A 124,157-nucleotide genomic window follows, 5' to 3' on the forward strand; every position below is an offset into this window, starting at 1 on the left:
CATAAGATCACCCGAGAAATCATCGAGGCCTTCGAAATTCATCGGCAGAGTGACAAGTGCATCAGCATGCCTTCTGTAGCCCTATCAGAAAAAGAACTAAAATTTCTAGCCAACCGTCAATGAGATGAGAGTGCATACTTTGTTCACACGTGATATTGGTTTTGTGTTTGTTTGCATTGTATATACGTTCACTTTTCCAATAAACCCTTCAGTTGTTAGTCAGCGCTGTGTCTGCGTCCTTCCCTGTGTCCTGTTTGCAGTGCGCTGTAATACAAGAATGTCGAAATACCAACTCGCCCGTCAGTCCACACTCGTTAATTAAAAAAGTTATCGCGTAGTGCGAAAAGGAGCCGACACCAACCGCGTGAATCTAACCACATCGATTCGATACCCCTAGCTTCGCCTTCCCTCGAAAATCCTTTAGGGCCCGTCGACGTAAATAGAGCCACCGACTAGTGGACAGAGCTGCATCTCAGCAGAGTCCCCCAAAGCCCGTGCCTTTCGCTATTTGCGTGGGTCGTGCGTCCGCCAGCCTCTTTTATTTGACTGTCTAGACAAGTTTCGAGCAGTTCTCGTGCAGTAGAAATCCACTCCAGCCATCGACATTCTGCGGGCAAATTAAACACGGAGCTGATTTTGAGCAGTTCTCAGAAGCCCAAAATAATAATCAAGAGGCCTCGAGCTCGAAGTCATCTTGTCGAGACGCCTATGTTGCCAGCACAGGAAGCCCGCCATTCTTGTCCGCAGTATGAGGGTACTGCCGCTCCACCGACTGAAAAAGCAAGAATTCCTTCGAATTCTAAAGACTCATCCTAATATATACTGCACGGAGTACTGCCCTCAAGCGCAGGGCCTCTATACGTTCCAGTTATACTGGCTTGGCTTGCTTCATGGTTTTTCTTCCCTAGTGATACCAAAATCAACAAAGGAAGTGTTTCTTTTTGTTCTGCTTGCACGAGGTTTCCGAAATTCCTCACAAATATATAGTTCAAAAGCTGTGCCGTTTTATCGGCAAAAACATTTTAAAAAGCCTTTTGACGGCTTCGGAGCTTGTTTATGAGCAATGCCCAGTAAAAATGGAACGACATACGAACTATGGCAAGCGAAATGGGTGTGGTGTGTCTTGTGGGCCTTACTGTAGAATTCCGAATATATTCAATACGTGTACTTTCTCACTTCATCTCTATTTTTATATCACTACGTAAGTATAACACCTCAGACTAGTCAGTGAAATGTTCATAAAACAACATTTAAAACAGCTCAACATAAGGGCGAGCTTACTGAAGACAACAGAAATGCCGTCCGTATTTATCTAGGCCTTTATCATTTCTTCTGCTGTGAAATCATTTGAATTCTATGTAGAGCAAGCTGTTTCCGCACGCACAGTGTAACGTGTAACTTATTTACACTCCATATCACAAGCACAAAATCACTTTGGCGCGTGGAACTTGAGGAGGGCATAATACGGTGGTTTGAAAAGGAGTTTCTCCATCTGTCACAGGCACAACTGGCGGTTAACAAATGGCAAGGTCCTCCGACAGAGATGGAAGATACGATAGATTTTTTTTAAACAACAACAACAACAAAAAAATCTTCTTGCGTGATCGAAGTTGCGCAGCGGGTTGGGCGTTTGTCACGTCCCAACAGCGTTGAATAAAACAAGCAATGTAAGGCGTCCGTTTTTTTGTTATAATTTCTTGACAAATTACTTCTTCAGTATGTTCAACGCTTGTTGAAGAACGATGCGTCGTGCATGGGGAGAGAATTGCTTATTGCGCAAAAGAAAACATTTTTGCGAACAAAGCAGCTTCACGTTTTGGGAAACATAAAATTGCTTACTCGTCACTGTGGAGGTGTTGTATCCCGCTGTAAGAAATTGAAGTGGCAGCGTTCTGTCGAAATGGATAGTGCGCCTCAAGAAAGGTGATTGAAAATTAGCAATGTTTTGAATTCTTTTGAAATGTTTTCAATTATCATAGATAAGTGTTCCCAATTTCTGGAAGTACTCTTCGAATAATCGAGGTCGGCGATGCACGCATCACGCTGTTGATTCAATGCATTTTGGTGCGAAAAATACTTCACAAAGGTCCTTACGAAATCGCTAGCAACAGGCGAGAACAGTTTTTAAGCATTCCGTTTTGGCTAATGATATAGTTTCTGGGTTTGTTGGTTATTCTTTAATTATCGATGCTGTATTTAAATTGGGAAAAAATATTTTTCTGTTAGCTTTAACGTTTTATTCGGTCATATATGGGCTCGTGACATGGTGTGAATGTGTACATTTGTGGTACCAAGTTTGACTGTCACCAACGTAAAAAGGGTGAATAAAATTTGACAACGTATCTGCTTCCTTCGTTGCAAACGTCATAAAAAGAACATAGACATTTGCCCTCCGGCCAATAAACCCCTTCTTGCATCCTTCTCCTACCCTTCACGCTGTTTTGCTTCCAACTCCTTAGGTTAACAATGAAGGAAATAAACGTATGTTGAGTTCAAGTCTCCTGCGTTTGCACATCTCCCGCGCTACTGGATGGAACAGCACGCAGATTTCTGATTACGTTTATTTTCGTATGCTTCAAACAGCTAAAGGCAACTGGATTTTCCTCTTTTGTTTGATGTTACCTTTGTTCTCTTCGACAGCTTTTTGGAAATACTTTTTCGTTTATTATGATGAAAAGCAATACTACGAGTTTTTTTTTTTAATTAACTCTGGCACTCTCCGTTGTGTACTCATTTCCTGCCTTAAATATCCCTGATATTTTGTTGCGCAAAATAATGTGGACATTAATGAGCCATGAGACAGACAGACAGACAGACAGACAGATGGACGTACGGACGGACGGACGGACGGACGGACGGACGGACGAACTGACGGAGCGACGGACGGAAAGACGTACGGGCGGGCGGACGGACAAATTTTCGCTTTTAAGCAGCTTATAAAAGGCCATCATCTTTAAAATACTTCCCGCTAACGACAGGAGGTTGGCCTACTTAGCACAACTGAGAAAGACGTCTGTGCGTGTTTTCGCTTGTGTCTCTTACAGCGATTACAATCTCCGAATGCCTTGGCCTTGTAACTGCGATTGCGTGCACATTTACAAAGGCAGGAAGAGCCAAGTTGCATTCAATAAGGCAGAACTTCACCACAGAATAAGCAAGAAAAAATGCAATCGACAGCCAAAATGCGAAAACGCAGTTCTCCTTACTAAGCGCTCGAAGAAGTGTAACAGGGGTGGTTCTAAAGGCAAATAAATCGCAACTACAGTAATTGAAAGGCAAAATCCGGGTTTAATTAGCGAAACAAGACAAGGCGAGCATCAAATGCCTTATTCCATGGGAGAGAGGGATAGAGAGAGAGAAGGTTCTTTAATGTGAACTGGTGAGGTCAGCCCTCCTAGGGACAAGGCTTGCTACACCAGATGGGGGTGACTACGTTGATGAGTGGTGAATATCAGACATTAGGGTTACAGCAGGAAGAAGAAAAACATAAAATTTAAAAAGAAGATACAGAAAAGGACAAGAAAAACAAGAGAATGCTGCCAACTGAGTCCGGACATAAAAATACAATCGAAAAGAAAATCATTAATGGAAACGCTGAAACAAAATGAAAAGTAAACGACGGGAAAAACGTATTAACACCAACTTAAGTACAATAAATACATGAACGCCACAGTGCGAAAGAGTAGATATCGTGACACACTTGCTCTGTCTGTCATCTAGAGAGATTTGTTCAGTTCAGTATCTCGTAGGAACTGGAGCAGAACTTTTGTACCTAAGGTACTGTCTGCTCTATTTGCCCAGGGCCCCAAAAAATGAAAAAGTTCGAGACTGCCTCCATGACGTGCACGAAAGAGGGAGCTCAGGCCGCCTTTCTGAAGCTGGCCTAACATCACGCTCTATACACCCACACAGACTTTGATTCCCGCGACCATTTCCTATCTACTGTCGTTGAAGAATAAGCACTGCTCTTTTACTATCTGGTATCTGCTGCAACTGACAGCTTTTGGTTTCACCAGTCCCAGGCTTAGGAAATGTGTACGAGGCTGTTTGTACGCGGACTGGTTCCTCTCAATAAGAAGGATTTTTCGGTGTGCCTAGGCTCTTTGAGTGCCATAATCTTTCTTTTTTTTTCTTTTTGCAGCCTCTGTGAAAGAACCTAACATTGGTGTAACGGCTCTGAGCGGAGAAATGACATAGCTACGGGCTTTCAGTATTTTTTTATTTATTTATTTATTTATTTATTTATTTATTTAGTTATTTATTTATTTATTTATTTATTTATTTATTTATTTATTTATTTATTTATTTATTTATTTATTTATTTATTTATTATACTCAAAGGCCCCTTTTTACAGGGGTTTTACATGAGGGATGGGCATACACCAATAATACAGTGGTTGAAAGTCAGTACAGAGTTTATTCGACGGCTTCGCGAAAAACGATGGGACTGGAGTGGACCACGGCATCGGCGTGAAGATCATTCCAGTCTTTCGCTGTTTTGATCAAAAAAGAATTATGATGGGCAAAGGTGAGAGTCGAGAGTCTTTCCTGGGTATACAGCCAATGTGTGGTGGACGAGGTCAGAGTGACGATGTACTTCTTTAATGACATTGGGGGCTGTTCGAGAATGATAGAACTTGTAAAACAAGCAGAGCCGCCTAACTTTTCGCCTTGTTTCTAGTTGAGGAAGATTAGCTTGGCTTTTTAGATTAGTAACGCTCATGTGATAGGAATAGTCCAAAAAAATAAACCTTGCCGCGCGGTTTTGTACAGATTAAAGTGTATTAGATAAGTTAGAAAGGTGGGGATCCAGCGTTCAAACATTCGCTCTTAACTTCACTAGCACTGCTATTTGTGTGTGAAAAAGAAATAAAACACTTGTGATATTGTTTTTCAGGTACCTACTGCACACAGTTCAAATACGTGCTTCGCAAACGTATAACGGTTTTAAGTATTTGTTCTTGTGTATTTTAATTTCACTCATTACTCTAGCCTAACAGACTTTTAAATGAAATATTTTGTGCACATTTTTGAGCAGGAGGTCCTTCTGTCGGATCTCCAATGGGACTTCCTTTGGTAATAGTCTGTTTGTGAAAGGCATGCATCAACCAACAAGAAATGAACAATGTCAATGCCGAAAATACAAGGTCTAAGAGGACTTAGACACGTGTATTTTACAGAATACAGCAGATTGGCCAGAAAGAAGAGAAGTCAGCGACGAAAGCCCGGTGAAAAAATAAACACATGGGAATTGCGAAATCAGTTCACCGAAAGTTTCGTTTAAGCCACAGAGGAACAAACTCTGCCCGGAACGGTCACGCAGCTGACGTGGAATCAGTAGCTCAAATTTGAAAAAAAGAAACATCTTTCCAGGTTCGTTCGTTTCGGAAGAAAAGCGCTGCTGTCTTTCAAGCGAGGTACTTGGATTGATAAAAATGAAATTCAACAACGTTGAGCTAAAACGGCAGATGAAACCTGAAACTGTGCTGGCAGAATTGCGAGCTCTGTGAAAGGTTTCGGCGGAGATATTTCTTGTTTTCGTTCCAGAACTTTATCGTCTCTGAGCGAACAGATGACCACTCAAGTTGCGTAGTATCAAGAGGTATAAAATTGTTCTTTTTTCATCGATATTACTTTGTCTACTGAGAGCCGCGTGTAGAAATAGAGCTGGAGTGCTGCAACGGTTTCTTTTAGTTCGCGGCTTTGAAAATCCGGGGGAGGAAGTTGCTGACCAATAGCTGCAACCGTTGAAACTGAAAGGAGTCATAAGAAAAGCCACAACGTGCTCCAAACTTTTTTTTTTTGATGACGGAATGCGTGAACATCACCTTTGGCTGAGTTATGCTGCCGAGCTTTGTCACTGAGTTTAGTGTAGCTGAGTCTTTGTGCTGCTAAGTTTAGTATTGCTGAGCGTATGATGTCGCGAAACACGACAAAAACCCTAAACTTGTGTTAGTCAGTATATTGCGACAAAGTAAATCTCTGCAAAAATTGTGTATGAAAGCAGCTGAGTACACACACATGCCATGTGGGTCTGCTTGTCTTTTTTTTGTACTCGTTTTTCGCGCAGTTTTTCGTTGTCATTGCGGAATAGTTTTTTCTGGGCGAACTTCACGGCATCAGCGACGTGAGAAAGTCAGTTTTACAGAAATTATTTTTTGCATCCAACCTGGTTGACATAGGCTTCGCTACTTGTCACAACTGACTCTCTGGGAGAGAGTTTTTCAGCGACAAATAAGCAGGAATATTTCAATACCGAAGGGCATTTAACCGATCTTCATTTTTAAGCGAGGGATATCTGCGTTACCGAAAGCTTCAGAGTTACGCTCATCGGAGGACGGCGCATTGTCCGCCAATTTAAGGCAAGTAAATTTTGAGTTATGCTGATGCTTTAAATTTCAAGAGTACCGCGTTTGAGCACCCGCAAGCTCCCGAGAAGGCTGCACGCCGCCACTACTCAAGACCTCTTGCATCTCTTCTTGTGTTCCACTTGGTAGAGTGCTGTGTCGTTGGAAGACATGCTTAATGTGGACCCAACTATCTAGTAACATTGCTTCGCATCCTTGAGAGGTGCCCGGCTTCACAGCGCAGCAAACGGTTAAAACCATATCTGCTGACCTGCTCTTCTTCTGATTCGGCTTTTTGCATTTTTATGTTTGTTACTTAAAAGCAATGGGCCGCTTAAAGGCCCTGAATGCCCCTCAGGGTCAATAATTGATAAGCTAAGGTTCCTAAGAACTTCCACATTTGGTGATCAATTTATCTTTCGAGTAACTATTCATTTGTTCTGAGAGAGAGAGAAATAAACGTTTAATAAAAACGAGCAAATTTGGTGTTCTGAAACAAATGATAAAACTCGGCGTGCTCAAGTCTACATTCTGCCATTCACGAATGAACAATTCTTCGTTAGGGGAAGCATCTGCCAAGAAAACTTCGTGCATTAAAATTGCAGCTTGTTCCAAGGTTAAGGGCTGGAAGGTGCTCAAGTAGCAACAGTGGTTGGGGACTGTGAGCCGCCATCACGCACTCTACTTTTAACTGAGCCCGCTGGCATCCTTCAGGACTCATCACTTGCTTACTTCTGGGTGGCACAAGTACTCAGTTGTTTGAAGTTCCCGCTCATCCGTACCAGATTCCAGATGGACAGGAAAACATGCCTCCTGCATGCAGCGCGCATGTTTATTTGAGAGGGTGGAGCTATTCAAAACCTCTCTGTCGCTCATAGCAGCAGAAGCAGCTAGAAGTTTTTGATGGTAGAAAGCAGAAGTTTTGAAAGCAGAAGTTTTTGATGGTAGCATCACTTGTTGTGCATAATACTGGGCAATGCTGGGAAGTTTTTAAGAGCGTAGTATTTCTCGCGCGACCTGAACGCGGATATTTGGGGTTGTCTGTTTGTGTCTCACTGTATGTCTGCCTGCCTGCCTTTCTGTCCGCCTGTTTGTTCATCCGTCCGTCCGCCCATCTGTCTGTCTGTCTGTCTGTTCTACGGTCCGACAGCTCGAACCCAACATTAATGAACTGTCTCAACGGATGGAGCGGGAGGAGTGCAACTGCGGGAAGATTGCACTGAATTGAGAAAACTTTCATTGCTCTTATCACGGGGAAATGTGACATGAAGAGAGAGAGAGAGAGAGAGAGAGAGAGAGAGAGAGAGAGAGAGAGAGAGAGAGAGAGAGAGAGAGAGAGAGAGAGAGAGAGAGAGAGAACTTTTATTACCGCAAGGGCTTATTCGGGGTAGGGGTGGTGACCGAGGGAGGAAGGTCCCCAGTGACTTTGGCTTTTTGCACTGCCGAATCCGAGCTATAATGTGGGGCGGGAGAAAGGCGAGGCAGTTACGTTGCAGGGACGGCAGGAAACAACCGTATTTCGACGAAACTTACTGCGAATCGAGAAAAACCATGGTCATTTGTTTTTACCACTAAGGGTACCGCACTCGTCGACTACAAAACTAAATATATTGATGTGGGAATAGACAAAGCTGTCTCCAGGTAGCTGTTAATTCTCCTTTTATGCCCTGAAGAACAAGATCATGGTTCGACAATTCGATTTTAAAGAAAGCCGCATTGTTAGACACGACTTCAATGAAAGTATACTTTACTCCTTGAAATTCAGGGTTGCATTTCCCCCCGAAAATGGCGGACCAAATTGCAATGCAGTACAAAAAAAAACAGCCAAATTAGAGTGAGGGAAGACCACTTTTTAATGCGAATATTATACACTGCTCGTGTCTTCCAATGCCAAACCGATGGCGTCGATTTTTAAGAAAAATGTAGAGATTGCTCAAACCGGCGAAAAATAGGAAAACTCGCAGTAAAAATTATTGCTTGTCATATGCAGCATATAAGGTTTACATTTTAACTGCTCGCCATTAATTGTCATCGTTGTTAAGATCTAACATGAGGAAGCGAATTAACACGTCGGGAGTGAACTAAGCACGAAGCCAACGAAAACAGAACCACGTGGAAAAGAAGATCGAAGATGGAAAGGAAGACAGTTTCAGGACAGTTTGTCCATTTTCTCATGTGCCCGCGGAGCTGTAGTGAGTAATGCTTGTCGTATTACCGGCTAATCGGGACATAATTGGTTTTCGCATAGTTGCGGTGAACAACAGTTGCAGCCGTTTTCTGTAACCCTAACGCGTGGGTAGATTGCGGTGAATTGGCAGTCGAGACTAATTCTGTAGCGTTTACAACTTCACTGTCAACTAATTACCGTAACTAAATAAAAGTCGTCGTACTTGTAGAGTCTGTCATATTATGGCTAATTGTCATAAAGTTTATATCGGAATACGTTTGATAACAGCCGACTTAGAGTAGTTTTCTGTAAGTATAATCTGTCCGTAATTGACCGCGCTTCACTGCGCAACGGAAAATGCGAAAAATGCAGCTTACAAAAACCAGCTAAAGGTGTGATGCCGAGTCAAAATCTAACATTGTTTTATTATGTCGATGGTCATCCCTGCTAAGACCTCAGAAAACTCAGCCAGCAGGTGCAAGTACAAGAGATAACGGGAAAGACGGAGATCGTGCTGTACAGAGAGTGACGCCTTTACGGCCTCTTTCATCTTTGCATTCGTTTTGGCCTAGCATATCTCAGCTGAATCTGCACCAGCCAAGCTGTCAAGGTACACTGACTTTCCGGATAATTATGAACCTACCTAGCCTTGCGTTGGCCACCTCACCAGGCTTCCCTATATACAACAGACGCATGGAGCAAGAAAGCCTTGAGGGATACCACAATGCGACGGAAATGGGAATCGGCCGAAAAGCTGAAAAACAGGCTGCGATTAGGAGTATAAACCAGTCACGAAAGAAGGACAGATTACTGCCAAAGAAAACACTATACCGGCTGCCAGTTCGGAGTCCAACCTGACAATATATCGCGTCAGCTCAGCCGTTTCTCCAGCTCTGACCGATTACTTAGACTCCACCACCTTATTTTCTTTTGTGTCCTGCTCAGCTTTGACTAAACGTGTCTTCGGCATCTGGCTATCGTTGCTTGTGTATGTTTTCCTCAACTGTGCCATTTCTACTTAGTTGTCCTATTTTTTCCCGAGAGTTCATTGCAGTCTTATTACTTAGGTGCATTTTAGTGTGGTGGAGTACTTACGGGCATTTTTTTGTTTCGCCGCCATTACAAAAAACAGCCTCCGCGCAACCTTAGCCCACGTCCACACACTCAGAATCCCAACGCGCTTTACCCACAGAGACACCGCGATAGGTATATTGCTAGAAGTAGTAGTAGTCCCAGTAGTAATAGGAGTAGCGGTAGTAGTGAGTGTAGCAGCAGAAGTTAGACTATGAGTGTCATTAGTGTTATTACTCAAGTCGAGATTCAGCGTTCTCTATTTTGGGCTGTTCCCTTGTTTTGTCTCCCTTTTCCCCCAGAGATTGGTTTTTCGTGAGAATAGCGGTACAAGGCGATCGGGAGATTTTTTTCCTCGGTTTCGACCTGACTATTACAATTCTAAGTGGCACGCGGCAGGCCTTTCTAAAGTTCGAATTACCGAAAATTGCATGTAGCAACCTGATCTCCAGTTGTTTGGATTTCAGCTTCTCAGAATTCCTTTCCATGCGTTGTCTAAGCTCTGTAATCCTACGACAGTGTTCGTAAAAAGGTGAGACCAGGGCCTCCGAAGGGCAGACGATCCTTGAAAAGCATCTCGTAATAAAATCAAGCTGCGCAAACACGCTGGCGCTGAATCGACATGGCGGTGCTTTGTGAGCACACAACGTGCAACTAAAACATGCGGGGTTTAATATTTCACTTCCACAGTTCCCCCTCACCCTATTTTTATTTGGAAGCAGAGCAAGACAAAATCTATGTTTTTTTGGGGGGCATTTGTTCTTTAAGCTTATTTTTTTTTTGGGGGGGGGGGGGGGTAAGAAGGGAAACTTTTTTGTACCTCTTGAACACGCCATCTACGCCGTCCGACTGCTGCTGCTTCCAGAATAAGATGTTGGCTCAGGCATCTACAGCACGTCAAGAACACTCGACAAACGGGAAACCCTCTTTTGCTACCCTTGGAACCACTGCTGCCAAAACTTGACAGGCATATTTGTACACACCTCCCACGTCTATTAAACATTTGATATGGTAAGTACAAAAAAATTTGGAAAACCTTGCAGTAAGTCGCGCAGGGCTTGAACCATAGCGAAGCTGGAGGATTTATTTTTATGTAAGCACTGAGGGCCACACCACCACGCTTTGCATTAGGTTTGAAATTGTTTATTTAGATGACTTAGCTTCTCTTTTCACTGTGGTGGTAGTAGTCATCGTCATATACATATATATTGTCGTTTTCATGGATGACTGGTGGGCCCGGATCATTTTGTTCGCAGGCTTTCGTGTTTCTCCCGAAGTGGGACGCATCAGCACTCGCTAGAGACGGCGGCAACCAGCTTCGTGAACTGGGCGTCTGTAGGGCGAGCTCGCTTGTGCCGCGATCGCCCCCTGAGTGGCGGACGCACGCGAACTTTTTATTTGGATATTTTTGTGAGCGCCACGCACACAAAAGCGCGTGCTCACGTAAAACGCGTGCAATGAGCCCGGTAAACGGGGGAAGTAACTATGACACGGTGTTTGCGATGACGCCGCACACATTACGGGCAGCAACAACAGCTCCACTGTTAGAATGACGGCGGGACAAGAAAGCACGTACGCTCGTCAGTAGCAGCAAAGCGAAAGAAAAACTGCGTTTATTTTCTTTCTTCTTATTATCGTCTGGTTACTTTCGTCAAAACCAATCCCCATTCCCTTCCCTTTGAATGAAAATACGTCAGGAGCAAAATGATTGATGTGTTGCTGACATTGCTGTAGTTTGCATCTCTTTGAAGAATGCTAAGTTCTATAAAAACCTCTGCCAAAGAAGCATTGTTTCTCGTTAATATTTCGCAATTTTTGCCCGCGTTGATTAGCTTTCGTGATTCTTTTGCGCGTCGCGTGCGTGCGTGCGTGCGAGCGTGTGCGTGCGTGCGTGTGCGTGTGTGCGTGCACGTGTGCGTGTGCGTGTGTACGTGCATGCGTGTGTGTGTGTGCGTGCGTGCGTGCGTGTGTGTGTGCGTGTGTGTGTGCGTGTGTGCGTGTGTGTGTGTGCGTGCGTGTGTGCGTGTGTGTGTGTGTGTGTGTGTGTGTGTGTGTGTGTGTGTGTGTGTGTGTGTGTGTGTGTGTGTGTGTGTGTGTGTGTGTGTGTGTGTGTGTGTGTGTGTGTGTGTACGATGCCCTAAATAACCAGAATGGTCGTGTCATGGAGGGCATTATGGCAACGAAGGCGACGACGAGCTGGCGAGCGAGCATCATCGTACCGCCATCAGCCTCGAGAAAACACTGCCAGAGGAGCCCACTAAGACCCCGGCGAAGAGCACCGGTGTCGCAGTCATTACAGTGAGTTTATCTTCACTCATCAGTGTCCCAGAGCCTGGATCCTCTAGTTCTGTCTTGTACCGCGTAGCACTGGTGTTCCTGAACTGGGCACGCTCCAGCATTGCCGTAACCGCCAATGTCGGGGAGAGGTGGCAAGGACACCGCCCTACGGCTTTCAGCAAGGAAACGACCTACCGCTTGCGGGTTCTCCAAAGACCTACCTTGCGGGAAACTCACCATCCATACACCCGCAGGAATTAAGCACTTTGGAAGCTCTTCACAGCGTTCCTGGGCTTCAATATTGCACCCGCTTGTGTTGTGCTACGCATTTCATGCAACCAGACATCCCGCACATCGTCTGATCCCGCCGGGGCTTTGCCGCACCTCGCGCGTAACACTCCCCGGCGCGGGTTCACTCTTATGAGGAGTGGGAATTCACCCCACTTTTGGCGCAAGCAAGAGTTCCTGTATATCACGTAGCGCAAGAGTTGCGCGTCTGATTGCCACATGCCGCGGGTTCCAGTTCGACAGAAAGCCCGCTTTCAGTGCTGCGCGTCGGGCATCGGCGTTTGTGGAAGCGGCGGAAGCAGCGGCCGCTCATCTGATAAGCGGTCCAATATCGTGCGCCAGTTTTTGCCCGGCCGCTCCTCGCCACTCCTCCTCGCCGGTGCCGCTGGCCATCGCGGCGGTTCGGCGGCAGCTTTTTCACGCGAGAAGGGTGGCTTTCCCGCACGACCTGGAACTCAAGATGGCGGATGGACGCGATCTCTGCTACCCTTGGGGAGCTATATACAGGAACTCTAGCGCAAACGACACTTGAGTGCACTCTGGTGTTTTGACTGCGCAGTTTCCATGGAGGTGCATCATCAGCATCCTCCCTCTCCTTCCACATTGCGCTTGCGGGCTATCCTTTTCTGATATTGTTTCTTTTAAATGCAGAGCATTTCTTTAACTCACGATGTCACCCGGCGTTGTCGGCGTGCCTCGGCGTCCGCAACAGCCGTTCCAGGTGCGCCCTCTCCCCCACTCCTCCTCTCCCGCATCACGCTACCCTCCTCGCTCTCAACAACAGGTCCGCACCCCTCCCCCTACACTATATAAAAAAATAATACTTACCGGCGCCTGGTTTCGATCCCACGACCCTGCGGGCGGAACGCAAGGTACGTGGTGCTCTACCCACTGCGCCACAAAGCCGACACAGAATGGGAGGCTACGAACGCGCCTTATATATCCTTGACTCATTCAAACTACGTCAAGAAGCTGCTGATACAACGCATTCACTACCCGTGGGCGGAACGCGAGGTACATGGAGCTCTTCCCACTGCGCCACAAAACCGACACAGAATGGGAGGCTACGAACGCGCCTTATATCCTTGACTCATTCAAACTACGTCAAGAAGCTGCTGATACAACGCATTCACTACCACCAACTCCCCAAACACTAAACGTTAACGCAATACACCCACCCCCTATGCGACGCATTTACTCGAGTCCCCCTCGCGGGGAGATGGGCCCTTTTCTTTTCTTCCTTCACCGAAACAAAAACGAATACATGTGAACTGCTGAACAAGCCTTAAAAACGGTATCCTGTTCTTGGCTCCACGTTTTAGACAAACGGTATTATTTGGTTGCAGATTATTCTCGAACTTCCTTACATACTTCCGGATCAAGTTTGAAGCGCGAAGGAGTGACGAGAACTACCAGACATCATGCACAGTATTGTACTGGAGTGCTTTAGAAGCCCGTCCATTCGGGAGTTCCGGAAATTCTTTGATGAACGTGAGGTATGACGGTAAGAAATGTGACGGAGCAAAAAGGCAGCATCGCTGTGTTTGCCGGCATTCCAGAGCCCTTTCCAACTACAGCTTCTCGTCTCAGTCGGAACACGACCAGCTGAAAGGCGGCCATTTGGGAGCCTTGCACCGTGAAAGTGAGGCCGCATACAAATTGACTGCGCGGGCTGGACTAGATGAACCAGCTCTCGCCGACGAGTTTGTTGTTGCGGTTCTTCCCCTCTTTTTATACGTCCACTATATTCGCTTTGGTGTTCTCTTTTCGCTATTTTATTCAGGCTTAGTGTACGCAATGCGTATACCCTAGACGATCCTTCGCAGGAAGCCCTTATTTTCGGAAGGCTTCCCACAACGGACCCATTTTTTACACTAGCATATGTTGCCTCTTGTTCAGTTTAAAAGAAATAAATGGGCCTACCTGCCTCTTAAACTATTTTTTCCGCGGTGAGGTTTCTTTTGCATTTATTAGGCGAAAAAATTGGAATTGTCACTGGTGAGCGTAGAATGTGTTGCGAGAGCTCGTCAAAACAGATTCACTGACAGGGAGATACGTAGGTGAAGACTTGGTTGGACAGAATGGGATGAAAGATTTCTCCGTAATCCCACCGAATAAGCATACCCCTAGACTTCGTCGTTGCCGCCGTATTCGTCTTAGTAAAAACTCCACAACATCACCAACCTCGCCTAGGCGTCACCAAAGCTCCCCTCTTCCATATCTATTGGGCCGTAATGTCGTCCGCTATGCCAACCATCAGGCCTAGAAACTTCGGCTACTCTTTTTTATTGCCTTCTTGAACATGCATAGATGTCCCAGACCGAACTACGGAGAAGGGCGTGTGTAGAAGACAAGCCGCTGTCATCTGCATACCAAGGAAAAGGCTGGGCATGCGCACGTCCCCCTTTATCCCCCAGCATTTGGTCTTGTCACGTTCCAGAATTGGTTTCCATCTTCCTGAGTGGCTTCCGTCTTCCTGATAGCCTCCCTGGCACGTCGTTCCAATCTGAGCGCGTCATTTCCGTCATCACCAATCCACTCAACAGCCCCAAGCCATCAGTGTCGGCAAAATAGAGAGATAAATGGAAAACATGTCTTGACGTACTGTCGACCTGACACGTTCCCAACAAATATATATTGTTTTTGCATAACACCGAAGCTTCAACATTGATTTACTTTCTTCTTTTCTTTTCTTTTTTTTAGGCGGAGATGGGAGGTCTTCAGATGTGCGCGTGATATGATTGCTGGCTATCCCATTTTTTCACAAGCATTACCCGCTTCTATCTTGCGTTCGTGTTCAAAAAGAGATAAGAATTTTATTTTCGCGAGCTGTCGCAGAACAAGTGGTGGCTGTGGCTGGAGAAGTGCATTGATTGCGGATGAATGGCAGAAAAAAAAATATACAAAATGGAAATATAAGTGCATTTTCCTGGCTTGCGTTGATGTTTTAGAGCCAGTTGCATTTTCGCTTCCTACAATGTAATCCAATCAGAACAGTGCACTGCCTACGGTGGCGACTTTCACTTTCCAAAATCTTAATCTGAATTTTTACGCAAGCACACCAGCGAAACAGCGAAAAGTGCCGGAAACCTTTTTTTAAGGGTGGGTGGAGGGGGGAGTAGGGGGTAAGTGGGGGGAAGCGGCACACAACAGTAATTTGTAATATTTTTGTTGCGTAAAAGAAAGAGACCCAAGGTAATGCCGATGGGATTGCTGCTCGTATTCCGCTTCACGGAAGGCAGGGGTTCAGGGGGAATCAAAGAAAGATAATTTACGTGGATCCAATCCGAGTATCGCATTGCAACCCGTGGTTATTATCACGTGTATTGGCGATGAAGGTACCGGAAAGGTTAATTAGGGCGAAGTTTATTACCCTGCCATCCCCAAGAAAGAATTAGGACTGCCTGTTCTTTTATATCGTTGAATTCGTGCAAGCTTCACGTTTGTATGACGCAGAAAATATTCAGCGCATCAATGCTACTTTCTTGTGCACAAAAAGACACCATGTATCATAGCAGCATTAGCCCCCAATTTGGCCATCCAATCACCATTAAGGGTTTATTTTCTCAAATCCAGAAGAGTTTTACACGAAAACTTGCGTTTGATTCTGTTTGGCAAAATATTTGCGAGTGCTATAAAAAAGCCCGTTCAGTCCTTTAACTCCTTCATTTTGACGTGTATCCCCTTCAGACTAATAAAATTTCCGCGCGCAACAAATTCTCCACGTCGTTGGAACAGAGCGAATGCATCCTGATTCGATGCGATTTCGCTTCCTAGGTACTGCGGTAGTCGAATGTATAGCCAAGCTGTTCTGCTATCTCAGCCGCTTTGTCTGGCTGGGTTTCCAACCACGGACTTAGAAAGATATAAAGTGGAAGATATCAAAGCCGCTTTATTAAGCGATAGATGGTTAAAAGGCGACGCGTTCTCCCACGCAAGCTGAATGAAAGCCAAAATCCAAAATTCGCACTGCTTCGACCGCTTTGGAGCGGCGTAATGGGATAGACGTCGGCCTCATAACACGAGGGGCACAGGTTTGATTTTGATCACGCAATCGCTTTTTTTTTCTTTTGAGGTGCTTGACATACCTTTTTGGAAACCCGTTATTATTATGTGCCCTCCCATTGTGTAAAGTTGGCTTTTCTGCAGTGAGTTTTTTAGTACGGTTGCCATCATTAAGGCAAAAAAAGCTTCGCTTTGAGCAATATCCATGCACCCGCCATTTTAACACTTCAACAGGTTACCGGTGACCTAAATATTGGAGTGTTCATAAGAGTCGTCAGTCTCATAACCCCGGTAAGCACTACAAATCCTAGTATGTATCGTAACCCCGCTCAGTAACCAGACGAAACAGAAACAAATTGTACGCACCGATCGCGTCCGCACTAGGCCTGATGGCCGTAGCGTACCTTAAAAAAATGTACGGTTTAATAAGGACGAGCAGCCCGCCTTAGTCGCTCTGCATAGCTAAGGCGTTGGCTGCTGAACACGAGAACCCGGGTTACATCGAGGCCGCTGAGGCTGTTTTTCTTTAGAAGAAGAAACTACTGCACACGTGCATCGACACTTTGGCTCACGTTAAAGTGACCAAGTATACTCAATTATTAAAATTACTAACTAACTCTTCTCTAAAGGCCACCACAATGTCGGGGCGTATCTTCCACACGTAAAACCCGAATACAAATTGAAATCAACATAGGTTTTCGTACTTGCACCTAGCACCCTCTCCAAGGTCACTCAGGTCTTGTATTTTGTTTTTCTTCGACAGAAAATCCTCTTAAGCCACTGAATTACTCAACAAAACAACTTCACAGACAGCACAACAACATAGCCAATGCGCCACCAAGGACAGCTAGTAAGAAAATCTGCATGTCCTTCCTCGAAACCCGAAAAGAAACTGCGTCAGCTGTGGTACGCACTTGATATTAGGTTTGCAACGTCCAGTATATCATTCAAAAATGCGGACAAACACTTTTGGTTTTGGCATGGTTTGACGACAGTGGTGTTTATTCGCAATGGGGAGACGATTTAACACTCTGCAAGAATCCTGACGATGTTGAATATGTTTTCGATAATTGCTGGCATGGGTTGTTCTATCCTTTACGTTCTTCAGCGAACCCTTAGAAAGGATATCCCCTTGACACAAAACGTCACGCCTTTCTTTTAAGCTGATCATAAGGTCTCTTATGACGTTATTTTCCTCCTTTATTTCCACACCATATAGAAAAGCAGAATGGCTGATAAAAATAATGGCTTGGTATGCAAGGCCCGTAGTTTATTATTTCGCTAAAAATATTTGTTAGCTGAGAAAAGTGTACCTCTCCTGAGACTCTAAAAAAGATGTGTTGCAAGAAACCAGTGATTAAGCTATAATGATAGTCCACAAATGTTTAGCTGCATGCTCAAAGCAGGACAGCGGTGTTTAATGACATCAACTACAAGGCCGAGTGGGTGATTTCTATACGGTGTTGTTTAGACAAGCAATAAAAACACTCTGAGAGAATAAGGAGACAGGGTTTAATGAGGTCTACTAAGGCAATTGTAATACGCTAACGACCTAGCAAACTTCAAAGCACTTAATGCGAAGTCAACTGAAGACAAGGGAAGCCTGTCCCAAGCACACACCCCTGCTCCCGTTTGAGGAAACTAAAGTTTCACAATGAATCGTCAACGTCCGGTGCTTATTTAGTTTCACAATAAGGCGTCAACGTCCGGTGCTTATTTAATAGAGGAATCTTGGATTTCGCCCTTGATTTCCACTAATGTTTTCCCTATAAGTTTTAGAGTGTCGTGCTCAAAAACTTAACGCCTGCACGGTTTCGAATTTTAGTGCGCAAGCACTTTGGCGTTTGCGCACTACAACTTTTCCTCATACAAGTTTGTCTTATTAAAAAATGCCTGAATTTTCTCAATCTCGACGATGCAAATTTTATTCAGAATTTCAAAACAATGATAGAGATGTTAAGAAAAACACTCGAAGCAATGGTGATGCCCCACCCCAATTTCCGCTGACGTCTCTATGACGTCACAGAATCTTGTTTGTGCGATTGGCGGCCGTCGGCTAAGCTACGGCCAAGATATTTAACCGAGGGACGTTAGTGGGGCCTCGAGTTTTGTTTTATCGCATCACTTGAATGCTTACGTGTTGTTAATACACTGATAACCAAATTTTTAGTGCTGGCTTCTACTATCTCACTCCTGCCAATATTGCGTCACTGTAGCACCGTATTGAAGGGTTTCTGTAGTTCTTGCGTTTTTGTTTATTAAAATCTTCGTATCTGGCTGTCTTCGTGGCCCCGTTGAGGGTGTCGGGGCTTCTGAATTTGCCCTATCCTTTCCGGGAGGAAACACCGAGGCGAAGCATTCAGATCGCCCATCGTTGCACTCATCTGACTTCACCCTGGTGACGTCACTACTAATTTCGCTTGTATAGAGGGAAGCGGGATTGGTGTCGTGCAGTTGGTGGCTATGCCCAACAGTTACATTGCCCTCGAAGTGCAGCCAAATTGGTTACTGAAGGAAAAGAAATGAGCTTATAATCATGCGACTGCATAATTATAAGCTCATTTCTGCACGGGCGGGTTGAAGCTTTCACGAAGAAATACGCGTTCATCTCAGAGCTGTAAATAACAGCGAATACAAAAATAACAGATTAAACAAAAGGGGATCCTGGAAAGGCAGAAATATAGGTGGTACTTCCGAACATAAAAGAACACAAAAACAAGATCAGAACATTCGGCCTTCTTATGAGTTCCCAATATAGACGACCCTATGCAGGCTTCTGCTGCTTGCAGGGAGAATAACATCATAGCCTTGGTTCTTTTGTGAACTTTTGACTCTAACGTCCAATCACGATACTTGCTGTGCAGATCAATACCTACCTTGTAGGCACATCTAGCCAGATTAGACTCATTTCGAATCGTCGGGAAGGGCGGGTCTTCGCGGAAACAGGCGAGCAGTTTTTGCTTTTCATTTATTTGATTTTTTTTTCTTTTCCTTTCTGATATCGGCCCTTTGAGTGGAAAAGAACGTTCTCAAAATGGTTGGACATCGTACATTTATCTTGTGCTGCAGTCACGACGCACCGAATCAAGAAATTCATTGCTTTATTCTAACCAACCTCTATCATACCAGCTCGCGATCTAACGAATCTAACGAATATAAAGAATCTAACGATCTAACGAATCTAACGAACCAGCTCGCGATCTAACACCAAGTTGCCAATCCTGATGGCTTCGCAGGCGCCGTTAAAGTACTACACAGTCACCTTCTTGAAAAAAATACCACAAACGAATTGTTAGGACTACGTTTTCGGCCTCTCAATGATGTCGTCTGTAGTCCACAGAAAACGCACAGCAGGAAAGCCAACTCTCTCGGAAGATGATGACGATCCAGAAGTGAAGAGGAAAAAAAAGTTTGCGGGGTCAGAATGGAAGCTGGCTTCCTCGCGTTATGAAGCCGACATGCATCCGATTCGCCGTTATGACATGGCCTAAGCAGTTTGGACTTGAAGAGAGGGAAAGGATGGACAAAATTTGATAAATGCACCCCTCCGTCTAACGACGACCGTGAATGAAAGCAAGGAAAATTCATGAAATGCCCGTATCTGTAACGCACTAGAGACCACAGTGCAGTAAGCCGGCCCGATAAGAAACATTGATTGATTGTAGGGTTTAACGCGCCGACGCAACGCAGGCGATGAGGCGCGCCGTAGTGGAGGGCTCCGGATTACTTTTGGCCACCTGGGGATCTTTAACGTGCGCCGAAATCTCGTACACACGGGCGTTTTTGCTTTTCGCCTCCATCAGAAAAGCGGCCGCCGCGGCCGGGAATCGAACCCGCGACCTCGTGCTCAGCAGCGCAACGCCTTAGCCACTGAGCCACCGCGGCGGGTCCGATAAGAAACAGGTGTTCGCGTAAATAATGCCCAGTCTTACGTCATACTCTCGAACAATGGCTTATTTTCGGTCAACTTGGTATTGGGGCCCTATTATCGACTGCACAAATTCACAGTGAATTCGCCATGTTTTTTTGCGTAAACACAACGTAAGCATTTGGTGACGTCTTGCACGTACAGCTATGACGACATGCAGTGTAATTTGAAGAATCACTCATTAAGACCACTACAAGGTATCGCATATTGCGCATAAAAGATATAGAAACTTTTGGCATGTATTATAAAAATTAGGACGGCAGCTGAGGCCGGAGAGGGAAGCACATTTCTGCAGGTCAATATAAGTGCCATATGCCCAAGGCGATCGAGTAACGTTGATCCAAAAGCGGGCGAAAGGGGGGGTTTTGAGCTAAAGAGGGTCACATGATCTTTTTTACCGTATATATTTATTTTTTTCAGTCGCTTTTAGTGACATGGTTTAGCTCTATGCTTTAATGCAAGCTTTGTTACGTTATCACCTTCCCGGCCGCCGCCACCGCAACGCTATCGTGTGCTGCCATGTTACGAGTAAATGGCGTGATCACAGAAGAAAACGGCCGCGACCAACGCTTGTATGACGCTTTGAGGGCAGCGAAGTGCTGTGACTGATAACCGCGGAGCGCACCGATGTTGCCGATTCACTCATTCGTCAAGCTCGACTCCAATCAGCTCAGTAATGCACAAAACAGACACTTTCCTTTGTTATTTTTCTTTTGAGTTCTATCATGTGACCCAGCACCTTACTAGGAGGTGCGAGGACATACGCCATGCATTGGGTTTTCTTTGTCATGGACAGGCTAGTACGGCCCTCGTATGTTGCTGTTACGCCAAACAAGAATTTTTTTTTATTTTATTGCCAAACATAAAAGCAAACTACGGCACGTTATTTGTATGCTCCGTGATCGCTGACTTAGAAACAGTAAAAAAATATAATTTCTTTCCGCAGAATACATGCTCTAAACAGCGCGTCATGCGAATGTGCGCCTGCTGCAAATTCACGGGATTTTCACGGTGCCGAAGGCCGGTGAAATTTTTTGCCCTATTTCACGGCGACAACAGCTGCAATTTTCAAGCTGTTACGTAACATTACGTCACATTTACTCAGGCTGAAGTAGTGAATGTGTGACGTGATCGTTCCCGCCAGCTGTTTATATTACGTCACGCCTTCTCAGCGAATCACAGAGCGTGCGTGGCATACAAGTGTTGTTGAATAGCAAAGACAGACGTTCGTTGTCATGTCCACTGCATTTCGTCTAGTTCTTCATTGCCGGCTAAGAATTATGCGCTTTCAGTAAAGGGAATTAAGGCAAACTTTATAACTGGTGCCAGTAAAAGTCATGTATCGTCAAAATGACGAAAGCACACGCAACCACTTTGTCAACCGGAAGCACGTGACCAAAATTGAAAGCTAATCAGAAAAGACATTCGGCCAGTGTTCACTGTGAATTTCTCCAGTCGAGAACAGGGCCCTTGGACTTGATTTTGGAAATCGTGGCATTCCCCCATCATTCGACAGAGGGGTAGTCGATCTTTTTAGCAAGGTGATAAGCATAGTGCAATAATTGTTGACTGAGATACATTCTGACCCCTCATTTTAAGTACTAGATGCGCTGTTTCAGTCCGTTCTAAAAGGAATTTTGGATTTAAAACGAAAAATAAGTAGTGCTGCAGGGTCCCTTTAAATGCTTCAGTTTCCATAATTGTGCTTTCCTGAAAATCCGGTCGCTTGCGACTAACTTTTTGTGGGCCTAGACGGATATTGGTCTGTAGTCTAGGAAACTGATGGTAACAAGAGCATACTTCCAAGTCCCGTCAAAGGATATTGGTACTAATGCCTTTTTGATCTCCTTCTTTTGAGCTTGTTCTGAACCATAAAGGGGGGTATCGATTAAACATCGAATAAACCACGCTCCATCACTTGCGTTCGAGAAACGACAGAGTGCTTGCGAGAATCGGCCCAGTGTCGCAACCCACGGATGTGGATATTTGACGCTTCATAACTCAGAAAGAAACATTCTAGCACAAAAAATTTGGCCAGAGCCGTCTGTTTAGACCAAAAAGCGGTTCTGTGAGCAAAGCACGACTGCTATTGAACGGTGCCTCGCAGTTCGTGAGATCTGCGGCTAAGTCAGGTCTGTTATATAAATGCGGCAGAAACGTATTCGAACATCGCGCCCTGCAACCCGCTGGAGAGGTAGGAGATCTAATGTCCGAAATTACTGCCCGTGGCCGGAGTAGTATGGACGGGCACGGAGGAAGTTAATTTTTCTGATACCTGAAATACCTCGTCGGAGCTGCGTGTAGCCCGAACAGTAATACACATTTTGGACAGCTCCCACAAATATTTCGTCGGTCATCGTTTCAGATCCGAAATGTCTATATCGTGTAAAACGTTTTAGGTGTGTGGTTTCTTCACTAACTAACCACTGAAAACCATTCGTATACCTGCCTTCGTACGACCTGGTTTCTTGGCAGCACATTAAAATCTTGGCATCCTCAGTCACACCCGAACGACAAGTGCAAGACATGCCGCAGGGAGACGGCCACCTTTGCACACATGTTGTGGGATTGTATCAAGAATCCAGACGAGGCTAAATCAGGACGCATACCGCCGCGACTAGAGGCCGCGACGATGAGCAACAACCAAGAAGAACAACTATGGGCCGTCCAGCAGGCCCTCGAGGCGCTGGCGAGGCAGGAACCCGGGGAGCCGGCAACGGCCAGCGGGGATCCGTGCCGCACGCCCGCCACGAGGACGACGTAGGCCCAGTCTACGCGCGAAAGCGCGCACTGCAGGCATCAATAAAGTTTTTCCAATCCAATCCAATTGGCATTCGGCGGCCTTAGCTGTAAAATATAAAACGTAAGCCCCAATCAGAGCTCAAAGATGTCAATCTTGGCTAAATGAATTAATAATTTGGTGCTAAGAAATGAAAGAACAGAAATCTGGATAACGAAGCTTGCAGCCTTTTATTAGTTATGTCTTATAGGAAGCAGAACACCAAGACACCTCGCACAGCCTGCCAAAAGTTCGCTTCGTCTCAGGATGGGGCGCATAAAAGGTGCTGTACGATATTCAATTAAGGGAAAGGGCATGGGCCGGCGCGGACTTCAAACGAGCGGTCAATCGAAGCATGGGATTTCTCATTACACGTCGGAGAAGATCGTGCGGCTAATTAATTCCTCGAAACAGGCCGGCAGCCAACGGCGCGCCCTCAAATCCACTCTTCCGTAGAGCTGCGCCCTCGTATATTTATGGCTAGAATGGGAATACGGGAACTTATCGGGCGTTTTCACATTATGCAAGCACAGAGAAGAGATACGACTAAAGCGGAGGTAGGACATTAACTTTCATACAGGCTGGTTCTGGACTCACTATTTTGGGAACATGAACCACATACCCTTTCTCATTTTCCCCTTCATTTGTAGGGTACACGTTTGTTTCGGAGGTTATTGGTGCACTGTTCGTTCAGCGTGATTGGAAAAGAAGGAGCAGATTTCTGCTACACATTTCAAGATTGGGGGATAACTGCACGCATTATGTTATTGCCACTGACAGTTAGATTATGACGGATATATCTCTTGATAGTTTATTTCAACAGTACACACATCAGCGCTGTATTGCATACGGAGAAGTACGCGTGCTTACGGATCCGTCTCACAATGTTCGTTCAACATGGTTTTGAAGAGACGTGCATCCTGTTGTCGCCTGACTGCCCGGAGTCAAGTAATATTGTGACAATTTGTTGCTGCAACTGTCATCGCAAACTCGGTAGAAAACTGCAATATTATTTGGTGGCGACCCTTTCGTTTCAATACAAGCTACTTCAAACTTGAAACTTTCAGACTTCAAGCATGCACCCATCTATTGTAAACAAAAATAGGGCTAAAACAGATCGATCTTTGGACATTCGTTCAGCAGATGACATTGAGTGCGGAGTAATACGTCCCAAATTCAATCCCTGTGGGGTTGGAAAGCCTGCATTGAGCCCACCGAGATAATAAAAGTAACGTACGTCAAAGATACCTATGCGCATCGTGTGTGCAGTTCATCTTGCCTCCAGTTCTGCTACTTTCGGTCGACAATACAATAACCACATAATCTGTGGAATGGGATCACAACACTTTTGGGGAGGGTGAGCAGAATATTTTGTTGCAGACCAAGTCCACTCGAGGCTTGACTGCACGAAGTTACTTTGATTTGAAGGGTTGGCGTTGAGGATGCTTTGGTGTTTGACGCTCATAGAGGAGTCGCCTCGCCTGCTTAGTGGCTAAGGAGATACGATACTGAAGGCGGCGTTGCAGTTGAAATCCAACAGAAGCACCCCGGTCTCAACATTTTGGCGCAGGCTGAAGATCCTTCACTGGTTCAAAATATTCTCTAGTTATCTGCAGAGCGCTTCAAAGTTGTGACGTGGCTACGTGGTGTAAAACATTGTTTATAAACGCTTGTAGAGTGCGAAAAAAATAGAAAGAGGTACAAATACGCAGAAAACAAATGCTCACAGAAAATATAGTTTTTGCCATATGTTTCGATAACCCCAGTAAAGGAGGCCTCTTTTATTTCTCGGGCGGCAATCATGGTACCGAGAGGTTGATAGAAGTTCTTATGTTCGCAGTTTGTCTGGTTATTGTTCTTTGGGGAAAACATTAAACTCTACTTCGACCTGATTGCTGTCTTCCCACTTATTGCGGCATATCATCTGCAGTGCCCCGAATGACGAGTTCGTTTAAGATATGGAGATTACTGTTCCCGTGTTACTCGTTCCGTGTCACTGTCTTTTCTTGTGTCCCCGTCTAGTGCGCTTTTTACCATGTCGAAGTCGTATCACCAACTAGCCCGAATTTCTGCGTTGAATACTGTTCTAAATTCCGAGCTTAGTTTGCGCGCCTCAAGACTTCAAAGCTTGAACGAGTACAGATGGCCGGCCAGACCATCGTTGAAATAATAACGAGCCGACGCTTTGGGCAGGCACTGCTCTCTGAGATCCGAATTTGGGAACTTATACACGATCATAACCCGGAGCGGGTATGCAGATTTAAATGACTATCCAGTATCGATTGCAGCCGTGGCAACTGAAATGCAGCTTGGCGTGAACGGCGTGTTTGCTACGTAGCATGCATAGAAAGCGCGAAGCGTAAACATTGTCTTTTGTTTGCTACCCGCACAAGTGAAAAAATAGAGCGAATGCTCCAGGAAAGAACTTCGACAGACGCATTCACAAATGTTACTTTCTTTGCATTCCTCTGCTGTACAGTCTGCGTAGTTCTGTCTTGGCCATACTGACGTTCTCGAGTTATTTCCTGCGATGACGCGTCAATTTCCTCTGACATCTTTTTTCTCGATCGCATATATATGGTTCTGCATATCGCACATTTATTCACACTTTGTGTTTGACTGTTTCGGGGTCAGAGAAAATATAATGGTTTCTATAAGCTGGCGCTATCGCAGGCCAATTCTTGCAGTCTAAGGTCCCGTCCGACGACGTGCTTTTTTTTTATCACCGTGTAACATTTAATCCAGGACGGTATACAACAGGCACGTCAGGTAGCTGCCGAATACCCGGCTTCTGAATAACGAGGTAATATTTTTAGCGGTTAGGTTTTAAGGCGCGACACATGGTTACAAGTTGTGACACTGAGCCGACTAAGAAAGAAGGTTGGACGCGTGTTCGATTCCCGGCCGCGGCTGTCGCTTTTCGGATGGAGGTGAAAAGCAAAAACGCCCGTGTGTACGAGATTTCGGCGCACGTTAAAGATTCCCAGGTGGTCAAAATTATTCCTGAGCCCTCCCCTACGGCGCGTCTCATCGCCTGCGTTCGCGTTGGCGCGTTAAACACTGCAATCAATCAATCAAATCAAGATGAGGAAGAAGGTTTGGTCGCGACTGTTGTCTGTCAAATCCAAACCGCGTCATCCCGTATTGCCCACAATGCAGAAATGAAAGCCTGCAGCTTTCCGGTTAGCTTTCAATCCTAGCGAGATTCGCTTAACCAACTGCTAAAGAGGACTGCCATTCGAACTTTGTAGCTTTGATGTAGGGGTTGGTGCCTATCGTAACGACCTCTTTTCAATAACAGTGGTTTGTTATTGTATACATTGCTTTACGCACGATGTGTAGCCTATTACGGTATTATTGATGGTTTGCACCGTGCAAAAAGGGCTGTTTCTGTACTGTTGAGCAAATCGAAAGTCGTGCTCCGGACAGCACTCAGCGTCCTCTGTTTCCACAACGCCAACCCCCCATCACTTACAGCTCGTGTCCAGTGCATTGGGATGATGGTGGGGGTGACAATGATGCCGCTGTTTGATAATACTGAGGACGCCGACGACGACGGCGACCGCGATGAGTATGATAATGATGCCGATGAGGCTGATGGCGATGACAATGCTGCTTTGGGAGTGCAATCGTATTCACTTTCTTCTCTTTGTCTCATGCGTGGGTACAAAATGTACACACTTGCGGGCGTCGTTCGTGTGTAGGTCCTCCACGTTCTGAAGGTTGCTACACAGTACAATGCATCACTTTCTTCTCTTTGTCTCATGCGTGGGTACAAAATGTACACACTTGCGGGCGTCGTTCGTGTGTAGGTCCTCCACGTTCTGAAGGTTGCTACACAGTACAATGCATTAGGTTCATAACCCATACCCACTGCAGCTGCAAAGTAACATTGTAATACATTTTGACTTCTAGTTTAAAAGCAAATGCTGATTTCCCACCGTTTCTTGTGCCTTAACTACGCAGAGCTCACATCCCTACAACTAAAAGCCTAGCGCTGGTGCAGATGCGTCGGCAATATCCTCTTGATTTGAGGTCGACGAACGTTAGCTCCATTTTATTGTGTCAGCGCTAGTTAAAAACGCACATAAAAGCAGAATACAAGAGATGTCGACCAAATCTCTAAAGGGGTCTCCAGGCCCAACACCCAATTCCTTGACTTGAAGGGGCAGACGCCATTTCCTTGGCCTTCACAACTTCTGTATATTTTACGCTTGCGTGGCGAAAACTGAATATTGAAGGTTGGTCTTGTGCCTTCAGCCGATTAGCAGCAGAACCTTAAGTCGCTACAGCTATGGCCCTGCACATGCGGTTTTTCAAATCGGCCCGCGGCCTAACAGACATGAGGGAGGAAAGCCAGTTTGCATTAATTTGAGCTTTAGGTTGTGCCATCACGCAGGCAATGTAGCCGCTCCATTTACTCCCAAAAAACAAATGTACCATTCCATTTACACTTGCAGTTCAGACCTCGCGAAAGCGAATAAATGCTATCAACTTTACAAACACCCCTAGAGCAAAATACAATGAGTCATTCCACTCTGGGAATGTGCATAAAAGAAGAAGCTTTGTAGTAAATGACTAGCGGGGACACGAAATTTAGGTGAAGGATAGCCGCAAATTTGAGTTCTCTTGAGGGTTGCAAGCAATCATACATACCGGCACGCGCGCACACACTTTCATTTTGACTCTACTAATCTTGAACAAGCACCTACTAATAACTTTACTTATGATGCATATCCAAGGAAAGATATTTAAAACAAAGGTCAAAATAAATGTTTTCCATAGTGTGATACTTTGGTAGGGACTAATGACCCAGGGATAGCGCACTCACACACACACCTTGACGTTCATTTTTCAATTCCTGGAACTGTACAACCCCTGGCGCTATAAAGACGCGTGAATCATCAGAAGTTTATGTCCTTGGACATAGAAGTTACGTGGATCTATAGCCATATAAGTTTTTCCTGCAACTATGCGGCCAATCTAATGGCAATTGTCTTGCGCAAGCACCAAAAATGGTATTAACTTTGTGCCACGGCACTAAACAAGATGTCCAGTTTACTATACCAGGTGATGGACGGAGTGGCCACCACTTTTGAGGGATTCCTCCCATTACCCTTTGTTAATAAACACTGCGTTGCGTATTCCAGGTCATTGCCACAGTATGTGATCTAACGAGCAATACGTATCTTCGCACTCCAGATAGTGCGGGTCAATGTTGGGCGCAAAGTCACTAAACCTGCCCCGAGAAGGCAAGGACCCCGTCTGGAGCATTATGAAGGCCGACGAGTCAGATCGATTAAAGGGGTGGGTGGACCCTCCACGAGAGAAGATAGTGAGTGAAGACCTCATGAAATGTTAGAAGAGGATCCCTGAACCTCTCGGCTTCCCCGCCCACGAAGTCGCCGGGACGGCCTCGGCCAGATATTCCTCGCGCACGGTCACGGGCCAACTGTTGACGTTAAAAACGTCGGGATGGACGTTGGCCCCCATATGGGCCGGCAACCATTTGATGGTGTGACGTCAAGCGGACCCCTCGCGACTGACGACGGCCGCCGCCTCCCGCGAGATCGATTCCTAGGCAAATGTTCGAACCATGCACAGCTCACTAGTCCACCAGGTGAAAGGAGGAATAAATGTTTATTAGAGCAATGAAAGTCATTTGGTTTACCGCCCGGTGTGGGCCACGTAGTGAAGAAATTAGCTTGTATTGTTGAAATAACGTCCTGCGAATTTTCGCCTTCAGGTACAGATGCGTGGAGGAGTGTAATTTCATTCGTATTTCAGTCCTGTTATTTCACGCATTTATAAAGAGGAAACATTAGTGTCAAAACACCTCGGTCCTTAGCAATGTTCCTAGTAGTTGGCCCACGTAATGCGGAATTGCACAAATACCGACTCAGGTTATATGACATAGATATAAACTAAAGGGTTCACCCTCGAGACGAAAGGGCGTTAAAGCTATGATTCCATCTAAGCATGCGCAAATATACCCTGCGCGACGCATACACAAGCTGCACAGCTAAGTGTCGCGGAATGCGTAGGAGAGTGGTATGTATGCCTGGCAGAGATTCACCGGCGCCAAACAGGGCTTGGTCTGAATTCGAGCGTATAAAGGTAAGATAAACGCGTGCTCCGTTTCTTCAGGCGCTCTCTCACTTACGAAAGGAATGGTGAACATTCTTGCCACCATAATCCATGCATACCAGGAGCAGCTACCGCGCGAAACACCTTCTAGGTTATATGCCTCTGACACTTCTTTTTTTTTTATGGGTAGTACGCATTCGACTACTCTCCGACGCATACTATTTAACATACAGTCTGCGTAAATAATAGATAATACCCTTAGTGGTCTCTTAGCAATGCGAACGACCACATTTCATGCATTCTCTTCCAAAGGGTGTTTAGAAAAGCGCGCGCGGCACCGGAAGAAGGTCATATCCATAACTAAGCCGTGATGCTCCGCTCGGGGTCAGACAAGAGACGGAGCGCAGAGAGAACTCCTTTTCTTCGTCTGTGTCTTCTTGCTTATTTATTTACATTCAGCGAATCATTTTCATAGGACGTTACCGGCGCTACTGCATACGGCGCGTCTCTGGAAGCTGTTAGAAAATGTATTCAGGTTCGGACCAGTGTGTAACACGTCATTCAGTGACAGTTTTCCAGGTGAACTAGATGACGCGTCAAAGACAATTCGAGTCTTGGTTGTTTCCCTGTCGTTGCGGATGACTGCTCGGTGCGGCAGGTAGTAGACTGGACCGGCTGCTTCTTGTGTCATTGCGGGTTCGGCGAAGTTGTTCTCAACATATTCGCGTCTCGTCGCATCGTACCGAATGAGAAGCTCTGCGTTTTTCTGAACATGTCGCGTGAGCTTGGCAAGCCGATCTTTCGCTTCCTTTAGATTGCAATCAAGCTCCGGAGCGTTATCCTTCCAGGGAACAGAAACTTCGAACTGTTCATCCTTTCTCCTTATTTTTCTTCTGAATTCAGTGAGAACTGGATCCTCGACAGATTCTTCAGCCTTGTGGTTAAGGATACCTATGTGCTCAACCTCCCAAAAGGCTTGCAGCTGTTGAGACAGTTTTTCGTTGTCATCATTGAAATTCTGGGTCAATATCTTCATGACGCTAGTGGAAAACGTGCCTCGGATATTCTCTGTGTTTTTACCGGGCTTTGTAGCGTTCACCCAAAAGACGTCTCAACGGACGTTAAGCCATTTGTAAGCCGCCGAATTTTTCCAGTTGTGACTTTCCAGTAATAGTCGGATCCTATAAGTACCTGAATAGTGTCATCTGTTGGAGCATCAGCATCATCGGCGAGGCGAAGATCCCGAACGTCCTCTCTCATGCAAGAAGTAGGAACTGAGAACGGAGTTCCACTGCATATTGTTCGTACCTCGAGGGCTTCGATCAGAATGGCCTCGGTGTCGTGACGGCTTGTAATCCACAGTTCTACGCGTCGTAGAGTCTGCTTAGATGGGCCCATTGCTCCGAACGTTTGCACATTCAGAGTCTCCTTTCCGACTTCCTTGCAGCTAAGGTTCTTGGCTGTGTCTTCCGTGACGAACGTTCGTTGACTAGCACCGTCCAGATGGCAGCGGACAAGTCGCGGCTGAGTGGAGCCATGTGCCCAAACTTTAGCTGTTTGTAGAAGAATAGTATCTTGGGCCTGAGTCACAGCACTGGTCCATTGAATTCCTTTCGTGACGAACTGCCTCTGAGTGTCAATTGCCGAAGCAGCAGCTTATTTGGAGTCGCAGAGGAACATGAAGTGTCGGCCTTGGCAGTTGTGACAACGCAGAAATCTCGAGTTCCGACAGTCGTTGGGTCGGTGGAATTTTTTGCAACACTTAAAGCATCGGCCGCTTCGCTTGAGTATGTTCTTCTTTTCCTGAAGGGTTAACGTTTTATCACACGCAGTAAATGAGTGTTCTTCAGAACTGCAGAAATAACACGGTTCTTTGTCCGATCCGGAAGTGGTGGTAAAGGTGGTAGTCATCCGCAACGGCAGGGAAACAACCAAGACTCGAATTGTCTTTGACGCGTCATCTAGTTCACCTGGAAAACTGTCACTGAATGACGTGTTACACTCTGGTCCGAACCTGAATTCATCGGTACTTCCCTGCTTCTGAAGTTCAGAATGTACAGAGTCGCCGTAACAGCCGACATAGAAAAAGCATTCTTGCAAATTTTGTTGTCGGAGAACGACCGTGATGCACTTCGGTACTTTTGGTATGAACACCCGCCGACTCCTGGACAGACCTTGTCGAACAACTTGTCTGGAGAATGAACCGTGTTCCCTTTGGTGCTACCTCAAGTCCCTTTCTACTGAGCGCCACGCTGCACTACCATTTTGAAACTTCGACAGGTCTGCATGATGAACTTACAAAGGCCATGAAAAATCAATTTTACGTTGACGATTTTGTGACAGGCGCCGACTCTACCGAGAATGCCTTGTTGTTATGTGACAATGCAGCCAAAGTCATTAGCAAAGCAGGCATGCACCTCAGAAAATGGACCACTAATGAACCGCCACTGAAGACCGCTACTGAAGGGGACAACACCGTTAACTCTGATGTTGAGTTCACGATCCCTCAAAAGAACAAAGTTCTAGGCGTGTTATGGCACCCGGATGAGGATACCTACGGGTTCGACACGTCTGAAATTATGCAACTGGTAGCCTCAATTGCAAGCACGAAGAGGAATACGCTGAAAATCACAGCCAAAATATACTATCCATACGGCCTTATTACTACGTACACAGTGAAGGCCAAGGTACTCTTTCAGAGGGCTTGGAAGAGGAAGGTGAACTGGGAAGGAAATTCGCCGGCTGACGTAAAAACTGAATGGGACAAGTGGTGCGAAGGCCTTCGTCATCTTAACGTGATACAGGTACCACGCTTTGTGCTGTCAAATGAACCAAGCAAAACAACCTTCGACGTGTTCTCTGATGCAAGCACCTCAGCTTATGGATCTGCAGTCTACGGGCGAGTCTAAACTACCAGTGGCTTAATGACTAGACTGCTCATCGCCAAGACAACAGTCGCCCCCGTGAAAACGCAGACCCTACCAAGGCTGGAACTTCTTGGGGCTCTAACAGCAGTTCGGCTGGTGTCAACCGTATAGAAGGAGTATGGTACCCGAGGCCAAGTTTCGTTTTGGACAGACTCGTCTGCGGTTCTAGGATGGTTGAACTCGAGCCCAGGAAAGTGGAATACGTTCGTGGCAAGCAGAGTGAATGAGATTCATTCCCTAACCGATATTGAACAGTGGCGTTACTGCCCGACAGATCAGAACCCTGCAGATTTATTAACGCGGGGAATATCGGCTAAGAAATTGCAAGAAAGCAAACTTTGGTGGGAAGGCCCTGACTAGCTGCTCACAGGAACCGTCAAATGACGAAATAGAACATTTCGCGGCGAACCGTATGCGGAAACCAGAGAAGAACGGACAAAAGTTTTAAGTGCGAATGCACTTCTTAAGCGACCCTGAACCTGCGTCCACCGGCGATGTCCGCGCACGTGGAGATGGACGCGCGCAGCCTGGCCGCTGACATGGCACATACCCACGTGGGGGATTGGCCAGGAATCTCCTCGTCTTCCTTAGCAACGGGGGAAGATGGGCGCGCGCTGCCTGGCCGCTGACATGGCACATACCCACGTGGGGGATTGGCCAAGAATCGGGCGTGAGAAGGGCTAATGCACCTGCTTAAAGGAGTACGGACACGAAATTTCAAAGCTGAGATCCGCTCTAGCAATCAAGTGCAACGACAACACAAATAGGTGTCTGTGAATAAATGCATCTTTCTTTCTTTGTAGTTGTGTGTGTGTGTGTGATCTCTCTTTCGCGAACATTACCGAACCGCGCAAACTCAACTCGTGCATTCGCACTTTCACATTCTTCCCCTCGGGGAAATGCGGGGAATTTTTTACCCGTAACTGAAAGGAATAGTTCTGAGCTTTTTGACCTCGCAAGGATCAACAACATGACAAAGGTCTTGAACATCACGGCTTGGATAATGCGGTTTGTCCACAATTCTCGTAACCCTCGCGGAAAAATAACTGGAACCCTAATCACTTGCGAAACTGAAAACGCCAAGAAATTTTGGATTTACAAGGCTCAAGAACGGGCGTTTTATCCTCAATATTTGACTCGTCCAGTGATCAGCAAATTTTTGCCCTATCGTGATGAGGATCGTTTGATTAGAGTGGGAGGACGGCTACAGAATTCCGACTTCACGACCAGCGAGCAACACCCAATCGTACTTCCTCCAGACGACGAATTTACAAGATTAATAATTGAAAACGAGCACAGATGGCTTTTTTACGCCGGCGTTCGAGATACGTTGGTACAGTTACGTGAGCGATATTGGATCATCAGAGGTCGTCAAATGGTTAAAAAAGTGATCAGTCAGTGCAGTACATGCAAGAGACATTCAGCGAAGGCAATGAGCGAGCCATTCGCCCCTCTCCCAAGGGATAGAGTCACCAAATGCGAACCGTTCAGTATCATTGGAGTTGACTTTACTGGACCATTGTACCATCGAGAAGGAGACGGAGCCAAGAAATGTTACATTGTCATCTTCACTTGTGCCGTCGTGCGAGCAGTACACCTCGAGCTTGTGCGATGTCTCAGCACGCAAGACTTTTTCGATGCATTCCGTCGTTTTACAGCCAGGAGAGGAATATGCAAGACAGTGTATTCAGACAACAGCCTCACTTTCAGAAAAGCGTCGAAAGATTTGAAAACTATTTGGAGGACGATACGAGATGAGGGAACATTGAAGTACTTAGGGAAAACCAAATCCACTGGAAATTCATAGCCGAACGAGCCGCCTGGTGGGGCGGATTTTGGGAAAGATTTATAAGAACGATCAAGGAATCACTGAGAAAAGTTTTAAAAGCTAATTGTTTTGGCTACGATGAACTGTACATTTTACTTATAGAAGTTGAAGCCATTGTAAACTCGCGGCCACTGACTACCCTTTCAGCGTCCCTAGAGGAGGAACCGTTAACTCCCGCACACATTTTGATCGGCAGAAGACTGCTGTCGGTACCGGAAGGTGGAATCTTAGAGATCCAGAAGAAGTCATCAGAAGAAGAATTTCGGGGGCGCTGGCGACGACGGAAAGAGTTACTAGACGCCTTTTGGAATAGGTGGCGTAGAGAATACACACTGCAGCTGCCATCCGCCCACACTGTACATAATGCATCTTCAAACGACGCAAAAGTTGGCGATGTCGTTCTCATTGTGAACGAGAAAACACCAAGGTCGCTTTGGGATCTGGCGGTGATCTGAAAAACGTTTCCGGTATCTGAAAACAGAGTTCGTCTTTGTCTTCTCAAGAAGTCGGACGGATCTCGTATTCGACGTGCAGTGCAACATCTGTATCGCCTGGAAGCTTTGAGTTAATGCTCCTTTTTTCGCCGGCGAGAGGGTGTTAGAAAATGTATTCTGGTTCGTAGCTTCAAATCAGGCACATACCTACGCAGAGATTGGACAGCAGGTTTCCTACAAAATTAGTCTGAACGCACGCACAAACTTCTTTTTTTTGGGGATGTGTCAATAAACACCTCATGTTCGATGGGACTGTTTGACGGGTTCTGGACTCTGGTCTTTTCGCAAAAGAAGCTTTTTTATGGTATGTAAGTCATGGATATGCGATAAAATTTTCATACAAGCTATAACGTAGGCATTGTTTTTATATGCGAAGCATTTAAATATGATTGGAACGTCAGGCTGGCAGATCATTCCCTACGCCCCCAATGTGCAACGTTGAAGAGATTTCTGTCTGCATGCTTCGAATGTGAATTTTGGTGACAGGTTCTCGCCACGGGGATCTGGAGGCGCCGCTTTTATCGGAAAATGAGCCAAATAATGGTTGGTTCGTGGCAACGTGTAAATTGCTCAATTAAGCGACTTCTCTCGTGTTCTTTTCTTCACAGGCAGCAAATCTGTGAACGCTTGCGCAAAATAAGGATTAGCTTATTGGGTATGTTGGGTGAGCTGCAATAACTGAGGATTTTTTACTGTTACCTATGCTAGTGTAATGCTTGGTCGCCCCTGCCCTAGCATCTGTATAAAAAATGAAAACCTCACCTACAGAGAAAAGGGGTGCACACGAATCCTCTCTACCCCTGTAAAACCGTAAACCAATACCTTGTGAAATCCCTGTCAAACCAAACGCCCAATCCCTGCTTCGAAATCCCTTCAGCTGCCTGCCATTTTCGTTTCGCTTGGCTTTCTTTCTAATTGCCAAACCGCAGGATTACCTCGCCCAGCCCGCGCGCATTCACGGGCCGGCTGTCGTTGTCGTTCGTTCAGAACTGCCAGCTCTTCGACTAGCGAACCACGCGTGGCCTACCCATGCGACAGCTGGCATTTAACTGTCGAGAAACGGCGCGCGAAGAGCAAGCGAGCCACCGTCTTCCTTCTCCGGAGGGAGGGAGCACTTGTGATTGCCTAGAAGAATGGCGTGATCCCGCGCACCACTTGTGGAAGCGGGGGGTCTCCAGCCGCCAGATACGGGTGACGTGTGAAGGGAGGGGTAGTCAGGATCGAGTTTCGGCAGACGACGCCAGCAGCAACACCGATGGTGGCACGAGTAAGCCAATACAAGCTGCGCTCGAAAATGGAAACCCCTTATGATTGCGTTCGGGCTTTAAAATTGCAAACTTGCACTTTCAAAGGATAGAAAAAGGCCATCTAGGTTTGCAAAAAATAACCTCAGTGCGCGCTATTCTTTGTCCAAGGCCATGACAAAACCAATCAGAAAAAATTTTTACCATCTTCCCGTAGGAGAACCCTTAGTAGTATGTGAAGCAGCCATGGGGTCGACTGAAGTTCCCATTAGTTTTCAGGTCGATCGCGGCGTTGCGGGAGGAGAATGAGGTTGAGCGGAGCGCGCGCGCGTCATTTATACCGCGGAGCTACAGTGGCGTCCCAGCGGAGTATTCAGCGGCTACCGTCGCGTCTCTAACCCTAAGGTGCCTCGCATTATCGCGCGCGGAGCAGCAGGTGTTGCCATTCGTTGCGGAATCCCGGAGAGGAGAGGAGCTTTGGAGAGGAAAGGAGGAATGCCGGAGAGGAGAGGAGGAATGCCTCGCATACTACTGAGGGTTTCCCTACGGGAAGATGACGACGGTGGTTGAACGTGAAGCTATCCCGCGATGGATTCTTTGGTTGGCCAATCCCTACGGGCATTCTGCCACAACCATCATCAGCGCTGCCTGGCCAGGCATGCGCAGTGGGTGTGCGGACGGCGGACAACGATGACAAGAGAGGGAGGGACACAGCCCCGAGCATGAGATGATTCGCATCTAAAAAAACTTCCATACGAGAACCAACCTTTCCCCGACAGTAATCTGGAAAAAGCAACCATCTAAAGTCACGCTTGCGCAATAGCGGCTCATAGATTTCCTCATCTATGTGTTTTTATATTGCACTTTTGTATCTTCCTTCCTTTAGCTTCTTGCGGTAGCACGCGAACACTCGAGAGAAAAATAGTCTTTGGTAGACCATACATCATTCAACCACTCGTTGTGATGTCAAAACAGAAGAACCAAATTCAGGGAAGCTTGCACACACACGCAAGACTTGAATGGCGAAGCTGTTGTAGGTGAGCGCCGCCGGACACATAGTTAAGTTTCAGTATCACTGCAATTTTTATTTGCATAGCTGCAGTGCTATTAATCGTCGTCCCATGCATCGAAGAGGTTGTCTTCTTCTTCGCGGCGAGCGGTGGATGCAAGCTCATCCTCAGCACTGTAGACTTCCACCAGCTCTCTGTCGTCGACTCGAGGCAGCGGTGGCGTGGTCTGCAACTCGTCTCGGGGAGGATTGGCACACTCGTAGCCCTGTCTCCAATGATCCAGAATGGCTTCTAGAGAATGCTGCAGCCGCGGTTACCTCTCCCAAACAGGGGAGAGGTAGCAATAGCGCTGGAGTGTTATCTCACATGCGCGGTTGCCCTTGACGACAGCACTGGAGGTGTTCCTTTTATTCGTTTTTTGCTAGAGTCACTGCGCGAGCTTGGACTCGGCGGTCACTGTGAGAGAGAGAGACAACTTTAATAATACTCAAGGATCAGGCGAGGGGGTTGGGGGTGGTCCAGAGGGCAGCCACGACCGCCAGAGCCCGGGTGGTCACCAAGTCATGACTCGATGCCTCCGGGTGGCGCAGCGCCTGCTCCCAGAGGGAGGGGGAAGGAAGGGAGGGAAAGGGGTCTGCTGGCCACTCGCACAAAGAATGATAGTGCGTGTCGAGGGCCCCGCAGGCAAGGCATGTTGGGAAGTCAAAAAGGTGTGGGTGGGTGGGAATGCGCTGAGTGCGGTGGGGGAAGCTGTGGGTCTGGAGGATGCGCAGGCAATGATCTGCGTCTAGGGTGAGTTGGGGATGTGGTGGAGGGTAATGGCGGCGGACGAGGCGGTAGTGAAGGGTGGTGTCCCTGTAATGCAGGAGCCCGGCGGGGCTACCGGAAGGGGCACCGCATGTAGGCGTAGATGAAGCGGTGGTCCGGTCTACTAGTTCGCGAGCACGTAAGTTCGCCACCTCATTAGCGCCTACGCCTGTGTGGGCTGGAGTCCACAACAGGCAGACGGTGTCGGTTGGGGGATGGGTGGTCATTTCAGGGCCTGAGGGGAGATGTTGCCCCGGAGAAAATGGCGGATGGCTGTCTATAAGTCAGAGAGGACATAGAGGGGGAGGTGGGATGCTGGGAAAGCGCGAGGGCAATAGCCGCCTACTCTGCCGTCGTGGTGTTAGAGGTTGGAATGGTGGCAGTGGCTGTGCTGTGAGGGCAGTGATGCCCGATGTCTGCAACGGAGTGCGCGGGGCGATTGGGGCACGGAGCGGCGTCGATGTAGAGGGTGTGTGACCCTGAGGGGTATTTGTGGGAGTGGACGACTGCTTGGTCATGTCGGCGAGCTGCATGGTATGTGGGATGCATGTGTCTAGGGAGAGGGCGGACTTTAATGTGTGCGCGGATATGAGCTGGTGTGGGAGTGGGAGGGGTAAGGAGTGTAGGGGCGTGGTGTTAATAGATTGTAGGATGTAGTGCCCTGTGGGAGACGAGGCTAGCCGCGTGAGTTGGGACGTGTGGTGAGCGTCTAGGTATTGTGGACTCCTCTGATGGTATTGTGGACTCCTAGGGCTACGATTCTGTCATTGGTGTGTTGGGAGGAAGGAGTAGTGCATGTAGATAGATTTTCCGCAAAAGGGGATCAAGTGTGTTAAGTTGGGTGGGTGTGAGACGAAGGTACGGGAGGTGATACATAAGTCGGTTAATGATAAAGCTGTGCACCAGCCGTAGACGATCCTGTTCATCGAGGCCGTGCTGTTGCTGTTTGTTGGCGATACGCCGGATGAGTTGTGTAGTCTGCGTTGTGTATCGTTTAATGTATTGTAAGGTGGTGCTGGGAAGTGGTTGTGGGTAAGGGCAAGCCCGAGGAAGCGGAGTTGCCAGACTTGGGGGACTGGGGTAGAGAGGATGTAAAGCTGTATAGGAGGGCTGGGTGGTGGTTTCAAGTGTGGCGGGGTGAATATGAGAAGGGCGGACTTGTGGGGAGAGCAGCTAAGAGCGATGTGCTCGATGTGGCCGAGAACTTTGTTGAGGCCAAGTTGTAGAGTTGTCTCAATATAGTAGTCGGGGCCGGAGTGCCCCCCGAAGTTAATGTCGTCTGCATACAGCGTGCTGCGGAGAGTGGGAACGGTGAGGAGTGTACGGGCGAGGGGTATGAGTGTTAGATTAAAAAGCATGGGGGATATAGCAGCACCTTGCGGGGTGCCTCTGTTTGCCATTGTGAAAGGAGCTGATTGTGTGTGTCCGAGGCGTATGGTGCCGGTGCGGGAAGAGAGAAAGTTGTATACGTAGTTGTAGAAATGGGTGCTTAAGTTGTGGCGTGAGATGGCCTCTAAGATGTTGTAGTGTGAGATAAAAGGGTCGAAAGTTGGGCAAGTTGGTATTGACGCATCTTAAAAATCCAACTGCGCGCAAATTAACGAGGACGTGAACACACTGAAGACACCACAAGCGCAGACTCACAACTGGTTTATTGTTACAAAAATCAGAACATTAAATACCCAGGCGCCCAACATACGTCACATCCTCAGCGCTATCGGCTGCACACACAAAAAAATAAAAATAAAAATAAATAAAAACTCAGAAGCACACGAATGACAGATAATTCCGCGACGATAACACCATCACACATGAAATATCCTCCCCCTCTTCACCACGCATGCCCTGAAGAGGCTTCAAATTCATGTTTAGTGCCCATCTATGTAGGCGACTTCGCGACTAAGCAAGGCAATAGATGGGTGACTAATACAGTCCGAACCAGCTTTTAAAATGTGTCTGGCTTCGACAATTTCTCTTGTCTGCTGATTTTTTATAGAACGTTATAGTGTGAGATGTTGTCGGAGGCCTTTTGGAGATCAAGGGAGAGGAGGGACGTGTGATCGCGTTGGGGTGGGTGAAGATGGAAGTCGTGGTGGAGTTGACGTAGAGCGTCTTGGGTGGAGAGGTTCGCGCGAAAGCCAAGCGTGTTAGTTGGATAGGCCTGCGTACTCTCTGGGTAAAAGCTCATTCTGGTTTGGAGAACGTGTTCGAAGAGCTTGCCCAAGGAGGATGAAAGGGAAATGGGGCGGAGGTTGTGGATGGAAGGGGGTTTGCCAGGCTTAGGCAAAAGTGTGATGTTGGAATGTTTCAGGCTGATGGAAGGGTGTGGTGTTCCCAATTGTGGTTGAATAGTTGTACGAGACGAGCGATGGAGTGTTCGGTAAGGTGGCGGAGAAGAGTGTTAGGGATTTGATCAGGGCCCGGCGCCGTTTTGAGTTGAAGTGCTTGGACTGCGGTATGGAGTTCGGAATATGCGATAGGAGTGTCGAGCTGTGATTTGGGGGTGCCAGTGTGGTTGGAGGACTCGGTGGAAGGAGGGGAGGGGGGTGGCATGTATAGATCCTTTAGAGAGGTACAGAGGGCGTCGGGGGTAATTTGGATTCATGGATGATTTGAGTGGTGCGGTGGCGGGATTGGGTTTTGCTGGTAGTGGGGTCTAGTAGAGAGCGGACGAGCTTGCGTTCGCGCTAATTAGTATTCTATAACGTTCATCTTAAGCGCAGAAAAATACACGGACACAGAAGACAAGGGACAAGCGCTTGTCTGTGTCTTCTGTGTCCGTGTATTTTTCTGCGCTTACGATGAACGTTATAGAGAGCGGAGTATACACCAAGTCTTCTTGGTAGAGAGTTAGCCACGCATGTCATCACAGGTGTTACTCCAGTGATTTCTAGAGAGTGTGGCCGCGTGCGCTTCGATTTTGGTGCGAAGGATGGTGAGCTTTAGTTTGAGGTTTAGGTGGTGTTTGTGTTTCCGCCAAAGGCGTTAAAGTCTAGTGTAGGCTTCCCAGAGATTCCGGAGGTGGATGTCGACGTATTCAGAGGGGGGTGTAGGGTCGAGAGTTTTCGTTGCCATTTCTTTGGCTGTGAGAATTTGGGTTGTCCAGTCGATGAGTTCCTCGTCGGAGGCGTTGGTGGGAGGAAGGGGCATGCGTGCGGACGAGATACCAATCAGTGTGTGTAAGGGGAGGGTGGTGGTAGGTTTGTGGGGTGCCTTTGACAGGGAGTTGAGTTTCGATGAGGTAGTGATCGCTACTTTATGTGTGGGGGTGGGGGCAGGGATGAGTTGGCACTGAAGGTCTGGTAAGGGGTGGTGTCGCGCTGGACTTTATTTCCTATGCGAGTAGGGAGGGAGGGGTCGGTGCGGAGGGTAAGATGAAGGGTGTGGGCCAAGTCCGACCGAAGGCGACCTTTGCGGGTGGAGAGGGGATAGCCCCATTCAGTGTGTGGGGCATTGAAATCCTCCACGATGATTAGGGGGTTCCATTTGGCTGCAAGGATAGCATGGCGGAAGAGGTATTTAAAGGATATGTGTTTGGTTTTTTGGTGGGGGGCTGTATATGTTGAGGACATAAATATTACTGGAAGCAGTCTTGGGGAGAAGGAAGGTGGTGAGGAGGTGAGGGATGGGGGGATGTAAAAGTGGTGTGCTGAGCAGCGAGATTGCGTTGCACAAGTGTGGCGATTTGGGGTTGGAGGAATTTAGTGGGGGAGTAGGTGGCTTAGTCGTTGAGTTTGCCAGGATGATAGGTTTTCTGGAGGGCACTTACGGCAGGTGGCCTGTAGGTGTGCGCGCTTGGTGCGGAAGCCTCGGAAATTTCATTTCCAGATGTGAAAGGGGTTAGAGGTCTGGGTCATGTTCGGAAGAAGAGGATGGAGTGGGTGGGAGTGGGACCTTGTGTGGTGCGGTCATTTGCATCCATTGGAGAACTTCTTGGTGAAGGTCATGTACGGTGGTCTGCAGAGTTTGGATTTTGGCTTCGGTGTACAGGCGGTGAGAGTTGAAGGCCGATTCTATTTCCGAGCGAAGGGAGGTGATGGCAGAGAAAGTGGGTGAGGGTGAGGGTGAGTGCCAGTCGGGATGCGGGGGGAGTGCTCGTCTCTTTGCAGGGGACGAAATGGGGGTCTGGGTGTCTGAAGAAAGCGGCGCGGGCGAGGGCGTGGGATGATGAAGTTGTTCTTTGAGCAGTCGATTTTCAAAAGCAATACGCTCGTTCTCATCGCGTAGGAGAGTGGCGGTGAGACAGGCGCTCACGAGCACTCGCCAATTTCTCGCTGCTTGGTGTGTTTGCCATTTTTTTCCAGCTCCACGGCACGTTCTGAGGACCCTCAGCGGTGGCCGCGAGGCACTCGCTCACGAGCTCTCGGCATTTTCTTTGCATTTTTTATGCAGCGGCAAACTTACGGCTTGTAAAACAGCTCCGCTGATAAAATCCTTTTTCGCGTCGAGCCTGTAGCTAAGCAAGTAACCACATCGTGCAGCTATAGCGTTTCCGTGATGAAAGTAGCAGCAGCGCGCCCACACCCGGTCCCTCAGTGCGTTTCTGAAACGGGGATCGTTGCACGGCAATGGATCGTGCGGGCATCACAAAATGTGGTCATGGTTCACAACGATTGCAAAAGCCGATTTCTTGAAACCTCTTCGACAACTACAATGTTCCTGTTTTGCACGTCTCCCGTCTAAAGGTAAGAACTGCACCTTCATCCTACCACATCATAACGCCCATGGCATTAATAGCTTGAACACAAAACAGCATATGTTGCTTTAGTAGCGCTAAGGTGCACGTGGGCTATTGGTTATGGGGAAGATAATCTTCTCTTCGGGATTGTATTTCGATCGGTCTGACTGCGAGGCAGATTTTAGACTCCAGTGGCAGTTCGCGGAGCCGCTGGTTGACGTTTGATTTCAGCCACAGGTTTCTAATGCTAGTGCCCACCCGGTGTCCTCGGAGTTAGTGCCCTAGTTTCTGTCTCTGCTTAAAACTTTCTCATACTGCTTTTGGAAACCGCTGCATGTAAATAGAAGTCGCAGGCATGAAGGTAAGTAACTAAATTCTCCATGATCCAAAGGTCATACACACATACATTTATAAATGGTGTAGCTCTAACACGGAGAGAGGGGTTGACAAATGCCGACAAAATAAATGTTACTAATAAAGTAGTTGAGATCCCTCGACAGTTTCAGTTATTCAGTCAATCACAAATAATTTCAATCAGTACATTTCCCTTTACGTGAAAATTCTGAACATTCTAGTGTATGCAAAACATACCGCCGAAGTGAATTTGCCAGCACTCAATAAACCAATCATACGAATCAAAATTTCAGTAAGTACCAGGAATGGATCACTGAATAAACTTACGAATTTGGCAATTTAAATCCACCAAGAATATTTTATTCTTACAAACTTGCGCTTTGAGAAAATTCACTGCTTTAATGCTATCATTCTTTTCCTCAAAAAATGTAATGCCAACTTCAGGTAAATCTGTAATTGAATGTTTTCGAGCACTCGAGCGCAGTCGGAAGCAGTGCTTGGCAAGGACTGATTTCCCACAAGACGTTGTAATTTCCACCTTGACTATTTTTGGATAGCTAGGCCACTTGGCTGAGCCGTGGCCTTGACGTCTAGAAATGAGCTCCTGAAAGGCTTCTTGAAATGCATGTGTAGATCAAAGTGCTGTAGTGTACTTTGTCTTCCTCGGAAAGTTGACATTTAACCCACGCGCACCCCAGCAAACCACGTTACGTCGTGCAGATATCCCGGAGACGTCAGCAATAGACATTGCAGATGTCCAGGAGACGTACTGTTGGGGTCATAGTTACATATAATCAACGTCCCCACAACTGCAAAAAACCCATCCAAATAACACGAAGGATCACGTACTGTAGACGTCTCATGGTACTTTTATACGCTGTTTGTGGGACGTTACCTTAGTGGTACGTCGTATGGATATTGTAGCGGTACGCATGCAAGACGTTTATAGACGTCTGTTCTACATTCTTTTTCTGTCTTCGGCACAAGCATTAGTTTGTTATATTCATGACTAGTGTACGTTAGTATGATATTGTAGAGATGAACCTGTATAATGGAAATTTACATTCTTTATACAATATCTGGATGTTTTGCCAGCCCCCCTTTTCAAGGCTGCCTACGTGTTGTAGGCAATAATATTTCAAATACATGTCTTACTAGCTATTCAGCACTGTTTGCTGTTACTTGTCACCTGGTTTCTAGAATAATGTTTCCACTTTTGAAGTGCTGCATACTGCATGAAGTCTTATATGTGAAGTAACAAGCTGACCACACACTCTTGCCGAAGCACACGAAGCACTGCTCTAAACAAGAAATGTCGCATCGAAAACAAGTGGCAGTAAGTAACAGCAAACCAGTCCTGATCAGCACAAGTGACGTTGACACTAAGGCAACAACAGTAGCGTCATCGAATTGTACCACCAGCATGGCTGTACAGGCCTTCTGCAAATAAACTATCAGGGAAACAATTCAAAAATTAAACTATAAAATGACAGTCTTGCCAACCTAGATGTAAGTAAGTGCAGCTGGGTAGTAAGAAAGCTTTCAATGCACACATAAAACACAAGAGTTCAGTAACACAGTTTATGTTGACTTCACAAAATTATGTAATATGCTTTCGCAACACAACCACTTTATTTTGATTCCTATTTGCCTTGGCCCACAGGGTACACATTGTATATTTGCAAGAATAGTAAAAATATTCATGACAAATTAAATAAGTCAAACACAGCAAAAAGATTGACAAAAATAAAAAAAAACATGTAAACCCAGCGTACAGGCACAAGATAGTTATGCAACTTGAAGTATCTCACATTAAGTGAAATGGGTGAAAAACAGCAGTGTGGAAAAAAACAGTGTGGAAACAAAAAAAAAATGATTGAATGGTGGTTACAAAAACAAAGCAAATTTACGGAACTAAATAGTTCAAATCTAGTGAACAATTTGTGGAACAATACACCAAAAGCACCTTGGAAACACAAACGTGGTGTTGAGTGGTGGGTGTGAGTGCCATACAAAGTTGAGATACTTTAAACAAACCAACAACTAGGGAAATGGTTATAGACACTAGAAAAGGTGAGTATACAGAAATGAGTGTACGGCGGTTACAAGAGCAGTAGTAATTTACGTGATGAAATAATTCACACTTAGCGAAATGGCAGGACAACAGTAAAACAACAAAAAACTTTAGCAACAACTTATTCAAGTCTGGATAGGAAAACAATACAATGTTACACTATTTCAATATTTCACACAAAGTGATATGATTTGGCAACAAACGAAAAAACGGGGAACACGGAAATGATTGAATAATATTTACAAGACAGATATACACAACTACATGATTCACACCACGTGATACGCTCAAGGAACAATAACACAAAATAAAAATGCATCGAAGCAAGGAAATAATTCAATGGTGGTTCCATGGTGCATGCCTCCATCATCAGTTATGGTAGGGATTCTTGAACAGTTTTCATTCTTCGTTGTGGTGCCAGAAATTGTCAAAATAGTTGCGGACCGGATTGGTTGGAAAGTGAGTAGAAATTTCATGATCCAAAGGCTGAAGAAAATAAATGCCTCTTCTAGCAATAAAAACTAAGAAGCCGCAGGTTGTCGACAATGTTGATATTTGCGCAGGATGTGACTGACAATAAAAATCTGGGCCCTATACATTCATTGTCTAATGAAAGAATTTGATGTCTGTAACAACACGAAGATATCTAGTTACACACAATTCAGGATGTCGTTCGCAGGTGGAAAAAAGGGTGCTTCTCTTTTTCCCAAACCAGGGGAACTCCTGCGCCAAGTTGACCGTCAAAAGTAGCTCGAGCAGGCGCCTTGTGCACTGTTGCAGTAGCACCTCCCTTGCAATCCAGTTCTTCAATCTAGGCATGGGTACAGGAAAATCAATGTTGTTAATACAGCTTTTTAGGCTGGTATAATACAGAGTAGCCGCCTACCATTGTCCTTGAAAACTACAGTGTATGACAGCTGCAGCTTACCGGTACTCACCTACGGGGCAGATACTTCCAGGGTCAATAAAACGGTCTAACTGAAATTAGGGACTACTTAGCAGGCCGTAGAACGTTAGATGATGGGTGTAACATTAAGGGAAAGGAAGAGAGCGGAGTCGATGTAATTTAATGCCAGCATTGGCACTACTAAGGCAACCTTAAAATTATGACTGCTAATGTGAGGTACCACTATTTATACGCACTATATTTCGTGAATCGGGACTCTGAGGACATTTTAGCCCAGCTACGGGTCCGACCTGAACTTGCAAAATATTTTTCTGTGTCTACGTTAACCACTTTTTTGAGTGAAGTGACAATATATACACCGATGAAGCCATGTCCACAAAATGTGGCAAAAGGAAACATGCACAAACCCGGCCAGCGTCTCTGCCATGGACGTACATCCTGCAGCACAATGGCGAGGTGGGCTAGTTGGTATATATGCATAACTAAACCTTCAAAAACCACATCACTGAAAAACTCGTCCTGTTGTCCTGTTCGCTTGTCTTCTTAGGCCTACATTTTTATTTGACATATACGTTGTACAGCAGGAAACATCAAGGTAGTGCAAGCAATATTTACTGCACACTCAAATTTAAACATAGACTTCCCTTAATTTAAACTCTATGGAAAATTTCCAGTGGCCACTGTATTCGAATTTCTGAGGTTAGAATTCTATTGTAGTGAGTTGTTTTGGCAGGCTTTCATTAAATGAAGTGCATTTTGCTTATGTTCTTTCAGTGGCGCTAGCGTTTAAACCACAGGCACGTGACAGTGGTGGCTGCGGCATTGCTTAAAAACAGGTAGGAATGAAACCAAAATAATAAATTCCCCCACTCACTTTGGTTATTACTGCACCTACTATGCCCTGTACACAAGCCAGCCGAATATTTTTACAATTCAACTTTGCATCAATATATAGTTAATGAGGCCACACCGCACGATCCTACAATGCAGTGAAGGGTGGGGCATGGATGGCATTGGCTTGCACCAGGAGATAAACAAGTTTAAAAATATTTGTCTCAGCAATGAAGCACATGCAAAATATAAAGACTTAGGTGGCATTTAGGCGACCAACAAACATGACTGGTAGACGGGATAATCAGGACGCAAACAAGACGCACGTGAAGTAAAACATGATACACGCCATCTGCAATTGATACTGGCTCAATTTTACGGCATACAGCAGGCTTTGTTCGTTGCATAGGTGGGATGAATTGACTGTATAGCAATGCTATTGGGGTAGGCCTTCCCCAAGTGAAAGTTGGCAGTCAGTCTTGTTACGAGTTTGGTGTTGCATTTGCAGTTCAGCGCTAGACATAAAAGAGACCTCAACTTGCACGAAAACAAGGTTGCTATATTCAGCAGAACGGCGTGTTAAAAATACAAAAGTTACAATTGCATTCTTTGAGGCTGAGCTGAATTTTTTTGCGTTCTTTTAGGAATGAGTCATCATCTTCACCCACCAATCTACGCTCACTGCAGGGCAAAGGTCTTTCACATAGATCGTCAATTATCCCGGTCATCCGCTAACTGCGATCAATTTACCCCCGCAAGCTTCACCTCATCTGCCCATCTACCTTAATTTCTGCCGCCGCCTGCCACACTTGCCTTCTCTAGGGATCCACTCTGTTACGCTTAATGACCAACGGTTATCTTTCTTTCGCATTACATGCCTTGCCCACCTACATTTCTTAATTTCTACTAATATGTCATTAACACGCGTTCGTTCCCTGATCCACTCCGTTCTCTTCTTGTCGCTTAATGTTATACCTATCATCTTCCGTTCAATTGCGCACTTAGTGGTTGGGCGCTTCCGTTCCATGGCGTGCCGAGTATCATCGCACAAATTTTGTCATTCTACAGTTTCTCTGCCCAAATCGCAGAAATATATACGCACAGGATATAACAATGAAAATTCCTGCCACTCGTGTTCATTACATCACTGCTGCACATCAGAGTTTTCCCGTTAAGGTGCACAATCTCTCGTTCTGTTTTTTTACTGACTGTACAAAAGGCGCCTTCTACGCTGCGAACGCAAAGAAATCCCGATGACACTTCTGAGGCGTTGTGCCTTCACGCACGAGTGGGAAACGAGGCTGTGCTAAAGAGTATGGACCAAACCTCCACACAGCTAGTCCACTTTGGCAAATCAGCATTGCGGAGCCAGTAGGAGCAAGGGGTGTAGCTGGCAGGGCGCAAGATGACGTTTACGTCAGGTGGTGTTGCCATTCCTATCGGATGTGTCCCGGTTTATGTCTTTCGTGTCTCAATAAAACTCAGAGTTCACCGCTTTTTCCTATTTTCTCTTGTGTTCTCGTCTACGTGCGCTGTAAATCCATTGAAGATCGCGTCGCCAACAACTGCTTTTGTTGAGGCACGCTTGAGGAGTTTGAACTTCGACTGGTAGGTTCGAGGAAAGGCGTAGGCCAACGGAGCGGACGGGGCGGAAACTAGAGAGTTTAAGAATAACGTACGCAACCGTATGCAAAAAGTTAGCGAACGCTATTTCTTTGCGTCGTTCTCACTGCGCATGCGCCGTACGTTAAGCCGCTTCTGCATTTGGCGAACGGAAGCGAAATAGCGTGCCTACGTAAGGCCGCTAGCGTTTCCAACAGGCGGCAAGTAGCGCGACAAGCATCCACAGTTCCGCCTTTCTGTCGACAGTAATTTGCCTCCGATGGAGAAAGTTCCTTGCTTTACGAGTGCTTAGCACATCTCCCTCGCACAGCTCTGTATCGTCGTGACATCGCTGACTCTCCAAACAAAGCTTTGTAGCCAGGCCAGCGAACGAAGTGGGGTGGGTGTGTGTGTGTTGTGGCCGCGTTCGCGATGACAGGCGACGTTGTGCTTCTGCGGTGAACAAAGCGCAAGTGTTTATCTGCTTATCGCTCCGCCCCGTCTGTAACGCCACCGCTTTATTTCGAAGGCACGTTTCCCACAACGCAGCAACAACGTACGACCCATATGCCTTTTCAGAGATATGCTGGCAAAACTAATAAACCGTGATATTTTATTAGTAATGACGTTGAAATGCACAATACTCACGATGGGAAGGCGATGAACAAGGTCGCAACTGCAACGGTCTAAATAGCGTTGCATCGGTGACAACTGTCGTCGCGCTTTCGGCTCGCTGAGCTCTTCCAGACGAATTGAGTTCACAACACAATTCACACGGCTGCACACAGTCTTCTTTCATTCACAGTAGTAACAGTAGACATTTGAGTAACATTCAAGGCTCTCATCCTGTAACACGTTTAAACTGAACGGCGCAGCACGCGTCTGGCCGTTGCATTCGTTGAACGCCGAAGGTCATGACTAGTGGATTGGATTGGCTCATATGATCTGGCTTTATAGCACCGTCGTTATTTTGCGGTCTCAAAACAGCATATACAACAATAAACTTTTCAATAGTCCAAACTGTAGCGTTAGTACACCTTTAGTGTATTTTATGTAGTTTTTATCTTAGCGGGAGGAATTTATACTCAACTTTGGGCACTGCGGGAAATGACGGTGAGATATTTGAGTGGCGCCCCCTGGATGTGACGTCTGAGGGACCCGCTCCTCTGTCGTCTGCTACATTCGCGCCGCGATCGTCCGGTTGTGACTGGCAGCAGTGCCTTTGCTAGAAATCGCCCGCTTTGATGCTCTGGGGCCTTAAAAAGCGTGTTTTTATTCAGATTCGAACAGCTCTGAATAATTTCAAGCTTTATCCCGCACAAGTTTACAACACACGAGGAGAGCGATAACGTCTTTCAGAGAGCACCGCTCAGACGATCGTGCGTAACGCGTCCTACCTAGCGTATCTGCGAGTTTCAGTGCTCAGAGCTCCTTGGTAAGTATTGAAAATGCGTAAGCTTCCCCGAAATATTTCTGAGATGCTCTTATGAAGACTCAACAGTGCAATGCTACATATGAAGCAGCGGGGCGCACGGCAGGAAATAAAACGGGTGTTTTCCATTTCTTTCGTTTTTGTTGACTTGTGTTAGATGAAAGTTTTTTTTTTTCTGTGCCCAACGCATTCATTTTTCTGCACCGTCCCAAACGTCCCAGGAGGTTTGGAGATGTTTTCAAGGCTCACAAAGTTCGTGTGGATATGCAATGCAATGAGATTTGTGCTACGCCGCAGATAATTGTCCACAGTACTCGAAGAAAGCTTTTGCGAACCTAATTTCTATCGAACCATCGTTATCGTAACGAACTCAATCTCAACCCGAACAGTTATGCCATGATTACGGTGTTGAAAACTTGATATACTCGCTAACGAACGCAATAAATAGTGTACATGCCAATTTTCAGTATAACACAATTCGAAACCAATGAATATGTCCAGGCAGCTTTTTATTGTTTTCCAACCACTTCAGGCGCAAAGAACAAATCCTGGGCAACTCGGGGTGACGTTCGGTGAATTGAAGAATGAATCTTTCTCTCTCGTCTGGGACTGAGGAGCCTGCCCACTAACCAGCTCGATTTTACTGTTAAAGTTTTCTCCTCCGCCTGGTCCTCCTCCTCTTGAGTGCAGTTCTACTATAACGCCTATCTGAATATTGGGATAATATGGCTGTGGCATGTGTACCAAATTATCCCTCCAAATTTGAAAAAAAATGCCTTACTGTATGTTTGCAATACCGGTTACTCGTCTTGCTCAATAAGCCTGCATAGTGCATACTCAATAAGCCTGCATACTCCCTGGTATAAAACCAGCACGCGCCTAGACACACAGAAGGTTGTTTGGAAACCAACCTACATTATCAATGTGCCCCATAGTGCATGTCGGCACACTCTCATGCCGTGACAACGTAAAGTGACTTTATACAATAGTTTCGAGCGTTAGGCAAGGTTGCCAAATCTGTTTTACCTTACATATACGATTAGCTGGAATCGTAATGCCTTCTGCCAATGCCGACAGCCCTGAAGGATTGGAATTTGTTTTGGTCCTCCATTTTCGCTGTTGTCGGTTGTCAGCCTCCGGCTTTTACGTTTGTTCGAAAGACTGCTGCATACAGAGGCTGACGCCTAGCTCAGACTCTTCGCGCTCCTCACGGGGCCAGCTTCACAGCAATGCATGGGCGACGCCGGCAATGTTTTTTTCCGGAGCTGTATCACAAACTATACTTAAAATCACGCCTTGAGCTAGTTTACGCTATTTTAAGTCTTTTGTTACGAAAAAAGTTGCGCATACGCGAGATCTGCTGCTGACAAGCACAAAATCTCAACCGCGCGCAAAGAAACATCGGAGAGAGCGAGCACAAGGACCAAGTAAAATGGTGGTTTCAGTGAATGAAAACTCCTTCAGGCATCAAATTTTGTTCAGGCTTATGTTGATGATAATTTATTTATTATGTCCTCCGCATTTATATTTCTGTAAAATCAATATTGGTGGATAACAAAACTTGCACAAAACCCCTCGGTACAAAACCCATACAAAACACATACAAAACCCTCGGTAACATGAAGGTTACGGCTGCGGAGAGTTTGAAAATAAGGTATAGCAGATATAGCTAAAAATATGTAACTGTGATAGACATGTACGAAGTAACAAGCAGACATACCAGCAACATCTGAACAACGTCAGAAAAATATGTCTAAATACCGTCCACAAATGAAGCAGCAGCAACATCTAGAGTACGTCTTCAGCATAGTTGAAATAACGTCCCACATTAAGGTACCAGCAACGTTATCTCAACATCCCAAAATTTTCAGAAAAATATCGCACGTTGTACGGATGTCTAATAGAGATACTGCTGGGACATAGACGTTCGGATCTTTTTGGGACGTCGCAGAGATGTTAGTGGTTTGCTGGGACAGTCTTGTAACTTCAATAAAATCATGCAACCATATTCATCCTTCTAAACAACCCCATCTAACGACTACGACGGTTGAACCCGAGAATTTCTCGTGATGGATTCCTTGCTTGTCGTCTGAGTGTGGCTCGCACGACGTTTGGGCTTTTCATCGCGCTGGCTTTTATTTTGGATCTTCGCCATTTCATTTCGCACGAAGAAAGCTTCACTTTCAAACTTCGTCGTCATCGTTAGATGGAGGGGGCAATATTTTTGTCTAATTCAGCACGTTCATGCACCCCTATCAGAATCTAAACTGCTTCGGCCATGTCAGAATGGCGGAATTCCAAAACGTCACTTCATAACGCGAGGGACTCAGGTTCGATTCCGAGTACGGGAACCATCTCTTTTCTCGTGGCGCTTTCCTGATCATCATCATCGCAGAAAAAGTTGGCGTTCCTGCAGTTCGTTTTTTTTTTGTGCATACGGACACCATCAGCGAGACATAGAAAGCTTCGCTTTAAAAAAATTGACCTAGATTCTATCAAGGTCAGCTACTTCTCAGCCGTTGTAAGGGAGCCATGGAGGGAAAAAAAAGGTTAGGAGAGGCCCCGACGTCACGTTTGTGAAGCCACTGCCACCATGACATGAGCCCATTGAGCCCCGCACTTGTTCCAACTATCCGCTGCTGTTTCCGGTTTGATTTGACTAGCATGACGTCGCTCTGCCTTCCCGCTTCTCAGCGAAAACAGCTTCGTCGCTAATTCCTCGGTGCGATGTCATGTTCTAAGCTCTTGATTTCGCCTTCAATTTGCCCATTCTAACCCTCACCCAAAGTTTCAATCGAAAAACGGCCTTCGTTTTTGAGATAGAAGGACGATTTTTCAGCTCTTAAAGGAGCCATGAAGAGAAAACACAAGTTTGGTTCATTCAAAAGATTGTCTCGTTAGAATCATACTGACACCACTTTTAACGTAAACTTCGCTCAAATAAGCTACATAATTAGGAAAAACGGGAATGGTCATGCGACCCACCAGCTCATTTCCCGCAACAGAACCTATGATGTTACATGAGCTAAGCTCTGCGATTGGCGGAGGCTGGCAGAAGCAGACGCAAATTAGGTAGAGCTTACAAACTAGACGAACGAGCGATTTGCGCTTAAATTTAGGGCACATTCTTTACAAAGCAATAAGAATGATGGGACAAACAGTGGAAGTTACGAAAGCACATGTAAACATAGAAGTACTGATGCGTTCTGCCGTTCGTACTGCCCACAGCATGCTTGGTTTAGCTGCACAGCACTACGGGGCTTGGGGTTGTCTCAGACGACACTGGCCGATTGACGCAAGCAACGGTGTCTTACGTGACCCCATTTGTCGAGCGAGCACTGTTTCAGGGAACGAATATTTTCTCCCAGAACAAAAACAAGCCAGGTTTAAATGCGGGCAAAAACAAACCAAACGCTTGCCACGGTATGGTGGCGCCATCTAGGTTACGGAACGTAAAGAAACGCGGGAACAAACCAACACCGCTGTACAGGGTGGAGACAACCTTTGAACGGTCCCGTGCCGCCGCAATTGGGCCAACGGGCTCAACGCGTTATTCTTTCCGTTTCCCACGAGACCTAGCAACGCGAAACAGACAATATGATTCAAACTTCTTCAGTAAACCGCGTAGCGGCGATAATTTTAGCGCTGTTTTGACACAATGACTTGCTTCGGCGGCGAGCGAGCAACCGAAAATGGCGGCGCCAGCGTATACGTGTCTCTACCCTGTACGGCGGATGCGTGAATGAAGATACTCTAGGCTGCAGAGCGGTCGGTTCCTGTGATGTCATTTGGGACCACGAAAACGCACGATTGAGCGGGAAAATCAAAATTTTAATCTAAATTGTTTAATTTCTCAGTGAATAAAGCACCGTTTGTATCCGGACAAGCGCTGGGGGCACTATAAAACACGAAATCTTTCGAATAAAACCAACTTGCATTTTCTCTTCATGGCTCCTTAAGCCTCGCAAAGTAGTGTTTGTCGTCGCCATAGCAACAGGCTCGCGGGATCACCAGTGTCTGTTCGTAGATGGCGCTAGGAATCCAGGCACCCTACGCGCGGCGAGCGTCACGAACGAGTTGCAAACTACATGCGCGTGGACTACGTAGGCTTTTCACGTTTGCGTACATGAACTCTGTACACTCGTGAAACTAAAACTGTCTAACCTCACTTCACGTGAATAAGTGGCTGCAGTTGTTTGCAAGATGCCTCACAGTTGCGTGCCGGGTTGCCGGTCGCACTCGCGGTTCACAGGTAAGTATATTCGCCCATGCGCTATTTGTCGACCAAAAATGAAGCACGACGTGTCTGCTTTACTTTGTTTTGTGTTCGTTGAGAATAGATTCCCAACTGAACCAAGTCGCCGCAGAAAGTGGGTCGATGCTGCCGAAGCTGCCAACGCGCACCTTTTCACCGGCAGACCGATAAGTATGGAAAACCACTGCGCGACGAGATATCGCCACAAGATAACGGCAACTATGCTCACCGACCACGCCAATTATTAACCATCGGGTGTTGTTTTCGAAGGAACATTATAGCACAAAGGAAATGGCAGTACAAGAAACGCTGCGAAATCAGCTGTAGTGCACAGATTGCAGACGACGACGACCCCCATCAACACAGCGGCTGCCACGCTGTGTTGCCAACGAGGCGAGGAAGCCACAGTCAAAGCGCCGTAAAAAAATGTCCGTGGCATTTTGCCAGGTATAGCCACCGCAGCCGTAAGAAACTAGGCAACACTGTCTGTGGGCTCAAGAAAAATGGCGCCAATTCCTCCACACCTTTTGCAATGCATTGGGATGCTATGGGCCTCTTGTGAGTATCCTTTCCTCCATGGGGAGAGCTGAAAACTAATACGCACGCGCGGACACACGTTTTTCATTATCCCGCCCATTTGCTCGCTTACGCAAAGCTCTCCACAAAATGTAACCGTATTTTGATTATATATATATATATATATATATATATATATATATATATATATATATATATATATATATATATATATATATATATATATATATATATATATATATATATATATATATATATATAGATATAGTGCGTTGCGTATTTTACGCTAGCCGAGTACCAATGTGCTCCCATTCGCAAGGGCGACCTATACTGCAGCAATACATTTCTTCTTGGAGGGTCCCGCATTTGCGCAGTAATCAAATAGTAGTCAAACCAGATGTTTTCACGCAAGCAAACATTCGTTCCCCAACTTTGGCAGCATGGGAAGGGGAAAACACTTAGCCGCCGTCGTTTTATTTCTAACAAACCTTTATTTGTAACAAGCAATCACTATATGTGGTAGCCGTATAACTGAACAGAAGCACGGCACTCCATGCTTTCTGACGCAACGGGAAATTCATTTGCGTGTATCAATCAGGCTTAGACGCGTAGAAGAGACCGTTTCCACCAGGCACTGATCTACAAGCTTGACTTTGTAGAATTCCCGTCGCGTTCTTTCCAGTGAAGGATCATTATGCTGGTTTCATTCAGGTACATGGATATACCGGTGATTATTACCTGCAAGAAGACGAAGAAAGAAAGAAGGAAGGAGACATGTTGAGAAAGAAAAAGCAGGAGAGGAAAAGAAAAAGGAATAAGGAATAAATAAAGAAGAAAGTAAGTGAACAAAGAAAGGAAAAGCAAAGTGAGAAAGAAGGAATGGACGAAACAAAGAAACAAAGAAATAAAGCAGGAAAAGAGGAAAATTCCATTGAATTCTTTTGTTTTTATTTTCTGCGGGCCGTTGTCTTCGGATTTCAACATCAGCAAAAGTATTTTAAGCCCTATTTCGATTAATTCATTACAGTGTGTGTGCGCGCGTGCATGTGTGCGCACACACACAGTAATGAATTAATCGATATAGGGCTTAAAAGCTTTTACTGATGTTGAAATCAGAAGAAAACAGCCCACAGAAAATAGACCCAAAATAATGCAATGTAATTTTCCTCTTTTCCTGTTTTGTTTCTTCGTTTCTTTGTTTCGCCCATTCCTTCTTTCTCACTTCGCTTTTCCTTTCTTCGTTCATTTACTTTCTTCTTTATTCATTACGCACACAATGATGTCTACGGAGTGCGCGCATGTGTGTGTGTGTGTGTGTGTGTGTGTGTGTGCGCGTGTCTGCGTGCGTGCGTGCGCATGAGCATGCGCGTGTGCGTGTGCGTGTGCGTGCGTGTGCGTGTGTGCGTGTGCGTGTGTGCGTGTGTGCGCGTGCGTGCGTGCGAGTGTGTGTGTGCGTGTACGCGTGTACGTGTGTGTGCGTGTGTGCGTGTGTGTGAGCAGGCATAATATTGTTGATGTGATAACCACTTTTAGGAAAAACCATTGCAGCAAGCACGGGCTTCCCTCAGCGGCCGTAGACGGCCGCAGCGTCTGACTCGCCGGCTCTGCGACCCTGCGAGAGGGATTTTGCATGCGTGTGGTCTCTGCCTCGAACTTGTCAGGGCTGGTTTTGACGATTACGTTGGAGACTCTAAATAGGCCATATTTCTCAACGAGAAAGCAGTGCGTCCTGGGCCATCGCGGAATACGTTTCCCTGCCCATTCGACTGATCATGTTGTAAGCGTGCCAGTGTGCTGCTTCCTGTGTCTTCACTGTTCTCTACTCGATATTCCTTTAACAAATTAAGTTTTTCTTCAGCTCTTCATCGTCGGAACGGAGGCTACTCTTCTGCAAGCCGCTCGCTCAGCACGCTACCTTAACATGGACGAGGTCCGTTTCGTTCGCCTTCGCCCATATAAAGGCTGCTACGCAGAAGCCGACTCAAAGCCTTTTTTTTCTTGCGTCCCATGTGTCGTCTGCCCTCAGTCAATCTGGCCTAAGTCGAAATGAACACTTTGAACATGACTTCAAGTGGCCAAAACTCAAAAAAGACTCCCCCTGGCTTTGCCCTTTTTCGAATTCACTCAATTGTTGGCATCTGATTGGTCATTTATTGTGGCGATTTCGACCTACAGGAACGTCTTAGATTATAACACGTGCAGGCGTTTGTTTCGTGCCTAATATCCAAATCCGCTTGAGGCATCGAACATATGTGTTTCGGGGCCCCTGTACGTGATTTTGGCAAAGGCTGCCCGAAATCGGCGGCTTCTGAGCGGTATTTTCAAACGGCTGGCACGCGTTTGTAAACATGGCGCTTTATCCGTTCTTCAGCGGAAAAATTATGTGCTGGAGTTATGTGTTGAAGCATTTAAAGGGACCCTGCAACACTTTTTCTACTTCTTTTGAAATGTTAAAAGCTTGCAGAACGTAGTCAACCAACGCCTCCAGTATTTAGACTAGGGGTTCGCGAAGTACCTCAATTACTGCTCTATGCCTATCAGATAACTTTAAAACTTGCTTAATTTTTAAGAGATTTTTCCGTCTTTCCCGATTCCTGGCGCTCCTCAACCGCTGGAATAGCGCCATTACTCAGGTGAAACAGCTATTCGTCGGGTTTTCTTCAGTTTAATAAATGCATTCGATAGCCACTTTAAATAAAAAGAAAGCCACAAAGGCAAAACAGGAACGGAAGGCGTATCTGCTGCGACGAGAAAATCACGCGGTTCCGCTTCATGGTGGCTATACCCACAACATTCGCAGTGCCTCTAGAAGCGAAGAACAGAGTGAGTGATTATCGGGAGTGTTGCAGAGTCCCTTCAACATAAATTAGTGCACTTCGAAATGGCTTTAGATATTACGTAGATATGAGCGTACTTGGTTATTTTGCGTGCTGAGGGTGACGGGGAGGTCGCTCAAGGACGCACGCAAAAGTGGCTCCGGGCTAAGGCCCATGAACCGCACCTCCCGCACCACGCCACACGCGAAGCCCGCGTGGCGAGGGCTCACCAACATTGTGTCCTGCACGAGTGAAAAAAAGCCTCTTGTATCCAGATTTCTGCAGACGTGTTTTACCGCCCCTTGGAATGCGCACATGCTAATGACAGGTCAGTCACAAGCGTCTTACCGACATCGAAGTATTTTTCCACGCTGGATGGCAGTTAAACACATTCTATCCAGACCACAGGCGGTGAATATATTAAATGAACGCAGGATATTAATGCTGATGAATGAATGACTCGCAGCTGCTGGTGTTTATGCATGGGATCATTATGGCTGTTACTAAACGTCACATTGTTAGGTATTGAAGGAGCGTGTTACAGGAGCCAAAAATAGGTAGGCAAAAAAGCGTTTTAGGCTTCCAATATCGCAAATACAGGCCCAAATGCAAATTATTTCATTGTACATTATTGCAAATAATTTCAGACGAAGACGTAGGTGACCTTTGTCTACGACAGGAATGCTAAAAATTTTATTCTTCATGAGGACACAAAAGGGCCACCAGTAAAATATAGCCGTTTAAATGTCCCTTATTACTGCTGGACTAATGCCGATTTATTTGCTGAATTCTACATGCGCACTTCTCACATTATGTTATTGACCACTGTCGCTTGCTCGAGAGTCGACTATAGTGAAACAGGCATGAAAAAGAATGCTTAAGAGCTGGGAATAGGGATTAAAAAAACGCTACTTTGTGCTGCCCGACGAAATTTAATTACGACACAACACAAGCAGACACAAATAAACTCATGACAAGCGACTGTTTGTCAAGAAATTAACATGCTCTTCCATGACGACTGTTAGGTACAACTCTGGCAATTTTCTCATATACAATGATATGATCCCCACTTTTTGGCAACACGTCCTAACACTGCCAAATACACTACCACGCATTTGATTTAAGACCGTTTTGTCGGCAAGTGTTTTTAGCAGCTGATTGCATTTTTGATTGAAATCGTGTTTTAGAGACAGTCGGCATGCAGTGTTAATATTAATGCGGAAGAAGATGCAGCTGCCCAGTCATGTTTTGCCGCTGGCTCTTCAATATGATTGATTGATTGATTGATTGATTGATTGATTGATTGATTGATTGATTGATTGATTGATTGATTGATTGATTGATTGATCGATCGATTGATTGATTGATTGTAGGATTTAATGCGCCGACACAACGCAGGTGATGAGGCGCGTCGTAGTAGAGAGCTCCGGATTAATTTCGACCACCTGGGGATCTTTACCTTGCGCCAAAATCTCGTACATACTGGCGTTTTCGCTTCTCGCCGCCATCCGAAAAGCGGCCGCCGTGGCCGAAAATCGAACCCGCGTCCTCGTGCTCAGCAGCATAGCGCCTTAGCCACTGAGCTACCACGGCGGGTGTGTTCAATGTGGTGGTGATCTGCTAACAACGGCGTGTTCGATGCTCAACCATTGCGTGAAAAATAGTTGTATTTGAGTATTCTTCTGAATGTGAGGACGCTATTGCTGATGTTTGAAGTAATCTGTTTGGAGAGCACGCGGAACATAGTCTAAGAATCGCTGTGAAAAAAATTGGCTCCAATCCACGCTGTGAAGGTGGTTGAAAAGCAAAGCTGTAAACGACACCCACAACAATTGCCCATGCAACGTCACTTGAATTAACCCACATGGCTCTACGAAGAGTGAAACCAGCGATTCTGCCAGCCGTTACCCAGAATTCGCACGGGCGGCGTCCCGAACGCAGCAGCATCGGCCACGGCTGGGCTAGAGTGGCGGATGCCGCCGCTGTAGCCCGGCCGTGTGTCGGCCGCAAGAAAACGGAGAGGAGCGTCTTTCGAAGGGTGAGACAGCGGGGCCCAGCCATCCTGCTGTGCTAGCTCGAGGCTACACCATCGCGCGACACAAGCGCAAACACCGAAACAATTCTGCATGCGAGCTTCGTATTCCCATTTACACCTATTTAAACTAGTTAGTTTAGTAAGTTTGACAATTGCGTGAAAGCTGAGGGAGCTATTATAATCGCTATTTATCAAAACCAGTTGATCCTTTCGCCTTTTGTAATACCTCTTAAAAACGACCGAATCAGTATTCACCAATTTAGAAAACTGAGTAGAATTCGCGGCAAGCAGTGCACAAAAGGTAGTATTTGTTTAGCAGCCAGATGTCTGTATGGGGTGTCAATATTTTGTTTTCGGGCCCTGCAAATCAATATTTAACGCATTATTTGCCGTACGACCACTTAATTCCGTCGTGTCCGGGGTACGCAGCAGGTGCTATCGAACAATTTAATCAAGCCGTGCGAAGGGACCGCGCAATGAACGCGAACCTGCGCCTAAACAGGCCCAAAACAACCGTCTCTAAAGCAGACGACAAAACCGCGTCGCGCGGATGCGCCCGCCGGCGTGAGCGCGCGGGGAGCGCTGCGTAAATTCGCCGCGTCATCTACACTGTGCTCCATACGTGAAAACCTCCATTCCCTCCAGAGCCGCGTTGGGAGTTTGTGGTCCCGCACGCCACGAAATAACCGCTGGCTGGTAAAAGTACAAAGCTTTGCGATAATTGTGGAAACAATAACAAACTACAGCCATCTCTACACTATATTTAAACTGCCGTATTGTGGCATGTAATGCGAAGGCAAGATAACCATTGGTCTTAAGGGTAACAGAGTGGATTTCTAGAGAAGGCAAGCGTGGCAGGGGGCGGCAGAAAGTTAGATTGGCAGATGAGAGTAGGAAGTTTGCGGTGATAAATTGGTCGCAGTTAGCATAGGAGCGGGATAATTGGAGAATAATGGGAGTGGCCTTTGCCCTGCAGTGGGCTTAGATAGGGTTTTGATGATGATGATGACATTAGGCAAAGTGTCACGTAAACTGGCGCCCACCTGCCGCCGCTTTTAACGGAGAGGGCATTCCTGGTCTGGCAACCATGGTAGCCCCGCAAAAAACTTGCGGGGAAATTTGCGGGTACTCCAGCCGAAATGCTATCGATGCGCCCGCTGGCGTGAGTGCATGGGGAGCGCTGCGTAAATTCGCTGCGCTATCTACACTACGCTCCCTAAGTGAAAGCCTCTCTTCCCTTCGCAGCCGCGTTCGGAGTTTGTTTTCCCGCAAGCCACGAAATAGCTGTTAGCTGGTAAATGTAGAAAGCTTTGCTTTAATTGTGGAAACAATAACAAACTACAGCCATCTTCAGACTTTATTTAAGCTGCCCTATTGTCACTGAGAATGAGCGTCCCTTTCACTGCTTCTAGAGGTTGGTTTCCGGTAGTTAAACTTACAGGAGCCATGAAGAGAAAATACAACTTCGTTTAATTTGAAAGAACTAGGATTCAGTATCTCACTCAGCTCCATTACAGCCACAAAAGCCGTTTTTTAACGAAAAAAAAGCAAGAAGTATTTAAAAACTTTCAAATTTTGCACCACAGTGACGTGTTATGAGCAAGAATGACGTCATACGGGCCAACAATAAAACATAATTTTTAGTGCGTTAACTGCACGTTAGCATTCGAGTGATGCGGTCAAATGGAACTAGGGGCCCCATTACAGACGTCCAGTCATCTTTCGTCGCGACAGGTCAGTTAGGCGGCCGCCAATCGCACAAACAAGGTTCCGTGACGTCATAGAAAAGTTGCGGGAAACTGGCTAGGGGGTCGCGACTGCTTCACACGTTTTCTTCAATATCTCCGTTATTTGTTCGAAGATTGCGGTGATATTGGTATCATTGTCATCTGAACTAAGCAGTCTTTCTGATAAACCCAACTTGTATTTTGTCTTCATGGCTCCTTTAAGAACTACAGGCCCCATATAGTTGTGAATGGTCAATGCTGCCCGGTAGCGTGAAGGGCGATCTCAAACTGCCTTTTAAAGCAAAACTTGAGGATAGATAAAGTTCACACAGGCACCCATTTCGAAAATAGACATTTATAGAAATGTCTTGGCATTTTGGTACAAACGCCAAAACAGGCGTTTATTGGCACTACGCTAACACAATATAAAGGCTTCCTATAGCCTCCATTTCATGCTCGTATAGCAGAGTAGGGCGATGTAGGGGCGAAAGTAAGAAAAAAGGGCATTTGCCTAAAATCCGGCTTCTAGTCATTACAATATATTTTGTTACTGCAACTAACATGAATTACCGCTGCCCGTCCTTACTGGGTCGATAGAAGTTCTTGCTGCGGCCATATTAAAAGCTGTTGAGCAAATCGTTAGTGTATGGTGTCCGCTGTTGTTGTCCTGTCGCAACATTGTATTGTATTGTATTGTATTGTATCTGTTTGTTTTATGGCGCAAGGGCAACGATGGCCAAAGAGCGCCAACGGAATGGTTGATCATTTTGAATGATGTTTTAGTAAAATGGTGCTGTAAATGTGACGATATTAAAAGAGGTTAGTGTGGGGGTGTATGCAGCCCCTCATTTAAAACAACAATAAAATTGGGGAAATGAGAATGGCAGGGTAAGAATGTAAAAAATAAATAGACACTCATAGCTTCCTCCCACTCTGAGGGGCCCCGAGGTTACACGTGGTATGATATGCGGTTTAAAAAGTCAATGTCTCCCAGGTAAGCAAAAAGGCGTTTACTTGGAATTAAGGGTTGATCAGCTAAAAACATCGAGGGATGAAGAGGAATCATGTGAGTGTAGAGTTCCCGAAAGTGCTTTTTCCTTGCCTTGTGGAAGTACCGACACTAAACTAAGACATGGCTGATGGATAAGCGATGTCCGCACCTGTCGCATTGTGGCGGTGGTTTGCCCTGGAGAAGGTGCGAGTGAGTAGCGTATGTGTGGCCTATTCGTAATCTGCACATGTATACTTCCGTTGTTCTGTTGTGTTTTTCTGTGTACTAGCTGCCTAACTGGGGTTTCATAGTGTGGAGTTTGTTATCTGTCTGAGTGTCCCAGTGTTGCTGCCAGCGTTGTCTGATTGCCTTTCGAATGAATGGTTTCCAGTCAAGATAGGGAAGCTGCTGAACGCCGACGCTACAGCGAACTTCTGCCACAGCGGCGCTCTGGTCTGCGAGTTCATTACCAGAAATTCCACTGTGTCCAGGCATCCAACACACGAATATGACCTGTTTTAAAGCGTAGGCTGCCATTATCTCTTTAACTAAACTGTTCAGCACAGTGTTCCTACTTGGTTTTCCATAATGCAGTGTTGTCACAACACTCAATGGGTCTGTGTATATAATGGATTGTTGTGTCTTTGTTTGTATTATGTGTTCTAGCGGAATTAATATATCATGTGCCTCAGCCGTAAATATACTTGTGTTTCTGTTTAGTGCCCTTGTGCTGGCAAAGTTGGGACCGTGTGCAGCACATGCCACAGCAGTGGCAGTTTTGGAGGCATCTATGTAAAAAGCACTGTATGGGAATTTGTTTTGCAAGTGCAGGAAGTGTTGTCGGATGAGTTCTGTGGGTGAATGTTTTTTGTAAATTTCTTTGAACGACATGTCACAGGTGACAGGGCGCAGTTTCCAAGGCGGCATGAACTCAACGAAGTCAGTTTTGTAAGATTCAGATAAAATAACCCCAAGTTCCTCTGCCTCCACCTTCACTCGGATAGAGAAGGGCAGAGGAAGCGACGCACGGCTCAAAAACATCCTTTCGGACGCTTTGTTTTCAAGAATAGCATTTAGCCGATGACTATTTAAGGATGTCGCCCTTACGCATTAGAAAAGGGCCATATATGTACGCTGGTGCTCTAAGCACCACTGATCCGTTTCTGCATAGAGGCTTTCAATAGGACTCGTCCAGAAAGCCCGGACGCCAGGCGGAACCCCAACTGCAGCACTGCGTCGAGCATTTTTAGAGCTGTTTTTGAGGCAGACCCATACACTACACTTCCGTAGTCCATACGGGACCTGACAAGGCTGTTAAAAACACGTAAAAGGCATGTTGTATCTGCACCGTATGACGGGCGGGAAAGGACTTTTAAGATGTTCATAGTCTTCACGCATTTTATTTTAAGTTGTTTAATATGTGGGATGAATGTAAGCTTATCATCTAAAACTACTCCAAGAAACTTGTGTTCTCTTTTTACGGGTATGTCAACTCCCTTAAGTTGTATGGTTGGTTGCAGATGAATCCCACGCTTCCTGGAAAAGAGAACACAAGTGCTTTCTGCGGATTTAGGATAAAACCACTTTTGTCTGCCCACTTGGCTAGTCTGTTCACAGCAACTTAGATCTGCCGTTCACAGATAGAGGAGTTGCATGACCTGAAGCTAATATGAACGTCGTCTACATAGATTGAATAAAAAATAGTCGGTGGCAGTGCCGTCCTTAACGTATTCATTTTTACAATGAAAAGTGTGCAGCTAAGCACTCTACCCTGGGGAATGCCATTTTCTTGTGTATACGTCCTGGATAACGCTGCACCAACTGGTACCCGTAATGTTCTATCTGATAAGTAGCTTTCCAGTGTGCTTACATGTTCCCACAAATGCCGAAATATTTAAGGTCATGCAGGATGCCATACCGCCAAGTGGTGTCATAGGCCTTTTTGATGTAAAAAAATACAGATATACAGTGTTGTTTATGAGCAAAAGCTTCTTTAACATAAGTTTCAACAGCTATAAGATTGTCAGTTGTTGACCTGCCCAAGCGAAAGCCTGCCTGGCAGCTATCAAGGACATCCATGATATTCCAAGAAATAGATAAGCCGTCTATTGATCATCTTTTCAAAGAGCTTGCTCAAGCAGCCTGTCAAAGAAATAGGGCGATAGCTTGTCACAGAAGAGGCATCTTTCCCCTCTTTCAATATAGCCAACACAATTGCCTCTTTCCAAGCATGAGGAAGGTACCCAGCACACCATATCTTGTTGTACAAGAAGAGAAGAGTATTGCGGGTATCTATGTGCCGGTGCTGAATCATTGTGTATGTTATTTTAGCAGCTCCTGGCGCCGAAGAACGGCATGTGTTGAGGGCTACCATAAGTTCCGGCAGCGAAAATGGAGAGTTATACCCATCATTAGATTTCTTGTTGTCACGAATAGGATTCCTTTCAACAGATTCTTTGTGTCGCAGGAATATCTCAGTGTGGTGGGAGGAGCTAGAAATATGTTCAAAGTTAATCCCAGGGTGCTTGCTTGGGCTTCAAGTGTACCGCCAGTGGTGCAGACAAGAGGTGTGACATATGTTTTCTGCCACTGCAGTTTCAGTATCCTGTTCCAAACTTTGCGCGCATCTGTATAGGAACTTATTTATGATAGAAAAGACCTCCAACTATCTGTTTTTGCCAGACGTCGGATTCGCCGTCCCATGGCTTTTGCGCGCTTGAAGGAAATTAGGTTTTCTCTAGTAGGATACCTGCGGAGGAACCCCCAGGCCTTATTCTGAGCATTTCTGGCCTTCTTGAAATCGTCATTCCACCAGGGCCTCTGAAGATTACGTGTGGTACCGGAGGTCTGGGGAATAGAAACGCTAGCAGCATCAAGTATATGTGCTGTGATGAAGAAGCACGCTTCATCAATACCTAAGTGTTTTATTGATGTGTAAGTATGTTTCGACATCTCTTTAAACGTTGCCCAGTCGGCACCAGCTTCTTTAAACTTTTCATGTGAAGTGTAACTGTAGAGCCATTTTTCTAAATATCTGAGGGTGACTGGGAAGTGGTCCCTCCCGTAGGGATTCGTATCCACTTCCCATTCGATGGACGGAAAAAGAACGGGGGAGCTTGTAGCAAGATCAATGTGTGAATATGTATGGTGTGCTATATTGTAGTATGTCGGCTGCTTTTTGTTAAAGAGACAAGCTCCGGATGACAAGAGAAAGTTTTCTATCAACCGGCCCCGGGAATCTGTGCGTTCCGATCCCCATAGTGGGATGTGCGCATTAAGGTCACCAACTAGTAAAAACGGTTCTGGCAGTTGATCTATAAGGGACTCAAATTCGTAACTGGACAGACGATATTCAGGGGTAATGTACAGTGAGCAAATTGTTGTTAACTTAATGAAGATAATTACCCGAACAGCAACCGCTTCTAGGCCGGTGCACAAATGAATAGATTGACAAGGGACAGCTTTTACGTAACTATTGCCACGCCACCAGAGCAGTGCGAGCAGCTGTCTCTGTCTCTTCTGAATACTGAGTATTGGTTTAGGAAGTTGGTATGTTAAGAGTTCAAGTGAGTCTCTTGTAAACAAAGGACAGTTGTTTGAGTTTTGTGTATGATTTTATATATATCATCTAGGTTTTAAATGCGAATGCATTTCTTAGTCGGGGGTTGTCGTGCGTTGGCCGGCGTGCGCCTAGCAACAGCTGTGGCGCGCCTAGCAACCGGAGCACGTCGTAGCTCGGGCGGGAGTAGCGGAGGGCAAGGGGAGAGGAGGAGCGCGCTCGGCGTGTGAGGGCGCTCGCATCGCGGAGCTCGGCGGAGAGAGCTCGCGCGCGGGGCGGGCGTGTTGCGCGGGTCTCTCTCTCCTCTCCGCGTGCCCTCTCTCCGCTCGCTGCGCTCGGAAAAATATATATAAATGCAGTGGAGCGCGCGCCTCTCTCCGTGACTGCTTGCCGCAGCGCACTCATCGGTGCACCCAATGCATTCGCATTTCCGCACGATACCCTTAGGGGAGGTGGGGGGAGTTTTTTAATTAATCTTCTACAGTTCCACTGCGTAACTATGTGTGCTACCATAAATGTTTAAAGAAGATTTTGGCTGGTGAAGACTAGGTATGGATGTATCACCTACCACACTCAGGTATGATTTGGGCCAGTGACACGGGGGGCTGCTGGCTTTCTTCCCCGCCCCGCCATGGAGCGCTGTTCTTTCACCGCCTTTGGCGCTGGCCGAGACGGTGTCATGTCTATGTCCGCGTCTGAGTGCTGGGACAGCGACGAGATGGAGTCCTTGCGGCCTCCGACACGGAATATGTTCGAAGTGGAGGAAGGAATCCCTCCCACCACCGTTTGTTGGGTGTTGGACGCAGAGGCGGTCGAAGGACCCGCCACATCTACATCCATGGCCACCTGAGGTCTGGTAGCCGGAAGAAGGGGACCAACGACATAGCCGTCACTCCTGGCGTTCGTGGCCGACGCAACTTGCGGGTGCCACAGGTGTTGTGTCAGCTGGTTGGGCTGCCTTAGGCAGCACATTGGGGTGCTGGGGCGGCACCAAGTCTGCTTCGCAGTACTGGGTGGCCGCAGTAACAAGACGGCGCTCCGCCCCCCGGCGAGCTGCGTCGGTATACTTCGCAGACGCAAAGGCGCTGAGCCTTTTACGCGCTTTTAAAAAGGTAAGAGATGTTCTCGCTGAGTCTAAGATTAAGTATTTTCTTCCAAGTTTGAATGTTTCACACGTCCTTGAGTACGCTGTGTGCGGGGCACTGCAGTTCGGACACTTAATCAAAGTGCTGTTGCAATTCTCTTTGGGGTGGTCGTGCTCTGAGCACTTTGCACACGTTAAACGCCCACGGGAGTTGTTAGTACTGTGCCCATAACGTTGGCACTTAAAGCACCGACGCGGGTTGGGGATATATGGTCGGACGGTACATCGAAGAAAGCCTGCATTCACAAATTCAGGTAAGGTACTGCGGTCAAAGGTGATGACAACATGTTTGGTTTTGATTTACTGATTTTCTCGACGCATAGTGATCCTCCTTACTGCAATGACGCCCTGGTCACGCACGCCCTCGAGGATGTCAGAGTCAGTTTCATTGCAGAGATCAGATTCGGATATCACACCTTGGGATGTGTTTAGCGTTCGGGGGGGAGTGATTTTCATTTTCATGTCGCCAATGAGGGTTGTTCAAGAAGCTTTTTTTATTGTGCGGGGTTGTTTACTTCTACAAGGATCTCTCCAGAGGTCAGTTTCTTGGCTTTGTAGTGTTTTCCTACAACACGTTCAATGCACTTAGCTATTAAAAAAACGGATATAGATGTCACTGGCTTTTTATTGTGCTCGGATGCAATGATCAAGAACCAAGGAAAGTTGTCAGGTATTTGGAACGATAGGGCAGGCAATGGGGGAAAGTTCGCTTCGGTGCGGCCCCTTTTGGGGGGCCGATCAGTGGGTTTAGAAAATTTTGAAAGAACCATGCAGCATGAAAAAAAGTTGGAAACGGGGGCACTTCCTTCACTCGGTTTACCCTGATGCCGAGAAAGGTCCCGGAGCTCCCTGCCTGGTAAGCAGACAGGGAGCCCATCCGCCAGAGCTTGAGCACGGCTCCGACAGCCACCATTTGTGGTTTCTACCCTTCACCTTAAAACTCCTAGCCACGGTAGGATACAGCGTGAGTATGGGGGCTCGGGGTCCGCAGTATCGCCAGTACCGTCACCAAGATTGCTCAAGGTTCCCCGTGCGGGGACCTGCCGCAACATAACAATATCTCCAGAGCGTCAGCAACATCGAGCATCCCTTGGAATTCCCGCACTGATACTTCGGAACAAGGTCGCTCGACTTAGTCTTTTGCGTTCGCTTTTCTTTAACTTCGCTGACCTCCACACCCCATTCCTGATTCCCCCTACCCATTCGTCACGGTGTGTAACTTCCGTAGCCTTCAGCCCTTACATGGCGCCGGTAACTCATTTATGAATCGTTCTTGCCAGCCGCTATTGGAGATTCGAATGCCTTACCCGAAGCTATTGTAAATGAGCGCGATTCGGAAAATGAGCGACCGCAGTTAACTGTTTTTTGTATACATCGTTAGCTCTTTTCTATTTCTTTGATTATTTAGAACCATCATTATGTGCCTTTTTTCTGCAGTGCTCATTGTGAAACCCTCTTTGTTCACCAAATCAACGGTGTTGACTAAATACGGCTTAAATAAGGAAATGTGTCTTTTCTGTTCCCATTTGTCTGTTATGTGTGTTTTATAACCATGTTTTATGAGCGTCCTTTCTGATCTTGCCCCCGCAACATATATATAAACTACGTTGATAAAGTACGTTGATAAAGTACGGCTTGTCGTATCATCCGCGTGCTGCGCAATCGGAAATTTATCTGCAATGTTTACTGGGGCAGATAGGGGCAGATAACACCGCTACTTCTTTGGAATACCCAGCCTGGCTGTTGGCCACGTCCGCCATGAGGCGGTCCGTTTTTCTCAGTTTTCCGTTTTTCCGCTGAAAAACGTTTGCTACATCGCTTGAGGTTATACCCAGTGCAGCTCTGCGGAAGCGCAGACCAAGTACGCGAACCAAACGCGCCCTGCCCCCGACCCCGTCTTGGGCGCTCCTAACGGGTCCGGACCAAAGTCAACCCCATTTCGGACCAAACACCCCCCGGCTGTGACGCCATTGGCTCACGGTGGCCAGTGGGGGCTTCATTTTTGTTAGGTGCTAATTTCTTGTCGCTGCTAGCGGGCATCAAATGATTGGCCATCGACAAAGTCGATGCCATGGGTGGGTACGGCTTCTGTTGCTACGCCACACCCACGAATACGCTGGGCGTGGTTAATTAACATTAGAACTCGGAAAAAACTCGGGAATTGTTCTGGACGACCGAGTTGAAATCGTGATGCTCGTGGCGGCCGCTGCTTCGGCGTGCTTTATTGTTGATGGTCGATGTAGCCGGCATGTTTCTGCCCCGACAGATGCTATAAGCGGAGGAAGAATTTGAGTTTGTTTTTATCTCTACAAAGGTACTGTACATTGGTTGTGCAGTCGTCTGGCGATCGACCTCCGTTTGCGACGACTTTGAGGCAGCTTTCACTCGATGACCGTCGAAGAAAAAATGTGTGCGTTGCGGTTTTACGCGTCGGGCAGTTTCCACGGTAGTGTTGGTCAAAGTTGCACAAAGTTCAAAGGTCAAAGTTGCACAATAGCGCGTGCCGCTTGGCCCAGAACGTGATGGAGCTGGAGTAGAACAGGTGTACATCAGTCTCGCAGTGACCCCGATTGTAGAAAGGCTGTGGTGTGTGCCAGTCTGCTTGCTGACGCAGTTCATTTAGATATGAAAGAGAAGAAAGTGACGCATACACGGTAGAACAGAAAAGAAGCCAGTCGAAGTAATTCGTGCCAAAAGACAAAGAAATGAAAGCGAAGAAAAAGATGCCAGTACAGTGTATCAGCAAAGCATTTGTTAACGAGTGTCGCCAAGTTTTCACCTTCAAAGCAAGTAAGCATAATTAAATGACCCAAGAAAAAATTTGTATCGAAACGCAGACGAAGGGTTTTGATAACGTAACACCGTGCAGCAACTATTTTGAATGTGGCGCGTTTCCTTCACCCACTTTCTTTTTTTGCCAGTCGACCTTAGTCACGTGATTGCATTGTCTGCCACCGACGGCAGAAATGGGCAGAAACTGCTCTTTCAGGGCGAAAATATCAAACAAAAAGCTCATATGAACGCCTTAAATAAATGATCTTTGTAGTGAAATACAAATTAATCAAATATTCTCCAATTTATTCTCCACTCGTAACACATCAGCCGCATTTATCAGCCTAACTGTTGACTTTATTCTTGTACAGGACGTCAATTAACCCACCCGTGGAAACAATATCTTAGATTTAATACTGACCTCAGCCCCTGATACTGTCGTGGAAGTCCTTTACCGAGAAGGACTTAGCGAACACAGACTTCTTGAAGTAACCCTTGATCTTCCTGTAACGTTTTCCGGCAAAACTACGGAAGAAACTCGTCACTATAATAAAACCAACTATGCCGAAATCAGCGATGAACTTGAAATCTTCTTTAGTCCGGTATTTTTACCCTCTTGTAGTAATCGTTCGGTCCACGACAACTGGGTACTTTTCCGGGAAAAAATGAACGTCTTGATTATTAAATACATTCCCTTGATTTCGATATCCAATGACAAATCCAATGCCTGGTTCGCTAAGTCACCCAGCCAGTTAAGAAACAAAAAGAAACGTCTGTAGTGAAAGCCTCAACGCCTCTGCACAGCAGTGCGTGGGAGATGTATAAATAGTGTTTAAACGTTTACTGCGCAGGTATACATTCTGCTAAACTTAAATATTTTTCAACAGACCTGGCTTCCCTTTAAAAACTAACCCAAAAAATTCTGGCGTGAAATATGTCACAATCGTGATGCTAACGGCATTACTTTACATGATGAAAATCACGAACCTCTTTCTAACAGCCAGTGTTGTTTTACTTTTAATTTTTAATGTGGTTTTTGCCTGAATGTTTACTCGGGAACGCCAATCCACATTACCTAACGTGCCGGAATATGATTACCAGCTCTTGAAAACTATTGAAATTACGGCCGAAGGTATACAATGCGTGATAACCAAGCTGAAGGGTTCCAACTCCGCTGGAGCTGACAACATTAACTCAAAAGTACTAAAAAACAGCACCTGCAGAACGAGTAAAATTATTTGCTGTATTTTTCAATAATCTTTAGAGACTGGGAGGATACCTAACGACTGCAATATTGTCAAAGTTACCCCATTGTTTTAAATCAGGAGGCAAATGTCTACTCCAAAATTATCGTCAAATCTTTCTTACATTCAGTTGCTGCAAACTATTAGAAAATATTATCGCTTCCCACATTTATAACCATCTTGAGTCTAACCAGTTCTTTTTCCGCAACCAACACGGGTTTAGAAAAGGTTGGTCACGCGAGACACAACTGCTAGAATTCACGACTGACCTCCACTCTAGCATGTATAACTTCCAAACAGACTGCATTTTTCTCAACTTTTCGAAAGAATTTGACCGTGTGCCCCGCTGCCGCCTAATCTCCAAACTACCTGCTCTTCAATTACACTGACGAACCTTATCCTGGCTTCGAAATTTTCTTTCTCTTCGGCAACAGTTCACTGTCATCGATAATGATTCGTCGTCAAAGTGTGACGTAACTTCGGGAGTGCCACAAGGCAGCGTGCCCGCCCCCCTGGTATTCCTTATTTTTATTAACGACTTCACTCATGTGAAGTGGTTAATGAGCCTTGCACCCATGTGAACGTGGTTAATTCATCCTCAACCTTATGGTATCTTTACCCCCCGTATTCATCTTAATCCGTTTTATACCACATTATTTTCTGCATTATTTCAGCTGCATTACTGCATGGCACGTTAATACATCTTAAACTACTTGACCCCTTAATTTAACTTAACCTACCCTAATCCCATCTTAGTAATCATTACCCCAATTACAAACTAATCATTAGTTCATCATGATTCATTTCAATCCTGTTTTGTGGATCCTAATGTATTTCATTAACCTCCATCCATCTTCATCCACCGTTATCTCACCTTACAAATCATTATTATAAATGACTACTGAATCATTAATCTGTTCTGCGCATCATTGTAATCTCTTAAAAGCGGCGTACATACTTCCGTTCGCTTCTGGTCGTCCTTGGTTCATTCGAGTTTTCGCATGATAGGTGTCTACCCCAAGTCATTGGATTCAATTTTCTATTAAGACTCATAAGGATTTCACTTTAACGAACAGCCTGTCGCTGTCGTCGAATTATGGGCACTGCAATCGTACCTGTAAGGATGTTTTCTATTTGGCGAGAACACCTGCTTTCACCCCCTCCTTACAATGTGCTCGACAAAATATTTACATAATGTTTGCATAATAAAAAAAACTTGAATCAGATGAGAAGTTCCTGACCTTCACGAAGGTTATGTCGGCCAACCCATAAGCGCCGCTCTCGTAGGTACCTGCACACAGCGAGAGCAACAGAAGAGAAAAAGAAACTGAAAGGAGGAATATTTGTGTGCGTGTCACACAAAAACAAATCTAGAGTAGAGCGTTTCGGCCGGGTTGGATTGAGGACGAAAAGAACCCGCCGTGCTATTAATTGATCCGCGTTGTCAATGCAATGTTGCTAAAGCTGAAAAACACGTCTTTGTTGTAGAGTGGCTGGGAGTCCTTTATACTGTCTACGCGGTCAACTATGCCATGAGTAAGGCCCTCGCTATGTATTTGGCTGAGCCTAACTTAGAAGTACTGTTTTTTTAGGCAATTAACGAAAATAAAAAAAACGAATAATAGATAACAGCAGGGGCTGCATAATAAAAGTGGTTTGTCTTTTTTATCCTTTAGAAAAAAATACTCGGGTTGGACACGGTGGGAAAGTGAAGTCCGCTAAGCATGAACGGTGCGTGCAACCCCAGTTAGTACTTTGCCCTTTTCCAAGTGATTGTACTAGACCCGATTTTGATCAGTCATGGTCAATTCTACTAACTTTTTCCATTGCCATGGATGAGTGGAATGGAGCGGGGACGTCAATTTGCCTGGATTCTGCTTTGTTGACGAGGTACCGCTGAGAAAATTTTTAACCACTGGCACGTGTTCAGCTTTTGTAATGTTCTGCAAGATGGGAGTTTTGTTTAACTCCTAACAGAGGGTGGATTGCACTTTCGAATACCAAGTGTTGTCATATTAGCATCGCTCTATTTCATCGCCTATGATTCTGGCCAATCACACTGTAGCACCAAGGATTGCTCACCCAGAGATACGCCGTCGTCGCAGAAGATGCTGCCCCGGGCTTGAGACTGTTCATCCAGCATCACAAGGAGAGTGTAGTTCAACATTTCGCCATCCCTGCAACGCCGGAAGAGCGAAAGTGTCACCCCGCACTGCTTTGCATGAAAAAAAAACATAACGCCACATTGCTGTAGCCTTACAGGGAACTTCAAACATTTTGTTAGCAACCCAGCTGTTAAGCACTTAGTCCCGTCGTATAGCATTACCAGAAAAAAAATACCAAGGGAAAAGACCAAATGAACGTAAGCGTGCGGCTCATGAGGAGTACCCAGCCATCGGCCAGGCTTGTGCCACGTGAGGAGCATGCAAAAAATACAAAAAATTACACTATCTCCCCGAAGGAAACTATGTGGTGATGCAAAGCATGGGGGTTCGGTGTAGGTTCCGCACCGGAGCAGAACCGGCACAGGCGGTGCCTCGGAGCAGACTGAATGCCGCGCAGCGCGCGCACCTGCTTTTATACAGCTGGAGGAGAGGAGAATGAAGGAGAGACGCGCATGCGCAGTGGGGGTGTGGACAGCGCAACAACAAGAGAGGGACATAGCCCTGACCATGAGATGGGTCCTGGAGCGACAGTGTTGCCGGTGTCTTCCTGAGCCGGCACGAGACGAGCCGAGCGGCGAGGAGGAGAGCGGCATTATCACAGCTGGTTAGGGCTCCTGGAGCGATAGTGTTGCCGGTGTCTTCCTGAGCCGGCACGAGATGAGCCGAGAGGCGAGGATTAGAGGCGAAGAGGAAAGCGGCGTCATCACAGCTGGTTAGGGCTCCGGGAGCGACAGTGTTGCCGATGTCTTCCTGAGCCGGCACGAGACGAGCCGAGCGGCGAGGAAGAGAGCGGCGTTATCACAGCTGGCGTGGAGAGGGGGACCAGGAGGAGAGGTGCGGACGCCGAGGGACGACGGAGGGTCGACCAAGAGATGCTTTGCATCTAAAATACCGAGCGCACGTGAGCGTGCGCCTCGTAAGTAGCGCCCGGAGTCGGCTAGCTGGACCTTCGTGAATACTCTGTCCATTGTTCGCGGCGTGATCTCTCGCGTGGTCTTCTTCTCGCCAGATCACGTGCGTTGGCACACGAAGTGGAGAGCAGTGACGTTGAGTTCGCGGCCATGTGAAGTGCTTTATGAGCTTCCTTCGTTCTTGAGGGAGTTGCTGTTATTGGCCGGTGACATTGAAGTTAATCCTGGTCCTGGCCTTGCAAAAATAGCAAAGCAACTGAATGAAATTGCCGCTGACATTAAAGAAATCAAGGGAAAACGACTGGGTGATATTGACAAGAAATTAGAGGCTCTGACTAGACTAGAAAATAGCGTTGCTAGCTGCCAGAATCAAGTAGGGATGTTGAATTCTGTAATCAAAACGCTCGAAAGGCGAATTGATGACCTGAAGAACCACAGCAGGCGATCCAACCTGATAGTTTACGGATTACCAGAAGAAAAGGACGAAAATAGCGAAAGCCTTGAAAAAGCCGTTAATAGCAAAGTCATTGCAGATATCCTCGAGCTTGATCCAGTAGCAATCGAACGTATTCATCGCTTGGGTAAACCGGCACCAAATAAGATTAGGCCTATCCTTTTTAAGCTTCTTGACTTCAGGAACAAAGCACAGATACTGAAAAGGGGAGCTAAACTTAAGGACACAGGAATTTCTATTGGCGAAGACTTCTCACGGAGAATAAGGGATGTCAGAAAGAAGCTCTGGGACAGTGCAAAACAGAACCGATTGAATAAGAAAAAAGTGTCGTTGGCTTTTGATAAACTCTAAATTAATAAGCAATGTTCTAAGTTGGATGATGTCAAGAATGAAGAATGAAAGAGTACTGATAAAAAAAACGACCTAGACCTAAGCCGCCCCATGATGACGAGGCAGCGCGCCCAGTCACTGTCAACGCCAGACTCTTGAACGATGCCCCTTTTCATGCACCTAACGAGTATGATGAAAGGAACGATCAACCCCTATTCAGCAACAGAAATAAAAACCTACGCCTTGTTAATGTAAACGCGCGAAGCATTGTAAATAAAACTGACCTCCTTGAAATCACTTTACTCCAACATGATCCGCACGTCACAGTAATTACTGAAACATGGCTACGCAACAAAATTAGTGATGATACAATATTCCCACCGAACTACAAAGTCTTTCGCAAAGACCGTGCCTCTAGGGGTGGCGGTGTGGCGGTTCTAATCAAAGAACAGATTGAAGCCATACTGTTGGACGATATTGCTGACTTGGAGTGCTTGTGCATTAAGTTATCTTGTTGGGGTCAGCATTTTATTTTATACGCGCTCTACCGCTCTCCAGACACGCCCCCCTGAATGATTAAGCAAACTTGAGCTACACATGTCTCAATATCACAAACATAAAATTATTCTTGTAGGTGACTTCAATCTACCAACTATTAACTGGGAATTAATGCACGCTGGTCACCAGAATGTTGAGCATGCTAACATTATGTTCAGTATTATGTTCACTCATGATTTGGCCCAGCTGGTTCGCGACCCAACGCGTGTCCAAAGTTCTTGCAGGTCTGTTTTAGATCTGATATTTTTCAATCATGCGTTCAGCGAATATACCGTGTCTGTCCAAGCCGGATTATCTGATCACTATCTTGTGGGCCTTTCCGTTCCACTGTTGAAACGTGGTGATAACAAAAGCTGTCAAGTGCGGTCTTTCAAAGACTACTCCCGTGCAGACGACGCGTCCATAATTGGTTATCTGGAGACCGGTCTTCTTGATTTTGACAATGATGATGTATGCGCTCTCTGGGCACAGTTTAAAAAAATGTGTGAATACTGTTTAGCTAAATTTGTCCCAAGCTGAAAAAAGAAAACTCACAAACAGACCCCCTGGATAACGCGTAGTATTATTCACCTGAAACGTAAAATTAAATGTCTAAAAAAGAAGCGTGCGGATTCTACTAAAATCGGACAATTGCAGGCTAGCCTCGCACAAGCTGTGCGTTTTTCTAAGGATTATTATTTCCAAACAACTCTCCCAAATTTCATAAAAAATGACCCAGATAAATTTTGGTACCACTTGACGGATAAAAAAAAAGCCTGTATCCGAAATGTTAGTAAATGACTCTATTGTTACGGACAAGGAGATTATAGCTGAGCATTTCAATATATACTTCCATAGCGTGTTTTCTAGCCCAAGTGCATATCCATCTGATGTTCCATCGTTTCACACGACAGAGGCCAACTTTGTTTCGTACCCGGGTGTATTTTCCATGCTCTTGAAACTGAAAACTAAGAAATCAAGCGGTCCTGATAATATTCCAAATACCTTTCTTTGCCGATATGCTGAATTGATCGCGAAATATCTTGTGATTATATTCCGTGTATCTTTGATGTCTTCAAAGCTCCCTAGTGACTGGAAGGCTGCCCGAGTTGCGCCGGTATTTAAAAAAGGTAACCGCTTGCTCTTTGAAAATTATCGTCCAATATCCTTAACATCATCATGCTGTAAATTAATTGAGCATATAATCGCAAATCTTATCACCGAATATCTTGAAAATAATGCTGTCTTAAGTGATACTCAACATGGTTTCAGAAAGGGGTTTTCTACTGTGACTCAACTGCTCACTATAACTCATTCCTTTGCATCTACTCTAGATAAAAACGGTCAGATTGATGTGGTATTCTTGGATTTTAGCAAAGCGTTTGACAGGGTTCCTCATGACAGACTAATACTAAAATTAAACAATATTGGTCTTCCTCGCATCTTGGTTTTGTGGGTTATTGATTATTTAAAAAAACCGAATTCAGTACGTTGAAATCGGGGATCAAAGATCGGGCTGTCTTCCTGTCGCCTCTGGAGTACCGCAAGGGAGTGTCTTGGGACCCCTGCTGTTCCTGCTGTATATAAATGACATTGTAAGTGTAGTATGCTCATCTGTGCAAATTCGTCTGTTTGCAGACGATTGTGTTTTGTATAATGTAATCACTTGCCCTGAAAATCAACATGACCTTAATGACAGTTTGTTTAATGTTTTCCAATAATGCAATCGCTGGGGAATGGCTTTGAACTTAGATAAAACTGTATGTATGCGTATAACCCGGAAGAAAAATCCATTGCAGTATACTTATACACTAAATGAGTCACCTGTCCAGCAAGTTTCTGAATTCAAATATTTAGGAGTAACACTCACAAGTAATTTATCTTGGAATCAACATATTGACAATATTTCCGCTTCCGCCTTCTGTAAACTGTCTTTCTTACGACACAAACTAAAAAACGCTCCTTCACATGTCAAACTCCTGGCCTACCAATCAACAATCCGACCAAAGTTAGAATATGCATGCGTAGTATGGGACCCGTTCACACAGAAAAACGTCAATAAACTAGAAAGAATCCAAAGAAAAGCTGTAAGGTACTGTAAGATACTCTAAGTTTCGTCACACTGATTCACCTTCTGATTTAATTAGAGCTAATGACATTGAACTCCTTGAGTCACGACGGAAGACATTTAGGCTTGATTTTCTTTCCCAACTTCTTCAGAGACAAACAGCACTAGACCCCACACAGTACCTGACACCCATATCGACAAGACACACGAGACACCATCACCCAGGAACCCTAACACCTTATTTTGCACGGAAAGATACATTTAAATTTTCTTTTTTTCCACGAACAGTGGAAGAATGGAACTTACTAAAAGACTCTGTTTAAATATTCACTTTGGTTATTTTGCTAACTGTGTATTGTTGGGTCTGTAAACCTGTACTTGTATGCTGAATTCTTTCCTTTTTCCTTTTACATTTCTACCTGACTTGAGTGCCTGATATGTACTTGCTACTTGTACCGTGCCCACCTGCTTGGACCTGCGAAGGTCTGCAGTATGCAATAAATGAAATGAATGAAACCGGTTGCCGCGGGTTCTGGGGTGTGCTAACGTGGTCAACTTTGTGAAAGATGTGAAGGGCTGCGGACAAAGGGATCAGCGCCTGCCAGTCATAAAGAACTTTAAGCGGCAAGGTAGGAAACCCTTGTGAGGTGCAACAGCCGGGTCTCCGACGAAGGGAGAGAGGCCGCCACCTCTGCTATTTCTACAGGCTTGCGCCACTAGTGCAAGCAGCCCCATTTTTTAACATTTGTGTTTCTAACTCCGATTTAAAAAAAATGTTCAGAAATGAGTTGCGGGGTCCCGTTAAAATTGCCCTTCCGGGCTGCCTTCACTTCTGTCACGCTCGCCAGACAGAGTATGATCACACAACCAAGGAAATCCTACATCAGGCGGGCCTGTTAAGTTCGTCTAGGAGCAACAAACACTGAGTTATACTTGCGCACTCACCGCAGTCTCCTGGGAGACGTTGCCGACACGGGCACGATGTTCCCTCCTCTGAGCAGAAGCAGAACGCGGTGCCGCCCGCGACGTAACTCCCGGAACCCGCCGGACATCTTCGAAGGTCCGCGGGGCAGCCGGGAGGAATCGATGGCCGCGCAGGTCTCGAAGTCGTACCAGACACCCTCCGGAACGTATGCGAGCCATTGGGTCACATTCTGTGCGACGTGTATATGGGCCAGAGACACTTGTAAGCACACGCTATGCCGCAAGCGAGAACTGAAAAGCCTAAGTGAGCAGTTCTTGGCTGTCCAGATAAAGGTATTTGCGACACAACGTGCTAATTGACCTGCTTTGGCAACGCACAATAAAATCCCAGCATAAGGTACAACAGGTAAGTGGAAGATGGCTATGGCAAGCATGCACCGTGTTTTAAAAAATGTCTGTGAAAATATGCAGCAGCTGTAGACCGGACTGCAGTGACTGAATGATGTGCCCGGACAGACAGCCTTAGCTCTTATTCTTTATACTCTCTTAATATCTCTCTCTTTCTCTCTCTACTTTACCTTTTACCTCCCCCTCTACTTCCCTTTCCCTTCACTGGGTTGTATGCAGATGAGCTTCCGGACGAGCACAAAACTATCCACAGTGAACTTTCTTGCCTTTTCCTTTCCCCCAAACTACAATCAACCAACCCGGCAAATGTCGCCGAAAGATGTCCTCTTCCGCCACTGCAACGTAAGTAAGTGCCTCTCTTTTCTCCCCAGCCCACCTGTCACGCTTTCCGTCGTCTCGCTCCTCCAATAATAAACACGGTGAAGACTTGCTCAAGTCAATTCAATTTTAGCGCGTTCCCCTTCTCCCGCGCCATATTCTTGAAAAATTCGTCACGGTGGGACTCCTTGGAATTCCGCCACGAGGCAGCATCCACGGGCTTCGGCCCTTTTTGTATTGTTACATGGGGGCAGGACACAAGAAATGAACCATGGATGTTGCGAGCGACGTATTTGCACTTTGTACGTGATGTCGGCCGTGCGAGAGCCCGCACAGGTGGTTTTTCTTCTCCGCAGGCAGGGCCCATAGCTTCCATGTTATTTCTTTCGTGGTAGTAGTTTTAACACAAAAGCGCTTCATGCCGGGACACACCAAGGTTTCACTGACGTCATATCCGACACAAAATGACGCCGGGACAACGAACACAGGCGAAATTCCAGAAAAAGTTTTGTTGACGCAGATGGTGCTGCCGTCTAGGAGAGGTGAAGCGAAGTAATGCGTCATGACCCTAACGAGCGCCGACAGTTGGCGGAAGCTGCGTCGCAGGGACGCCGACGGGTGAATGGCGCGAACGTGACTGATTTGATGCGAAGAGAAACGCCAGGGCGACGTGGAACGCGTTTGCGCGTTCACGGTTCAAGCTACGAACTCTACCTCTCGCGTTACACAAGCTGAGCTCGTCGCAACGCAACCGTCTGCCGTACACGCCACGGAGCAGGACCAATGTGATCGCACCTTTGCTGAAACGACCTGCTAGCAGGACGTCGTTTGCAAAATACTCTCACAAGACACCTGTCGACCCGCAAATCATCCTCCTTTCGCTGCAGATTTTGCTGCCTATTTCACTATTGTGTTTTGCCTATTCCTATGACTGAGGAATCAACCGCAGTTTTTTATTCGTCAAAACGTACTAGTGAGCACTCCTTTCTTGACCGTGATTTTGGGTCAAAACATAGTAGTAAAGGCTGTTTTTTTTTTCAACGTGTATTTTTTTGTTAATTTCCTATCAGGAAACTCAAGCACCCATGAAGGAACCCTGCAAGTGTAACGGATGCTGTAACTACCACGTATGTATGGATGCTTTGCATCCAATATGCCTAATGTTTTCTGTTTTCTCAACAATCTTCACAAGAAAAAACATTGCCACCAGACGTACCAGTTCAGAAAAGTTTTGCCTCTTGAAATATCTCGTTTAAGTAATGTTTTACCTTTTAGCCGAAACGCTGAATCTAAGGAAAGACAGGCAAACGAATTTTTTCTGCTTAGGTAGCCCAAGAAAGACTGTCGCCTCCAAAAGCGCGCTGAGCCTGAGCCAGGTAGATGAGCTTCAAGAAGTTCTTGCGGCGAATACGTCTTCTCACGTTGTTTGAAGGCGAAAACCCAACGATTATCAAAGAGTTCTCCGCTTCTTAATTGTGTTTGCGTTTCTTTCTTCGCTGTCGCTTATTCGTCTTACGAAGCGATTTAAACCGACAGGTTTAATTGAATGAACTCGCCAACCACGCGGCAGCATCCCCCCAGTCAGCGCTCTCCTCTGCGTGCACCTGTTTTACAAACGTACCGCCACGTTCACCTGTCATGGCGCGCGCATGATGCTTGTTCCATTCTGCCATAGTGCCAGGTTAGCGCTGTGGTTAAAGCCTTTAGCTGCTACTCTGGCGACACGAGCTCGAATTGCACAGTAGCCCAATTTGTTTTCCCTTTACAGCGGCCTCCATTTTCGTACCATTCGTGTTGGCAATGAGGATAACGAATACTAGTAAACCATATTCGAACTGTACAAATACCTCTTAATCCGGAACTACAAATGCGAAAAAACAAGAGGTTTAAATTCGCTTTCCCGTATAGAACGCCTACAATTGTAGGAGAACCCATATCCAAAGCGCCATAAACCCAATTGGGTATTACCTACGTTCCGTACAAACTATGCTCATCAACTCCTATCATATCAACTACCCACCAACATTAAACAAGCTCACTCATGAGGGTATCGATATTGATACTTTTTGATTGTCATTTTTACGCAGTTATCTCGCCGATAATTCACGTTCTACATAAGAATATGCGGTTTATTTTTAATATTGAGGTGAGTGCTATATAACTTCGATTGAATGTTTGACAAGGAAAGCTTGATTTGTTTTATGAATTGTTAATGAGTAGTCTTGGATTGTTCGTGCGCATGTATTTTTGTTTGCTTGATCACTGATTTTTTCTGTTTTTTCTTCCACTACGCAGGATGTAGTACAATGTCATTGTTTTTATGGCGCAGAGCGTAGTAGAATATCAGTTCTTGCCTTTATTATTTATTTTTCTTTTTCCACTACGAAGAGCGTAGTAGAATTTCATGTTTTTCTTTTCTCTTTTTTCTTTTTTTTTCTCACTACGCAGACCGTAGTACAATGTTAAACTCTGCCGTCTATTGCGGTTTGCTGTCGCTGTCAGCTGTAAGGGTGGTGGAAGCTCAGTCAAGAGATTTTAGCTTTTACTCCCACCTCCTCCATCACTTGTATTGAAGCAAATAAATACTATTATTAATATTATTATTATTATTATTATTATTATTATTATTATTATTGAAGCATCTTGCGGCAAGATGGCGCCCAGCAAGGATTGCTGTATTCTATGCTCTTGTGTTTTTTATGGTAAACAAAAGTTTTTCCGCTGGCTTTCCCGTAAAAAACGCGCGCACGCGAAGTGTGTTGTGTGGCCGGACGCTGAGCTTCAACTCCCGAGTTCTGGTGCTCGGCCGTTCAAGTGCAACATCTGTGAAACGGCTGAGGCGGCGGCTAGGCCTAGCGGAGCCGGCGACGACTTCGGCACGTCCGCTAGCGGGGCTCCTTCCCCCTGCTCCCTTCGACGAGACTCGCCGCCCGTCGTCGAGAAGGCCCCGGCCCCGCCGTCCCAGCCGGTTGACCTTGACGCCGAAGCTGCCGGTCTTCGCGCACTCCTCATCGACGCGCTGGAAGGAATTTCTTTCCTCACCGACCAAGTGGCCCGGCTGCGGGAGGACAACGACCTCATGCGCCGGGAAAACGCGCACTCTTTCGACAGTCTCCGTCAAGAAAGCGAGGGAGACCGCGCCCATTATGCGAGGGTGGTTAGTTCCCTGCGTGCGGAGGTGTGCTCCTTGCGTGCCGAATTGCTTCGTCGCCCCCCTGCCTTGCAGGATGAAGTACGTTGCAGCTCGGAAAAGCTTTCTTTCACGGAAGTTGTCTACAAAGAAGTGTCGCCGGCGGCTACGTCGGCTCCGCTGCAGTCGGTGTCTTCGGCTTTTCCGACACTGCCTCCCACTCCGTCCCCACTTTCCCCGGTGCAATCTGTGTCTGTGCTTGACCGTAACCTTCCTACTATTGAGAAGATGCGCCGAAGCCGGGCATGTGTAGGTGCATCGGACACATGTGGACTCGTCGTCGTTCCGCAGCCGAAGCGCCCCAAAGCTATGTTCGTCTCAAAGCTTTCCCCATCCACCACCTCTGCTAGCCTTAATGCCCATCTGTCAACCTTAGGTGTCTCGTCCTTGAGCTGCCGACGACTGAAGACTAAGTTTGACACGTACGAATCCTTTTATATATACGTCAGTGAAGAGTTTTTCGAGCGCTTGAATGACCCCGCTGTTTGGCCGAAAGACTGCCTCTTTAAGGAGTTTCGAGGCATGTTTCGCGAAGGTATGCTTCACAGCTCTGAGCGCATCACATAAGAAAAGCAATGATGACTAGTACTTTGGATGTGTTTTATCAGAATGTGCGCGGTCTTCGTACTTAGTAAGAAGGCAACTGACTTCTTTGGTAATGTTCTGGCTTCTTGTTTTCCGTTAATAGCTATCTCTGAAACTTGGTTGTGCCCTGATATCCTGTCTAGTGATTATTTCCCTCAAAATTACCATGTATATCGTAGTGATCGTGCCTTGACGGGAAGCAAACAAAAAGGGGGTGGGGTCCTTCTTGCCATCGACAAATCTCTCCCGAGTGTGCTTTGTAGTGATATTCAGAATGCAGATGAGTCTGTATGGGTTGAAATTCTTATCTCTAAAACTGAAAAACTTCTTGTTGAGGTTTTTTACATTCCCCCTGATGTAGCTCCTGACACATTCAATCAGTTAGTCTCCTCCATTAAACAGGAGCTTATTACTCATTGCAACCGCAAGATCCTCCTTCTTGGAGACTTTAACGCTCCTGGCGTTCAGTGGAGCCATCTATCCTGTTCCCACCATAACCACCACATTGAACAGAAGGGTAATAGATTACCAGATTTTTCGTCTTTCACTTCTATGGCACAGCATAATTACATAGAACACTGCAGTGGAAACATTTTCGACCTGTGTTTTTCGAATTTTGATGATGTTAGTGTGTCACACTCTGCTTGTCCTTTAGTTAGACCTGACAGATTTTGTCCTCTTCTTTCTATTTCCTGTTCCCTTCCCACAATGCTCCACCATTCCGTAAGTTCCTGCAACACGCAACCTCGCTACGCTTTCGCCCGGGGAGATTACGTTGGGCTGTATGATTACTTTTCTGCTGCCCCTTGGTTGACAGTCATTGACGAAACTGATGTCAATGAACAAGTTGACCGTTTTACTGAGACTGTACTTTTGGGTATGAAGAAATACATCCCGCAATATTTACCAAAGAAGTTCAAATTCCCACACTGGTTTTCTTCTGAATTGCGGGATGCCCTTAAACTGAAAGAACGTGCGCACAGAAAGATGAAGGCTCTGGTGCGAACCAGTTCGCTCAGGAGTTTCGGTGCCTACGTGCCTTATGCAAAATATTGCACAAGCGTGATCATGCTTCGTACCTGGCGTCAGTAGAAGCTAAAGCAACCCATCAACCGGGAGCCTTCTGGAAGTACATTCATTCAAGATCTAGTAAAACTAAAGAATCTATTTGTTTACTAGACTCCAACGGCAATGAGGTTGCGGAGGTGGCCGACTGCTTTGCTCGTCAGTTTTCTTCTTTTTTTGGAATTAGCGGTGGCAGTGATAACAGTAGCGCCCCTTGTCACCAGGGCGGTAACTCTGGTTGTTTCCAACTGGATGAGAACATCGTGCGGGCCAGTATCAAGCGGCTAAAGCCCTCGCTTTCTTGTGGACCAGATGGTATTCCTGCCGCCATTCTAAAAACGTATGCAAACATATTCATTGCTGTGTTCACTTCAATGTTTAATAACTGTCTCCGGTCTGGCACGTTCCCTCGCTCATGGAAAATCTCTCGCGTATTCCCTGTATTCAAGTCAGGCCCAAAAACTGACGCCATAAAGTATAGGCCAGTCTCGCTTCTTTGTTCTGCCTCTAAAATATTCGAGTTATCTCTTCATATGGTCTTGTCTTTCTCACTTAAACACGTCCTCATTCCTAATCAACATGGCTTTATGCGTGGCCGTTCAACTACCACAAACCTCGCGTGCTTCATGGATCAGGCCGTCCCAGCAATCATTGGTAGAAGCCAGCTTGATGTGGTCTACTGTGACATGAGCAAGGCCTTTGATGTAGTCAACCACTCGTTATTCCTTGCCGAGCTCATTCTGTTAGATGTCCACGCTTCTTTGGTGGGTCTTATACGTTGCTATCTCCAGCAGCGATATTGCTATGTAAGTGTTAACGGTCAAACTTCATTTAGGTACAAAGCAACCAGTGGTGTACCCCAGGGCTCTGTTGTGGGTCCCCTTCTTTTCTCCATTTTCATTAACGACGTTGCTTCTGTAATTCAAAATTCTTCTTTTTTGTTGTATGCTGATGATATGAAAATCTTTAGAGAAGTGCGTAATATTCATGACTGTAATTATCTTCAGGCTGATATTGCGTCATTCCATCGTTGGTGCACCAAAAACGACCTAATTTTGAACCCCTCAAAAACGAAAGTTATCTCCTATAGTAGAAAAACTCAACAGCTGCAATACTCTTATAAAATTGCAAGCACTGCATTGCCGAGGGTGACTGAAATTCGAGACTTGGGAGTACTATTTGATTCTTCTCTGACTTTCTCTTCCCACGTTACACAAATTACCCGTCGCTCTCTTCGATGTCTGGGTGCTGTTTGCAGATATTCTAGAGAGTTTAAAGGTCATTTTCCTTTCTTCAAGTTGTATTCGGCTCTCTGCTTACCTCTTCTTGAATACGGCTCTGTTGTATGGAATGGAACTTGCAAGTCCAATAGTGACCGTATCGAAAGAGTTCAAAATAAGTTCCTCTTTATCTTTAAGCACCGCTTCCGTCATGTGCAAGTAGACGCTAACGGCAGTGTGCCTTTTCTGAAAAGTCTTCCTTCCCTTCGGTGTCGACGAATGCGAGCTGATATTATCTTTCTTTATAAACTTCTTCATGGGGATATTTTGTGTGACGACTTGGTTACACTTATCAATGTCAACTTGCTGAACAAATTTTTCCGAACATTTCGAACTTTTAGAACAGATGCTTTAAGTAGAAGACCCTCGTCCATCTGCAGAATACAATGTGCATATAATGAATATTCTGATCCTTTTGATATATTCCAGAGCTCTTTTTCTTTGCTCTTAAACGACTTGAAAACTGTTGTGGCTTAAGTGCCTTTATGTCAATGCAAAGTTATGTGCCGTATTTATTTTAGGCAAATCATGTTCTTGTTTGTTTGTTTTTCACATTTCCTGGTTTTGCGTTGCTTGAATTTCTGTAGGTTTGAGTGCCAGTGCTTGTAATGCTGAGCTTCTTTCAAAGTTGAAACTTCCGAACATTTTGTTATAAAACCTTCGTTTTATGCGTATAACGTATCTCTGTCGTGTTCAGTGAGTATTTCCTGTTTTTCACGTGCCTTCAACATTTCGCTGTCCGAGTGTCATGGCTTGCAACGCTAGGTCTCCTGTTTCTTTTATTTTCTTTTTTTTTGCTGTTTTGCTTTCTGAGATTACTGTAACTATCTTTAGTTTATTGTTTCTTTCATGCATACGGTTTTGTGTGTTGTGTTGTCTTGATTTTAGTTTGTTTTTATGTATGTTTTGTATATGCTGTACCAGTACCAAGACCCTAGGGTTGTTCCTGGGCACCGAAAATAAAGGTTTATTGATTGATTTATTGATTGATTGATTGATTGATTGATTGATTATTATTATTACGGTCCCTTGTCACGTTTGAAGACACTTCCAAGGCTTTAGCCTTAAAAAAATTTTCTGTGCGGAAGGTTTATCGTTGACGAAAGCTTTGTTAACCAGCCCCTCAACAGTCGCAAGGAAAGCAACATGGAATCACGACATGTACACGGTGGCGCGGTTCTCAATACTCACGGGTTTCAGAATGGGAACTATCATCAGTGCCGAGCCCCACAGGAACTGGTTGTCTATGCGCGCGGCCTCGCCGTCATTCGGGAATCTGGAATAAAAAAAACGGCTCAGGTTTAACGCTGTTAGACATAGTTGTCACGAGCGAAAGCAACGGCTATGCAGTGCTCGAGATTTGGCAGCCGGCAGTCTGCTACATCTACTGAATGATATCATTCAACCTGTTGCTTGCGTTGAAGGGCACGCGCTGATAGCTCCGCCAGAGAACCCAGGGATGGCGAGGCTGAGGGACCAGGCGCCGGCAAAGCAGTGGTTACACGCTCACTTAGTCAAGTGGTATCGCACCACTTATACTGCTGGTGAAAAGGAAGAAAGGCTCGGCTTGCGCGGCTGCGGCTTAAGGTCACTTGCAAGGCGATGTATGACCTATAAACATGTCAGGAAGTATTGTTTTCGCTATATAAGTAAGAGAATCGTGTGGTGGGCTGGGTTGGGGCACTCTAAAGCTAATTTAAGGGCCGCCGAAAGATAATGGGCTAAGGTTCGCGAGTAACACTTGCTACTTTACCGGAAAAAAAGGGGAGCGGCACCCGACGGCGGTGGCTTAGTGGCTAAGGTTGTGTATTGCTGAGCCAAAGGATGCGGATTCGATTCCCGGCCACGGCGGCCGCTTTTCTGATGAAGCCGAAAAGCGAAAGCGCCAGTGTGTTCGAGATTTGGGCGCACGTTAAAGATCCCCAGGTGGTCAGATTAATCCAGAGCCGTCCACTACGGCGCGCCTCATCGCCTGTGTAGCGTCGGCGTGTTAAACCTCATAATCAATCAATAAACAAATTTTTTCATCAAAACGTTTATAAAGATATATTCGAGATCAGCATAATTGGGACTATGTACCGTTTGTTTCTTTGGGAAGCCTTATAGGATGCGTATGTTTGCGTATATACGGAGTAAAAACGTATTGTTCATGGCAAAGCGGTGATTTTTACGGCTTTATAAGGAAAGTGACCTGAATTTCAGCTTGAAAGGAATTAATAGTAATGTAGAGCGGGATGAGAAGTGACGGAGCAGATGACTCCACGGTGACGAATGCATTACACGTGACAACATTGAAACCTCTTGAGTAAAGGTATTGCGATACAACTCCTCACTCTGCTCTTCACCTTCAAGAGGCACAAATTATGATCATAATTACGGCACGTATGGTAATAATGTCGGTGGTACTGATCATAATAAATATTATATTAATGATGGTGACTACGACGGTGGCGATGATTCAATTCATTTTTTTTTATTTTGCTATGAAATTGCGAGGAAGTAACGACCTGGATCATGACGAACGCCTAGACATTTTTTTTAGTGGAACAGTGCAAACATTATGTTTGCACTGCAAACATTATGGAAACATAAGTGCAAACATTATGAAACAGTGCAAACATTATGCAAACATTATAAAAGTAATGCGAAGTTTGGTTTACCGCCTAATGATGATATGTTCCCGAGTTCTTCTGGTAATGACCTGTTGTTCATAGCAATGTTCGCAAGTTGTTCGCACTAGGAAAAAACTCATCCCTAAGGTTAATATTCCTCCTCAAGAATTGAACTTCGGGGAGGCCAAATGAATACTCCATACGTGCGTTGGGAAGGAGGCGAAGGGGAAGAAGAAGAACGGCGCCCCCTTGCTTGTGTTTATGATGAACCCTTTACTAGTCACAAGGCTGTGTTCTTACTACTTCCTCCGAAAGGGCCATTAACATCGCTTGTTCATTCATTCAAACGTTCGTTGGTTTGCTTGTTTGTTTGTGCGTTTGTTATCTTGCTGGCTTGCATGATTGCATATTTGTGTTTGTTTCCTCATTTGTTTGTTTGTTTGTTTGCTTGCCTGTCTGTCTGTCTGTCTGTCTGTCTGTCTGTCTGTCTGTCTGTCTGTCTGTCTGTCTGTCTGTCTGTCTGTCTGTCTGTCTGTCTGTCTGTCTGTCTGTCTGCCTGTCTGTCTGTCTGTCTGTCTGTCTGTCTGTCTGCTTGCATGCTTGCAAGCTTGTTCGCTTGCATGTTTGTTTCAATTTCTCCGTTATCCTTTCTGGAGCCTATCACTAGAAATGACGTCATTCTTTCCTCATTCTCAAATTCACTAATAAGAAGGTTTTACTACGTAAGAGACCAAAATTCAGGGCCAAGCAGGCGGTCTTTTGTTTTAAGACTGCAGACACAATTGAATGACATTGGAGCGTTACGAATCGCAGCAAACATTTCTGCGATGGTGGCGCACTCACTCGACGAACAGAGGCCGCGCGACGGTTTCCCCAGCCACATGGCTTCGGTGGAAGAGGTAATAGAGGTAAGGGCGCAGCGCTAGCCGAATCTTCACCATGTCGATCATCTCGCTGTGAAAGGCGCTCGAGAAGGAAGACGAAGCAGATTGCTGAAACAGGAAAGACCTTACGATAGAGTGGCGATCAATTTTAAGGTGATCGCTCGAGCGGCGACCTAATTAAACGGCAGTATCACGTTACGTCATCACCTTTCGTGGAGAGGGAAACATCTCATTAGCTTCTCTCTCTGATCCTGTTCGTTGAGCAGTTGTGACTCCCTCCTAAAGAGTCGGAGCTTTTTGCTTTTATTACGCGTCGACAAGGAGATAGCGGGGACACTGAGCAAGTCGCATTCTTCTGTTTTTGTAGGAGTGGGCGGAATCAACTGCAAAATTAAGGGGCGAGTGATAGCCCATGCATGCAACGACGTACACTCATGATTACCGCAAAAGTGAAACGAACGCAGAAAAATGATGGCAAGTTAGTCATCGTGGTGACGGTTGCAGCCCGGAACAACCGACGGAAAGAAGAAAGGAGCGCAACCTTTATGTTTACAGACTCGTAATCGGTCACTGTGCCGCTTGAGATGACCACCGGAGCATGCTCCCTCGATTACCTTGAAATTGAACACGACCGTACATCATCATCATGACAATCTTCGCCGTTGTCACCTACCGCTCGACGCCCAGTGTCCGCCGAATTCCATCCCTGCTTCCAAGGACTTTTAAATGCAGAGCATTTCTTAGCCTCGCCTCTTCCTGCGTCGGACGGCGTCAACAGCTCCGCGTCCGCAGCAGGTGCGCCTCTCCTCCTTCCCTCATCTCTCTCAACAGCAGCTGGCGCGCGCATGCATCGTAGTCGGCCCGTTCGCTCCGTCGCGGTCTCGGCCACGGAGCAAGATATGTCTCGGCGTAACAGGTGCGTGAGAGCAGCGCGGTGGGGCGTGGAAGGGCGCGCGCCTGCTTGCGTATGCGCGCTCTCCTCCCCGTACTGCTCTCCCTCTACTGCGCGCGCTGCAAATATAAAGCGGCTAGCGGTCGCTCGTGCTTAAGTCACTGCGTTGCTCCTTCCTTCCTTGGTTGATGCTCGCTCCCACGTTTACTCGTGTCTGCTACTCCAGCATCCCGGAAGAAGCGATGGAAGCAACACTGCCTTCAACCAGTACTGAGGCCCCAATGCTCTGCATTTACTCGTGTTCCCCTCGCGGGAAGGCGCGGGAATTTTTTTTTACCACCAATATTTTTTTACCAATACCAATACTTTTTTACCACCGCATGCAACTGTCCTGAACCTTCGGTGAACACACCATTACCCTTGTCTTACGCTTATTATTCCGCTCCCTTTTTAACAGCGGAGCTGTTTAAGCTCGAGATTGGTCCGGTGGCCTGAGCAAAAAAATAACATTGTTCATTTCATATTTTTTTTCTCATATTTATTAGATAATTTTGCGCATTACAAATGTGCAACAAGATGTTGGGCCAATAGCCGAAGCTAGTTGAGGCCCAGATAAAGATAGACAGCAGGGAAAAGAAACTTAATTAACAATTAAGCGAAACAAGTGCAATACTTAGTGTACGCAGAGTGTATAAATACAGGACGCAAAGGCACTCATAAGCCGCGAGAGAAGAAAATAAACACCAATATCAATCAATACAGTGAAAACAAAATACACACTTTTACACATTTGAATCTTACACTCGAGTTGCCTGTGAATGGTTGCCTTGTTGCCTGTGAATGGTGCACCACCGCAGATAGGGCATTATAACAGTGAACCCAGCTTTCGGGCCTACTTGAGGGCGAGCGCAAGGGGCATATGTCTACGCGCACCCTATCCCTATACAATTATAAGGATGATAGTCTTCCTTGGGACACTATAACTGATAAAATGGCGCAGCTCACACAAATGGTGCGCGGCCGGAAAAAACAGCGGAGCTTGCGGTCGAACCAGCTTCTTCCTGCCTAGGATCCGCTGTCACCTCCGTGGGACCAACCGGAATGGACTTCTGAAATCCGGCTAAACTTTACGTCACCGCTCAACACTTATCCTAGCCTAATAGGAGCATCGTAAAACCTAACAAAACTTAGCAAACAATTGCAAAACCTAGCAAAACTTAGCAAAACCGAAAAAAAGCTAGGTTGACTCCCAGCTCCGCCGTTTCTCCAGCCATGCACCACAAGGGAAAGCTACGCCATTTTTTTTTCTTTTGGGCTGGATCATCACTAAACTCAGCACGGAAATAGAACTCATTATCGAGAGAAATTCTAACATGTAAGTTTACACCAGCGCACGCAAACTATAGGATTGTGATGCATGAACGTGAAGTATCAGCGTCCTTTGGGTCGGAAAGTACTGTAAGTATACACGTCCTAACTGTAAATAAACCAGACAAGAACTTGCATTTATTCAAACTCAATTGAACTTTGACTTAACGAAGTCACCGGTACCCGCGATCATTTTGTTAAATCGATAATTCTGTAATACCGAGAACGGATTAGCCTCATGAGAGACTACACAAGGAATCTGTATTTTTTGGTCAAATAGCACAATTTGTATCACTGTGTTTCCCGCAATTGAGTTTTAATTGATTGCAAATCGGGGCAGCTATGTGCTCTATTTCACTCCTTATTTGTGTTCGCCTTCTATTTGTTCGTGACTCTACTCATAATCTTACAGTTACAAACAGGCACGTAAATACACTTAGCCCGAATGCACTAATTTTGTCCCCACACAGTACACTGCTCAGTGCAAATTTTTCCAACACTGAGGTACCCTAGAATATGCAATCCTGGAATGCGTGAACGGCCCAGCCCTACCACCCCTCTCCACCCGTTCCTTTGCTGAGCTGTGGGAGGCATCGTTAATGAGCTGTCGACTGGAGAGCCAGACACTGGCAAAGGCCAAGACGGCTAGGGCAGCGCATGGATTTCCGGCATAGAGTTTCACTCTCACGCCTGAGCGAAATAAAACGACTTTTTCCTTCTCTCTCCTTTGTATGGATACGATTTATTTGGATTGATAAAATGTTGTTGAATGTATGAACACAAAAAATGAACCGCTTCCCCCCGGAAACAGGCTTGCACGCGAAGCTTGGCCTCAGTGAAAGCGAAAACGACCAAAGTCGAAACGCAATGACCATAAAACTAAAAAAAAACAAAAAACACTTAAGCCAAAAGCAAAACGCAGAAGCACCAATAAGGCAATAACTTGCATTTTGCTGAGTTTTACCTGAACGCAGCTTTTTTTTACATTATTGTAGATCATTCTTCGGCGATTATCGGGAATGTTTGCGTTCTTCAATGGGTGACCGCTATTTCGCGCAGCGAACCATCTGCGGCCTACCCATGCCGCGCTATAAGGGAAGTTCCCAACGAGAGCGAGCAGCCGCACCTGCGATGTGGCGTGATGCGACCGACGGCGCTGACCGGCTCCCGTTGTGGCGTGATATAGCGCGGCACTAGGACGCGCGCGCCAGCGCCAGCTGCAAACGGCGAGCGACCGCCGCGACAGAGAAGTGGGAGTCCTCGGGAAGGCTTCAGGATTACGCCACTTTACGGCGCAAGTCAGTTAATATAAGCTTCGCTAGAAAAGGCCACAGGCACAAGCTTGCCTGTTGCGCACTCGTCGCAGTTATGCCCTTAAGGGCGCTGCCATACTCACATAGATTTCCGGTTTGTTTGTCTTGACCAAAGGGTAGAACATGGCCAGGGAGAACCACGTGGCGCATAACTCCTCGTCAATGGGCAAAGACCGGTCGAAGCCTTCTCCGCAGATCTCGGCGCCGCTCAACGGCATACCCAGCAGGCTTGCCGTCAGCAGCACTGCAAAGTCGGTTATCAAAAGAGCTGCAGACAGCCGTTGTCACACAGGACAAGTCGAGTGCAAAAGCATTTCATTGTTTGCGCTGGGGATGTGTAATGGGTGATGTCACCCCCAAGTAAGAGCAGCGGAAGAGTGAACTTGCCAGCTCTGACCAGAATAGGCTGGCTGACCGAAAGAGTGAAGATGCCTGGTATAACCAACGGATTCCTGGTTTAAGGACCCCGCCCGCGTACCAGCTCTTCAGTCGAATAAAATTGTTGCCTTCTTCACCTTCCCCTACTGGACCACGAGTAGTATCCACCATTTTATCCACTCCGGTCGAGTGAAGGGTGCGCGACCGCATTAGTCACATAGTGGCATTCTATGTACGGTGGCCTTACGGAGAGCGTTCTGGTCAGTGTGGTGATTTGTGCGATTGTGGTAGCGTAAGAGATTTGTGTTGATATAACCCCACTTCGCCTGCACCCTCTCCTTTTCACTTCCCGTCCCGCCCACCTGTCCAGGTACTCCGAAATGGCGATCCCTGCAATGCAGTACCCGTGAAGCAGAGCCGTTTTTCATTGTTGACGCTTCAGTAATTTCACCGCGACTCAGCATTTAACGGTAGGAAGAAATGTTAGCTTAGTAAAGGAATAGCTATACCTCGGACAAAGTCAAATAAAGCATAAACAAGAACGGACGCGCTTTCACTGACCCGATAAATGGGAGTCAACAACGATTAAATTGAGGCGTTAACGTATGGCTTAGCGCCTTCATCCTTACACAAACCAGAGTCAGATGAGGTCGGGCGTGGTGCTTGGAATGCTTTTGTGCCTGGCTTCCGCTTTTTTTCTTGTCTCCCGCAATTACGCTTGCGCGCGAAAAATGAAAGGGTGTCAAGGTTTCGCCGACATTGAGTTGTTTGTTTTTGTTTTTTGTTGTTTGTCTGTCACATCAAAGCTGGGCACAACGCGTTGTCGTATGTGAAGTTCAAATATCCACAGACGCGGCATGATAATATTTTCACCCTGGCCCTGGAATTATTCGAACAGGGATGAACGACGGGCGCCTGCCAACTTTACTCTGTAATCTCTGACAGCTTGTCACGCGTATAGTCGTGCACATCAACTGGAGTGTTTACTCACAGAAGTTGAAAGCGCTCGTCGGGCAGCCTTGCATCTTTATTTATCTTATGCTGCTCTCAATGCTCACCGCTCAGTCTTCGTTTCTTTTTGTTTTCTTTTGTGGAAAAACGTATAGGCACGCAACAGCATAAACAAGGATGGTGGCGTCTGTTGGCCACGCTAAGTGTACAGGTACTCAACCAAACGAGAGAACAGAAATTTTTTATGCTAGTTCTTGTTCTTTGTAGTTCGGGACTCCCAGATAAAAGTTTACATTTATAATATTGGGGATGCCGAAGGTTTGGAGCTGATGGTGAGAATAATAATAGGGCGGCTGGCATATGAATTCTACCAGAAATTTTTATTTGTGAAGTCCTACAGCTTTCTAAAATATGCTGAATGTCGCAGTCTCTGCAATGATTCTATGGAGTTTGAAACTTAAAACCGCGAACCACTGACCTTTCTTCGTTTCCTTCAAGTTTGAACTCAGCTCATCCCGTAAGCGCTATAATTACTATATTTTATCACAATTCCACAGTTCCTGCTGCGCGAACAGAGTCGGAAATACAGGAAGCTTGCGTGGAGCCCATGTTACGTTAATATTGTGTGAACAATCGATGGGGCATGTCGGCAACATTTCTGACTCCCTACGTCAACAGAAACGGGTCGGCGTGTCGCCAGAGCGCGAGACAGAAGGGAAGAGCCCGAAAAGACGTGGGCACAGTTCGTGGACAGGGCTGTGCCTTCGAAAGTGCCGAGGACGACGTTGTCAAAGAGAAGTTAAAAAAGGTTTGTCTCCCGTTGCTCTTTCCTGCCTGTGTCAGTCTTCCCGCTCGTTCCTTGCTGGGCCTGTTACCGCCGGTACTCTTCGCGCCGCAGATAAGCGCCGAACTGAGCACCCTTACTGTTGCTCTTTGTCACCGTTTATGCATTCCGTGAAACGGGGTGTAAGGCTACTGCAGGGCCGAATAGACGACAAAATAATCCGAGTATGCTCGACGGCGACGGTATGCCGAAGGTGTGAAGGCTTGGGCGAGTTGGTGCATGATTACAAATAGGGGAACAGCGCAAAACAGACCAAACACAAGAAGAAGAAATTGACAACCACGAGAGCTGCCCGTACAAGGCCGCACATGCGGTATCGTGCGAAATCGAGGAGCTGGCCGAGGAGCGACAAAGCCGGTGCTGTGAAAGAAGTTCCCCGATTTCCGCGCATGGGGACATTGTCACCATCATTTTGCAAATAACAATAATGGTTCCCTCTGCACCTGCCGGCCCTTTGTCGTCTGGTTTTCAGGAAAAGCCGGCGCTTACTTGGCACGCTGAGCAGCAGGTCTTGCCAGGTGGGCTGGAGGCCATGGATCACGTGACCGGCATATTTACCGATCCCTGAATAGCTGGAACGGCTCACGATGAGGGGCCGCTTTCTGAACAGCTTCCCCATCACGCTGCGGGGGAACAGAATAGGGCCATATTTACGATCACACCTGAATCAGAGCTTTTATTTTGGTCATACTGGTGAGGGCGTTGGGGTAATAGTAGAAACAGAGTGCGACACGCCAACAAGAAGAATAAGGAGGAAGAGCAGGAAAAGAAATATGGTTAATTCCCCCTGGCAAAATATTGCGAACAGCATCGGATATGACGACGAGTATGCTAATACCCATGCAAGCAAACAACTTTTTTCTTCTGTGTCGCCAATTTTCCTCATCGCGCCACCATGATATGCCTTTTTAAATTCTTTCAATACAACGAATTAAAAAAGAAGTTCGTGAAAATTTTACCCGCGCTGGTAAAAGAATTACCGACGTTGTTTTTCTTCGCTTGTACCTTTCACCCAGAGCAGCGGCAAATGAAGGAGAAAAAAAAACAGTGTTTGATTTTTCTGTCATAGGCATTCGTAAAACACGAAAGTGAAATACGCGGCGAAATCTGCAGCGAAATGAGCACGATTTGGGGGTCAGCGGCTGTCATGTGGGTGTTCTTGGCGAGCGACGTCCTGCTGGCGGTCGCTTCGGGGAAGGTGGGCTGGCGTCATTTTCGTGATGGATATGACGTCAGTGAAATCTTGCTGTATCCAAGCAGAAAACACTTTTGTGTTAAAATAGAAAACCCGAAAACGAGCAACCCTATGTATAACGTACTGATGATGATGATGATTTCATGTTTGTGTTGGTTTCCCCATTGTAGCGGGGTGATGACATGTTATTTTACCAAAAAGCACTAATATACCTATGTTTTATACTCTTGGTTTAATACTAGCGCTGCTTAGGGCAAGCACAAAAAGCTTTTTAGGCAAGTAGCATCGCTCTTTAGTTATAAAGGTTGCTTCTCCGCATAAAGATCTGTGTGCAGGGGTGCACCCTTCACACGCCACTTGCTTCGTTGTACTGGCGTCAATTCCGTGACGGATATGACGTCAGTGACATCTTGGTGTATCCAGGCATAAAACTTGTGTTAAAATGGCAGCATATCTAGTCGCTTTGCCGCACAAGTTTCCAAAGCATGACAGTGTTTTGCCCCAGAACGCACCTATTATCGCCTCTTCCCCGACCACTCTTCTCTCTGCCTCCCCTCCTCCCCTGATTTATGCGATGGAGTTATGCACAGCAATAGACAAACGATATGCGAACAGGAAAATATAAACCAGAACACACAAGTATCGCAATTACTTTCCATGCCAGTGAAATTGTCGCAGCGAGCCATGCCAAAGTTTGGAACACTAAGTTTCTAAATATTACACAACCATGTTATTATGTGGTCTCCACATACGACAATCTAATTTTGCGTGTTCTAATTCATTATTTTATGTTCGCTTTTCATTTGTCAGTGACGGTGCACTTGCCTGCAAAATTCACGCGTTCTCAGTGCTGGCGCCGCATCTGTTCAGACAGCGCGCATCGTTTTTATCAGTCCCACTTGAAGAAACTCGAGTCCAAGTGTTTTGCTCTATACTTTGCTTTTCAACACGCAAGTATTTTATTCCGGACTACAACAAGATTTCACTGACGTCATATTCGTCACGGAAAGGACGCAAGTGCAACAAAGCAAGCGGCCTGTAAAGGGTGCACCCCTGCACACAGGGTCTTCTTGCGGGGAAGCCACCTTTAGTACTAAAAGTACGTTACACTTGGGGTTGTTCATTTTCAGGTTTTATATTTAAACCGAAGGTGTTTTATTCCGGTACACACGAAGATTTCCCTGCCGTCATATCCGTCACGGAAATAATGCCAGTACACCTTTGCCGAAGCGACCCGCCAGCAGGACGTCGCTCGCAAAGCACACCCACAAGACAGCCGCCGACTCAAAAACCTCAGAAGTAGATATGGCTGCACATTTCACTTTCATGTTTTACAGTTTCCTATGACAGAGGAATCAACCCCAGTTTTTTATCTTGCCTTTTAACCCCTTTTTAATGCGTTCTTTTGTTTTTTTCGTTTGCTGCCCGAAAACGTATCCAACGTGAGCCCTTACTTAAAAAAAAGGAACAATGGCATACCCTTATTATGTATATATATTGTCTTAGATACGTTGTAGCATTCCTCTGCACTGAATAACGTAGAAATATATGAGCAAGGGCAGTAGTTTTCGTGGGTTAGGACCGTCTCGCGCATTTATGCGTGCTGTTCAAGCATTCTCTCGCGTTTTCTCTGTAGGCCGTGAAGTATTTGAACAGACAGACAGACAGACAGACAGACAGACAGACAGACAGACAAAATAAAATATCTGCCTTTCTGGTAGCCAAGAAAGGCAATCGCATTTAATAAAAGCAGAGTGCCTCAACGCTTTTGAGATCTGAAGACTACGGTGTCCAACACACGGCCATTTCGAGTACGCTGAAGCCGAGTACGCTAACCCGAGTACGCTGAAGTCCGCCGCGAGCAGCTCTCCCCGCTGACAAGACGTCCCGCCACGTCACTCCAAGAAGTTTTTTATGTATTGTTGTTTCGATGTTTGATATTTTGTTTGCCATAATGTGCGGCTACATTTTGTGCTGTTTATTTGCGTGTGTTGTATGTGCTGTACCGCCTCTCCTGCTTGGGCCCAAACTGGGCCTGCAGTATGTACGAATAAATAAATAAATAAATAAATAAATAAATAAATAAATAAATAAATAAATAAATAAATAAATAAATAAATAAATAAATAAATAAATAAATAAAATTAAATAAATAAATAAATAAATAAATAAACCCACCTAAAGAGGGTGCGATGACTGGGATTACTGCAGGAGACTCAATAAAGTTGTTCTCTCTCTCTCTCTCTCTCTCTCTCTCTCTCTCTCTCTGGTCAGGAAACTGCGCCGCAAAGTCATGGAAGGAGTTTGTTATGTCGTCAAAGCCGTCGCGGAACACGCTGGGAGCACGAAGGGTGAGAAGAGACCTGCGCGCTGCTTTGACGAAGCTACGCTCCAACAGAATCAGACGGCGTCTTCCAGCTGTTTTCACAGTGTCAAATATTTAGTCGATGTGACGTTTTTTGTCATATTGATGAGACTGCTTTTGGCCTTCCGCTTCGATAGCATGCAGCCAGAGTCCTTCAATGCTTTTAAAAACATTGAAGGACACTGAAGGACTCTGATATTGGGATTAATTGGGAAGTGGTTTTGGGGTCCTGGGGTTAACTCTTTTTATTCTACAGACGACGACATTTGGTTACAATTCAAGACATCGCAATTAACGAATGTACACAATTGACATGAAAACACTGAAATACCCAAATGCACTTAGCTTACCCTGTTTGGGGTTGCCACTTTTCCCCGAAAAAAAAAACAAAACAACCGGCCTTTCGGGAAGGGGGGAGGGCGTGGTATTTAGAAGGTTGAATGTCTGTTGAAAACAAAAAAGCACGTTCTTTTTTTTCACACGCATTGTCATTTATTGTAGCGTTTTCCTAGAGGAAGAGCCACACAACGTTTGTACTGAAAGTGAGAGATTTTTCTTATTGCTTTGAATGAGCTGCACTAAAAAGTGTAGAAGCGCCTACTTCATCCATTAAAGCTCTTTGCATCTCGCCTGAGCTCTACTTGTTTTGTTAGCTCACGTGTCTTTGCATGGAGTGCGTTCATAAAATTACCATCGTAGTTGGAGAAGTGACGCTTATAAAACGCCAAAAAAAGAATCTCGGCATGATGGCCAAAAAAGCGGTCAATGAGAGCGGGTTTTACGTACAAACCGGCAACCAGTCCTCTGTCTACAAGACCGGTCAGGCCGGTGAAAAACAGGACAGGTGGGAACCCTAGGATATTTAGTCGTGAGGGCCTTCAGTTATTTGCCGTTGTTTCCTCTCGTTTGGTCGACTGACCCTTGTCTCTAGCCTTTTTAGATCCACCCCGAAGCACCAAACACTTCAGTTTTATTACATTAGAACTACGCCTTCAAGGACGTGTCCCAAAAGAGCATGAGGAGAAACTACTAACACTCTGGACCACTGACGGGTCATGACGAGGAAAGTTTCATCGACAAACAATCACTTGATCCACACTCTTACTCTCACTCAAAGTCCAAGGTATTCATCAAGGCACAACCACATCAGTAATAAAAACTTTCTGACGGATTATCAACTCTGAGCGTTGACCATCGACAATCGGGCGGCCTTTTTAAAGTATTGGTCCTACGACGCGCGCCAAAATTATGCTCAGATGCCGACAAAATACCTGCCTTTGTCAACACGGCGTGCGCATTACGAAAGGAGCTGTCAGTCCCCCGTCACATATATCCACCGTCGTGGAGACACTGTAGACCCGCAACGAATTTGGACCTCGTTGCGTACCTTGGACAGAACAGCTTCTTCAGGAGCCAACGGGCGCCTTTCCCTGTTCATCTCTGGCCCACGAATGACGCAGCATCGAGAGTAACCTCACCGACAAGGACGCACCCGCGCTTTCCGCGCTCTAATGGGGTAATTGCCCCCGGCAACTAGAGAGACCGTCCGCTGGCGTCACAAGGTACCATCGGCGCCCCTTGGGCCTAATACCTACGGCAAAAAGACATTGTCAACGTTTCCGTGGTTGGGATTATTTTATCGGCTAGACACGAATACCGGCCATCCCAGACCAACAATGAAAGGCGGAAAGCGCCCCTGCGGCTGCTTCTAGCACCCCTCGAACACGTTTGCCCTGCCACCAAAAGAATAACAACAATGCAGCTTCCGGTGGTTTTATTGATTATCTGGGGTTTTTGAACTATACAGCCCGTCTAAGCCGTTTTTAAACTAATGAAGCTCGCTCGCTATGTGGTAGTAGAGTAGACAACTGTAACTTCGCGACACAACATCGAAGTGGTAGTGCGATTTGCCCCGTGAGAGTGGGACATTTCTGGGAGCGCAACGCATTCCGATGTTGGAGCTTTGCGAATGCCCCTGAGCGACCGCACAATCTTACGTGACACGCACTTTTTCTCACGCAGTGCCTGTGTAACACTATCCTGCTGAAGTTCCATGAAAATGAACGCGAGGCAGCGGCGTTAGAATACTAAAGAACAGCCTGTATTCACGCGACGAAATCTTCACCGCTCGCGCTTTGAAATTTCGCTGAAGGTCTATGCGATCAGCGCACAGGACTGATGTTTACGCCAGTAAACTGTAAACGCGAAAAATCTATAGTTTTATTTTGGTACCGCAGCCGCTGCGAACACCGGCCGCTTAACGATCGGGTCACACAGAACTCGCCCGATTTGCATCTGGGCGTGGCTCATGTCTGCGAGTTACTAAATCTTGGGCATCGCCAGTGTAACAAACCCAAGTAAATAACGTCCGCCTAAATACAGCACAATCTTATGCTGCCTTGCGCGACATAAAAATGACAGCATCCCCACTCCGTGGATGATGGCGAGGGTGCGGAGTACGGGGACTCGAAATGACACCCAAGTTGCGCCCCGAGTGACATCCGATTTGCGCCCCGACCGTCATTCGATTTGAGCCGTGAGTTGCACATTGATTATTCCCTAAATGAAACTGCAACATCCGGCTCAAATTGAATTTCACTTGATTTTCGATTGATGGTGGTGTGTGCACGGATGGACGCGGACGGACTTTGAGGGGTCCTAAGGTACTCCGCACCGTTGCAGGCGAGGGAGTAAGCCGTTTGACCCTCGGGTACTAACTCATGGTCGTGGCCCAACGGGTAAGACGACTGACACTAACTCTGTCTGGTCTACGAGACACAGGCTCGAATCCTGCCGGTGTCTGTGTGATGTTTTGCGATTGTAAATGCTATGCGCATGGACGCGGACGGACATTGTGCGGTCCTAAGGTACTCCGCACCTAAAAGACTGACGCAACAGCACGTACATGAATAATTGCTGCGTATAGGCACAACTAGCTTTTCGGGGCGAAGCCCCTTAGGACTTCGCTTTGTCCGTGGCTTGTCCCTTGGCGTCCATGTAAACAGTGTTGCGCATGCGCAAGGAGCATTGAATTGGATTAGAATGAATTGGATTGGATTGGAGTCGTATATACTGCACACACGCGTTGTCTCTTATTTACATGCGCGAGTGGACAATGCCACGGTCATTCAAGGTAAGACCGATCCCCAGTGCTTCGCCCACTCGCCAAGATTCACATCGAGGACACGCGTCAATTTTTTTCGTAGCCTCGATATGCTGCAAAGGTACCCGATGACAGCTTTTTTACACGCAAATGCAGCAACCCTATTGTGTGTCAAACTAAATATGCGTGATAGCGGAACATATTCTGCGCTGTCAACAACTGCCCCGAACGGGCAGCAGCTTCAGCGGTCCGCTGTGCGCGCGGGTGGCGCGGGCGCGGAATGCCCCCTTTCTGACAGCGGCGACCCTGGCGGCAGCTTTTGTCCCTGTATGAAACTGTGGCCGGGATTTAATGACCAGAAAAGCGTTGAGGGACTCTGATAAAAGTGACGAGTACGTACTCATGGGCAGCCTTTGCCTGCTGGTATGGTATGGCGTTGTGGGCAACGAAGTGTGGCCCGGCCCCCAGCTGCTGAGACATGCAGAGAGTGTTCCGGTTAAGCGGGGCCTCGGACGTCAGAAGCATCGCAGGCAGGTACGGAACCTCGTCCCAGCCGTCCATCGCGCAGCCGCCAGGTGGCTCCACGGTAGCCAGCGTCGGCTCGTTCCGGTCCTTTCAAGGAAGGGTAGAGACGAGCTCCATCTTTTACTCTTGCGATTTAAACTGATATTCCCAGAATATACAGCAAACCCTCGCTCTAACGAAGCCTTTGGTACAAAAAACTGGCTTCGTTATAATCAGTATTTCGTTAAAGGCCGGTATGATTTGCTTTCTGTGCACGACGGTGAGGACGACGAAACGTTTCCAATAATGCGGAATATTGATTAATGCAATTTTGTCATAACGGGGCTTTCAGTATCTTTACTTTCATTGGTTTCTTCCGTTGTGAGAGTGTAATTCCTTTTAAAAAGGAGCAGTGACACAGGAGGCACATTTTGATTTTCTTCGTGTCGCAGACCAACCAAACACACAGCCTTACCCGCAGGAGAAATTGTGCTCACCTAAATGTGGCAATCTGAAAATATCTGATTGAATTCTTTTTGGATATATATGAAGTAAGCTCACACTAACGCGTAAGACTTGAAGGCGGTGAAGCTGTACGCAGCCTTCACGATCATCACGACGGCATAAGTCCACGATTGCAGCAGATTTGCTTCCTCTTCGCTGCAGCAACTACCTATATTCCATCACTGTTGCTATAAGTGTAAGCTCCCTTAATTTTTTTTTTTGAAAATGAAAATCATTGGACATCACCTTAAGGGGGAAGAGGGGGGTGTCCGCATGTGTGTCTCGTTTCCAGCAAGTGTTGTCACGCTTACGGCGAACACCGGAGATTTTTTTTTTCTTTGCCAATCTTGACCAATCTCCCTCAGTGGGTATGCTTGGCTTGACATACGTGCACAGGGGACGCTGGGTGGTCGTCGCGACGCACGCACACGTGAGCGCTAGGCATTTTCTTAGTTTTGTTAACAGCCGGGCGGTTGCCTCAGGGCCAGGATCCAGTGTGAGCGCTCGGCAATTTCTTGATATTTTTAACTGCACCAACAAAAAATTACGATTTGCTAAACAGCTTCGCTGTTGAAAAACGATTCCCAATATCGTGAAGACGTAAACTTCGCAGAAATATTTACAGTTGACAGCACACAAAAAATGCCTTTAGAAGTAAAACTGGTTTTTTCATCTCCACCGCAGGAAAATAACCCAGGTGAAGGCCTTCTTCAGGGTTAGCGCGTCTCGACAGAGGTAAGAGGTTGGCACTAAATAATAGCGCTGTGGGTAGAGTGCTTTCATGTTTAAAATGTTGTATTAGATGCGACTGCATCTCATTCACTCGCCTTGTCCCTCCATACGGCGTTGTTGTTGTCCGTCCACACCCCTCCCCCATTCTCCTCGCCGCGCGAGCTGCGCTCTCCGCCACTCACCCCCTCTCCTCTCCGATAGCGAACACTCTCTCGCGAGTGTCATTGGATGGGATTCGATTGGATTGGCTTGGCTTGGCTTGGATTTGATTGGATTGGATTGGATTTGATTTGATTTGATTTGATTTGATTTGATTTGATTTGATTTGATTAAAGTGGATTGTGTTGGACTGTATTGCGTCATAGCCGCGCCACGTTGCGTCATAGCCGCGGCAGGGGGTTCACGGCACGTTTTACGCGATGGCAGAATCAACCTAACGGAAACAACAACGGAACCCCCTATGCGTCGCATCTACACAGGGGTTCCCGCGAGGGGAAGTGGGAGTCTTTTTTTATGCTTAGGCAGTTCTTAAGTGCTACCTTTGTGTGTATTACGACGAAGCAACGAAAGAGGCGAAACGACATACCGTCAGGCAGAATAATTCCCAAATATGAATTCTTTTTCACTTATTCTTGGCTAAAGGTACAATGGCTAAAGGAATAAAAAAAACATTACCGAAGTTCACAAACTAAACGTGGAAGGTAAAAATAAGCCGTGCAACACTAGCATGCGTACTTGAAGGCCTGCCTTCAATGTTCACGTAACACTTCTCGGAATATGGGATACCCGTATGTCAGTGGAGTTCCCATCGCGCGTTCTTCAGCTATCGCTCACCATTTCTTCGATGCGGGCGAAAGGGTTTGACGGTGAGACTCACCAACCAGAAGCCGTCGAGCGGAGCACGGCGTGGAGTGAATTTCAAAACTTTGCTCAGGTACACGTCGTAGCGGGGACCAGAAAAGTCGAGGACATAGCTTGTTATTCCCGGTGCCAGGACCTGAATGTAAACACAGCAGAGGTGTGCTGTTATATTCCTACTGGTTCTTGGTAATATGAAAACCTAGCATGACTACCTCCGGTTTAAGAAGTATTATTTATTTATTTATTTATTTGGTTATTTATTTATTTAGTTAGTTAGTGAGTAATTGATTTTATTTATTTATTTATTTATTTATTTATTTATTTATTTATTTATTTATTTATTATTGTTTATGGCAATAAACGCCGATTGAAAGAAATATATCGATTGATCGTAGGGTTTAACACGCCGGCGCAACGCAGGCGATGAGGCGCGCCGGATTAATTTTGACTCCTTAGGGATGCTTAGCGTGCGCCGAAATCTCGTACATATGGGCATTGACAAAAATGTATAAAAATATCAAGCGACACAAGATAAAGATCGTGCAACCTCCATCTAGCGACGCCAATGGTTGAAGACTAAGCTTGCGCGTGATGGATTCTTTGCTTGGCCAATCCCACACCTCGAGTACGTGCTACTGTGGGGTACGCACCACTTTTCTAGAATACCCGCAGCAACTCTCTGGTGCGCACTTCGTAGGCCTAACGTTTGGGTTCGGGTTCAATTTGGGTTCAATTTTTTCCTGTTCCAATGTAACAACGATGTATTCATTTGCACTGGAGTGCACCGTATTTGTTGCCCCACATTTTCAATGACGTTTTCTCACATGCATGCTGCCGGGGAGCTGTTTCTTACTCTGCATTGGTTTTCGGGTGCTTCGACTAACACTTCGCGGGACCGAAGACCACACGTTCACTTCTTCTGAAGGCGGAAGAAAGCAGGCCAGTCCGCGCGATCCCATTGTCCCCAGAGCACCCGTGATAGTTCGGACGCGTCCCGCCTACGTTTTCATAAAATTTTGAGGGGCGTGCGAAAAAACAAACAGGTTCTCTTCATGCTTTTTTAGAAAAATAATTAATATTAAAAGAAAGACGATTCCGCACAATTCTGTAAAATATTCGACATACTTGTTAAGGCGGTAACCCTAAATGTCTTCTCAGACGCGAAAAGTGACCGTAGTTGCTGTCGACTACACAAATAAGGCCAAATTACGGCCGCTGTCAAAACAAAATCAGTAAATAAAATATACAAAGAAACGTATTTGGGTTCCAATGGGATTTAAACCCGGGTCGCCAAAAGCTGCAGCCAAGTGAAGTAACTACAGCACTAACCCTGCATTGCGCCAAGACGGCACAAGAATTATTCGGATGCGTGCCGCATGACAGGGGAATCGACAGCACCGCAAACACGATGCAGCAGTGAAGAACTCTTCGAAAATCGCTCGCTTTCGCCTTGCAATTAAAATACCTAAGTACCCGATGATTTTTTTGTTTACTATGAAAAAAATGTAACTGTTTTAAGCAGCAGCGCCAATGTGCCGGCGGAGCTTCCGCCCTCACAATCTGCGCACGATTTGATGCCAAATCATTGATTTCAGAAAGCGTTCCCCTCAATGCAGATTGGTCACTTGACAACGAATTTACCGTGGTTGAAAAAACAAAGAAATATGTTGGTTATCTTAATGCTGTTTCTTCTTTTTTCAAATGCTCACATCCCTGGCCCCGCTTTAACCACGGTGACTTTGAGAACAACTGTGAGTGATTACATTGCGTGCTACAAAGAAGATCCGAACTCTGCCTACCTGCCTCGGTGGCTCGGTTTCTATAACGTCTTGCTTCTGAGCCCAAGGAGGCGGTATAGAAGCCGGACGTTGTGGCTGCTCTTCTGATGGCGACGAAAAGCGAAAACGCTTTTCGTCGCCAAAAACCAGATAGATAATAGCGAAAAACCAGATAGATAACTAATTAATCGCACCTCTGCCTGAAGGGGGACCTCTCGCTTCTGGTCGGTCAGCAGAAGACCCAGGTGCCCGGCCTCGTGCTCTGCGAACCGACACACCGGCGTGGCCGACGGGTGAATGCTCAGAGTTGGCCCCTGGAAAACGCCGATACGCAGCCTGTAAAGAACGCCGTGCTTCGGCCGAATATTTAAGTATCCAGTTCGTGCGTGCTTTTATTTATAACGACCCGGTACAAAGAAATGGGGAGTTTATGATTCTTTAGAAGGAAGTGGGAAGAACACAGAATATGAAGACTCGTCACTGGCGTACATCTTCCGTGCATAGACGCGCAGCAGTATATAAGCTGTATATATAACCTGTATTTAACCTGTATATACAACCTGTATATATAACCTATATATAACCTGTATATAAGTTGTATATAAGCTGCATATTACACCTAGGAAAATAGGCTTGTTCATACAATCTACTGTATAAATAATCCTCTTTTCCTTGCGCTTACCTCTCCTTTGCTGTATCAGGCGTGTGAAAACTATACACTGATGAACGTAAGTCTACTTTCCCGAAACCATTGTAGGTGGCAAACCCCGGTGTTATGGTTTTTGTACGTGTTTCTGCCTCTTTGCTAAGGTCATTTGTTTATATATATATATATATATATATATATATATATATATATATATATATATATATATATATATATATATATATATATATATATATATATATATATATATATGTATATATATAATGTGTGGGCATTGGGGGTGTACTGTTGTGATATTTATGCGTGGAAGCGACATGACCATTCTTATATCCAGTGTGGAACACGGCGGGTCAATCCCTCTGGTTCTTCCACCCATCCAAACCCATCGCCACTGCCATCTGTGTATAACCATCATAATTCCCGGACAGTTCCGTCTTTCGGTGGCCTGTGCTCGGGAGCCTAATTAAAAGTGGTCCTTCAGCATCTCGGAGCTCTGTCTCTCCGGAGCTCCGCGTTGGAAGCACCACGGCTGCTTTCCTGCTGCATGGGGATGTTTGCCTCCGGCAGTCGCCGACCTGATCGAAGCTCCAGCGGTGCAACCGATGGAGGTAAACGGAGGAATCGAGCGCACCCTCCACCACTTGAGAGACAGAGCTCCGAGATGCTGAAGGACCACTTTTAATTAGGCTCCCGAGCACAGGCCACCGAAATACGGAACTGTCCGGGGATGATGATGGTTATACACAGATGGCAGTGGCGATGGGTTTGGATGGGTAGAAGGAACAGAGGGATTGACCCGCCGTGTTCCACACTGGATATAAGAATGGTCATGTCGCTTCCACGCATAAATATCACAACAGTACACCCGCAATGCCCACAATATATATATATATATATATATATATATATATATATATATATATATATATATATATATATATATATATATATATATATATATATTATATATCGAGAGAGAGAGAGAGAGAGAGAGAGAGAGAGAGAGAGAGAGATACCCACTCGAACACAGATATATCGAACTCGAAGGGGATCGCGAAATAGTTCGATATAGGGGTAATTAGAAATATAAATATGTCAATCTGAAGCCTATCTGTAAACTCCGCACATCGCTCAGAGCGTTTGAGAGTCATGAAAAGCGGTATCCTAGCGATTTGTTCCTCACAGCACGAAAAATGGTAACTACAGCGCCATGACCGCCGTACTTTATTTAACGTGAAAAAACCCCGGGGACATCTCCTATAACGTGCAACCTGCGGATGGGCGAAGCACGCCGTATATAAGTGTACTCTTCACGCCTTGGCGTTTTTTCCAACGGAGATGAAACTGTTGGGGGGTTGAGGTATACAGCTTTGGGGAAAAACTCTCTTGTTTTCGAAGTACGAAGCTCTCTGGTGGAGGCGCAAAACGAGTGTCTCGGTGTTTTTTTTTTAGTACGCGTTGCGTTCTAGCGCGAGGCATAAACGAGTTTCCCAGTGTTTAAGTACCGTGGCTATATGAGACGACTCTTACTACAGCCAAAGCCCCTAAGCGGCGTCGCCCCTTAAACTCTCCGATATTATTTCCTTCATCCTTTGCGTCACAATGTTCACCAGATTATCATGAAACTTACTAACGCAGTCCATATAAGAAAACTCGGCGTTGTACACTGTGCCACAACAGTGGCGAGTCTGAGCACTGAAAAACGCTCGGCTGCAGTCTATAGGCATTTAGGGACGTTATCAGGGGCGCTAGTAGGGTTCGCTTCTACGGCATCGGTGATGTCCGCCACAGCCTGTATATCCTCGTCAGCACTCAGGGGCGCTAGTAGGGTTCGCTTCTACGTCATCGGTGATGTCCGCCACAGCCTGCATTTCGTCGTCAGCACTTAGGAACCAGTGTGCCGTTGTCCTTCAGAATGGCTCATTCGAACGCTGACAGCTCAATAAATTCACTCTCGAGGCGCCCAGCGCCGTCGCCTTCGGTATGAGAATACCTCTCATCTGGAGCCGCGCAACAAAGCCGCTTCGCACACAAGCACCGGAACGGACGGGCCGTGGCCGTGCCGCCTTCGCTGTTACGTTAGGTTCGATGCAGAGTATGGCGCTCAAAAATTGTGAGAAATGCAGCCGACATCGTGTGGCCGGCCTGTACCCGTCAAATATAGTCTGCCTTGGTCGCTAAATCAAAATTCTTCCCTTTTTCAGCCTCCAAAGCTCCGGAAAGCGGGCCTCTGAAAACGCAAACATGCACCATGGCACACAGGTCCTCCTGCGCGGGTGACCGCAATTGATAACCGCCCAAGCGCGCAGAAAAATGCCGTAAACCGGGCGCTTCCGGTTGGTTTCACCTCCTCCTGTATTGCCTCTCGCACCCAATCCCTCCCCGCGTTCTCGCTGCTGCCATGCCATGAGAACAGAGGCCCTCCCTATGCATGTAGCGAAGCAGAATGGGAAATGAGGGGCTCGATCGCTACATGCATAGCGAGGGCCTCTGTTCTAGCAGTCTTGGTGCCATAAGAAGCTTAAGAGGGTTCAACGCTGGTCGACCACACTTGACATGTCGTAGACACTCAAGTCACGACCCAGGGGTTAAAAAGAAGTTCCCCTTCACCCCGTGTAGTTCGAGTGGCGCTGGCTACCACATCCCAAGCACAGGATACAAAAATACCTAAACATAAATACCCCAGAAAGTGGAGGGGAAAATCACCCCGCCGGTGGCGTAGTGGTTATCGCACCAGACCGGTATTCTGGAGGTCGTGGGTTCGGATCCCACCTGGCGGGCATTTTTTTTCTCCACTTTCTTTCTTTCTTTCCAAATTCATTATCTGTTTCAATGACCTATCATATCCTCCCCTTTGATTTCCGAGGTTTTGTTGACTGCCAACTCTTATTTCTGTCTTATTTTCAACGAGCCACTCATTTCTCATTTCCCATTCTGATTCGTTATATATATATATATATATATATATATATATATATATATATATATATATATATATATATATACACCGTAGTAAAACAGATCCTAATACCACTCCTATGCCTCCTTTGGCATTGTAGTCTGCCGATCGATCTTTGTGTATTTCCTCAACGAGCCCCTCATTTCCTAACTATATTATTCTGCGAAAGCCTAGCGAGGGTCTCAGACATGGCAGCCTTGACGCCATGGTAGTATAAGAGGGCTTCCCGCCAGTTACCCGCTCATGACAGGCTGTAGACATTCGAGTCGCGCCGCGGGGGTTGAAAAAGAAGGTCCCCTTCTCCCCGTGTAGTCAGAGTGGCGCTGGCTACCACCCTCAAGCGTTAGATACAGTTCTAGTATATATAAATACCCCAGAAAGTGAAGAACCCAGACGCCCAGATAGCCGAATTGGTAAGCCATTCGAGATCTAATCGAAAGGCGTGGGTTCGGTCCCCACTCTGGGCGCGTGTTTTTCTTTCTTTCTTTCCTTTTTTCTGTCTTCCTTATATTTAAACAATGTTAACTTCATTAATTAACCGTAGTAAAAAAGATCCTAATAACACCCCTATGCCTCATTTGGTATTGTAGTCTGCCGACGTATCTTTGTGTATATATATACTCTGAAGTAAGGGAGTCCTCTCCCTGAAACATCAGTAAACTTTTATTTTTAGTTTTAATGGCCTTCTCGTGTGGCTCTGTCTCTACTAACCTTATATATATATATATATATATATATATATATATATATATATATATATATATATATATATATATATATAATTGATTGATCGTAGGGTTTAACGCGCCGACGCAACGCAGGCGATGAGGCGCGCCGTAGTGGAGGGCTCCGGATTAATTTTGACCACCTGGGGATCTTTAACGTGCGCCGAAATCTCGTACACACGGGCGTTTTTGCTTTTCGCCTCCATCAGAAAAGCGGCCGCCGCGGCCGGGAATCGAACCCGCGACCTCGTGCTCAGCAGCGCAACGCCTTAGCCACTGAGCCACCGCGGCGGGTTATATATATATATATATATATATATATATATATATATATATATATATAGAGAGAGAGAGAGAGAGAGAGAGAGAGAGAGAGAGAGAGAGACAGAGAGAGAGAGAGACAGAGAGAGAGATCATGAGGTTCGATGGGCCAGTATAAAAATAGTGAAAGAAGTCGACTGACACGTTTCCCTTTTTTTTTGCCAACAGTTTCACAGTTTCGGAGTTAGAAACTCCTTCTTCATATATATATATATATATATATATATATATATATATATATCTTATAAGTAAAGAATCGGATACACAGCAAGAACCATAACAAAGAACGTTTACTTACGTAGCGGCAAAGTACAGCTACATGATTTTGCTGTCACAAACATTTGGAACACATTTCTTATATAGATTTTCAGAAAACTGTGAGAAGGATCGGAAGATGTTTCGAAAACGGAGAGTATGCATGCAGTCGGGCTAAGCCTATGTTACAACAACAACTACAACAACAAAAGAGAGAAAGGAGAGAGGGAGGGGTCGTATTTACAAGACAGCTGTCAAGGTTGCTCCAGGACGGGGCAACGTACGTGCATGGGCTGCAAGGGCGGAAGACTAGACAATCGCGGTTTCAAAAAGAAGGGAAAAGTATACAATAAGGTATTCACTGGGTGGGGAGAGTGGTTCGGACGGATCCATACAGGCATGAACGAAGAATGTTTTGGATGTGCCCCTGCGGATGGACCGAATAGACACAGTAGACAAAAGAGCATTGCACAAGAGCTAGCAACTGAACAGGAAATAGGTAGGGTCCATAGATCACAAAGGGTTAAACTTAAACGTTTCTAAGTGGTGGGGGGAACGCGGCCTACTTCCCAAGTCCAAATCGCATTGTTGAGTCGCATTAGCCTAATAAAGCTGTTGTATTTGGGGAGTTTCTGTGAATTCTGATGGGAAACTCAAGGGTATGGTTAATGAAGAATGTGATAAAAATTATGAAGTAGCCAATTTTATTCGAGATATAAGCACGTTAGTTTTACGTAACTTTCATAAATACCAAGCGTCGCTGATCCAAACTTATAAATGAGATAAGATTCCCGAACCTCGCGGTCGTGGTGGGTTTTGAAAGCGGATTCTAAAATTGTTGCTTTAAGATGTTCAAATGGATGACCGGGACCGTTCACGTGTCTTGACAGGGGCAAATAAGGGCAACTCTTTGCATGAGACCGGTGATTATTGAATCGTATTCGGAAGGGCGTTTCAGTTTGGCCGATATATTGCTGCCTACAAACAGTGCACTCTAGAAGGTATACGACATTAGCAGAGTCACAGTTGAAGTTAGCCTTTATATTTACGTAGTACTCTGAAGCCGTGCTGGTGGCACGCTGTGTAAAGGTCATGTGCGGGCATACTTTACATCGAGGTTTATTACAGGGCAGGCAACCAGTAGTTTCCGGTCGGTTGATGCGAGAGTTAGTAAGAAAGTCGCCTAAATTCTTATTACGCCAGTAGACAAAGCTTGGTGGTTCAGGGAATATGCTTTTAAGCGTTCACCTTGATTTAGGATGTTGTGATGTTTTCTTAGTACGGTTGACACTATTGGAGCGGAGGCTGGGTGGGTTAGAACTACGTTTGTTTACGGCTTAACGTTCGGGGCTTTTTTCTTACAGATTTTGTTACGGTCTAATTGGCTGGCTCGCACAATAGCCTCGTCGATAACTTGTTCCGGGCATTTCTTCTTCAGGAGGGCGGTCTTGAGTTCTCGACAGTTTCAGTCAAAGTCGGGTTGGTTCGTGCAAATTCTCCTAAAACGGTGGGCTTGGCTGTACGGTATTGCTGTCTTACAGTGTCTGACATGACTACTTTGGAAGTGCAAATACTGCCGCGTGTCTGTCGGTTTTCTATACAGTTTAGTTTGAAGCTGACCTTGGGAAATAATAATATATATATCCCGACAATAGGAGAGAAACCCAGTGATCAAGTATAGATAATCATCCGTAAGCGGGCCCTTGGATTGTTGTAGTCCGTGTGATACTCGTGATGATAGGTAGGCAAGAATGTGCATTTTACCCACCGCGTTTTACCTATCCGTTTGACGCGGGGATTTGGCCAAGAACGGTTACTGTTGGAGACAATTGACAGACTTATACGAAAGACGGAAGCGATCTCGGTTGTGCCCGATTTTGAAAACTTTACACCAGTTTTTTATGGCTTCCAATTTGTTATTTATCGATAATGTCGCGGGATATTACACATTTTTTCTCCAGACAGGAAAGGGTTAGCGACGTCCTTTATCACTCACCAAGGTGTGCATCACCCGGACGGCGGGTTGGCGGTAGCTCATTTCCTTGAACAAGCCATGTTCACACGTGTCCTTCTCCACGTCTATAGGCATCCATGCGACGTCCTGCGAGAATGCACGAGGCCTACATTTAAAGGACGATGGTCTTTCTTGCGCCAAAATCAGAAACATTTCGTCTCTCTCTACCGGACCATCCGTACGCCCCTCCGTCTCTCGCTTTATTCACCTACCAGGCCAAAGTTAAAAAATGCGCGACGGAAAGTATACGCAGGCAGGACCATTTCAAATTACTAAAACAGCTGCCATCGGTCAGAAATGCCCGCATTATTTAGCTTTAACGAAACCTCAAGCTCATTTCAGGCAAAATACAAGCATTGACAGGCGTTGGTTCGGTTTCTACGATAGCAGTTCGGTTTGCACGATAGGCGTTGGCTCGATTTCTACGGTAAAAGTTGGTTCGGTTTCTACGACACCGAGTTCGATATTTCTCAGGGTGGAAAAATAAAAGCAAACAAAACCAACTTGAACGTAAAGAAATAAAAGAAATAAACGTGTACGCCTTGGCCAAGACTCACCTTAGTAACCTAAAAACATCACCTGTCAAAGACAATTATATCTGAGAAGGATGCAACAGGACCACAGTAATGAAGAGTGTGGGAGGCGTTGGCATGCTTAGTAAACAAGGGACCGACTGACAGAGTGCACGGAAGCTGAAAAGGGCGCCTATGGGTAATGGCACTATAGCGGGGAAAATTGCATGGTTTGGACAGGCAGCAGAGCTTGGGAGGAAGATGAGGAAATGATAAACTGTCTCGGGAAAAATATAAGCGAGTGCAAAGATTAGGGTGAAATATCCTTAGTTGGAGATATGAATGGTCAGATAGAAGATTTCGCTGGATACACTGATCACAATGGTTCTCTTGTGATAGATCTACGTCAGAAAACCCGGCTAGTAATAGTAAATACAAAATGCAAGTTGGACGAACAAATATCGTAGGAAAGCGTTAACAGATATTCCGGCATAGACTACAGTCTAGTCTCCGAAACATTATCCGAAAGGTTGCGGGAAATGAGGATAGATGAAAACGTAACCGACAGCTTAGAAACCGACCCCAAGCGGCGTACCATGCACTTTAAAGGCACAACCCAAACAAGTTTAGAAATAGGTGCAGGCGGAGGAACTACTTTGAACAATGAACAGTTAGGATCATCGCTCATATGATGGAAGACGAAATCAGTAAGTACCCAGGCAAAAATTGGGATTACGACGAAATGATATGGTTCATAAAACATAAGATGCATGAAGCCAAGCAACGAAACCGACGGAAAGGGCAGACGGAAAGGGAAGAGAAAGCTGAGAAGCTGGTGGAATCAGCAATTAAAAAAACGCTATTGACCGGCGGAAAAAGGCCTCGAAAATACGTAGAGCAAAAAGAACTGGCATGGAACCGGCGCTCGCGAACGAAAAATGGGACACATATCAGGATAAAAATGTAGAAGGCCAGAAATTGGTGCAAGCAGAGATCGATAAACAAACGTACAATGAATAGCAGAAATAGGGAAGAACGACAAAATTGCATCCAAGAAGATTTAAAATCATGTAAAATCCCTAAGCTTAAAAAACGATATACATCAAAAATTCTTGATTGATGATGAGGGGAAACATTTCGAAGCAGAACAGGCGTTGGCACATATTCATCGAGTGATTGAGAAGTTTATGGTAATAGACGAAGTGAAGCCTACACCGATAACAACAGCGGCACAGAAGAATTAAAATTTTAGAAACCTTTACTGGAAAAAAGCAGAGCAAGGGGTTTCTTCCCAAACAGCAGTGGGCCTGGACGGAATACCAATGCGGCTAATACACCGGATTGAACCTAAAGGTAAGGCATCGTTTATGAGGGAAATAGATAGTGATACAAACCAACTAAATCGGAAGGATTGGCTAGAAAGTGGGATGAATTTAGTATATAAAGGCAGAGGCAGCAAAGCCAGTATTGATTCATACAGACCACTTACTGTAACGTTAGTGCTGTACAGACTCGTGTTGCAGGCGATAAAATCAGATATTCAAGCATAGATGGAAGAAACTGAAATCCTTGGAGAACTGCAGAATGAATTTAGACAAGACAGGCGATTAGATAATAATTTGTTCGTGATAACACAATGCAATGAAATTGCGAAAGCGCAGAATAGGCCATTATGAATTATGTTCTTAGACATTTTAGGGGCATATGACAACCTAAACGGCGAACTGCTGTGGAGAATGCTTCAACTCCAGGGATTAAATGACTAGTTGATGCAGTTCCTTATAGCTATCTATAACGATAATATAGTGCACCTGACATGGGAAAGGCAGAAATGCGCACAGCAAGTCAACATCCATCGGGGATTGAAACAGGGATGCCATTTGAGACCAATACTGTGCTGGCTTTACGTGGTAGAGTTCGAAGAGAAACTGGAAGAAAGACAATGAGGGTTCAACCTAACGCATGAATGCCAAGGCGAAGTGGTACAACAGCGTATTCCGGGAATGTGCTATACGCAGACGACATTGTTCTAATAGATGATAACCAGAGTGATATGCAACGTCTCATAAATATTAGTGGCAGGAAGGCACAGAACTCGGGTTAAAATTTAGCGCTAAAAAATCACAAATTACAGTTTTCAATTACAATAGCACTGACGAAGTGTCAGATCAGCAAGGCCATTTGCCCAGAGTCAAGGAATATCAATATTTGGAGGTGTGGATAAACGAAGGGGACAGCTAGTTCATTACTTACAAGGAGGAACTTCAGAATAAAGGAAGTGAAAGGAAGCTATAATGAAACATAGAACTCGGGGAGGGGGGGGTATAACCGACATGAAGTAGTGAGAGGAATGTGGAAAGGAGTAATGGTTCCGGGCCTCATATTTGCGAATGCGGTACTCTTCTTAAAATCAGATGCACTGTCATGCTTTCGAGTGAACCAGAGAACGGTAGGCCGTTTGGCCTTAGGAGTGCATGGTAAAACAATTAAGGAAGCAGTGCAGGGAGATATGCGCTGGGCGTTGTTTGAAGTTCGATAAGCTCAGAGGAAAATATATTTTGAGGGGACGTTGAGAGCAATGAATCAACGTAAGTGGACAGCTAAAATTTTTGTGTACGTATACATGAAAAGCGTGCACACGCAGTGGCTGACGTAAACTAAAAGGCTAACGATGAAATACATAAAAAACAGTGGAAAATCAAAGACTGCCGAAGTAGCTAAAAAAAAGCAAGGCTAATAGAAACAAATAAATGCAGAAAAAAATGGAATAAGAAACGTTGTTGGAGATGCACAGGGAAAAGAAGTTGGACAGCAAAAAGAAAATTTTCTACAATAATTTCAAGGGCACTGCTTTGCTCTTTCAGGCTAGGGCAGGTTGCTTGAGAGCTAAGAGCTTTGTGGGGAAGTATACAAAAATGATGGGGTATGCATGATCTGCGTAAAAGAAACAAACTACGCGGCACATAGTGCTGGAATGTGAGTGTATCCATCAAAATCTACACGAGAAAAATATTCGGAATCCAGAAACCCTAAGTATTTAGGGTAGAACAGAGGGAGTTAACGTCAAGGCGTTTTGGACGACTAAGAGAAAATTACAATGCTGGTGGATGAAAAGCAGAGCGTGAAATATGGCCTATGATGGCTACCGCCTCTGGTATAAAAAAGAATTTTGAGCCTGCCCTAAGAGCTGCGGTTGAATTAAACGAAGAGGGCAAAACATACTTATATTAGTTTCATTTGTAAGATGGCAGATCATTAGCTTGGTGCATACGGGACACCATTAGCAATCAAAGAAATAAAACAGAGAAGTAGCTTGGTGACAACCGGCGTCCCGAATCAAAGTGAGGGCCACTAATCATCATCGTCATCATCACCATCATCGGGAAAATTGAATTCGGTTGAACAAACTTTAATTGCATTCATCATGAGGGAAAAATATGAGGTATGGAAGGGTAGAGCGAAAAAGGAGTAACGTAGGGGGGGGGGGGGGCGGCAAAAGTCCATGGTTTTTAGAGGACATTTACAAAGAAGCCGGCAGATACGACGCAATTATTCGCTTCATAAAATTTTCCAAGACACAAAGCAACATTTCTCTCTCGTCTCGCATTCTCCTCAGACACCTCTCACAATAATACCTTAAATGAAAAATTCGTTTTCACAGTACCGGCCCTTTAAATGAGGGTGCAGAGCTGAGGGTGCACGTGCCGAAGACAAAGAAACCCACCGTGACTGAATGCCACTCATACCTAAATTCTTCGGACTAAGTATGGCAAGGAAGGCTATCACTCTTTTAATACGGTCAGGCAAGGCACTCCAGAATGAACACGTGTTAAATAACGGGTTGTGGCGAAATTACTTTTCCTATATTTGATGCTTGGTTAAAATTAACAGAAATACCCCGCTGTTCTTTTCCAGCCTGAATCACTTAAGTGAGTGCCCTTCGTCTTAAGCTGTAATCAAACAAGATATCTGGGCGTGGGCTGATGCAGGCCAGAACAAACAAGGGCTTCGCTTTAAGCGGGACATAAAATGGCCGTGCGGAGATATGCAAGACGGTGGCCAACCGGAGGAAAGACTTTGGAATTAACGCTCTGGCAAAGGAGTTGTTTTGGTAAGGACTTTGTTTCTTATGAATACAAATCACTTGACGAAAAGTCGTCTCTCTCTCTCTCTCTCTCTCTCTCTCTCTCTCTCTCTCTCTCTCTCTCTCTCTCTCTCTCTCTCTCTCTCTCTCTCTCTCTCTCTCTCTCTCTCTCTCTCTCTCTCTCTCTCTCTTTTTCTTTGTCTCTCTCTCTCTCTCTCTCGTTCTCCTAACTTGGTATGAAACATACGTGAAGGCCGGTGCTATGTACCTAACACAAAGACGACGTATGCATAACATAATACGGATTTCTTTCAAGGATAGAGGGACGCATGATAAGACAACTGGGGAAAGCGCGATATAAGGGAGTGATTTTTAATGAGGTCATCACATGGTTCCGCGTGAGTGCTCTGCACGGCGGCTCCGCGTTCGGGTGAGTACAGCAGAAGTGAGGGTACTAGGTCCCTGCTAGAGCTCTCGCACGAGACACTATCTTCGTCAAAAGTGAGAGCGCACACTCACCACTTGGGAACTCCCGTTGAGTACACCCTCGTAGACATCAGCTTCGGGGGAGTTTGTGGCGACGCGCCGCACAAGCGCGTGCAGGCCGAGGGCCCAGAAGGGAGGCATGGCTGGCCGACCCACAATGTCCAGATACTGGCGCACCACGTCCGCAGGGGAAGGACCGCCGAACACGAACACGTCCACCTGGCTGCCCAGCGAACGGAACGTCAGCGCCGGGGTCGGGTGCCCCACGACCTCTGCACATCATCACCATCACCATCACCGTTACCATCACCACCATCCCCAACAACAGTATCGCTGTCGTCACAACATTTAGGTTCACTGCGGGGCCAAAGCCTCTCCCGTTAAACTTCAACCTCTCCTGTCCTGTGCTGCCAAGTTCATTTAAGCCCAATCTCCAACACCCCTCCTCTTCCCTTCGACTAAGTTCAGCCCCCCTCTCGGACCGGCCTGGCTGTCTGGCGCGCACTGAAATATCTAGCGCGCACTGAAAATGGCCGCAATAAGGTTGCTAAGTGGCGCGAGAAGATAAGATTTTCTTCCTGTCTGCATGGCTGTCCGTCTGCCCGGAAAGTAAAGTGCCGCAATTTTATGCCTAGGCCTAATGCGGATGTCTGCTGCAGATCAGTTTACTAAAGAAATATGTAGGATGCCAGCTTTTTTGTGGTGAATTGCCGTAATCCAGCGGTACTGTGAAAACCCATTTCACCACCAGGGGTGACACTACTCTTACCGTATATAGAGCTGGTGCGAAAGTAGACTCCGAAGCTTGTTCCCACGCCGTCGAAGCCAAGGTAGAAAGGGTGACTCCCGTGAAAAAAGCTGCTCGTAGCGTTCTGTACGGAAAAGACAGAAAAGCGGCAACTATTTACCACAACATTTTAAAATGTTTGTCGTCCCTTGATTTGTCATCCATCACAAATAGGGATAAAATAGTCATAGTAGCCGAGGAGTTCTACAGATATCTGTACGGTAGCCGGGACATCCAGGATAATTCCGAGCGCGAAAGTAATTCAGCGGCGATAGACATCATGCCAGTAACGACAGAAGAAGTAAGGAAGGCTTTGAAAGAAATGAAAGGGGGCAGAGCACCTGGTGAAGATCAGATAACATCAGACGTCTTGAAGGATGGCGGCTAAATTGTACTAGTAAAACTGGCAAACATATATGACTTTGAGTGTACCGGAATCTTGGAAGAACGCGAACATCACCCTAATCCATAAGAAAGGTGACATGGAGAACTTGAAAAATTACAGGCCGATCAGCTTATTGTCAGTTGTGTACAAGGTACTTACCAAGGTAATCACTAACCGAATTTCTGCAACCTTAGATTTCAGTCAACCTAAAGAAGAATCCGGGTTTCGTAAAGGGTATTCAACAATGGACCATATTCACAGGATCAATCAGGTAATATAGAAGTGTGCGGAGTATACTGAACCCCTATAAGTAGCCTTGATAGATTATGAGAACGCATTTGACTCTGTCGATGCCTCAGCAGTCATTCAGGCATTACGGACCCAGGGTGCAGCCGAGCATTATGTAAGAATACTACAGGATATTTACAATGGCTCTACAGCTATCATCATCCTCCATAACAAGAGCAGTAAAATACCTATAAGGAAGGGCGTCCGACAAGGAGACGCAATTTCTCCAATGTTATTCACAGCATGTTTACAAGAAGTATTCCGAACAGTTGATTGGGAACAGGTGGGAATAAGGGTTAATGGAGAATACCTCCGTAACATCAGATTTGCTGATGACGTTGCCTTGCTAAGTAACTCGGGGGATGAATTGCAAAGCATGATTACCGTACTCGACAAACAGAGTAGAAACGTGCGCCTGAAAATTAGTATGTAGAAAACTGAAGTACTGCTCACTAACCTCTGGACATAACAGCAGTTTGAGATAGGTGGCGAGGCAGTGGAAGGGGTAAGCGAATATACCTACTTAGGCAAAGTTGTCACCCCTGATCGCAACCATGGGGCAGAGATAATCAGAACGATAAGAATGGGCTGGAGTGCATTCGGCCGGCATTTTCATATAATGAATGGTAGCCTACCGTTGTCCTTGAAGAAGAAAGTGTATGACAGCTGCATCTTACCGGTACTCACCTACGGGGCAGAAACATGGGGACTCACTAAGATGGTTCAACTTAAATTGAGAATGACTCAGTGAGCAATGGAACGGAAAATGATATGTGTAACATAAGGGACAAGAAGAGAGCGGAGTGGGTCAGTGAACAAACGGGTTTTAAGGACATACTAGTGGAAATTAAGAAGAAATGGACGTGGGCAGGGCATGTAATGCGAAGGCAAGATAAACGTTGGTCATTAAGGGTAACAGAGTGGATCCCTAGAGAAGGCAAGCGTGGCAGGTGGCGGCAGAAAGTCGGATGGGCAGATGAGATCAAGAAGTTTTAGGGGATAAATTGGTCACAGTTAGGACAGGACCGGGATAATTGGAGATTAATGTGAGAGGCCTTTGCCCTGCAGTGGGCGTAGATAGGCTGGTGATGATGATGATTACACAAACAAAACCTTGAGCTGAAAACAGGGCACACAATAATTCTTGCGCTTGTCTTCCAAACGTGGAAACGTGGCCGGACGGCGCAGCAGACATAACGAAAAAGTTCTGGTCCTGACGACTTGAATGAGGCCGTTCGAGGCACAACAGTAATCTTATAAAATTCACACTTCGTTCAATTCTTAAGGCAGGAACGCTGGTATTTAAGTGCGCACGAAACTCTTGTCTTTTACAACAAGAGGCAAGATGCCGGACGCATTCCTTTGCAAGTTGCCTGCTTCAGAAATTTGAAAAAAAAATTGCTCGACAATCAATACTTTTGGGTAGTAGCCTTAAAAAACATGGCATAGCTAATGGTCTATTCTAGCGCAATATGCAATGCCTGCCCAAAATCATGTAACAGCTGCTACCTTGCACGCAAAGAACGCTCCAATAATACCTTCTATACAAGCGCTAATTAAGGAATTGTAAGTTTATAGGGTAGGAATTCGAACTAGATTATGACGGTAACTTCTGCTGGAGAGCAGTAGCGTTTCTCTCGATTTCTACTTCTACAATGCGCGACAAATGGAAACGACGTTGTCGCATTGTGCCATTGGGTCAGAGGGGTCCACCAGAATGCGTCAGACGAAGGTAAAACACTGCCAGAGTGACAATGCCTGTGTTCTCGAGGAGAATACCGGGAGAATATAGAGAATACACGGAAGCAGCTTTGCTTGCCGAGCGTTCGAACTGTCGCTGCTGCTAACGGACATACCACGGCCAGAAGGTCCCTGTTGAAGCCGACGTGGGGCGTGGAAATGTCCCGCAGCAGGCGTCCCTTCCGTTCGCCGAGGCCGTAAAGGGATGTCGTCGGCACCAGCGTAACCAGCTGCACGAACCGGGGTGTGTATACCAGCCGCGAAAGGTCCGTCTCGAAGCTGTAAACGGGGCACTGAGCCATTATTTCTGGTCATCACACTCGCTAAATAAGGCAGTAATTTTGTACAAGGCCTGGCGATACTCTTTAACTCTTTTATTGCCACATTGTTTTTCCGCCCCGTTATTAGCCTTCGTTTTTTTTATGTTGACACGTATTCATTCGACGGGATACTACAGCGTGTACACGTATGTTCCTCCGCTTTCCTTTCCTTGTCCTACGGTGCGAATTACGTCAGCGAACCGACTGGCACACACTATTGCCTCCCTAGAATCAGGGTTCTGCGCTCCTAGGGTGCAGCTGTTCCAACCAGGTGCGATCAAGTTCAGGTATCACGGGGCCCGCGCTATTCTACAACGTTACGTTTCAATTTCACAGTTTTGTGAATTTCTGGAAGCGGTCAGGTTATCCCATGAAAGTTCAGGATTCTATGAAAATCGGCCACGTGGGCATGTGGTACAAAGAAAGGTACTACAACAACGCCAACTTTTGTTACACCGCTCGCGACGTGCTGGCATAGCACAGTTGGTTGACCATCTGACTGCTGCTGTGGAGGCCCGGGTTGAAATGCCACCGGAACGCGCGTGCCTTTGCTTCTGTATTTATATTTATATCTAGATTTTTAACCTAATATGTATATTTCTTATATATTTATTTATTTATTTAAATTTTTGTATTTATTTCTAGATTTTGAACCTAATATGTATATTTCTTATATATTTATTTATTTATTTATTTATATTTTTGTATATCTAATTACCTTACATCGACGGTCATTTTCTTGACAGAACAACAACCAGAACGACAACGTCGCTTTTTCGCAGAATTGGGCACTTAAGGCTTTCGCCCTCAAAGAGCACTTACAGTATCTGACGGTCGCTGGTCCTGTAGACCACGACGTCCCCCAGCTTGGTGGTGAACACGGCGAGCATCGATGACGCCGCTTCCCGCATCGCTGGCACTGGAGGCACTTCGGTGCGGTACGGGTCGTTCGCGGACGTTACCTAAAGGGCAATTTCTGCAGTCACGAATTTCGGCGGCAAACTCAGGATTTCGACTGCCATGCTGCGCTTATCAGACCGCACAAACTGTGATTGCATCATTTAGAGAGAATAGCTCTCTTTGAGGAAGAGAGGTCTATCTGAGAAGCAAGCTCCGAACAAGCAATATCACCGCTTGGACAAGAGTGCGGGAACAAAAAAGGAGGAAGGAAAAAAAGGAAGGAACCAGGGAAGATTATTTATCAATAATTCAAAGGGAGCTTTTCTACGCATTTTTTCCCTCTATGGGAGCTGTATACAGCAGGGGTTCTTACCGTGAGTGGGCCGAGGATTACCATCGGGTTTGCAAACGTGATTGGGGATACCACAATGAACTATGTTGATCCGTTTTATAAGGTCAAGCAATTTGCACTTGAAGCTAAGGCCCCCACGTACTTATTCAGTGCCCCCCTTGTGTGCATAACTTTTACTTACTCTGCTGTGTGTCATATTGTCAAATAATTTGCTGTTGCAGCTGAAAGTCAGCCAAACACCCCATGAACTGCTTTCGCATGTCTTGCTTTTCCGCATAGCTGGGCTATTGTGCAAAACGCCAACGTTAAACACCGCGCTACGCAGAGAAGTTAAACACACACACACATGGAGCGAGGCCGGCTGCTTTGGCGCGCAGCACTTAGGCGCCTGCTACTGTTGTTCAACATCGGCGTTGGCCTCGTTACAGAGTGAACGTAGGGAGAACCGAAGACAAAGAAAAACTCCCACCTCCCCTCGCGGGAACCCCCTGTGTAGATGCGACGCATAGGCGGAGCGGCGAAGGGAAACGCGTTTTATAGCGCGCATAACGTTGAGGGGACTGCGTAAGCCGGTCCCAGTCGATGACGACGTTGGCGTACTTGTAAAGCGGCGTGGACTCTAGGTGTTTGAGCCAAGCGTGGATGTTGCTTCGCCGGAGAACGGCACACCGGTTATATGCGCAGCGCGCCCGAAGGAGAGGAAACCGCGGAAGAGAGAGTACTGTACATGCGCCGGCCCCAGCGCGTCTGCCGCGGCTATGACGCAACGTGCCGCGGCTATGACGCAACACAATCCAACACAATCCACTTTAATCCAATCCAATCCAAATCCAGTCCAACCGAATCCAAGCCAAGCCAAGCCAAGCCAAGCCAATCCAATCCAATCCAATCCAATCCAATCCAATGCCCCTCGCGAGAGAGTGTTCGTTATCGGAGAGGAGAGGGGGTGAGCGGCGGAGAGCGCAGCTCGCGCGGCGAGGAGAATGGCAGAGGGGTGGACAACGCCGACAACAACGACGACGACGCCGGAGGGACAAGGCGAGTGAATCAGATGCTCTGCATCTAAAAAGGGAGAGACAAGTGTGGCTAAAGTGTGAGGGGGTGGACGGTGTGCCGAATCCGTGCGAGACGCTCTCCGGCGGTGACGCATGAAGAATTTGGGAGGGGAGGCAGTGAGACACGCTGGGCGTGGCGACGGGCCGCGAGATGGGGCCACAGCAGCGCGTGCCGTCGTATGCTCGACGATGACGCGTTCACTTCCTGGGACGCGCTTAACGGTCCCCTTCCCGAAACGCAGTTAAGGCGCGTTCCCACTAGGCCGACACGGCGGCGACGACGACGCGACGGCGACGCCGACGAGTCGCCAAACCATCGGCCAACTGCCGAGTTGACCGACCGCGCTGTCATACTACGCCGACGGCGACACAAACACGTCGGCCGATGGAAAGTCGCCGTAGTGTGACTGACTCGCCGACCGAAAACGCCAACAAAACCGGTCGTCCGACCGGTCGCCGGACGCGTCGTCGGGAATCGACCGAGAAGCGAAAACTGCTCCCCGACAACATTCGTGCCGCAATGAATGCGGCTCTATTTTGATAGTTTCTGGAGTGTAATAAACTCAGTAATGTCCATGAAGCCCATACAACTCAACACTAGCGCTAATGCAATCCGTATTTTGGCGTTCGACGCTTCGGCCGTGCTCTTCGGCGACGCCGCTACCCCCGGAGCTGCAACCTGCCAATGCGTGTGCGATCGGCTCGCCTGTAGAAAATGTAGGGTCAGTTTCATGCAGAAGAAGAGTTACGTAGGGTAATTTGGGTAATAAGGCATCAATATCGGCCAAGGTTTTTCATGTGAAACGTAAAACCAAAGTACGGCAAGCACTATCCCCGCAGTGGGAAATCGCAGTCGCAGCCGTGCACACACATTATTGCGAGCGCTTTCGAGAAGCAGCGGAGTTGATGGCGATAAGCTATTGTGGGGGCTTCGGGAACCTTGCTGTGCAAGCGCTATTTAAGACATTTCAGTTTACCAGCCAGGAATTCTGTAAACCAGCTAGTAAAACACCCGACGTATGATACGGAAGGATGGGCCTCCATCTATTACCCAGGCTATTTCGCAACGAAGCACCATTTGGGCAGTGGCGCAGTGCTCTCGAGCGTCGCGCCCGTGCGCTCACGTTGGGGGTTCAATTCCCGGCGGTGTGATTTTTTTTTTTTGCGTGCGTGTGTATGTGTGAGCGGTTGTTTAGGGGGTATGGTTTGCGCATCCAATTTGGGAATCGCGTGATTTTGAGAAGCAACTACCTTTGCAATTAAATATTTCCTTCGAAACAGCGAGTAGCGTCTTGAGCCACAACAATTAATTTCCCTTTTCTTAATCGCACCGTGTTTCTAGAAAATGCGGTACCATGGTGCAAAGTAAGGCCTTCTCCATTAGAGGAGGTAAAATTTCTGCTGACGTACGCACTAATTTATATGCATATTTTACGTGCTACAGAGGTCTTTTCGCCGGGGGTTAACATCCATATTATTACTGCCGCGGCAGCAGCGCACAGCTCTTTCTTCTTTGTCCGTAATCTAACAAGAAGTTGAGGAGTACATACAGTACAAGCAGCGCACACACC

General features: G+C 46.1%; 1 protein-coding gene across 1 annotated transcript; it reads right to left on the reverse strand.

Moving 5' to 3' along the window:
- Positions 1–55,493: 55,493 nt before the first annotated feature.
- Positions 55,494–121,228, reverse strand: LOC144139780 (lysosomal alpha-glucosidase-like). The gene is made up of 17 exons (XM_077672040.1): positions 121,102–121,228; positions 120,076–120,238; positions 117,529–117,631; positions 116,793–117,031; positions 111,660–111,764; positions 104,931–105,050; positions 102,975–103,094; positions 100,758–100,969; positions 94,184–94,317; positions 91,605–91,765; positions 87,908–88,056; positions 85,644–85,728; positions 77,628–77,836; positions 72,300–72,394; positions 71,459–71,508; positions 56,844–56,987; positions 55,494–55,541 (listed from the first exon to the last, which is right to left on the reverse strand). Exons 1-17 carry the CDS (start codon positions 121,188–121,190, stop codon positions 55,494–55,496), a joined length of 2,226 nt encoding a protein of 741 aa, XP_077528166.1. The 5' UTR covers positions 121,191–121,228.
- Positions 121,229–124,157: the final 2,929 nt, after the last annotated feature.

Source organism: Haemaphysalis longicornis, unplaced genomic scaffold (genome assembly GCF_048455015.1).
Source record: "Haemaphysalis longicornis isolate Haplotype H1 unplaced genomic scaffold, Haemaphysalis longicornis Haplotype H1 scaffold_5, whole genome shotgun sequence".
NCBI lineage: Eukaryota > Metazoa > Arthropoda > Arachnida > Ixodida > Ixodidae > Haemaphysalis > Haemaphysalis longicornis.

Bases quoted from the DNA above. Each gene is read 5' to 3' on its own strand.
- LOC144139780 (XM_077672040.1), bottom strand. From the start codon at position 121,190: ATGCGGGAAGCGGCGTCATCGATGCTCGCCGTGTTCACCACCAAGCTG. The intron at 120,239-121,101 runs GTAAGTGCTCTT...CCCCGTTTACAG, and splicing joins ACCAGCGACCGTCAGATACT to CTTCGAGACGGACCTTTCGC. The intron at 117,032-117,528 runs GTAAGAGTAGTG...GATGATGTGCAG, and splicing joins TCGCACCAGCTCTATATACG to AGGTCGTGGGGCACCCGACC.